This window comes from Pocillopora damicornis, chromosome 4 (assembly GCF_964200805.1).
Source record: "Pocillopora damicornis chromosome 4, jaPocDami1.2, whole genome shotgun sequence".
Lineage (NCBI taxonomy): Eukaryota > Metazoa > Cnidaria > Anthozoa > Scleractinia > Pocilloporidae > Pocillopora > Pocillopora damicornis.
The window spans coordinates 7,097,545-7,233,126 of record NC_142673.1 but is presented as its reverse complement, the minus strand read 5'-3'; the positions used below and the strand labels follow the sequence as shown (position 1 = coordinate 7,233,126).

Genomic DNA, 135,582 nt, shown 5'->3' with positions numbered 1-135,582 from the left:
GTTTTTTTTTTTAGCAAAAAGGCACTTTTCATTTCTCGGATTATCTTCCAAGGGGATTAATTAACACGACTCGTCGTCTCGAGAAACTTGTTAAGTCCATTGCGCGCACGAAACGTGCACGAATCCTGGTTAATCTCCGGTTGGTTTGTAAATCTCCGGCTAGGTGGAATACGTCCCGGGTGGGTGCTGTTTAATCTCACGGGTAACCTATAACATAGGGAAACGCCGGTGGGAAGTACTCCTGCAAAACGATATGTTTTACTCTTTGCCTTTCTTTGTAAAATCGCACGGACAGGTTATTGTTTTTGGGCGAGTGCGGGCAGGGGCTAGCCTCGCACGCAGTTCCCCCGGTCCGCATCTGGCCAATATCTCCCTATTTTTCGCTTTTTATCCTTGATGGGCCATTCGCTTTTTTTCCGTCCAGCGTTGAATGCGTTTCCTGATATTGGGTCGGTCGGTCGGATTGAAAAAGGAAACCTAAAAAAAAAATACACAGGAATTCTCTGGATAGGAAGCCTGGTACCCCAGCATTTTTGCTGTGGAGCCCCGAGATATAACCCAGAATCGATAAGGCGGGAACGTTGGTTGATGTTATTGTAAAATTAGGACAACGTGGGAGAAGGATCAACCACCGAAACTCCTATGCGACATACCAGCATCCCTCACTTTCCAGTAACTGCTTGAAAAGGAAGTCCTGGATATATCAAACATTGCCAAAAAATGCCAAAAATTTGGGTCGGTCAGACGACAATAAACGGTGAAAAAAAAAGAGGATCTCCATATTCACGTAACAAATTCTGCTCGATCTACAGCCACCTTGTAATATGCTTTTGCAGGTGACAAAGGAATTATACGTGAAGCATGACTAAGGCCAAAATCAATATATGAAGCGTGAATTTTACAGAAGGCAAGCGCGGTTCTCAAATTCATGAACCAGCGTGAGGCGTGACATACCTCCTGAAATATACGAGACCCGTGAAGTTTTTCTTTCAGTTCGTGAAAGCCTTAATATTTTCCCGAAACTTGTATTCAAGAACAGAGATTTGGATTTCCCCTCCCTTTTTGCTATCCCCACTTTTATGCCTTTTCAAGATATTTTCTTCAGTGAATTTTCCAACTAATCAAAATCAACAGATTCTTTACCCTTACATTACGAGGCTTTCAGTTTTTCCTCAAAGTATGGGCATGGTAGTCACTTTCATCAGCTAATCACGTGCAAGAGTTTTCGTGACGTATTACAAACTTTTCGCCATTTCACCGTGCGTTTGGTGCAATATTTTTTTAAAGGAATGATCTGAAATCTCTGATTTTCTTTGATGATGAAGTGTTTTAAGCTTAGCCGCTTCTTCGAAGGTTCATGTTATTAGCGGGATGCCGTGTTTGTTATTCTGAAGAAAGCTTGGAACGAATACGGCGGTGCTGGGTTGGTGTGGGGTGTAACAAGGTAATTTGGTTTTATCAACTGAGTTGATAATGAAAACTGGCCATCAAAGAGAGTTTGTAAAGCTGACATTTTGAGCGATAGCCTTTTGTCAGAGCAATTAGAAGAATCATGAGTTTTGTGGGGTTTATTTACAGAAAGATGGAGCTTCTCCATAGATGGGAACTGGAAATGATTAGGCCGGTAAGCTATTTTCAAATTCTAGCAAACTTATTCAAATTAAACCCACCTGAATGTTTGCAAAATTGAAGTCCAGCAATGGAATGAACAAATTCGACTGTTTAAAAATGTCAATGTTTTGCTGGCTTGAGAGAAGAAAAGTCTTCTGCTAACACAGTATGTTCAAAACCAGGCTTCTGTGAATATTATCCTCTCTGGCTTAAGCCTGACAACTCTTTCGGACCCGACACCAGTGGAAAGAGCATTGGAGCAGCCAGTTTTATTTACTTCAACTATAGACTACGAAAACTTTACGCTTAATTTGGCTGTGCTGTGGTATATTTTTTTTACTGATATATCTTTTAAACTAATTACACAACAAATGTGATGATAACTAGCCTACAAATTGAAAATGATAACAAATAGATTGCAGATTTTCTTTTTTTTGTCAAAGCGGACTCTCAAAAGAAGAAATAATAAGATGAAGGCGAAAGACGGGATGAAGAAATTGTGTTGTGAACGAAAAACCGTTGTTGGAAGTTATATTACTACTTTTAGCTGCGGCTAGTTATGCGTTTGTTATTTTTCACCTGTCCCGAATTTAACCCTAAAACGTAACCCAGCCTGCAGAGTTATTAGGCAGAACGCGACAAGATCTCGCTCACGCCCTTGCAATGCAACGATTCTACCATCAACGTTTTAAAAAGAATTCGTGCGTGCACCTGCCATACTTCGCAGACTGGTCCAGAACCAAAGCCCCCCCCCCCCCCCCCCCATTATGGCAATTTCAAATCAAGATCTTCGGCGAGCTATTTACAATTACCAGATTCGGTTACATTGATGGTTTGCAATTTAAAAAGCGTGCTTCTAGCAATCGGTCAGAACCCAATTTAAGACGAGAGATTCTTTGTGTTGGATTCTTTTTCATTCTTATCACATATTCTTGACACAGCATCTCGTGTTCCTAAAAGCGGTAACCGAAAGGAACCCATTCTTGAGTTCTTATCTTCTAACAGCGGTAGTACAGGAGGTCTGAATGACTTGATAGGTTCAATGAAACCGGGGACAGCCAGTCTGTTCGGCGGTTCTGGCGCAGATAATGCCGGTATATGAAGATGACCAGATTCCAGACAAGCAGCTGATTCTATCTTAGGAAGTTTTAAACTCGCTTTATCTTTGAACTCATCTTCCGCCTGAGATAAGACTAGGGCTGGGACATCAAACTCCTTCTTCCTCCCTGAAAATTCTCCGACAGAATACTGTCCAATCTCTGTCGAAGGACAGTTACTGTATTTACCTTCTACCAGAGGCGGTAAAGCTGATGTCCTTGTTGGTTTTGACTTCTTCTCCTCACTCTGCTGATTTTTAAACTTTGTCTGTGAAAGTAAATTGTTCCTCTCCTCAATTGTACCATTCATTGTTGCACTATATTCCGTTTCATAGTTCACGCACCCTGCGGTGGACGAAAATGAGCCCAAACTTTCGATTACGTAACTCTTTTCCCCATTCATGTCGTTGCTTATGACAGGAAAACTTAGTCGTCGTTTCGGGCGCAAAGGTAATGCAACTTCGCTGAAGAACTCAAGACAACGTTCTTCCCAGGCCGTCAGTTTATGGAACTGATACAATTTTTAATCGTGATTATCAGCCAAGTCCCCGAATGCCTCGAAGTTTCTGTCTTCGCTGTTTGTTGCGCCATCGTTTTCCCATTGTGTATCAAACACTAATGGTTCTGCGATGGAATTCTTGTTCACAACCAAGTGCTTACCAATATCTCTCTTCTCCATAAACACGCAAAACAGTATGTCTCATTCTTTGAAAAACTTAGTGGCGCTTGTGGCCGACAACGTAACGAAAGCAGTCACAAAACTAAACCACGGTAGTATCAAAAAGTATCGTCTTATTCTCTTGTAGGCGCAATATATCTGCAACGGTAACCAGCATTTAGTAGTGTCCGCGTATCCTGATAATCCTGTAGTGCGGTCAGTTTAAGGACACAAATTATCACTGACGCAACTTTGACGGTGTCTACAGATGTTACAACATTTCGCCATCCTACACTAAAAACCCCAGAAAACGTTTTAGAGATAAATGCTTTGCGAACTCCTCCAGAGTGTTGGTTCAAACAAACGCTTATCAGCTCATTGCATTGTGTTTATTACTTTGTCGGTCCGATATCTAGACATATCAAGCACGGTTTAGACCAAAATAAATGTGATGTTGATACCACAACGCTCAATATCCTGCTTGTCAACCTTCGTCCGCACATTGACAAATTCATATTCCAGCAAAGGAGCTTTTGATGTTAATTATCATAGCAAAAATATTTTATTTGTTCTCATTATATGACCGCTTAGGCACAATGGTGATTTGAGAACGATTTCAAGTTCAACCTGAATTATTTATCAGTTCTAGTCGTACATTTTTTGTTTTCTAACTAATTTCCCGTCTCGATTCGTCCCATGCGTCAAAAGGAGTTACGTTTCCCCTCATTAAATCTATTTTTTACATGTGTCCTTTTGTTATTTTCAGCCAGTGTTTTGTGCATGTACCAAATCATGTCGAAGTATTAAGGCTGCTTCAGAAGTTTACTTTTCCTTTATCAACTATTTCCTATCTTTTAATAATGAGTAATTCTTATCTGCGTTTTCTTTCCTCTTTTTAGCTCTCCTCTTTTAAGAGGTTGGTAATTTAATCTCAAAAGATACTTAGGATTCTCTCCTGGATTTCTCTCCCTGGTATGAATTCAGTTGAGGAGCTTTGGAAAACTTTCTCGCTCTTTTATCACAAAAACATTAGAGAAATTCAGACTTCATCGGAAAAGATGGTTAATAACCCCCTACCTTCTCCGCCCCCTCACAAAAAAAAAATACAACGACAAACATCACGAACAGTCTTCTATATCTGTGCCCGGAAATTCTGAGAAATTTGTCCGAAAAATTATCAAAAAAAAGTTCTTGTTATCTCTGAAATCCCTCTTAAGTATGTTTTATTCTTGTTTTGAAGATAAATCGATTCTTCATCACTTAAGCCAAATTTTTCTTTGTGGGAGAATAAGATAGAAAACGATTTTCTATACTTGTAAAAATACTGTAAAAATACTGTAAAAATAAGAAAATCAGAGACAAGTTTCAAAACAACATATTCCTAATTTGTCAATAGTTTATTCATATCTGGGAAAGTTCTAAATATTCCCAAAAGTATCCAGATATTTGTGAAAAAGTGTGAAAGAAAGTTCCAAATGATTTACCCCACATTAAAGGTGGAACCAAAAACGGTGTCAATAGGCAGGAAAGGTTAGGGGCTCTGCAGAGACCTAAGGGACCGGTCATTATTTATCGCCTGGGGGGGGGTCGGAGTATTTTTGTTGTCACATCGGAGCATTTACCTGATCCCCCCGTAGAGTATCTAGTTTTTTAGAGATCCCCCCTTATCGGTAGTGGAAAGTTTCATGATCCCCCCCCCCCTTTTCTCCCAGCCACCGCTAAATAACTTTTTGAATAAGCAAGTGATATTTTAATAGTGGTACTTACGTCTCATGGACCTTGAACCACAACGGTAAATATTTGCTCGTCAGATACGAACTGAATTGTCGAGGAAGTGCCAATCTCAGGCTGTTCATCCAAATCCACGAAAACATAGTCATCGTCGCTCTCTGCCTCTCCACTTTCGGATTCTTCATCCTCGGATTCCACGTCATCTTCATCACTCGACAGTTCTTCTGTTATCACAGTCTCTTTATTCTGTCGGTAATAGTGACATCGAATGGCCTTCACTTTGTCAAGTTTCCGACCCACAGTCGTCAAACCATGCTTGTTGAGATACAGGTCTAGTTCTCTTACCCGCAACTTTTCAACTTTGCCACCCTCGATGAGGTTATCCCATTGAAAGTCCTTGTACATTCGTTCGGCCTCTTGCCTTCTTCGCTCCTGAGCTGCTCTTGTTCTGATGTCCTTTCGGATCTCAATATCCTTCAAATGATTAACATATGCAATGACGTGCTTCTCTTCCACATTATATTTTGAGCAGAAGCTCTTCATGGTATCCTGATCGTTTCTGATACTGTCAGAATGTTCCTCGTACAGATCTTTAATACATTTTCTTGGAAGGTAATCATCTGGTGTCCTGCCCGTCGATTCCGTCTGATAGATATCCATGAAATGTCCAGGATTGTTTGAATCTGGTACAGGTTGCGGAATTCTTTCCGTTTCTGGACCGACCCATCTATTGTTAGAACACCAGGAACAGAGATTGGAACTTTCTTCTCTTGACTCTTTACAGGCATCACGACAGAATTCCATAAAAAGTTCTCCACGAATATAGTGGTCTTCCATAAACGATTCGATCTTTCGGAAGTATGCTGCACCGGGCGCTTGCTCTTTGTTTCGTTCTGATGCACCCCGATAGTTGTCGAGGTAAACAGAATTGAAAAAGAATAATTCATCAGGGGACTCGCTTACTTTGCTCTTGATGTAATCTTTAAGGACAGGGGCATCATCAATTCTCTCGGCTACCTGACTACAGACATACCAGGCATTTTTCTCCATCCGTTTCTTTTCGTACTCTTCGTATGACTGGAGAGACAGTTGTTTGATTTCCTCTTCTGAAAGATCCTCAAATCTCCTATATTTTTCCCACTCTAGAGTTGCGCCATCCACGAGAGCATCAGAAATTGCCGAGTTTGTCCTTTCGGCTTCACCTTGCCCGTTGTCGCCCCTCGAACGATGACATCGCACTCTATAATCGGAATTGTGAACCCTTGCTAACTCGGCGTCTCGAAATCTAACTTCGTAGTTGGAAACTCCCACGCCCGGACCAGCATCTGTAATGTCAGCCCATCGTGGCTTTACAGGTGGAAGGCAGAGATCTCCGAGAACTTCAAGACCATGTTTACATGAACTGGTTACCCTTAAAATCCTGTCCTTTCTCGCATCTTTTTCCATGGAATCGACTTGCTCTTTAAACAGATCATCAATGGCATCTAAAATGCGTTTCGTGACTGGTATTATCTGACTAGCAAACAGAGCCCTATTGTGCTCTGACATTTCTGTGTCTTCGCAAAACTGCAGCAAATTGTCAATCCTTAATTTCAAGTGTTCTGCTCTCTCTTTTTCGTAAGTGAAGAATTTACAGTTACTTTCTGTTTCTCCGGATAATTTGTCTAGGTCATCTGACTCTGTCATATCATAATAAAGAAAGAGGTCATCGTGTAGTCGCGCGCAGCATTTACGAAATCCCAGTGAGTACTCTGGACTGCCAGGTGTCGGTTCGTCAACCTCAAAAGCTGATGGATCCTCATGTCGCAAACGAACCGTTTCGCTGGCCCATACAGTGCCTGACGATCCCACTATTGCTTTGGGCCGGACAAATACATAGTGGCGATCGTCCTCAGTTATCAGCTTCTCTTCAGTTTCATTCATTACACTTGACTTCGTGAAAACACGGTGAGAACCCGGGGTCACATATACCATTTTCTCAGGCCAGTCGTACTTTGGCAACTTCCTTGCTTTAGTGTGATCTGATAATGTTAAGATCCTAAGATTTCTGGTTTTGTCAAAACCTTCAGATGTACCTGGTCTAAGGTAAGCCTTGTCATCGGTGCTTCTCATGAAACAAAACTTTCTCGCGCTGGAATTTCTGGCACCCCAGAATCGTCTTTTTTTGGTCTGATCCCCCCCATTATGCTTGTCAATTACGGCTGATCCCCCCTAAAGGTCTTCAAAAAACCATGTGATCCCCCCCTAAATACTCCGACCCCCCCCCAGGCGATAAATAATGACCGGTCCCTAAGTCCTATATCTAACCACAGTTCCCCCACGAGAACCCCTACGGGACCCTTTTTCACCGACTGTTTGATAGTTCAATACTACTACTGTTTTTTCCTGTGTTCCCTAAAAGTCGTGTTCAATGAAATACAATTTACATTTATTCTCAATATCTATAATGTATTGACTTTTCCGATGGCAAAATTACTGCTTCTTATAGCCTTGATGTCAGCTCTATATTACTGTAACTCAAACACTAGAGGGTGGGTAACCCCAGTTTTTTTATTGCTTAATAATAAGCAGATTAAGGTTCATCTTCTAGAAAATGTTTTTACTGAAGACCCTAAAGTTGTGCTGAACTGTAGGTACAGATCAAAATGAAAGAAAAACAACTTTATATTTGAGTATCTGAAAAAGTGCATCCGATTGTTATGAGATCATACGTTACCATATGGCATAATTTAAAACTTGCTAACTTATCAATAATGGTAATAGGACAGATTCGAGTCCAATTTGGTCTGTAATCAGACGAGTGATTTCAATCATTGTCGATCACGAGTATGATTGAACAGACGCGAAGTCCTGTAACTAATCAATCATAACCATTTCAATTTCGGAAAAAAAAACAGATACATTTATTTGAGAAAATATCTCCCGTAGAGGCATTGTCTAAAGTACAAAATCCCTCCATTTTGGAAATTCCCCGATTTTTTTGTCAATTCTGTGATTGGTGGATTTTACTGAGTGGACCTATTGCAATTGGCTGCCTTTACCGTCTGATTGTAGGTGTCCGATTACAGCCAACTGTGCGATTACACTGTCTCACAATAACTCTACAAAATAATTAGGGAAATACAAAGCAGCTAATGCATCAATCACATTTGAGGACATTGAAATGGTTATGATACGAGCAATTTTCAACTGTGTCGAAAGTAATCGGATATTGCGTTGGTTTTACTTTTCTCCGCTCTGTGGTTGGTCCAGAGAATTCATGCCACTTTTTTTCAACCAATCAGATCCATGTTTAAAACCAATCATAACTTAGTTGTTCGCGCTTTAGAAAGTTTGGCTACTCTCACTTTGAGATTTTATTGGCTGTTTAGAGTATTTCCTTTCTCCTGATTGGCCAATGGGATTATTTTGGTTTTGGTTTTACGTCACTCAATCGAAAAGCACACCTATTATTATAATTTTTTAACGAAGCAGTTCTGCTTTAATCTAATGTACTCTATAGTCTGCCAACATGGATATGACCCACTTTATATGGGTTTTACCGTGAATTTAGAGCTTCTTAGAGACATGACTTCAGTGTTCAGCCAGAGTCTTGTTTGCTGGGTTTTTTCTAGTCTTCTAAAACCGCCTCATCCACTCGCCATGCATTTCGACTTGATATCAGGATTGTTCTCACTGGTAAAGCTTTCAACGGCTGAGAGATCTTCAAAATAAACACCGGTCATACCAAGGTGAACTGTCTGTTCTCATTATTAGTGAGGTCGCTCTGTCAGGAAATGAATCAATTAACCACAATTACTTGTTCCGTTTTAACACTAGCGTAGAGATGTATCTTCCTCTCTGTTGTTTGTAGACTTTTGAAATGGGAAATTTGGTTTTATCAACTGGGTTGGTAATTTGGCCACCGTAAAGAGTTCTAAAGCAGATGCTTTGAGTATTAGCCCTACTCAGACAAACGGCTAACGTTTTGGAAACTCGTTCGCTAATTTACATTATCAAGTGAATTGTTAACTCAGCTGATAAAACCGAATTATCTTATCATACCCCCAGCGACGCAGCATCACAGTTTCTTAAAAACTTACCCCTTTTTAATATGTGAAGCTATGCAGAGTATGTCACTCGAAACATTTTCAAAGGAACGACTCAAGTTGGTGCGGAGCAAGTAAACTTTTATATGTTTTGTTTGTTCTAGGTTTGGTTTTTTTATTTTTTCTTTCCGTTTATTTTTTCTTACAGCCCTTTCACATTAAACTCCTGGGTGCTCTCAAAAAACCTCGTCATTCGAGGTTTTGTTGAAATGTTTTGACAGGTTCTCTTTTTCGAATCGGTTCAGATTAGCATGTTGCGATTTAATGCGGCAATCTCATCATTGCAAGTGTTCGTTGGCTGTACGATTGTAGTTTAAATATGTTATTCGTTTTCTTTTCTTTTTTATGTAAAGAAACGAAGTAAAAGAAACCTTCCAAAGTGTCATTTGTTTGAAAAAGTGCATATCAACAGTTCATAATACATTTTTGCTTGTAAAGATTTTATTATTAAATCCTTTAACATATGTCTATCGCGTACAATTCTTCTTCGTTCATTCATCCAAAGTTAATCTTTACATTATATTTGCTGCTTATGACGATAAAAGCAAAGCAGAAGTCTTCGGCAATTTATGAGACCACGACGAGTCAAACTATACTAGTTTCACCTTTCATCAATTTAGCATGTGTTTCAATAACGCCTAACAAAGGAATCGTAGGATGTTTGAAAACATATCGCTGTAATGCAATGAGACCCAATTTACATTACAATTCTTTTTCAATTAAAATGTTTTCACTGTTTTTTCTTTTCCTTACAAAAGCTGGTTGTATATAAAGCCTAAGTTATAAAATTGTACTGTTTCTGATGGAGAAATATGATTTCCGTACTGGTAAAATATTCTAGAACTAAAGCCCCCGCTGGTGTGTATTCAAACGGATGGAAATTTCCTTTTGTTTTTAAACCTAAGGATTACAATTAAATCGATTTTAAAGGCATCTTAATTTTGACTGACAAACGTTTTAAAGAGCTTTCGCCGATTATTTTTGTTTACAACTTTTCAGTTTAAATATGGCTGGGACGTAGACGGGTAGTTCAGTCCACAGGCGAAAAATTTGTATCCATTGTGAGGTGCCTGGCAGATTGAAACATTTCATTAAGCCAGTTAGGAAAGAACGGCCAAAATTCAAATTGAATCAATCGTTCTTTTCATTTCAATCAAGGACAGCTGCTTCAACTAATTAGCAATGCGTCGCCTGAAAACGGTGTTTTCTTGTTCAGTTCAATAGGAAAAAAACTTAAAAATCAGGTCATCAATAAATTAAGAAATTTATTTCCACGAAACATACTTCAGATACATGTGTGCTTGATACTTTCCATTCCATAAAATATTTCGCGCTCATACTTTGAGACACATTTCTCTAATGTTTAATCATCTTGGCTATCCAAATTTTTCAAGAGCTTTTAAGAGGTGCAACTTAAAATTTATTCCATGCTTTTCGACTCATACCGTGAAACGTTAAGAGGGCACATATTGAAAGCGTTATTGTATAGATCGACATGTTTTCACTACCGAAAGTGGAAAGTCACTTAATGGAGAATTGAAACCACCTCAAAATAACAATGTCCGTTTTCCATTTACGTCGAAATCGAAGAACAAAACGTAAACAGTTTAGAAAGTTGTTCGCTCGTTACCTCTTGAACTGCTTGGTATTTTGAAAACAGTGATCCTTTGACTGGGGTATTTAAAGCTAATTTCCACGGCAAGCGATCAACTCCTATTGTGTGCGGAGTATGTTGTTTGCAAACCTCCATTAAACAAGTACATTGTGCTTACAATTGGTCGCCAGGCATGCTCGCGGGCGCCGTGAGAAGCACGTGTCTCTTCCACCTGGTTAACAATGGCGATTGTGATCGCCACGCGTAACATGTATCGACGAAACAAAACCATCTAATAACGATTAATTACTTTCGCTTAATTATTCACACTTAGTTCCTTCATGTTCGGGAAGAAATTCGCGGCAAATAAGACACTTCATTTCGCCTGCCACCTGCCTCGCTTCACGCAAGGGCATGCTCTCATTGGTCCGCAGCGATCACGTGATTACACAATAAGTCAATTTTACTCAAAGTTTTGAATTCTGGGTTTTTGAATGTTCGCTCCCTGTCAAACCACATTTGTTCATTGACTATGTGGAGTCGGCAAGCCAGATTTCGTCGAGAACGATCTGCACTCGCCGGTTGGAATTCCCCCTTAATGGGGTTTCGGCATGTACTATGTGGAACATACTGAATATTGTGTGTTTTTTGACGATTTACGTCAATGGAAAAACAGGTAAAGCTGAACATCAGGGATATGTGGTCAAATTTTTGAGCCTGAGTTTACAACCCAAGTGTTGTTCATATCGTAAGCGATGACCGGTATTATTTGATGTTTTTCCAGCCGTCGGACGGTACTATAGACGTCTTAAATCACGGGAGGGCCAAGCCGATCGATGTCCAACTCCGCGACTAGTGCCAATTTTATTTAAAAAATACTGTAAGAGTTTAACGCCGTGTGAGAATGATAAAGGGTGCAGGAAGCCAAAGTGGATCTGTGAGTGCCATGAACACTGCGGCAGAGTTTGCATAGATCCAAGTAAGTAAAAACTTTCAGTTTTGTAAAACTTTGCGGTCGGTTGATCTACACATCGGTGATGTATTTCGAACCGGCGTATTTTTCTAGCATCGACGTTCTACGTGCAGTCGTCAAGAGATCGCATCTACGCAGCCGGGTAGAAGAAACTCGTATATGACACAATCCACCTTCGTCTTACCTGCTGAACGAGATGAAATTGCTTGATATTTTATCGACGTAAACGTCGAGTGAAACCCTCACATACCCAATCATTAAGAAGTCGGGTCATTTCAATCTGTTCTGCAATCGATTTAATCTAGCGAATAATTTCTTTTGCAAACCAAGAAACGCGAAATTAATGAACGTGATTATGAATTTATTTTCATAGATCGTCGTTTCACTTGTGCGATACGGAAGGCCTTGTTCGGTACATACACAATGGAGAGACATTTCATATAGCTCAGTTAATTCCATGTACGCCTTCATTTCATTTGCGTAATTTTGAAAAATAACCTGGCGGCTGTTGCCCTCTGTCATATGCTAGTTTTCTGGTAGTCTCTCGCACAGGTTCTGAGCTTATAAAAAATGTCTTTCTTTTTTTTTCTTTTCCGAGATAATTATAACCCACGAGATAGTTTTACCTGATCTGTTGCGATTCAATGAATGGATCAATCAATCAATGAAACTTGGTTTAAGTCTTACTTTAATTTTGCTTCTTTCGCTTTAAAATACACCTGTTTATCTTCCGCATTGATGGGTTTTCGATTCTATTTTGCACCAATAGCCTAAAGCCATATGCGCCGATTAATTCCCACTCGATATCTGCCAATTATATCATGGCCAACTATTGAAAGCTACTACCTACAAAACTCACCCACCAGATCTACTGGAAGTGAGGTCTGGTTTGTAAAGGCCATTAGGACCTTTTTTCTGCTCTATTAAAAAAAAAAATTCATCCATAGCGTACAGAATATTAAGGCTTATGTGACTCTTGATCTTATAGTCAGAAAATGGTCGAAAATGATCACTGATTCCGCTTGTCGATTACTACTCAATACGTGGTAGCCGGTTCCCGCGAATTCTCTTGTTATCAACAGCTGTTCCTGAATCAATGGTCCCCCTCCAAGACTATGGGATATTTAAATTTGTTTGTGTGGAGAAAGGCGCCCCTTCGCTGCGCCTCAAAGGCGTGCTCAGTCGTTTAAAACAAGCCTTTTGTAACGTTTTGACGTAAAACCAGCTTAAATCTGACGTTTGGCACGTGTCTGCACGCTTGTGTTTGAATAGTATGCATATATTTCGCTTACGATGGCTTCTACAATAAATTCAATTTTAGTCATTGACCAATGTTCGCATTATTTATCAGTGTGATTTTTTTTTAAGCGAGGCCGGCGACCGCAGGTTTTTATACAAACTATTTTTATAGTTATACCAATTTTCTAACCAGCTTCGTTATAATTTGTACTAGCCAGTGTGGCTGATTTAAAGGCCAATTTTGACGTTCGCGCTAAATACCATTTTATTAACTCTATTTGTCAAATAACCGTATATTCTTTGAAAGACAAAACCCCTCTGCCTATTCGAGCATGTGTTTCTTTGGAAATTTGAAAAAGAAAAACTTCTTTCTTTAGCAATATATCCTATGGAAACCATTGTGAACACTGTGAAAAGAATCAGGCACGTTCTATGCGATCTAATTTACCGGAACAAAAGGCATTTGTAGTTGATTTGCAAGCTTCGTTAGATTTGAAGTTTGTCAGGCCGCTTTAATAACAAGATTTTTTTAAAGTAAACACAGTACATGAGACTTTCCAGTAGTATCATAGATGAAATTCAATTTTTCGTCTCCGTAAAACTGAGCTGACACTTATAAATAAAAGCAGCTAATTTTGATTTTTGCTTTTCTTTAATACGTTACTTAAATGAATATTCCATCGTAATTACTTTCGATCGAAAATCTTGATGCGCTCGACGACCTCACGCAGCAGTGTGGCTTCTTAAAAACTGCAAGCTCCTGTGACATCTTTCAAAAATACATTTCTTTTGCATAAGTCAAGCGAGAAGATATGTACCATATGAAGACCAATTATTTACTTCATTTGATCTCAGAGTTGTAATTTGAAAGAAGTGGGGAAAAAGCATTGTACTAACATATTCATGGATCAAAAATGTTTACCGATGGGGTGCGATGTGTTTGCATAAAAATGAAAACAGCCAGAGTCTTTAATGAGAAACGCTTTTCAGAAAATTGAAAGCCGTTATTAAAAAGGACTAGGCATTGTTCCAATTATAGACGAATTGTCATGGAATTGAGCTGAGCTCTATATAAAAAAGAAAGAATTAAAATAACGCTGAGCTCGCGAGTAGAATTACGCAGACAGAATTTCCTTCGCGCTTTAAAAATCTTGGAATGAAATTTGTCCGTGCTGTGTTCTCCTGGTGGGGAAATAATATTAAGTGCGGAGAACACTGTGAGAGATCAGAATGAATTATTATCTGATGCAGAGAGAATGGGCCTTGTGGCATTCATTGTAACCAACTTGTTAAGGCGCGTTTTCGAGGTGTGCCTAATTTCCATAAAAATCACTGGAGCACAAAGGGAACATTTCTTGAGTAACGTTTCGTTTATTTGGATCTTACTTTCTCTTATTTTCCTTCAAGGGCTTGCCGCTATAAGCTTTCTTCTAGACGCTTTTATGGATTCTCTATTCCATAAAACTTGGAGTATCTCATATTTCGCTCTTAAATTGGTATAAGATGTTTAGCATCGCTGAAAATCTCTGAGTTTCTTTCCGCTTTATTCATTAGCGAGACCTGTAGGATCATTTACATAATGGGATGTATCTCGTGCGAGTTTTAGTCTGTTTAGATCAACAAATCGATGGAGTCTAGTTGCGAAAAGGTAAATAATTGGAACAGGGTGGATCAAGTAAGGAAAATATTTATTCACGGCGCAGGATTTCTTTTTTTAAGAATATGGCTATTTGTTTTCTTTGCCTCGACTGAAAAATTAGGGTTTGCACTCATAATCCTTTTCTTTTCGCTTCTAATTCAAACTCTTCCGAATTAATTAACTTTTGTGGAACATGCCGGCTTCTGTTTTAGATGAGACTGAAGTCTTTTTTATAATTATCAAATTAGCTTTGGAATTTAAGACTCGAAAATAGGTCGCCCAGACTGCGCAAGATTTGATTTTACTAAGATAAAACTGTATCTCTCAGTCAGGAAAATAAAAAACTTCACTAGAGCAAGAGGTCAAATTAAATTGCTCTCTATAGTGTGCTACAAAATCAAGTTGCAGATATTGCCATAAACTTGTTTACACTTCTTGTGAAATCGGCTCCTCAATTTATCTGTTACAGCTTATTTCACTTTCGAACCGTCTCAAATCACTAGGCATGTTTCAATTACATACTTCCTGTCTTTCTCGGGGTACACCCAAAGACAAAGGAGTTTTTTTTTCCAAGTTATTATCATGACCCACATGTTATATTCCACGTGGCAAGGTATTGCAGTATAATTTACACCATCTCGTTTTGGTTTTATCATTGTTTTCCTACTGAAACCCGCCAAATTACCCACTTTTTCTTAAAGTTGGCTTCAGAGCATGGCACACGAATGGGTACTCAAATGGATTAACAGAGACATTTTTCGGCCTAAATTTGAAAAGATCTCGTCATGTAGAGATAACCTTGAGAGTCAAAATATCTTATCAGCCCAAATTCAGGACACTAAAATATTCTCGTATTGTAAGCGTCTTTAATCTGCAGTTACTTGAATCGACAACGCGGCTATGTCTTTCATTGACTTAAGGACACTGTAACTCAAAAAATTTGGAGGAGCCTTATTTCTTACACATATTTTGAATGTTTGTGCAAATTGGTCTTTGCTTCAAGAGTTGAAATTCTTGATTTTTCGAAAGGAAGGCTTTACAGGAAAGGTTCGTGCGAAGACTAAAGAAAGTTGTAACGTAAATTACTATCGTAAGGCCTCACAAAATCATTCGGATTCTTTCACATGTACACAGAATATATCCTGTAACTTTTGGGGGTTGCTGTTCGAATCTACGCCTTTCTTCGCGGTTGCAAGTATTTTCTTTAGTTATTTATCTACTTTTTTTCATATTTACTGTCCGCATCTGATTTTTTCTTTTGGACGTTCAACAATAAATGAGAACAGAATCGCTTACTATACATTCACCTGGAGCTAGAGAGCGATAATTGTCTTAGTTCTCTTTATCAGTCTCTTATCAGTCTAGTCCAAGATTTAGTTGTACAATCTAATTACTTGTATTAATTGAATTCAATAAATAGCTTTGTTGGCGATAGAGTTACTTCTAGTTTACGCCAAGAAGCTAAGCTTTTACAGATAAATATCTCTGAATTCCTCGTCTGTGTTTTGAAAGAATATAGTCGGGAAAGACCGATTACGGGATTTCCGTTTTCCTTTTTTAATTTTGGCTTCAAAGTTGGAAAGTATCAGATAGCACCAGCGAAAGTGATGAAGCTTCCAAAAATCAACATATGTGCGCTTCTCAGGAAGTGTTTGAGGAGACAAAAGAAAAAATGAATTAAACGAAACGAAGTGATTTAGTCATGCTAAAACGTATAAGTTAGCGAGGTTCGAATGGTAAATTACTTTTAAAAAGTGCGCCACCCGTTTTCTCGTCCACTGAAAGTACTTAATTTTTGACAAACCTCAAATTGTTTTTAGCCTCATTAGGCAGCGACCTTTGGAATCAAAAATTAATCCCAGTGATGATATCTTTAAAACTGAAAGATGAACCGTGAAAGATTTCCATTGGACGGTTTTCCAGAAATAAACAATCTTCGCTGGTGGGAAAATAGAATTAAGCTGGAATTCGAGGAAGAAAGGAAATGCCTTTATGTGATTATACTAGATAGAAACAAGATTTCTTTGTCACTATGAGGACGTCGTAAATGCTGCCAGCTAAAAGTCGAAGAACCGTTCTATTTTTAAAACGTTGTTCCATTTTTGATTTCCACTGACCTCTGTTGCCTTACACGGTCAAGGCGTAAATATTAATGCCTCTTCGTGGATTAAATGACATCTACATGTACTATATATCCGTTTACGGTATTCCTTTGGAATCTGATGAACGTTGACAAAACTTTTAAGTCCATGCAGTAATAAGCACTCTAATGTGGTCATATGTCTGATCAGGAGTGAACCTTTACCAGTGAAACGAACAATAACCACATGAACAGTTTGTAAAGGGAATTAAAAAACCCACGTTTTCCGATGACTATCAAAGGTCTCTGTTAGGACTCTCCATTTCGTGACGGTTTTGGCTCTAAAAGGCTACGCTGTAATCGTTTTTCGCGAAGGAATAAAACACATCTTGGAATGAGAAAGATGGGAATGAAATAAAAATGATTTTTTTTGCGGCTAGTCACGAGTGTGGTCAAAGGAGAACATTCTGAGTCCTCATGAGGAATCGAACCTCAGATCTTAGGATTCCGCGCTTTGATGCGGAGTCCAAAGGTCTGAGGTCTTAATTCTATCGGCTCACACGAAGCTTTCGACAATGTTGATCGGAACAGTATGCGACAAGCCTGCCACATATGAACTTTATTAAGGGCTGGCTCATCACTGAGTCGCTGTGACTTAGTGTAAAGAGAAGTGGGAGCGCGGAATGCGACAGGTTGAGATTTGATGCCCCATAAACATACCTTTTTATACTACTAATCAAAACAAGAACCTATTGATTGCAGCCTTCTAATTACAGAATTAACTAGGCATTGAAAGATTTCCACGCTGATGGCTCTTTATTGTAAATCCCTAATAAAGATAACAACAGAGCTCACAATTGTTATCTATCCAGTCATTTGACCACACCCACCATAACACCGACCACCCCTTTATTGCCGCCGCTGTTTTCATAGTTTTCTTAATATAGTCGTATTGGCGACTGACTCTCAGAGCAACGGAAAATGGTGAAGTGAATTCTGTAGTGCCAAGGTTAATAGGGTTTGCAAAATAGGAAAATATCTTAAATAAAGGCAAGCAGTCTCCCTCCCTTGTGCAAACAGACGATAACAGCAGGCAAACAAATTAAGAGGCAGTCATTATTTATCATCTGAAAGATGGCGGGAAGGGGGGGGGGGAGTTGTCCGGGGGACTTTGAGTATGGATCAGATGGTTTCCAGGGGGAATGGTTGGAGGTCAGTCGTCGCTAAAAGTGTTTAAAGGGGGAGCTATAGAATTGACGGCCAATGGGGCGGGATCATTGGAAGCCTTGTTAGGGGATTAGGTAAATGTTGCTGTGACATAGCCAAAAATCCACTGAACTCGTACGTACACCCCCTGCAATAAACAACGACTGGTCCCTAGGGGTTTGGGGGCCAGTTTACCATAACCTAAAGGGGCTCATTTGACGTTATCGTTACTACAGCAACACCGTACACAAAACTGCTAGCACAACAGCCTCCATTTCGTGACCCAGATGATTTTTCATAAGATATTGCTCACTAACAGAAATAGAACACACATCATTCAGTGACCACATTAGGTGTCTCCCTCAAATATGTAGGGTTTTTTGCTCAAGTTCCGTCGGAAACCAAAATGGAAGACGACAGTGAAATTCTAAATCGGCTACGCAAGTTTCAATATTCCATCAATTTTACTGTAAAATATCGGAACTAGTCGAAAACTTTGTTGCGTGTGCTTCTGTAAGCACAATGTTCCGTTTTTGAAATTGATGATCACCACACCTAAGAGCCACTTTTCGAAGAATTTTTACAAATGGTCTCCCAAATAGGGTCTAGATTTGCAATTAAAAAAATTACCCAAAAGTTCCGGCTAGATTAATTCGCTTTTTTTTTAATGGAAATTAGTCAGCACTTATATTGTGAACAAGGCGCAAGACATGCACAGTAAGGGAATTCTAAAGGAAGGCCAAGGAGACATTAAGATTTCACCTCTATACTCACCATAAATATAAACACATATGACCTATGCCCCTCAAATTTTACCAGAATGTGACGTTAAAAACCCAACTGTTTTGATTGATTGGTCCTTACGCTAAAGAGGCTTCTGTGGTTTGAATTAGCTTTTTTTTTTTTACGTTCGTGGTCTTTGCGCTCTTCTCAGTATTGGTAATGCTAAGTTCGAGTTTGTTGTTCTCGTAACTAAGTAGGTCCATAAATACTGTATATTTGAAGATTTTACAAGTGCATGTTTAAGGTAAACTAATGTTAACAAGTTCACTGTCGAGGCTTAGAATAAGATCTAACAGAAAGTCTATTAATTGTGATGATAAACAAATGAGCAATAAAGGTAATAAGCGGCAGTAATTACTCTAATAAACTCTTAATGATGCGTAATTGTTTCTCATTTTTTTTCCGGTAACAGTCGATAGAGTTTCAGAGAATCACTCCAGTTCAGCGACTTAGCGAAAAGAGCCTTCTAGTCTTTGAGTTCCATCATAAACTTACTGCAGATTACCTCACAAGCCCACTAATGATGTGACAAAACCACATCTAGAGGGTGATTTTTTTTTCATTTAAAAGACTGCGGTTGTTCAATAGAAGTTACTTAAAACAAGGGCACTATCCATCATTGACAATCCATCAATATATCAGCTTATATTCGGCAGCGGCTAAAAAGGATACCCTATTCTATTCCTCTTCAATAGAATAATAGCCGACGATGCGATTATGAATAAATCCATTGAAAAGACACGCTAGCGGCAATAAAGAAAGTAAACAGAAGCTTAGCAAGATTGTAAAAAATGTTACATCAAACATCAGGCCATTTTGCAAGAATAATCTCTAAAATGAAAAGAAAAGCTTTTTTTCAGTTGGAAATTGGAATAACAGCTTGCGTCATGCACTTAAACGGTCTCTTTTGGACCTCTGGGTATTAATCATAAACAAACAATATTAACACCACAAAGGCATGCGAAAGGACGGCACGAAAGCGATCGGGGATAATTTCCCGCCGCGGCTATATAAACAGAATCTTTTTATTTAAGATCAAAGAGGTTACCGATCTTTGCTGTAGTTGAAATTATATAATGAACGAATCTTAAACAAACAAGAACCATTGCAACGTGGCTACAACAGCAAACCTATCAAAAATGTGAAGGGAAAAAGTCAGAAAAAAACCACCAGAAACACTCGTGACGCTTGAGCGCATTTTAAATAAAGGGGCTGTCGAGTCGATTGTTGGCCAGAATTGAGGTATTTTGTGTTTTGTTTCGCCACCTGCCGTCATCGAAGGGAAACGAATCGGTGAATAACTTGAATATAGAACAAGTACAGTTGATCACGCCCTTACTTTAATTGTCTGCAACGGAAAACAGGCGCTCGGCAGCGACTGAGTCAAGTCATGGTGGTAAATATAAAAGCTTAACGGACTACGCCAACATACCGCACGCGGAAAAATCTCTTTGAAAAACTTAGTTCGAACTAATGAAGCGTTGACTATCCGATTTAACAAATGGTTTTCCTTTTGGCACCTAGGTAAAAGATTAAAGAAAAAATATAAACTACAATCATTTAACCGGCTAAGAAAATAAACTTAGTCGCTGTAATTTCACTGTAGCTGGAGAAATTTCTCGCTAGCTGGTAATAAAAGCCACATAAACTCTACGACTAAGCGTGTGATCGCCTTGTTGGTTAACGATTAAACCTGAGATGTTTTGCCTTTGTTTGGCCTCACCTGTGCTAAGCTCAAAAGAACTTATCACTGCAATAGCCTTGGGATTTTTAACATTACTCTGAATTTCGGATGAAGAGAAAAGTTTTCCCCAACACTTAAAACATACCTTTCTTCAGCATGATTCCACGAAATGAACGAGTTCTCGATGGATTCGAGAAGAATGGCTTTAAATGACTGACATCCAGGCCATCCTTGCGAATTGAAATGGCCTCTTTATGATTATTCAAGCCAGAGGAAGTCCCTTGTTGTAAAAAAGAAGCAATTTGTGAGTTTTCATCTTTCGTGAAGGCTAACAAGTTCCTCAGAAAAAGAAAAAGAGAACTGAGCTTCTTTTCAATCGAACCGGGAACGGATTTGTCAGTTTTCAGAAGCACGAGTACTGTACGATGAGGTTTTATTGTTTCACCTTCCCTTTCACCTGATGGCCATTTGTACACTTTTACGCTTTTGCCATTTAGCTGGCTAAGGATACAAAGTGTTTATAATTCTGCATTGTCAAGTTAATTCCACCCGGATTCATTAGCCAGTAAAAAGGGACACTTGTACTCCCCGGAGATAGAGAAATTTTGTTTACCGAAAGAACTCTGTGATCTTCTATTGGCCAAGAACGAGTATTCTTTCAAATGGTCATGTGTTCCTTTGTTTGACGCACGATGTCGTTTGTCGAAACACCTTTTGTGCCTCTAGAAAGCAACTTTAAGTCTTTTCTCTTTATTTGAAACAACCGAAAAAGATTCTCTCGATTTAAAGAAGAATACAGATTTCAATAAATGACCATCCCCTCACCTATGTAATTCAATCATTTCCGTTCCCCGGGCTAAACTCTCTAAATTTTTTTTAATAAAGGAGCATGATCGGGAATGACAATGTAATAAGACAGGTCATACCTTGAGATGGTGAAAAGACCACCTAGTTTCCACTGTAGAAATAGAATCACATTACGTCAATACCTGAGACAACCGGGAACACATGAGTTGAGACCGGCGGAAATTAGTTCCTAGAACAAAGTATAACAAAAAGTTTATTGATCTTGTTAATTGATAACAGTCCATTTCAATTTTTTTGCCACACAGAGAATAGATTGCGGCTATTATTTCATGTACAATCGTTTTGCAGCATTCTAACGTGATTCCTGCATTCTAAGGGTGCAGACGTTCGGCCGATCACTTAAGTGTCTTTCACAGTTGTTTTTACGGGTGGATCAAGATTAACAGAGCGAAGCACGTGTATGCGTTTTTTTTTTTTTTTTCTATTTTTGAGTTCGGAATCCAAAACACGTAGTTCGTGACAAACATGTCACCAGTAATAATGTAGCAGTTAAACCACACGTGGCTTAAAGTCAGCTTACTTTAAGACGTAAGTCACATGAATATATTTAGGAGACTCCTTTTATTCTGCAAAATGGCATTTTAAAGTTGAGTAATCATGCAGATGAAATTCGCGGTCACGCCGTACCTCAAATATGACAAATTAGAAAAGAGTCAATTTCGGTTACCGTTGCAACGCGAAATGTTTTTTGTTTCTTTTTATGGGTGATATTGCAGGAATATTGGATTGTGTAATCGATTTTATCATTTCATTTCTATGATGATTCTCATCGAAAAAATATCAGAGATATATTAAAAGATAGGATATGGTGTGGTCTCCGTTGAAGCAAATAATAAATAACTTTTCCTAGAGCGGGTGTAAGACTACTCCACTTGTTTATTACATTTTGTGCAATCGCAATACATTTGTTCATTTTTTTGTCTATTTATATTTAAGATCTCGCTTTGAACAAGCCCAAGCATGTATTTACATTGTGTTACTACAATAGACTTCAAACCAGCGCAGTTTTATCTAAACTTTATTGTTCCACATCGTAGCATCATTCAATTTTATAAACTTGCCAAGATCTTAATGTCAATATTGTTTTGGACACTAGAATATCGTTTGACTCTTTGTTTGCTTTTGGAGTCATGTTAGTTTGCCTTATTCGGTTTTTACTCTCAGCGACACTGAGGTTAAGTTAGTTTTCTTCCTTTTTTTCTGCGTTCTGCATCCTGCGAAAAATGCTTCTGTCAGCCGACATTTATCACTTGTGCCAAAGTGTAATGAGTACATTGTCATTTTTATTTCACTTTTCACTACCAACTCATCAATCAAAGGAATATAAACCGGAAAAAAGGTCTATGTCTGCTTAGGACATATCCACCGCTACGCCAGATTTGTTTGGGGATGTTTTAGTTTTTTATTTAGCGACATTGTTGCGTCTACCTCAGCGAGCACTGTGCTAACAATGACAGGTCTGAGGTTCTGTCGAACAAAATTGAACGAAATATTCCAGTAACCAGAGGAAAAACTTGAATCCTTCTTTCATTTGCATAGTTTGTAATCGACAATTTTTAGTTTACTCGAAACTGCACTATTTTGAACTTGAGAGATATTCGCACTTTTAATGTTTATCTTTGAAACGAAAGTTCAATTTTTCATTCTTGGCCTTCCGGGGCGACGATGAAAGATAACTTTTCCTTTCCACTTTTCATCTTATCTGAAAGCCGTGGGAAAATTTCCGCTTTGGATATATTATAAGTTGCTATGGAAACACTGTCACAGACACTTAACAAAGAGAGATAACAAAAACGTAATTATTTTTTTAGATTCAAAAACAATCACAAAGTGAAGAAGGACTTGCATTTGAAATGGGTTCTTTTTTAGCACTGGGTTATGATGGACTTCTCTTGGACTCGAAGAGTATAGAGAATTATTGTCTAGTTCGTTCTTCATCAAAGGCCCTTAAAGTGTTGACGATATTGCCTCGATCAGAATATTTTGTTTATTACCCTAAATGTAATCTTCACTATTAGCTTTTATGCAAATTAAACCAACTGGTAGTGAAAATGCAGTTAAATTTATTGAGTCGACACATCGTTAGACTTGAATAAGACGTGATTTACGCTTCCACTTCCAAATCGGGTTTCTTTCCCACGTTTAGTAATCGTTATTGAAGTGAAAAGGGACTGGAGGGGCAGGTACAGTTCGTTGCACAGATAACGCAAGCTGATGTGATAATTGGGCAGTAAATCAATTAGATGACCCTGAGACGACACCCGAAATCACTGCTACTCCAGGCAAATGAAAGGAAGTGCCATGTCATTGGTCAAGCGGCGATGGCGCTCTACGATTGGCCAGCTGCGCCACAAAGGAAAGAGCGCGACGCGCTTGTCAACTGTAGTGGAAATCAGTGGCTCATTGAATATGCAAATTACTCAGTGGGTGCCCACTAGGGAGTTGAACGTACTGAAACCCTATAGTCAGTACTGCGATCGATTCGTGGGAGAATACTGTGCTTTTCACGGTTTGATGTTTGAGTCTACCGATGAAGCGCAAAAGTTGATCAAATTTGTCAGTAATTGAACGCCAAGTTCGCAATGAAGGGCTACGTAATAGCGATTGTCTCTGCCCTGTTCATTCCGATAGTGTTTGGTAAGTTGAAAAGTTATTTTCCCGAAGTGCGTGCTTTGGGGCCATATTATTAACCGTCGGATGCCACTGTTGGATAAATGGCGTTTAAGATCTATCATTGGAACTGTGGTTCACTTGGGCGGATTTCGCTACATTGGTTTGGGAAACTCACATTCGATTCGGGAAGAATCTTTCCTATGTGCTGTGTACGGAAGGAATCTAACGAGTAGAACTGATTTAAGAGACGGTTGGTTTCAATATTCGTGGGGCGCTTACTTCATTAAGATGTCCAAACTGCAAGCTATATTTACACCCCTCTTAGATAATTGCGTTCACCATATCTTAACCCTAAACATAGAAAGCTGCCATAGATTGAAAGCTTGACTAGAAATTTGCCAAATGATAGAGTTTGAGAGCCTAGTTCGTCTGACAGAACACCGGCAAGCGCTGTTTTGGCACTCAATGAAAATTAGGTTAATCTTTTATTGAGGATGACGGCCCCTGTGGAATTTGTCCGTAGAATTAAGTTTCGTAAATGTGTGACTATAAAGTGCTGGCTGAGATTGATGAAAGCTGTTCAGTTTGCTAGTAGGGATGTGCATAACGAGCGAGTTTACACGGCGGAACAGCTGTCCTTGTTTCACCTTGTAACATTCAATCGTATTGTTCTAAGTTCCACCTGGCTTTTCTCTGCTCAACTCCGGTCTTTGTTTGTCTCTTGCAGCCTCCACGTGTTATGACGGATATTGCCAGAACGGTGGAACATGTTCAGTTTTACATGGGAAAGCTAATTGCAGGTATGTTCTTTTCACTCATTCAACATGTCGCGTCAAAGTACGGCGGTTCGGTTTTTCAATCGTTATTGTGTTCCGCACGTGAATTCTTGCCTGCGTAGTTTCCGCGCTAGTTATCAGAATAATGTTTGTTTAGTAAGACATAAATTCATGTCTCGTAATCTCTCCGAAAGCTTATTGCACGCTTAGTCAACTTTTCACAACAGCCGTTTTTTAATTTCGTCGTAGTTTGTGTCTAGTCAAAACGAATCCCTCGCGCGTTCAACACCTAAAGAACAGCACGGCATTCAGATTGGTAAATAATGGCACATAAACCACAAGCCTCCGCGCCACAGACTTAATTGGCTTATTCTTCTTTCAGAACAAAATTCACTTTACTTCTGTGAAAAACCGCTAGACATATCAATAGAAACACTTAATGGAGTTTGTATGGCGTGAAGCTAGCTGATCATAAATTTCCTTGGCATAATCAATAATTCTGAGAGCTAGCAACGGTAGCGACACATGTTTTGTGGGTATTCTTAAACAGTCACTGGCAGCAAACACTATGAATTATTGAGAAAGCTTAAGCAGATGTTTTTATTCAACATAAAATTGTCCTGAATAAACGGTTTTTTAAGTGTAATAAATGAGTCAGTGTATATGAAATTGGTGATGAAAAGTTCATTCGGATACATGTGACAGTCTGTTCACTTGCGCCGAAGTGCGAATACTAAAATGTTTTTACTTCATAGCGTCGACACGTTTTCTAAAGCTTGACCTAATTAGTAGGGCTTTTATGTTGATGAACTCTCGAGACTCCTGCTTATCTGCTAAAAGCTAGTTAAAACATGGAGTAAAAACCGATTGCGATCGCACGCTAGCCGATTTTTCAAATGCTACTAGTGGATTTGTTGTTCTGCTTAAGTTGACAGCGTATTTGCGTGTTGAGTAAGGTTTTATTGTGTAAAATGAACCAATTCTACCTTTAACCCAGATTTATAATTTGAGCATAAAATAGTCTCCGTAGGGATTAAGTCTTGAGTAAAAGGGCTCCAAAGATTAGTGAGCTCAAAATAGTTGTTTTGCACGAATCTTGTAAGCGCGCACGCAGTGAAGTCGGATAATTATTCAAAAGATTTTGGCTATTTGGCTGCCTGAGTAGATAGTGAACACACGACCCCGACCCGCGTATCAATTTAGAACAAAGCGCAAACTTCTTGTAAAAGGATACTAGAAACTTGAAACTATATTTCCCGCGTCCTTTAACAGAGTTTCATCCGTCTTTCGTCACTCTATTACTTGTATCGCTTGGTAATTAGTTCGTATTTGGTAGACGACATACTGCCTGACTTTTCTTGGCGTTTTTGAATAATCTTTATTTACATAGCCTCTGTCATCCCCGGAATGCATGATGTAGTTTTAAAGTTAAAATCGACAGTCCTAAAGAGGTTCATGAATGTTTTCTTCCACAGTAAGAGCGGGCCAGAACATGCCTGTAGTTTTGCTAATAAAGGAGGTCAACCGAATTTTTTCCCCTCGTCGCGTTTGTCAAATATAACCTCATACTCAACAAGAAAAGACAACTTAACAACATTTTGACAAGTTTTACTGATAGTTTATAGAGAGCGCAAATGTCTGAAAATGTTCAATTTCATTTCATCGCCGTTCCTTAATTTAGCCGAAATAGATGGACAAAGCACATATTATTGGCCAACATTTTATCAAATTTTCTTGATCGTGACTAATTACAATTGATTACGATTGGAAATTTCTTCAGATTAGTGATTTAACGTTCGATTAGGCCTTGGAAATCAAACGTAATTGAGTTAGCGCAAAGGTTTTTACCAAATGAGACGTTTTCAAAGGCGAACGATAGATCGCGAACTATAGAGTAGAGTTATTCTCGATATTTGTTGCTAACAACATCAAAAAGTTATGCGATAAAGTTCAGTCATCAAGAATATTTGCCTGTGTGGCTGAACCTGGATTGTTTCCTCTGAGTTTTGAATCTGGCTTTCATTGTTAATTGTTTTATCAGCATTACAAATTACAGCTGAATGTTCGAAACATTTCCTCTTTGCCAATAATGGTAATATTTCAATAGACGTACTGCGTTACGATTAGGGCTATTTGCCCATTAAGTTTATAAAAGAATGTGCCTCTTTAATGCTACTTGTGTACCCTATTTTGTGGACAGACTTTTTGGATGGGTATATGTTAATTTGGTAGTAATTTTTGAATGGAAAATAGAGCATGTTTTATTCATTAATTTGTGAAGCCTCAACAGGAGATTGCGGTAGTATGAAAGAAAGAGTTTGACCCTTTTATGCATGTACAGGATTACAAAACCAATCTGGAATGTGCATTATAGCAATTAATGAAAACATCCCAGGGGGTCTGAAAAGTTTAAACACAGCATTGTGACCAAAACATCAGGTTTTTTCTTATATTAAAGAAGCCTTATATGTTTTTGTTTTTAGTAAACTAAAACATAATTGAAACAGGCCGCATCAAATTAAAACACAATATGGCCGAATGATAATGGACATCCTTCTTTAGAAATGGTGTGTCTGTCAATGGGTGAGGCCAAGGTCTGGTTTGCATATTCTCTATACTGTACTTTGCACATTTCTCAAGTTGTGGACAAGGAGAATTTGTTTCACAATCAACAGCTTTAATTAGTGACCATTTCCTTTTTTTTGCGTGACCTTTATGCTTGTTTCAGGGGTGATATTGGAAAGAAACATTAGATGCTAGATACTCTTGGTGGCCATAGTTTTAAATCTCATTGCCATTAATTTATCATATTCTTTTGCCAACTCTAGTTGATGAAAAGTTGTTTCCCATGAACCCAATTTTTTCTTGCTAATTTTTTCAAGAACTGAAAAAAAAAGGAGAGAAACTGATTTGCCATGTTGGTTTACGTGTAAAAGAATTGAAACTGAATAGTTTATCCTGGAAGAGGACATTTTTCTGTAAGATAATCTCTAAAGCAGCTTTTTGCCTAATTTCCTCATCACCATAAGGATATCCATTTTCAATTTATCCTTACCCAGTTACAACCATGATGGATTTATTTCATTTGAATTTGGTATCTTCAACTTGATTTTTTTTTTAAAGGAATTGAACATTTCAGGTAGCTGTTGTCTTAATTTAAAGAATATACAGTGAAAATATTTCACACATTTTAGTGATTAGCCTAAAGGTTTATGTTTATACAGTGAAGTTTCCTCAGTTCCATCAAAATAAAAGATCTCATGACCTTAGTACCTGTTACCTCTTTTCCATGGGAGGGAAACCTCCTCTCAGGGGTGCTTTCTCTTGTTACAAGAGTGTCTCGTTAAAGATAGGTCCAATAAATATGACTGACCGAAATATATTCTTCATCAACAGTTGTCCTTCTAATTTCTCTGGACTCCATTGTGAAAAGGACGTGGATGAATGCCAAGTGAATAATAAATGCAAAAATGGTGGAACTTGCGCAAATAATTTTGGTGGCTACATTTGTAGTTGTATATTTGGTTGGGATGGACCTGAGTGCACCATCAACAAGGATGACTGTGTGCCCTCTGGTAATACCCCCTTGTGTTTTAATGGTGGCACATGCATTGATAGAGTTGGAAAATATGATTGTCTCTGTCCTCCTGGAAAAATGGGTTAGTAAATAGTTTTAGTGTAGAGTTGGTACTGATTGAGTCTGTGATTCTGGCAATAGTTTGTAAGACTTAAGACTAGTTTACCAGACCCTAAAATAAAAATAAAGTCTGTATATCTTAAAGTATGTCTAGATATTTCTCTACTCTATAATTAGTGCTTGGTTACTAGTGGAAATGATGGTAAGGATGTCATGCACTGAAGAAAGTTTGAGTGAGATATAATGAGGGAGATTTCGAGAGTTGAAATGTGTTAAATTCAAAAGAGAGCTTTCTTCGTGTACCTGCTTAAGCCTGAACCTCTTCTGGTTATCTTATTGCACATGTGCTCCAATTAATATCAACTAGGTCCTGTGTGCCAACATGATGATCAATGTTATCATAAACCTTGTTATGGAACTGCCACTTGCTTTACTGATGCATTTGGAGCATATAGTTGCATTTGTCCGAGAGGGTGGACTGGTAAGAATTGCAGTATTGACATTGATGAATGCAGTTTGGATTTGGTGTCACCTTGTCACCATGGTGGTACATGTGTCAACACTAATGGATCATTTGAATGCAGTTGTGTTGCTGGTTACAAAGGTAAATATCATAGTACAGTCCGCAGAATTAACTAGATAGTAGCAAAGAAGTTTTCAAAAAGACTTAAGTTAAAAGGCTAATTTTCATGTCAATGTCCTTAAGTAGAAGTTATTGTAGGACTCTGATAATGACTTGATAATTGATTGTCAAGAAGTCTTTTTTAAAGGCCACTTACAGAATGCATTACACAAGTGACAGGGCTTATGTCAGCACATTTCTTGACAAGAAATGTGCTGACATAAGACTGACAAGTATGTGTAAATTAAATGTGCAACACCAGAAATTGTAATGTCTTCTTTGCAATAAGTCTAAGAGGGTACATCCTGTCTAATAAGATCTAAAGAAAGATTATAAGCTACATGAAGTAACCATTTTCTCACTTCTGTTGTCCTCTAGGTGAAAGATGTGACAAATCTATAGATGAGTGTGCTTCGAATCCATGCAAGAATGGTGCTGGTTGCTTAGACTACACCAATTTTTTTGTATGTGCATGCAAACCAGGATGGACAGGCAAATATTGTGAGACTTCGATAAATGAATGTGCCAGCAGTCCTTGTCAAAATGGTGGTCAGTGCACGGATTTACTGAACAAGTACAGTTGTAAATGCACCATTGGCTTTAATGGCACTAATTGTGAGATAAACATTGATGATTGTGCAAACCCTAATCCATGCAAAAATGGAGCCACATGCACTGATGGTGTTGGATCATATACATGCACATGTGCTAGTGGGTTTACAGGAGGTAACTGTGATAAAGACATTGATGACTGTGTCTCAGTACCTTGTAAACATTATGGAACATGTGTGGATGAAGTGAATGGCTACTCTTGTCAGTGCACCCCTGGTTATACAGGAAATAACTGTGAAAACCAAGTTGATGAATGTGCTAGCAATCCTTGCATGAATGGTGGAAGCTGCACGGATTTGCAAAATGGTTTCCGCTGCACCTGTCCACAAGGCACAAGTGGTAAGCAGTTTTAAAGTACATGTAGTTGTATTTTGAATCTTTAGTCTAGGAGAATGGTTGATGCATGGTTTGTCACTTGTATATGTTGAGGCCTGAGAAAAATTTTACTCTTTCCTACATCTCAGTAGTGTACATCATCTGAGGAGTCACATCTTAAAATTGATGGGAAAAATTTCCTCCAGATTATTTGCCAGCATAACAATAATATTTTCTTCTGTGTTTTCAAATATTTGCACCTTTGACTCTCATAAGTAACCAAGAGAGAATTTCTCCTTGCAATATCAGTACAACATCAAGCAGAAAAAAGATGAGGATGAAGAAAAATATAAATTAGGGGATTATTGGTTGATCCAATTCCAAATTCTTTAAACTAACATCATAAAAATTGTATGGCAGACAGTAAGGAAGAATTTTAGGGTCAAGATCCCAACTTAATGGTGATTACATTGTGCTGTTTATATTCTTTTTAACTGAGTTTTTGCACATCAAGTTTTAGATGGTAACAATGGCATTCTGTTTTAAAGGTGTAAGATGTGAGCACAATGTTGATGATTGCATTGGAGTGACTTGTGCCAATGGTGGCACATGCATTGATGAACTCAATAGCTACAAATGTGCCTGTCATCCTGGTTTTTATGGTGGAAAATGTGAAATGAACACTGATGAGTGTCGCTCACAACCTTGTCAAAATGGTGGCATTTGTACTGATGGTGTTGCCCAGTATCACTGTCAGTGTCCAGCTGACTTCACTGGTTTGTATTTGTTTTTAGTGTCTCTTAACTCTTCATTTTTAAGCTCTAACCTGTATTTGTGATATCATAGTATTAAGTAAAGAGATTATAAGATGAGATTAGTCAGTTACAGATTCTTTGACCCTTTGACTCCCAGGAGTGACAAGCCATGAAGTTTTCCTTTTATTATCAATATATTGTAAACCAGACGTGGTGGGAAGTATGCACCTCTAATAAAGATATCCATAAAACTTTATTGCTATAAGAATCACCAAATTCTGAGGGATAAGATCACGAGAAGTGTATGGCTGACAATGTGGAGAATTAATATGTTGATTGTGAAAGTGAAAGATTTAACTAATTCATAAGGCAATGCAAAGCAGCCTGAAGGAATAACTCAGTTTAAGATTAACTTCTTATGATACCAGTACAATTAACAGAAGAACTGATTAACCAATCAGGTGAAGAACTCCCCTAATGCAATAATAAATTCTCTTATTGTAGTTAATTTGCAAACAATATGGTAAGTGCTTCTCTACAGTGATACAGAGAATCCTGATGCACATGAACTTGGACGTAATGTGGTTGATTTTGTATTAATTTTTTGTAAACTTTTGGAATTTTAAGGTCGAAGTTGTGAAACCAGAGTTGACAACTGTCTTGGAAATCAGTGCCAAAATGGTGCAACATGCCTCTCTGAGCAGAATGGCTACTCATGTCAGTGTGCCCCTGGCTTTAAGGGACATTTCTGCATGGTTGACATTAATGAATGTGCTTCCAACCCCTGCAATCATGGTGAATGCAGGGATGGTCTCAACAAATATGTTTGTGTCTGTGACAGTGGCTACAGTGGCACTAAATGTGAAACCAATATTGACGACTGTCAACCTAAGTAAGTGGTTCTACTTTGAGTTTGAAGGAGAGGTCACTTAATGGCTACCTCATCTGTTAAATGGGTAACTGTATGCTATTGCATTTTGATATCTATCTATTTTTTGCAGTCCCTGTTTCCATGGATCAACTTGTTTTGATAAAGTAAATAATTTTTCCTGTACGTGTTCTCCTGGTTTCTCTGGGCAGAGGTGCGAGCACCATATAGATGAATGTAATTCACAACCCTGCCAAAATGGTGCAACCTGTGTTGATGAGATTGGCTCCTACAGCTGCTACTGCAAGCCAGGCTACACTGGAAGGAATTGTGAAAGTGTGATAAATTGGTGTCAGAGCTCTCCATGTAAAAATGGTGGAACATGTAAACAAGACCCAAATGCTCTTGATTTTCATTGTGATTGTCTTACAGGATTTAAAGGTATAATTTGTGATGTGGAAAATATAACCTGTAACAATGCTAAGACTAAACTTACAGATCGAAGTACTGTGTGTTTGAATGGTGGTACTTGCATTGATGATTACCAGAATGTGCAGTCCTGTTCTTGTCCTCCTGGCTTTATGGGAAGCTACTGCGAATTGAACATCAATGATTGTGCAAGTGGTCCTTGTAAGAATGGTGCTCAGTGCTCCGATGGTGTAGCAAACTATACCTGCAGTTGTGCAAGAGGATTTGATGGTGACGACTGTGAAGAAAATATTGATGATTGTGCTTTAAACCCATGTGACAATGGTGGCACTTGCATTGATCTTGTAGATGGCTTTATCTGCTCTTGTCCTGCTGGATATGTTGGCAACAGGTGTGAACAGAATCCTAATGATTGCTTGATATCTAGTACTGCCTGTTTCAATGGAGGACATTGTGTGGATGGCCTGAAGGCTTTTTCCTGCCAGTGTGCTGCAGGATATTCAGGAGTGCGTTGTGAGGTTGACATCGATGAATGTGCATCCAATCCTTGCTCTGCACTTGGGACTGAAAAGTGTTATTCTTTGCCTAATAATGATTACAGTTGTAAGTGCAAGATGGGATTTCTTGGGAAAAACTGTGACATCGATATCAACGAATGTTTGTCATATCCCTGCCAAAATGGAGCTGAATGCAAGGATGGGGCTGGGAAACATATCTGCCTCTGCCAGATGGGATATTCAGGGCTAAACTGTGAGCGTCGTGTTTACTCATGTTCAGATGATCCTTGCTTGAACAGCGGCACCTGCTTGACACATACAAATGGTAGTTTTTCATGTGCTTGCGTGGATGGGGTAAAAGGAAAAAGCTGTGAATGGAATCTGGATGACTGTCTTGCCACACCTTGCCAGAATGGGGGAACATGTGTGGATTTGTTCGGTAACTATGAGTGCAAGTGCCCTGTGGGGTATACTGGAAGAAACTGTGAGCAGGAGATTAATGAATGCCAAAGCAATCCCTGCAAGCACAATGGTACATGTGAAGATATGATGGGCCATTACAGATGCAAGTGTCCAGGTAAAAAGTGATTTCAGGGAATACATTTTTAAGGCATTATTGGTGCAGGGAGGGGGATATGAGGGTTGGGGAAAGAAAAGCGTGTTGACCTGAAGGATATGAGACATTCATCTTGGATTTGTTTTAACCCTTTAACTCCCACGAGTGACCAAGACAGAATTTCTCCTTACAATATCAATACAATTTTAACCAGATAAGTGATGAGAAAAAAGAAAAATATCAATTTGGGGATAATTAGTTGATCCAATACTAAATTCTCTGAACTAACATCATAAGGATAGTATGGTTGACAGTAAGGAGAATGACAAATTTGATCTGGGAGTTAAAGGGTTAATGAAATGGCAACTACTTTTAACTCTTTAACTCCAATGAATGATTGAGATTGAGACAGAATTTCTCCTTTCAATGTCAATGTGATATCAAGCAGGCAAGTAATGAGAACCAAGTGGACTGTCAATTTGGGGATTCTTTGTTGATTCAACAGTAATTTCTCCCAACATCATAAGAATTGTATCAAAGACAGTAAGGAGAATTACATGTACTAATGAGATCTTAGGAGTGGAGGGGTGAAAACGTTTCATTGCTCCATAGAGCTTTACCAAGTTTAGAAGCCAGTGTAACTCTTTAACTCACAAAAGATAATAAATTTTTTCCTTTGTTGTCTTTCCTGCTTCATATCTCCAGACATTATCCTTCAGTTGGTGTGTTTTCATTTTAGATTCTCATCTACTTGACAGAGATTTGGCGTTTTGATCACTCGTCGGAGACATAATGTCCACTTCAACAGACATGATTTAATTGTATTTATTATTTTTTTTTCCATTCAGTTGGCTTTAACGGGACCGACTGCGAGGAAGAAGCGAAATGCCCATATTCGTATTGTAAAAAAACATTTGTACCAGGAGGGACTTGTAACGTAAGCTTATCAAATGGATTCAAAACAAAATTGCAGAAGTTTGAATTTTTTTGTTCTTAACTTTTTCTTGTATAGCCATTCTTCGTAGTAATGTCTTACACTTTTTGTTTTAATTCAGGAAAGTTGCAACACTCACTCTTGCAACTGGGACGGGACTCTTTGTTCACTTGGAATACAACCATGGAAGAATTGCTCTGTAACAACAGCAAGTGGAGAATTTTGCTTCAAAGTGTTCCAAAATGGAAAATGCAACACGCATTGCAACAAAGCTGAATGCCTTTTTGATGGATTTGATTGCAATGCACCCAAGGAAGAATGCAGGTATTTACGAAATATTGCGATTGCAAAACTGATGCAAAATAGCTAATTCTTAAATTAAGTTCAGGAGTCAGAAAAAAAAAAACGATCACGTTGCAAAAGAAGCTTATTTTTTGCTTCCTTACGTACTATTTTGTATTTGTTTGCATTACAGCAATGATGATTATTGCAAGTCACGCTTTGAGAATGCAATATGCGACACGGTGTGCAACAATGAAGCTTGTTTGAAAGATGGCCTGGACTGCGAGACTGGAAAACCGGAACCGGTGGGCGAAATCACTAATAGCTGTTTCTGCAGAATAATCAGACAGTCGTTATTGTGATAAAATTAGTACCTTGGTTCTCCACGTGAATAATATCGAGTTTCAGTCAAAAGTAGGCTTTTGACGTTTACCTATTCGTGAAACGAATTGAAGTTATAAAAATTTGTTGAAAAAAACCTTTTCTCTCTCTTAAAGGGCGAAGGGACGCTTATACTAGTGTTGAGGGTGCCTCCAGAAGTTTTCCGCAATGGCTCAAGAATATTTATGAGAGAACTTTCTGCGGTTTTGAACACCATTGCGTTTATCAAGAGACAAGGCAACGAGGAAATGATCTTTTCCTTTGATCTTAAAACGCGTAAACGTCGCCAAGTTGTTCATCTGCGTGTTGTTCGAGCGGCAGACGGAACAGGGTAAGGAAAACTATTCTTTTTTTCTTTTATTGCGGATGATGCGTGCAGGAGGCGTTTTCACTCTGAGTGCTTCGATCTGGCGTGCCGTGGAACAAACACGTAGACTTATCTTTTGTTTCTGTTTATATTCCTGCCCGCCATATAAACCATTACAACATGCCCTTTTGTGTAATGTGTTTTGTAAAAGATAGTCGAAACTTCTGTGGACAGATGTTCTCGTTACAAGAGAGAATCAGTGTCTGCTACCGTAAGTATCTTTTTACATGACTTACCCCATGGCCGGACTATTGCTGTATATTTTCTTGATCGAAATTTCAACCGTTCAATGCTCCAGTTCTTTACCATACAACTGAACTGACTTCTTCCCGCCTTGAATTCTGTTGACGTCACTGACTTCCCTCTCTCTTGTCTCTAAAGGACGAAAGTGCACGTACAGCTTGACCAACGAGGTTGTTCAGGACCAGCGTGTATCTCCACAGCCAGCGAAGTAAGTCTTTTATTTTTTTTGTCTAAGGTTGTTCTTGGTTCCCTATCAGTGCTAACCTTGTCCTGTTTTATGCGATTTTAGGCGGCCCGCTACCTAGGTGCGTTAAAGTCGTCTAATAAGCTGGATCTACCCTATCCTGTGTACAGAGTGGAAGGTTGGAACTCTTGTGTTCTTTTGTTATAACTGTTATCATGATTATGATTATCGTTATCATTACCATTATCGTCAATATTATTATTATTATTATTATTATCATTTTTACTACTACTATTATTGTTTTTGTTGTTGTTATTAGTGTTTGTTTGAGGGCTCTGCCATCTTATTAGTGTCTCGGGTTATCAGCCGTGATCGAGTCAAGATTTGTTTAATACTAAGGGCCTGTTCCACATGTGCCAAGGATTCCCTAGTGGTAGTAGTTCCAATTATCTTCACATAGTTTTAGCCGTGCATTTAGCTTTTCGTTTTTACAGGACGTCTCATTTTGAGCGAAACAGAAAGCGAGAGATAATTGTAAACTGATGGCGCCTCTTAAAGGTTCATACGTCACGCTTTGAATGTTGCGTGGCGACTCACGGAAACTTACCGGTTTACACTTACGTACTGCATGCGTTTATCTGACGCAGTGTCATTGTTTTAAATGTTTCTTTTTCGTGTTTTATTTAGTGGAGGACACCTCTCCAACTCCATCACCGCCTGTTTCTGGAACTAAGCTGTCACCACTTTACATAGCCATTCTGTGTGTAGTTATCCCACTGCTCCTTGTGGGAGGGTTGTTGGGTGGCAAGAAAGTATACGCCAAGCTATGGGTACCAGAGGGCTTTCCTATATACCGGTCCCGGCGCCAGCCGTCTACCAGACGTGATCCTGTAGGGCAAGAAGTCTCCATGAGGTGAGTATATTAGGTGATCATAAGATGATCTCTAGGATCAAGAAAGTAAAGCTTGTTAGGGGAAATGATGAAGTGGAAATTCATTTTGATTTTGCTGTTTTCCTTTCACGGAAGATCGATGAGCAAGAGTTCGTCAGAAATTGATGAAGAGGGTGCATGCGCCGACGGCGAGAGCAGCCGTTCAGACTTGACTCCTCCCAGAGAATCTAAACGCGTTAAGCTGGACAACGGTGAAGACTCGCGAAAGTGGACCACACTTCATAAGCAAGCGGCGGACGTAACTGTGCGCAACTGCGCGTTGGCTTTGACTCCTCCTCAGGAGGGAAGCGGCGAAAGAGGGGTACCGGGCGTAGACGTGGATGCTAGAGGCCCAGGTGGAATGACAGCCCTTCACTTGGCATCCTGCCGTGGAACTTACGGTGATGGCAGCAGCCTTGATGATGACAAAGACAGTGATGACAGTGGAGGGGCCATGGTGTCGGATCTACTGTCCCTTGGGGCAAACTATGTTTCCAAGACGGACCTGGAAGAGACGCCGCTTCATCTTGCTGCCCGGCACTCAAGGGCGGATGTGGCTAAACGTCTGTTGGACTACGGAGCAGATGCGAACGCACGTGACCGTCTCAACCGCACGCCCCTCCATTTGGCCATCGGAGCTGATGCACAAGGTGTCTTCCAGGTAAATAACACTTAGTATTCGCCTTGATTTAGGAAAGCAAATGTTATCCAACAAAATTCCATTCATCATCATCTAGCATTCCCGCGATGTTTCCTATTCCAAATTGATTAAATTTTTTTCTTTTTCTCTGATATCTCTGACCGACTTCATTTCTCCGTGCATTCAGATCTTGTTAAGGAATCGTGCCACAGACCTCGAAGCCCGAATGGACGACGGTACCACTCCGCTTATCCTTGCCGCAAGACACGACCTTCCAGACCTGGTGCGGCACCTCATCAAAGCCGGAGTGAAGGTTAACAGTGCTGACAATCAAGGTGAATTCCTCACCCCCATTTTCTGTTTCTGAAATAGGATAGATTTAAACATTCGTATCAAATTCTGACAGCTTGAATGTTTCTCATAGGAAAAACGGCTTTGCATTGGGCTGCGTCAGTGAACAGCCTGGATGTCACCAAAGAGTTGTTAAGAAATGGCGCTAAGAAAGACGCGCAGGACGAAAAGGTTAGTTGAATTCACATCTATTTTTCATGTGAGCTTGGTTCGCAGGAAGCAGAGGAGTTTTATTTGACTGCATATCTAGTCAAATTCACCGGACATTTGCAAAGCAAATTGATCGTTGAAGTCGACGATACATGCGGTCATTTTATGTGGTTGTTGAAATCCTATGCGCAAGGTATTGTGGGTTTTTCACCATTGGCCCATCGTGGCTTGCAGGGAAAGCTATTCTCGCTGACCGTGCCTGTATGGAAAAGGTTCCCTTGTCTTTCGCAGCAGCCAGGGGATGGATTTCAGCGGGTGCGTAACGCGATCGTTGAAGTCGCACTGCAATTGTAGGGTGAATTTAAAAGGAATACAACAGTCAGAGATAACCCTTTTTCTGTTTTGATAATTTTTTTTTTTTGTGACGGTGATTGGTGTTCAAGTGTTTTTCAATCCATTTCTAGGGTCAAACTCCGTTGTTCCTGGGTTGTCGTGAAGGCAGCGTACAGACCGTGAGACATCTCTTGGTGAATTATGCCAACAGGAAAGTTGCCGATTCTATGGACATGACACCTGAAGATATCGCTAAACAAAGACATCATCACGACATTGTCGAATTGCTTACGGATTGGTCACTTGGCTGTAACTCGCCTAAGGCAGTTCCAGCCCCTACTTCACCCCCCGAGGGGCAAAAATCACCCATGGTTAGCATAGCATCTCCTCTGGCAACATCGCCACCAGCTGTCGAAATTCCCAATGGTAGCGCGGCAGCCATGGTACAACAATTCCACGCGGCGCGTCCAAAGGCCACAGGGAGTAGAACGCCTGGATCGAGACCCAGGCCGAGTGCAACCGGAAATAATAATAACAATAATGCAAAGAGGAAGCGCAAGAAGGCGCGGCCTGACGAGGAAGTGCACTCGTCAATGAGTGTCGTCCCAAAGCTTTCATCTCCTGGGTCCGGGCATGTTGTAACGTCCTGCACTGCTGGACAGCAACAGCAGCAGGCGTTTTCGCCAAATTGTGTGCCAATCACGAACGTACTCTCGCCGTTAGGGAGCATTTCTCCCGGCATATCTCCCGGCATATCTCCTGCGGATTCAACTACGCTATCACCTTTTCAAGCTCCAAATTCGTTGGATGCACAACCGCCTTCACCGCTAGAAATATTATCACCCGATGACCTAGCCGGGTTGGAAGAGGTTGACCTTGATTGGGATTTAGTTGGCGCTCTAGATGATCCTACGGATATGTCCATATGCGGGTTTACCATGAACACTTCTTTAGGGCAGGGGGCCGCTATGGACCATACTGTACCCACTACATCAGACTGTCTGTACATGCCCGTCAGGCCATTTGAGGGTCAAAGACTCTACTCGGTGCATAGCACACCGGACTTACCTTGTGTCGGTCTGCAACCTTCCGACTCTCGACCTTTAGTCTTTAACGGAAGAACTTGTCATTCGGCGCAGAAGGCGCCTCCACCGATCTCTCAACAGGCCGCATTTCAGGCCATTGCTAACTCCAACATGTATTCCCACGCCGGTGGCGTTGGCGGATTAGGAAACGGCCAGCCGTTTAGGAAAGACTACCAAAATGACGATTATTCGATGCGCTATCAACAATTGCAACATATGCCGCATCAGCTTGTCTTTCCGGCCGACGAAATGGCTCCTGTACATACACAAGTGCGGTTCATGAATAATTACGACTCGTCGCCGCAAAAGTATTTATCATCTTTCCCGACCCCCTCACCTGATTCGCCGGGAGACTGTTCATCATCGTCATCATCGTCCTCGTGCTAATCAATTGATTTCTGTACTATTCGTGTTTGTTATGATTGGGTTTTTTTAAGATCGCCATGAGAGTCGTCACAATACATACTACGCTCAGTTATTTTCTATTGTATTCTTGGTTTATTAATCGCTAAGCGTATTTATTTATTTGTACAAAAAATGACAGTGTAATTGCCAATAGTCACAAGTCAGTCTGGCTCTATAAGGAATGTCACGCAATGTTTCGTGGGAAGCGGTGCGTGACGCCCCACCACAATTTGTCACGACTCACCCAAAATAAGCTTGGAATTTTCGAGCGAGAATCTTTTTTTTGTTTGTTTGTTTGTTTTGTTTTTTTGTTTGTTTTTTGGTTTTTTTTTTGGCCTACTTGTGTGAGTCGTGGCTTCTTATCGAACTAGATTGACAATGAATACTGCCATTGACACTAAAATAAGTTTTGTCAACGCCACACCTCTGAAGAGAACTTATATTGTGCAACGATGAATAAGTAAGTTTGGTAAAACTGGTGTTTCAGGTTATGCATCATAATGTTACGAATCGTGTCAAGTTATTTATTTATCAGTTAACGTTGTAGTTATTCTATAGTCACTCAACTGTGTTTTGGGTGGCGAACTCGGAAGGTAAACAAATCGAAAATCAAGGCTTCTTAAACATACGATAAAAGGTTTCTAGATTGAACAGTTTTATAGTTCTTAAATTGCAAGAGGTTGTGTCCAGTTGGTTGAATGTTTATCAGATTTTGTAAGATATACGTCAAGGAATGATATTTCGTATGGTATGACCGTAACTGTAATTTTAAACGTGGGAAGGATTGCAGTACATAGATGCACTGCGTATTTGAAGGACAGTCCGCTCGAAGGACGGCGAAAAGTGGTCACTGCTTTAAAAAAGAAAAAAATGCAATTGATTTATAGTCGAATAATTGAATTTCATGTTGGAACAAAACACACAGAGCTATAGAAAAGTTTAATATATTTTTAAGATGTAATTAGGGAGAACGTACCAAACTGTAAATACATTTTTTTTTTGTATATTGAGAACATTTATGCCTCATGTACTCGCCACACTCAGTTGAATCGACACACCTTAAACATTTGAGTTCTTAGTACTGAAGTGAGGGGTTTTTAGGTATGGTTGAGTGACTGTTTTAGCCCGACTAGAAGCTTCGGTAATCCGGTATATTATTTTTATAACTTCTTTTCTGGAAATCATTTAAGTACATACACTATGTAATCAACGATAAAAAATACTATTTTGGGACGGAAAAATAATAATAAACCTTGAATTGCGATAGAAGGCATACAGGTGGTGTATTGTTACGAATTATTTTTAAGATAGGGATGAATCGGTCGGAGTTTACAAACAACCTCATTGCGCGGAGTTATGAAAAGAACTGCGAACTTTGTTTACGCTTTAGGCAGCAGTTGGAAGTTTGCCCGATTTTATTCACGTTAACAGACAATCGACTGGTTATTTTCCGTATGAACAGGTCGCTTAAATTCTCAATGTAATAGAAGGAATTTCCTTTGTTCATCTTGTTTCCCTTATTTCAAGGAAACTCGGTTAGAGACGACTTTGCGAGGTAGGCACCAATTGTTTTTATGGACGCGAAAAACGTTGAAACAGCAAAGTCTGAATTAGGGTACTTTTCAAGAGCATGATTAATCTTCGTGTCAAGCCCTACGTTTTGGCCTGTATGTAAAGGAAGAGACATATTCACAATAGAAGGTGAATGACTTGGTAAATATTGACGGATTGAGTGGCCTCGTGGCGTTAAAACCCGTGGGAAAAATGTATTTTGCACCTTCCCACACACTTCTTTTCTCGTGTTCCTTTGTGCGGGACATCTGGTCCGTAGCCAATCACAGAGCGAGGTGAAGTCGAAACCGTGCAGCACGTGCAGATTGACACTGCTTGTTGTTCGAAAATCGTCGCTTTTTTATTCAAAACACTTGCGGACAGCAGGGATTTACACTGTGTGGTAGACCGCCTGGAATTTAGGTCTTAGTACGCGCACAGTCGAGGGATTTCTTATTGTGCGGAAAGACCTCCTTATTAATGCGGTGAATTAATGACGTTTAACGCATGAGAGGAGGCAAATGGTGCGCAACAAACCGGAACAATTTCTTAGAAAGGGCGTCATAGAATGAGAGCGAGTGTGCTGTTTATCACAAATAGACTTACGGAAGAAGCAGAAAACACTTTAAAATAGGGCCTATGAAACTTACTGGAATCATTGATGGTGCGCGGATTATTATAAGCGCGATTAATGTCATAATGTAATCTTCGTCGTATTTTGTTTGTGAATGACAACTCGCGACTCTCTTAATTGTGACCTGGCAGATGTTTATTGACTATGCTGCCTATTTGTTGACAATTTGAAGCATTTTTCTACATTTTGGGCGATAGAACACGAATAACGAAACCTGCTATTTGAAATAGGAAAGTTTGAGGATCTTTTGTTCGAAGGAGAGAAGCAGAGTACATATACTGGTCACCAAAATACGTTCCGTGCACTCCCGCTTAAGTTATGTTTAATTGTTTGAATAGATGCAGAGTTAATAAACGCTCGAACGATGTCAAACAAAAGGTATCTTTGCAAAACGAATCAAGTATTGACTTGGAAGTACTTCAAGTTGACGCAAATTTCTTAAGTTCCGTTCGATACATTATGAATTGGTCACGAGACTTGAAAAGTTCCTTCCTTTCCATTATGTCGATTGCTGGGCAAGACCAATCTTGAAAACGAAGGCTCGTAATTAGTTAAAACCTCCAACAAAGCTTCTTTGGAAACCACAAACAATGTCGAAATTGTGAAGGGTCAATCAGAACCAGCGAGCGCGGAGATGCAGGATTCTAAGACAGTGTGTCCGGAAGACAATTACGTAATTCTGATTTGTTGAAAGCCCTACGTAAGATTTGATCATCTCATCAATAATCCCCTCCACCCCGTAACACCGTGCGCGCCCCCCTTAATCCTTGATTAAGGGGAGAGCGCACGGTGTTATGGGGGGTGTCTACAAAACGAAGACCGAAGACCGAAGACCGAAGACCGAAGACCGAAGACCGAAGACCGAAGACCGAAGACCGAAGACCGAAGACCGAAGACCGAAGACCGAAAAACGAAGACCGAAAAACGAAGACCGAAAAACGAAGACCCTAATTTTTTTGCCCGAATAAGGCACGGACAGTTAAAAAACTAACCCAAAGCGTTCCTCAGCACAAACCGATGTGAAATTAACAGGGGTCTTCGTTTTGTAGAAAAGCCCCCCTAAATCTACAAAACGAAGACCGAAAAACGAAGACCGAAAAACGAAGACCGAAAAACGAAGACCGAAAAACGAAGACCCTAATTTTTTTGCCCGAATAAGGCACGGACAGTTAAAAAACTAACCCAAAGCGTTCCTCAGCACAAACCGATGTGAAATTAATGTGACGCCAATTGACGCGAAATAACTGCGGCTTTTGTTTTCCGTTTAAAAAGAACCGTGTGGATCTAAAAAGTAAAGACCGTTGCTAAAACTGTTTGCGACTAAACAAATAATTTAAAGCACTAAGGAAGACCGGGAGCGTTATTTGTTCTTATTTGGGTCATAATTGAATGTCTTCATTTGAAAAACTCTTTTTAGTTGGAACTCTTGTTGCTCTCACTTGACTTGTAAATTTCTCACTTTTTAGTCCGGAACCCGAAAAAAGGTAATTTACATTTTACCGGAAGTACAAACTTTCAGAGCAATTAACTGACACAAGCCAAACATTTCTGGAGAATAAAAAAACACAAATGAAACAATTTTTAAAATTTCTAAACAGACAAATACCTTTTCTCTGCAAGCTATTGACGTTAACTTTAGTGCCAACACGTACAACGGAACTTTTTGCCGGCTGATTGCACTCTACAGACATAAAGCTCATGAAATCTAGCCGCTTTTCACCAACCATAAATGATTGACAGTTCTCGCCTTTTTGCGTTTTGCATTTTGGCAAAAGCCTGACTTACCGCCGGCCTGATTATTTCGCTCTTCTTTGGTTGAATTGCGGTCATATCAAAATCTACAAAACGAAGACCGAAAAACGAAGACCCTAATTTTTTTGCCCGAATAAGGCACGGACAGTTAAAAAACTAACCCAAAGCGTTCCTCAGCACAAACCGATGTGAAATTAACAGGGGTCTTCGTTTTGTAGAAAAGCCCCCCTAAATCTACAAAACGAAGACCGAAAAACGAAGACCGAAAAACGAAGACCGAAAAACGAAGACCCTAATTTTTTTGCCCGAATAAGGCACGGACAGTTAAAAAACTAACCCAAAGCGTTCCTCAGCACCAACCGATGTGAAATTAACAGGGGTCTTTGTTTTGTAGAAAAGCCCCCCTAAATCTACAAAACGAAGACCGAAAAACGAAGACCGAAAAACGAAGACCGAAAAACGAAGACCGAAAAACGAAGACCGAAAAACGAAGACCGAAAAACGAAGACCCTAATTTTTTTGCCCGAATAAGGCACGGACAGTTAAAAAACTAACCCAAAGCGTTCCTCAGCACCAACCGATGTGAAATTAACAGGGGTCTTCGTTTTGTAGAAAAGCCCCCCTAAATCTACAAAACGAAGACCGAAAAACGAAGACCGAAAAACGAAGACCCTAATTTTTTTGCCCGAATAAGGCACGGACAGTTAAAAAACGGATATCTGGTTCGAGTGGACGCCAAAGATGAGGGAAACGTACGTTCTGGGGGTTCAAAAGCTGTCCCTGCAAGATGTATACAACCAGAAAGATGTGCCGTGGCCGGAGTTGGAAACCATTGATATTGACGCAGAATTTAGGCCCTTAGGAGATGACATCGTAACCGAACTGGTCGACCGTCATGGCTATTCTAACGAAAGTGCAAAAACATTAGAAAAAGAAGTTCTTTATCTACTGAACCACCCCACTGCCATCCAGAGAAAAGCAAGTCTGCAAACCGAGGGAGTAGTTCAATTTGAAGTTGCAAGTACAGGGGCCAAGAATGGAACAGTGCAGGTCTCTGTTTACAGGGATCATGCAACTTGTGTTTGTGGAAGGTATAAGTATGATAAAATCTGCAAGCACTCCCTAGCTGTAGCCGCCTCCAAAGCAATTCTGACGGAACATCTAAATTTCGTCAGGAGTAAATCAGGTCAAGTTCGTAAAAGAACGGCTCTTGCGGAGCACGATGTCCAAAAAGCAACGGCGGGAAAGAAGGGTGGAAGGAACAAGTATGGCTATCGACCTGCGAGGGGCAAGGCACAGCCAAGCTCGAGTGCATCTGCGCAAACAGGGCCTTTCTACTCCGAGATACACCACAATGAAAATCCATTTGAGTTGGTGTTTCTCGTGGAAAGTGTGAAGAGGTGCAAATCGTGTCATCTCGATTTTTGTCATAGAAAGAAGGTCATTCCGTTCGATTTAATCTTCTCTCACAAAGAGCGATGGATGTATCCTGTCAATGGAGATTGGTCGAATTGCAGGCCATCTCAACGGGAGACAGTCCGATATTATCATGCCTCGATGAAGTGCCTGCTAACAAGATTTCCATACTTCACTGCCGATTACATTAGCATTCCTAGTGACGTCAAAGAAAGTCTTCGAGACTCCCACAAAAGTTATCTTGCAAACGAGTTTGGGCTAACCTTCGATTAAATTTTCCTTTTTATCTAGGGTAGGTCCCACTGTATATGCATCGGGGTTGAGCACATCCGAGCAAACAAAGATCGATTGATAGTTTGCATGTGCATGTTCACTATATTCATAGTAAACATTCCACGGGTAATCTTGTACTTTTTATACGATTGGAATTATACTTTTTATACGAATGTTTTTCTTATAAATAAAGCAAGAATTATCAGCCATACAAACATTTTTCATACAAGCAAACTACTATCCGGTGCACTTGGTGGGGGGGGGGGGGGGGGAGGGGGCAGGTTTGATAGACCCCCAAGGTTTTCTTTAAATTTAGTCGCATTAACATAAATTCACATGGAGTAGAAACCTTTATCTTGCTCTGCAGATGATATAACGACTTTTTGACGGCTTTAAGAGCTTTGTAATTCCTGACATTTCGATGCGAAATATCCAGACGCCTCGGACCCTACGACGTGAATCGTGTAATTATGTGTGTATGTGTGGGGGAGAGGGGGGTTGCACGCCACCCCCTCAGGGTTTTGTAAATGGCGGGAGAAAGGGCTGGATGCGACCCCTCTCAGGTTTTGCAAATTTTGGAAAGGAGATATACTCTATGCTGTTGATGCATTGCTTGCGGAAATTTTGATGCGTCAACTGTTCCCAAAATTCGACATTTTAAACATAATTGCTTTAGTTTCGAACAATAAATTACAAAATTAATCCTTTTTTAGACGCACATTGATTTTGCACTGATGTTTTTTGCCATTTCTCATTGTGAATGCTACTATCTCTAGTAACTTTCCTAGTATTAAGCAGAGTACTGAATATTTCCTACATGCTGTAAAATTACTAGATAATGGGAGGCTTAAGATCAGCTAGAAATTGTGAAATACCTCGTGTTACAAAAATACTTTAATGCTGTACAACTCCTGCACCCCCTAAGCTGGCCTCCTTTGCGATTTAAAACCGCATCAGTCTAGACAACTGATGCACCCCTTTTTGTCGCGCGCGGTTGAAATCGGCAACGTGTAATAGATTCTTCCTTCCCAGGGGTCTGGAAAAGCGGTTTAGCAAGGGTCTTCGTTTTGTAGATTTAGGGGGGCTTTTCTACAAAACGAAGACTCCTGTTAATTTCACATCGGTTAATCAGGCCGGCGGTAAGTCAGGCTTTTGCCAAAATGCAAAACGCAAAAAGGCGAGAACTGTCAATCATTTATGGTTGGTGAAAAGCGGCTAGATTTCATGAGCTTTATGTCTGTAGAGTGCAATCAGCCGGCAAAAAGTTCCGTTGTACGTGTTGGCACTAAAGTTAACGTCAATAGCTTGCAGAGAAAAGGTATTTGTCTGTTTAGAAATTTTACAAATTGTTTCATTTGTGTTTTTTTATTCTCCAGAAATGTTTGGCTTGTGTCAGTTAATTGCTCTGAAAGTTTGTACTTCCGGTAAAATGTAAATTACCTTTTTTCGGGTTCCGGACTAAAAAGTGAGAAATTTACAAGTCAAGTGAGAGCAACAAGAGTTCCAACTAAAAAGAGTTTTTCAAATGAAGACATTCAATTATGACCCAAAGAAGAACAAATAACGCTCCCGGTCTTCCTTAGTGCTTTAAATTATTTGTTTAGTCGCAAACAGTTTTAGCAACGGTCTTTACTTTTTAGATCCACACGGTTCTTTTTAAACGGAAAACAAAAGCCGCAGTTATTTCGCGTCAATTGGCGTCACATTAATTTCACATCGGTTTGTGCTGAGGAACGCTTTGGGTTAGTTTTTTAACTGTCCGTGCCTTATTCGGGCAAAAAAATTAGGGTCTTCGTTTTTCGGTCTTCGTTTTTCGGTCTTCGTTTTTCGGTCTTCGGTCTTCGGTCTTCGGTCTTCGGTCTTCGGTCTTCGGTCTTCGGTCTTCGTTTTGTAGACACCCGTGTTAGGGTGTCATGGGGTGGAGGTTCATTACTTTCTAAGACTTACAAACGGGAGGCAAGAGGGTGGCTTTTTAAAGGGCTGAGCAAAACTTTGCGGAAGGCTAAACTGGCAATTGTTATTTACGATCTAAATCTTCGCTCATACTAAACACGTACCGTATACAATACAGATTTCTTGGGTTCAAAACTTAAGATATTTGAAAAGGAATTAGTGTAGACTTTCCATCAACAATAGTCACACAATTCTATTTCGCCCAAACGAATGACAAAAGCTCTTCTTACCTTGGGGAGGAGGGGAAGGGGGTTCGTTAGGAGGGGGGCTTAATAGAGGGAAAGGGTTTTGGAATGGTTTGACATGCACACCAAGCAGCGATCTTCCTTAAAGAGCGCTTAGTGTCACAGAAATTTCTGCCTTCTTATTTTTCTCTAAAATTTTTTAGTGGAGCGGAATGAAAATATTATAAAAAATCAGGAGTAATGGGCTCCTGAAAAAGCCAATACGCTTTTCCCTTCAATTGTGAGATGGCAGGAACAGCACTCTGGGAACGAAGTTGGGTCGAACTGCTATGTCTCTTCAGAAGGGTTTTACCGTCATTGACCGGAATATTTGATGCTTCGGAGACAAGGTCAGAGAGTGTGAGTGGAAATTCGTGTACGGTTAACCCGGAATTCTAACATGTGCTCTAATGTAAACAATACGTAAACCCCACCTCATTCCTCAGTCAAGTTGGATAGTGGGAAAATAGTTCGTCCAACCGCTTTTGGAGAGATCTCCAAGGGAAGGGGTGGGACGGAGGATTTTAGGGGATCACATGGTTTTCAGCGGCAACGGAGGATGGAGGCGGAAGATTTTGTGGGAGTCACATGGTTTTTAGGGGTAATGAAGGGGGGCGGAGGATTTTGGGGGATCGCATTGTTTTCAGGGGTAACCGAGAGGGGAGCGGAGGATTTTGAGGAATCACACGGTTTTCAGCGGCAACGAAGGGTGGAGGCGGAGGATTTTGTGGGAGTCATGTGGTTTTCAGGGGTAATGGAGAGGGGGGCGGAGGATTTTAGGGGATCATATGGTTTTCAGGGGTAACGGATAGGGGAGGAGAGGGATTTTGGGGGAATCATATGGTTTTCAGGGGTGACGGAGGGGGGTGGAGGATTTTGGTGGAATCACATGGTTTTCAAGGGTAATGGAGGGGGCCGGTAGATTTTGGGGATCACATGGTTTTCAGGGAGGAACGGTCGTCGCTAACAGAGTTTAAAGTGGGGATGGGGATGTTATTGGAATACTACAGAGCATTATGAAGGATTAGGTAAATTTGGTTGCGACAAAACCAAAATCATTCGATCCTCTTCCCTTCATTGGCAATTTTTAGTCAGTTCCGAGAGATATCATTAAGGAAGATTTTCCGCCTTCATAAAACACGAGGAACTGAATAAATTAAAACAGGTCAGTGCAGCAACCGACCATCCATTTCAATTCACCCTGTCACGAGCTCTGAATTATTGTGAAATCATAAGACTATAATGGATTGGAAGTTGTAGCCGAGCTTCCTTAGACTTACTTTATAAATCATGGAATTAAAACAGTCGATAGCGGTCTGAATTTGGTTCAATCTGAGATGAGTATTTTTCTTTGCTGAATTAGAGGCCAGATACTAGTCTTCTCATGCACTGATCTATTAGAAAAATAATGTGATTGATACGCTTTTCAGTTTTAACTCTTTTCCGTAGTATTTTATTCCGTCATAACACAATTCCTAAAAGCCTAGCTCATTCCAGATGTTCAGTTAGTGAAACGAAGCGCGATAGAGCGAGGTTTGGGTCGGGTTGCGTTTTTTACCCGACCCGATTCAAACCTCCCTCGTTTTTTCATCCCTCCGCGACTATTGTGCCGTTTGTTATTTCGCTTCGTCTTACAAACTGAAAACCCAGGCCGAGCAGGTTACTAAAACTTGCAAGTTCATTTAGGTTAAATTTCAACAAATTTAATACTTTCTGCGTCATCTGTCAACTTGCTTTTCTATTCCTGATCTCCGCCTCTTTGCAGAAATGAGTCATTATTTTAATTTACGCAACGGCATCCTCAACCGAAAATGGGACCCCAGCATTCACTCTGAAAAGAAATGGGGGATGCTTAATTAAAAATTCATGAAAGGTAGTCATACATATACATTTCTTTTTTTTGATAGATACAAACTGCCTCCTATGCGGGGCTTTTTGGGTGGCCGAATGCATCGTCTGCGTTTACCCTTTTTCGTATCAAAGCGATAACGGGTGCAATTTTTTTTGTTTGGAAGTTTTAACCCTCGTTCAATTGCATTTCTCCTTCAAACAATCAACTTCCAAAATGTAATTGACTGGTGTTCAAAGTTTACACACATTAGTGACAAAGCTGGTTTATTCAACTTCCTTTAATTTTCCTTTCTCCGAGATCTAATTCTCCATGAAAGAAATTTTGCGTCGTTATTGAGATTATCTCGAGAACCGTTCAATTAACTGAACAAAAGGATACGTGTTTTGTCCTGAGAATAATATCAAAACCCGCGTGGACTACAGCTGTGAAAAACAATACAGTCGGGTGCTTGGAGCGACAGGTGTACTACTTAGCTGATTATCAACTTAGAGATTAAAGGTGAACCACCGTAGCGGATTTTGAAAAGCTGAAATATGGAGCTTAAGCCTTTCATCAGACAGAACTTGAACTCTAAGCTTTTACAAAATTCGTTAGGGCAGTTTATTTCCATCGATAAACTCCATCCTAGTGGTCTGCTGTGTACCTCACATGTCCACCAATGTATCGCGATAGTTTCTTTAGAAACTAAAATTTTACAGCAGGTGTACCAATGCCATGTACCTAATGATGTTAAAGAAGATGATCTAATCAATGTATTTCATCTAGGAAGCCATTTTCTTTTTGTTTGTTCCAAGTTCGTTCTTGCTTGGGAATAGCATGTTGTCTTTTTATATTTCGTGACTTAAAAAAAACAACTTTAGCTACGAGGGTTAATTGTCATTGAAGTTTTTTTTTTTGAGTTGTTAATTGGGCGAATTTATACTAAGCATTGAAAGAAGTTTGTAAGGCAAATTGATTAAGGTTCAAAAATGAGGCCAAAAATAATTGGTCCATGCTTTTAGCTGTGCGCACAAGTCGAGTCATGGATGCACTTGAAGAGCACTCAAGTAGCAAAATTTTGTCCCGGCTGCGCCTCGAGCAACTCTTGCACTTCCCTCGTGCTCTCCAAACTTTCCGGGTGTATCCAATTTTTTTAGTCACAGATCGTGTAACGTACAAGATTGAAAAAGGACAGGTAGTAGGGACCGGTCATTGTCTGGCACCTGGGAGGGGTGAGGGGAAGTTGGAGGATTTTGATTGTTCATGATAAAATTTACCCGATCCCCTCTGTAATATTCTAACACGGCCCCCCCACCCTACCCCCCTCCTCATTGGCAGTTAATTGGAATTCAATTTTCTAAAGTCCCCCTTCATACTCTGTTGGCGACAGCTGATTCCCCCTCAGTTCCTCCGGAAAACCATGTGAAATCCCCCTTAAATAAACTCCTCCGCTCCCCCCCCTTCCACCCCCTCCCCCGGCGATAAATAATTACCGTTCTATTAGCGGAAGTAATTATCGGACGACATTGATAAGAATTCTTTTTTATCTCTGAAAGAAGGGCAAGACTTCTGAAAAGCTTCTTTGACTGATACCTTTGACTGTTGATGAGTTAGTCTTATAAAATTTGTCTTTACTTTGGGATCAGGCATGCAATTTGTTTTGGGACTTTCCTTTTTCTGAATTTTTATTCTTTTTTCTTTTTCGAGAGTAACGGAAACATTCTTTCAGTTGACAAGCCTTTGTAGCATGGACTAAATTGACACTGACGATAATCTACTCCTCGTGCAGATAGTTTGCATTGTTTCGACTCGATTGCGAGCGGCGAAAAATTCGATTACCCGGAGCCGGCGACTGAAAGAAGACTCTAAGGACCTGTTTATATGGAGGTAGGGGACCCCAGGTAGGTGAGGTAACCCACCAAGGTGGGGTAACTCGCCTGTCCATATAATTTCTTATTTTATCTTGATAACGTTTACCCCACCTCCATGTAAACAGGCCCTAAAAGAGTTGTAATAGGAGATCGTAGGGACATGAAAAAATGCTCTCGTTTTCAGCCAATTAGAAGCACGGGAGTTCTTCATGTATATCATTACCTTAGTATCTTGCTCACTGTTAGGATTTTCTTCCTTACGATGGTTAGGTATGCATCTCGTGCTCTTTTAGGGTTCTCTTTCATTGGATTATTACGTTAGTATCTCACGCACTTCTACGATTCTTTTCTTTGGAGTGTTACGTTAGTATCTTGCGCACTTTCAGGATTCTCTTTCATTGGATTGTTATGTTAGTTTCGCGCGCACATTTAGTATACTCCTTCATTCGAAAGTTACGTTAATATCTCGTGCATTTTAGAATCGACTTATATTCGATTGTTACGTTAGTTTCTCGCGTACTTTTGGGATTCTCTTTTATTGGATTGTTACGTTAGTGTCTCGCGCACCTTTAGGATTCTCATTCATTGGTTTGTTACGTTAGTATCGTGCGCACTTTTAGGATTGTCCTACATGAGATTGTTAGTTAGTATCACGCGCAGTTTATGATAATCTTTCATTCGTAAGTTACATTAGTATATCGAGCATTTTAGGATTTTCTTCCGTTTGATTGTTACGTTAGTATCTAGCACACCTTTAGGATTCTCTTTCATAGGTTTGTTACGTTAATATCTCGCAGACGTTTGTGATTCTTTTTTATTGGATTGTTACGTTATTATCACGCATATCCTTTGGATACTCTTTCATTTGGCTGTTATTTTAGTATCTCAAACACTTTGGGATACCCCTTCGTTCGAAAATTATGTCAGTATCTCGCGCATTTTTTGGATTGTCTTACATTTTATTGTCACTCTAGCCGTGATCTCTTGCACTTTTAGGCTTCTATTTTATTTGATTGTTGCGTTAGTATCTCGCGCTCCGTTAGGATTCTCTTTTATTTAAATGTTTAAATTTATTTAAACGTAAGTATCTCGCGCATTGTTAGGATCCTCTCAATCGTTCGTTTGCAACGTTGGTCTTTTGCTTACTTTCAGCATTTTATACTTAGACCAAAGATATAAACGTCGTTGATCTTGAGGGAATTATTAATATGCTGGCGCAAATTCTCAAATTTACGAGAGCTTTACAGTAAAAACTATCCACAACCTTCAAGACACTGGACGGGATCTAGGGGTGATCTCAGTTGTGATATTGTCGAACGGTAGGAATATTGTGTCACACTGCCTGTTTTACTCGGCGAAAATTAGTGAAAACGATGATAAACTGATCACTTTGGAAATCCAGATTCCAGATCTAACACTGTCGTTCGCAAGGGGCTTAAAAAGAGAGATTTTTTTTAAACTGTTTGACAATTAATAATGAGTTGCTTTTTGAGGACTGACGGTTAAATTTTAAGGCCTTCGACGGCTGACGGTTAAACCCATTTCAGACTCTCCCTCTTGATATATTTGTCTCAACTTTTATTTAGTTTTCTGATTACCTATATTTCTCCGAAATGACTTTCGGAACCAATTGGAATATTCCCAGAGGGAAGAAAGTTAGAAAGAAGTTCGTACATAACCTCGTACCCAGATCCTATCGTCTAATTGTAACTGAACTGTAGGCCTTAGGAAGGTCTGGGTACATGCCTAGTCTCAACAAACCTACCGTGTCTCGCATAATTACTTTTTGTATTCACCATCCCGTCTATCACACGTCAGGAATTCCATACCTTAAGCTTTTTCACAGTTTCTCAGACTTCGTCGTTTGTGTGGTGACGACTCTGGTTTTTCCGTAGAATCTGGGGCAATGTGCCAGTTTTTCGATAAACGTGGCTATCCTATATCTGTCCTTCAAGCGAGCCACCGCCGCCTCCAACAAATTGATCAACCGTCAGCACTACAAAAGGCACACAAAGAAAATACCGGTCGTATTCCATTCACTCTCACATTTCACCCTCACAGCCACGCAGTTAAATCTATCATTCTTAAAAACTTTAAATTACCACAAAATGATTCAGAGACTGGTACTATCTTTTCGCATCCTCCACTTGTTTCACTTAAACGCGACAAAAACATCGGCAACTCTTTGGTTCATTTCAGTTCATTTCAAACCAAACACCAATCTGGAACTTTCAAATGCGCTCGCTCACGATGCAAAACTACTTGTCCTTTCATTCATAACGTAGAGAAAATGTCGGGACCCCAGAGATCCATCAAGATCACTGATCACTAAAAAGAAAAAAGTTGTACATTGGTGAAACAGGAAGACGTCTAAGTGACCGATTCCGAGAAAATCTTCGCAAATTAGAAAGAAATGACAACGAGCATCCAAACCAGTCGTTAGACACTTAAATCGCCCCAATCATTCTAAGAAGCATATAGCAGTTTGCGGCCTTTCCCTACATCTAAGCAGTTCGGAAAGCCGCAAAACTCTATAAAACAAGAACTTATCTTTCAAATCGGTACTCTTAATCCCCACGGTATCAACGAGCGCTTTTCATTCAACCAGTTTATTCTCGTTTTTCCCGTTACCATATTTACACCAATAGCGTACCTCTATTCTCTGCATATAAACACACACACACACACACACAATCCACAATTCCTCTATTCGCTCCGGCGAAAAGTCAGCTTAAAAACTATTTATGGTGGCCTATTTATGTTATCAACTCAGTTGATAATACTTAATTACCCTGTTAGTCTGTATATTACATGAATTTTGTCCCTGACGATTTTAATTTCGTCTCTGATCGGCGGAGGAATTAGAATTCAAAGAAGGAACTCCACACCCCTGAATCAAGATTGCTCCAAACAGCTTTTCCTAACTTTGCGGAAAGATTTATCTTGTTATATTAAATTTAATGTATAAATTGAAAAAAACAGGTCACTGCATTTTCTTTTTCAGGTTAGAAGCTTTTAAAGCTCTAGGTAAGAGTATTTTTGTGCGCCTATAGTGTTACTAAGGTAACCTTTAATGTGTAAAAATATCTCGACCAGTTGAAAAGAAAGATTGGACTTTTTAAATACTACTCTCAAGGAAACAATCGAAGGAGTGCTACAGTATTAATTCGTATAAAGACCGGTATTGAAAAATTACAAAACCGAACTACAGCTATCAAGCTAACAGACAGCTCTACAAGTCGGTCAAAAGAGGTGCAAATTCAAATGAAGCGCGTATGGTGACGTCATACTTGCCGCGGGCTCAGGTTCGAGTGGCATGACTCGTGTCGAACGGTAACTTGTGTTTTTAAACGAAAGCGATGGCTTTGACCGTGTGATACCAAATTAATTCATGATTAGTCCCTGTTTCGTGCCGAAAATGAATTAGCTCATATAAGAATCATGGTGTTTGAGTCGTATGTTGTCGATCTTTTGAACAAGTTCGCCGGCCAGTACTTGGAGAATCTCGATACTTCTCAGTTGAGGCTTGGGATCTGGGGAGGTGAGTCGCAAGGGCATCAGAGCTACTTGTAGCTGGATTTTGATTGCTTTGCAAGTTCTTTGCACTTTGATTTTTTTCCAAACCTTCGACAACCACATTTACTGAAAACAACGACTTGTTTACGTTTGCAGGAGATGCCCAACTGGAAAATTTGATTCTTAAGGAAAGCGCCTTAGTAAGTTAAAGTTGTACTTTATGTTTCGATTACGTCGTGTGCCTACAGCATATCCGGTTTTGCCTAAAATTGCACCAAAGCTCTGCCATTTTGGGTGAAATCGTACGTTACCTGTATAGTTATTTTATATGTTAACCACGACTGAGTAATTAGGAGTTTGTGGATATTTGTATTGTCTCCGAACTGCACAGTGGCACCATTTTTTATATTTCTAGCGAACGACGATTGTCCGGATTTTTTTCTAGAAAATTCATGTGAGTTGCAGTATTGATAAAATATTATCGAGACCTGTTTAGGTTTGTCTGCTTATTCAGACGTGTTAGTTTGCATAAAGATAACCTGTGTACTTGTTATCTTGGTTTTTTGCGATCGTCGAAAGCAACCGCGATTGCACTTATGGAAAATCACACAACATTAAATTTAAAGTGGAGCCGAAATGTAGCGGATTCATAAGTTCACATATTTGTTTCGTTGACGAAACATTTTGCATAATTATTATTCTATATTTTTATTTTCCTCTTTCGTTGAGGAAAATTAGTAAATAAGATTTATTTTATGGCACTATTAAAGCTTCCTTCCAGTGAAATTTCACATTTCGAGCCTATTAATTTTTCATAAAATTATCATAATTTTAGGACAAATTTATTTTACAATTCAAACTTGAATTTGTTCTCATATTTCAAAGTGGGAGTCATTGACTCAACTCTATGAATCATCTCAGTTATGATTTAAACTGGTTCTACTTTTTTAAGTTTTTTTGTCAGAAGTGCTTTGGTTCAACAATTTTGGTAATATAGGTTTATTAATTTCATGACAAATTCAAATTAATCTTAATACCTCTCCTGGTGACCATTCTTTCACCTGTTCTGCTCCGAAATTTTAGAGTGGAGTACCACTGGAACATGAAAACCTCAGAAACAAACTTAAGATCTAACCTTTTCTCCTGGAAATTTTTATAACTTTTAGATATAATTTTAATGTTTTCATCTTTATCAAAACTATTAGTGTTAATTTTATTTTTGGTGGAATTAACCTTAACTGTAATTTTTCCACATTTTTAAAATTTCATGCATATTTAAAGACTGTTAGATTATGAGTGATTCTTGGTATGGAGTAGGGAGAGGCCTATGTTTGATTAGCGTCATGCTTACAAAACTAGATTTCAATGTCCACATGGTTTCTGTTTGCATTTGTAAACAGTGCCACAGTTGTGGAAAAGAGTTGGATCATTTGCTGCAGAATCTCTAGGATTTTACAGATTTCTATAAAATATAGTTATGTTATAAGTGTGAAGAAAGAGCAACTCTTTTCTCAGTCCAAAGAATTGCTGCAAGAAACAACTAGCTTTTATTTAGCTTTGCAGCACCGTTTGCAAAGAAAACGAAAGTTAAAGGCAGACAATCCTCTTGGCCCTAGTACATTAAGATAGTGCACCTGTTCTTCTGTGAGAACTTTAATGGTGGCACAATAAACATTGTGACCACTTTCTTCTAGAGAGGAGAGGCGATCAATCACTAGACTGCTTGATTTAATAAAGATTTTCCATAGCCAGTTGGTAACAAAACAGAGATATTGTTACTTTTGAAAAATGTGATATCTATGGCTTTCTGTCGTTCTTCTTGAAATGTCGTGCAAACTTGCCTTAAAACCTCGGAACATGATTAATGTCAGGTTTGCATAGACGTTTCAGGGGAGGGTACGGCTACACGTAGGCTAGTGGGTTATTTGACAATGGATTTCTTTTGTTATTAGGATGACCTAGATTTGCCTGTCAAAGTTCTACGTGGACATTTAGGTAAGAAAATGAAAAGAAACAGTCATCCTTTAACAGTTAATTAACTGCTTTTACACCCTAACATCAGTATGCATATTCTCCTAACTGCTCTTTGTACATTTCCTCTGGCAGTGACAAAAAGAATTTAGTAAGAAACCAACAGCTTTTCAAAATGTGATTATTTCTGTTATTCTCATTGGTTAATGTTTGATTCAGTAGCAATACCTAAATGAGAAATTAGATGCTAGTCAGGGGTTAAAGAGTTAATACCATTTGGGTGAGTGGATTTCAGATTTGTTAGCATTTAATTTATGTGGGTGTGTGTTGTGTACTTGTTGTTTTTACTCAGGCAAACTGGTGCTGAAGATACCCTGGAAAAATCTGTACTCAGAACCTGTTGTTGCACAGGTAGATGGACTTTACTTACTTGTCAGACCAAATACTGGTGAGAACTGTTTTTATTGAAGAAATACCCTAAATTTGTTTTGTATTTTAGTGGTAGTCCCAGGGTGCTAATCATATTAATATCATAGTAATGTTCATGGTCATGTTCATGTTCATAATCATGATCATCACCATTGCCATTACCATTACCTTTGCCAGTGCCTTTGCTTTTGTCTTTGCCTTTGCCTTATCATTGCCATTGCCTTTGCCTTTGCTAATGCCTTTTCTTTTGTCTATGCCTTTGCCTTATCATTATCATTGCCATTGCCATTGCCTTTGCCAATGCCTTTGCTTTTTTCTACATGCCTTTGTCTTTTCCTTATACAGTTTGCGGTTACCCTTCCATTGTCCTTGTCTTTGTATTTGTCTATGTATTTATCTTTGTCATTATCATCATCATTACCTTCATCATCATTGTTATTAACTTAATCTTGATCATATGGACTACTGTTATCACTATCACTGTCATAATCATTATTAACGATAATTTTCCTCAAGTTATTTTGTCACTTTTTTGAGTGTCACTAAATCTGTAAGTAGATAGTATGGTACACCAGCCTTTTTGGTATGTGGCAGTCTTAAGGGATAAGTCAAATTTTAGCGATGAAATGCTGAATATTGTCATCAATTGGGCAACAAGTGCCATGGAAACAATCTATTAACTTTTGGCTGTTGTCTATGTCTAGGAAATATCTGTGTGTGATGGACTCTCTTGTAATGTGCCTGTATCTACCTCTCTGGATAAGAGTTATGCCCAGGGAATTGACATTATGATAGTAGTTGTTGCAGCTGCAACCATTAATGATAATGTGTTTGTTGCTCCTGCAGATATTAAGTACAATGCTGAGAAAGAGGAAAAAGCCAATCAGGAGAGAAAGCAAAGACAGCTGGAAGCAGTGGAGCTTGCTCGGCAGATTGAAGAGGAAAAGAAAAAGCAGAATGGTATACCCTAATAATCTATCTGTTTTTAGTGGTTAGGGTCTCTAAAGAAAATTGCGTACTTGTTCATTTACAGGAATGCTAGCTATGCCATTTACTCCAACCACAAGGCACATGGTCAGAGGTTTAGTTTTTTATGATTTTAGGTTGCCAGAAGGTGACTTTAAAAGAAACCTTGGCTAAGAGCCCTGCATAGTGTTGGATATTGACATTGTTACACAAATTACTGCAGACAGCTTTGATTGACTGTCTCTGTCAACAACTACTAGTCAGTAATGGAATTAGTCTGTAATTGATGTGAATAATGATTTTCTCATTGATTACCATGTAGGGCAGCAAAAAGATGAAAAGTCAGACAGTTTTGTGGAGAAGTTAGCCATGCAGATTGTCAAAAACCTTCAGGTGAGTTTGATAAGAAATCCACATGTATCAGTCAATTCCAGTAGCCTGCTTGACTCAACACTGGCAGAAAACCAAATTCTATTTAAGTGAAAAAGAAAAAGAAAAAGAAAAAAGGTATATTCAGAATGATTGTCATTTCAATGTCTTTTCAACTTAAAGATGGTTACTTTTTCTTACCTCTCCAGGTCTCAGTTCGCAATATTCACATACGATATGAAGACTCTGTAAGTACTTGTACATTCAGGTAGACATCAATTTGATTCTTATGCTTCAGTGGAAGTTTTGGCTGGTAGTTCCGAACAGGATAATAATTAACCCTCTACACCCTAACATCAGTATGCATATTCTCCATACTGTTCTCTATACATGTCCTGAAGCACTGACTTAGAGAATTTGTGAAAAAAATCAAAAGCTTTATAAGTTGGTGATTATTTCCTTGATTCTCATGACCTTAATGTTTGATTCAGTGGTGATATTGTAAGGAGAAATTAGAAGCTGGTCACCTGTAGTGGTTAAAGGGTTAATTCTTGATGTACACAGCAGTCACTCTTTGGTGTTGATTATAATGTCCATGTTCATTGTTCTTGTTTGTGTCAGGTTACTAACCCTGCTGCACCATTCTCAATTGGAGTGACATTGGAGAATTTGTCAGCTGAGGTGAGAGCAGTACTCTAAATCCTCTAATATGTCTCTTAATAATGGAGGAAGGCTATTGATTTAAGCAGTTTCCAGACCAGAGGCTTCTAAGAGGTGGGGGTTTATTGAAGAGGAGGCTTATTGAAAAAAAAACCAACCCTGTTGAATGGTGGCCACAATGCCAGCCATTAATTTTCTTTCAACTCCTGTCTGGATTTAAAAAATAAATTTTGTTCAGTATTGGGAAAGGTTGTGGGACCTATTAGAAGGTATGAGTAACTGAGACTTGATGTTCAATATGGAAGGAGGGGACATTAACCCTTTACACTTGGACATCAGGGTATATATTCTCCATACTGTTCTCTACACGCATCCTAAGGTGCTGAAAAAGAGAATTTGTGTAACAATCAAGAGCATCTCTTGTTGTTTGTCATTTCCTCTATTATCATGACCACAATGTGTGATACAGGGGTGATATTGTAAGGAGAAATTAGATGCTAGTCACTTTAAAGGTCAAAGGTTCCGGGGATGCATACAAGAGAGAGGGGGGTTATAGGAGTGTATGTAATGATAGTTGTATACAGTGGAACATGTATTTAGTGGCACTATGCGAGGTGGTCACTGAGTATTTAACAGTCAGTTGTCAGAGTTAGAAATTTTTCCCTGTGGATCACTGTAATTTTCAACTCTATTAAGTGGTCACCCCTATTAAGGGGTTGGGGTCACCCTTTGCTAAGTCCCAAGAGCTTGTTGAGGAACCTCTGTATTAAGTGGTAAACCTGTTTTAAGAGGTCACCCAGCCATTGCCAGTGGGTGACTGCTTGATGCAGGTGTGACTGTGGAAGGTTCAGGGAGATTGTAGTTGATCAAAGAGAATTTTTATCTTGCAAACAAGGGTTTGCAAAATGATGTTGCTTTGAAAAATTTTTGACCCTTCTCTCCCCTGATGTGATGGCACTGCTATTGGATCCTTTTTTTGAATTTTGTTATTTTCATTGGCTTCTGCTACTATCTTTTGTCCCAGCCAATGAATATATTGCTGATGAGTTTGAACCCATCTTTGATACATATGATAATGAATATTTTGAAAAAATTGATCTTCCATACAGCTCTTTTGTGCAGGTAGGTTCTGTCAAAAAGTGTTAAGGCTTATCTAGTGATGATCACTCTCTGTTTTAGTCCACAGATGAAAATTGGAAACCCTCAATTGTTGGTACAAGTGTGAAAATTGTACACAAGGTGAGATACAGATAGGTCTGAAAATATATCTAGAACAATGTTAATTTATGTAAGGGTTGGGTAGTGGTTGCATAGCAAAATAAGTAGTTGGGAGGTGGAACTTAAGGATACATTTTCTGTAAATGGTGCCAAAAATGATGAAATATAAGGAAATATTTACTGCAACAGATGCAAGTGTGGTACAATCAACCAGTGTAGAATTTCATACATCCCATGGACCTCTTGGGGTTCACCTGTGACAGCACACTTATTTTTACCTTTCCTCCTTATTTCCCATCCCTCACGAACATCCTTCTCTTTCCTATATTCACCATCTCATAATTACTGCAACTCACAACAACACTTTTTCTTATTTTTTTTGCCTTGTTTGTTAGCTTGTCAAACTTGACAGTCTTGCCATTTACTGGAATACAAAAGATCATATTGGAAATCTGCCAACGCAAGAGGACTGGGTGGTAATTACTTGATTTCTTGATCATAAAGTGTCACTGTTTGAAATTATAAAAAGTGTCATTGATGGTATGATTTTGATGCAGTTACTTCTTATGTGGATGTCAAGTTTTCAGCTTTACCCTACTAGTCTTCCCTAGGTGATGAGGGTGATGTGTTTTGAGTTACCTTTTGACCCATGATGTCCCACCATGGTTGGCTCACCTGTTTTGGTGTAATTTGGTATCATCTCAGTACTCTGAGCAATGATTCTTGATCACAAACATCCAGACTTCAATCTTTAATTTTTTCTACTTATATAACATGGTCTATGTTAATGTTGTTGTGTGATTTGCATGTAAAATCCTAAGACTTTGGTTTCATTCCAAAGTGGGTGGTGTGTGGTGTTTTGCATTAGCTCTGGTGGAGTGGTCTTCATTGCAAATAACCTTGTGATAATACTGATGACCAAGGTTTTTTTCATTAAGTTATTTTGATAATTATGAGAAATAATGGTCAAACCCTTTTAGTCTCCAAGATTTGATCATCAAATCTCCCTAAATAGCTGCATAAAGGAATTGTGGTTGTTTATTGTGTCAAAGCAAAGCATTATTACTAAACCTTGACACAAGGAGTCCCTACATCCTTCCACAATACTAGTATTCTTGCCTCTTATTCTCAATACAATCCTCAATTTATTTACTATAACAATAAATCCTTACTTTATCATGATGGGGATCTGACACAGTTTTACACATAGTTACTCTATATAAAGAACACCAGGGCTGGCGAGGTTCCTTTTTATTAATGAAAATTATATAAATTTGTATACATGTAGATGTGTAAACTCTATTGACATTTAAATCCCTATTGTCTCAACAATGTCTCTTTCCTGGTTAAGTTGCTTAAATTTCCCCCCTTTTTTAATTGAGCACTTTTTCTAGGCAACTTCATGTGACATTAACACAATTTAGTTTAGATCTCAACTTACAGCTTTGTATTTTATGATAGTTTTAAAGACAATTTGAAAATGCTGTTGGTATTATTATAGTAAATGAAATTGTGATGACAATTTTTCTGTTTTTTACAGAATCAAGCCAAGAGTGGGATAGCAATCAGAACGAAACAGCATTTCTCTCCTCCTGATTTTAAATACAGTGAGTATATTTTGTATACTATGTCTCAATTCCTAGGGATTTGTTTGCATCATCACAGCTTGTGCTGATATGTTCTCACTAACCTTTATTCACTCAGAAGTTTTTGATGTTGTACAGTGGCATAATTCTGGAACAACTCAATGTAAAAAACAAGTAGTAGTACTAAAGTAGTCGTACTAAAGTACTACTAACCAAAGTAGTAGTACTAAAGTAGTCGTACTAAAGTACTACTAACCAAAGTAGTAGTACTAAAGTAGTCGTACTAAAGTACTACTAACCAAAGTAGTAGTTTCTAAACTCAGAGTAGTACTCCTGTTTTTAGTAGTACTATCAGCTGAGTGATCTGATGCATGATCAACAATAACAACCAAGGAAAATACAACTATTCACTATTTTCTTGTTGTTAAGTCTTACAGCCAATCTCAGCCACCACCCAAGTGAAGATGAATATCAAGCCAGGTTCTGATTTGAGTATCCCAAAGGTATGTTGTTGGACTCATGCTGATTGCTTTGCAATAAAGAAAGCCATAAGGTTATTGTGTATGACATGACACTGTTGTGTGGCCAGTGGTTGAAAGGGAGCAGAAATGGGGAAAATTAGTCATGTTCATTTTAGCCTTAGAAGAGCCAAAATATTGCTCTTTGGGATTAGGAGATAGTTCTTGAAAATCAATCAAGCAACCAGTTGATTGATCGATCAGTGGGCTGGCAATTGAATGGGGTACTGGTTAGTTGAGAGATTATTTTTTAAATACAGCCATACATCAAAATCTTGTCTTGCAGGCCATGTGATTGTTTTTGAAAGTCAACCAATCAATATTATTGATTGATTGATTGATTGATTGATTGATTGATCAGTTGCATAGGGGGTGCATGATTAGTCAAAATACTTGGTCAATAGGTTTAGAGGGTTTTTTTCCATAAAACTACTGACAAATGATGACAGCAGTCTCCTCAGTTGCTAAAAAGGGGCCGCCATGGCAACTGAGACTCAGCCTGCTCCCACACACCTGTCAGTACAACAATTACCAATTATGATTATCTTTAAGCAAAATGTGAGAGGTTAGGACAAAAGTAAACAAAGTGGCAAAGTAAGTTGAGTGAATGTTTATATCAATGCACTCTACAAATCTCTCAGTATCCTGTTCATCACAACCTTAAAACTACTACAATGGCTTGGTTTTACCTTGCTTAAATTACATTCAGCCTCAAGTAGAATTTAATCTTTTCATTTATGCTTACACATTATTTTTGTACCGTGCAGATTTTCTTAAGCTTGGTCTTGGAAGAGATATCTCTAGTTTTGATGAGACAGCAGTACCATGATATGATTGAGTTGCTGGAATCCTTTGACAGAATGACCACAAATTCTGTGTTTAGAAAGTACAAACCAAATGTCCCTCTCCATGGACATGCTGCACAGTGGTAATTTCATCTCACATCTGTTATTTCTGTTATTACCTGAAATATTGGAAGCCTTGACTTGTCTACAAACTTGGGTGGAGGAATTTGATGCCATCCTTTATGCTGTGAAGGTCTTGAGTTAGCATTACATTTTTACTCCTTTTGGTCAAAATAAAAGAGCTGAGTAGTACCTCCATTTCATTGAATTTGAGTTTTAAGCTGGAAGCTTTTCCAAGCTTTACATCTCTTGTTACAGTATAATTTTTGTGCATAATTATATGTAATTGTAATGATGTTATGCATTCTACATTTACTTTGGGTACATTGTCTATGTTGCCTCTTGGAAACAGGTGGAATTATGCAATTACAAGCATTCTTGAGAAAGATGTTCGGAGGAGATTAAGAAACTGGTCCTGGACACACATGAAGGAACACAGGTATCATTGTCGAATGAGTTCTGACTAGAAATAGTCTATGATTCTCCTAATGGAAACTTGATTTCATGCCTTTCCTTCTTTCTTCAGGAGTCTCTGCAGGGAATACAAAATTTTGTACAAGAAAAAGTTACTGGAAGACAAAGCTTCTGAATCATTGTCAAAACACCTAGAGGTAGGTCAATATTTACCTGGCATAGATGGCAACTTTCCACCTTGGGATTTTATTATTGCATGTTTACTCTGTTATAAAATCATCAATCTTCAGGCACTTGAGAGCAAGTTGGATGTGTTGGATATCACCATTTGTCGACGCCAGGCTGCTTATGAGGTTCGTGTTGATAACAGCAATTGTTGTCTTGTTTTATCATTTCTGTAACATTTTAAGTTGCTGGCCTTTTTGCTAAGTCTGCAGCATGCGAGTAAAAGGCTCTCATCTGGGGAGCTTGTATGTTCAGTTGGTTTCCCTTTATGAAGCATGAAGCAACACGGCATATTTCTTTTCCCATCAAATGGGATGCTAATCCTTTGCAGGGTTCCCCCTCCCTCCCCCATGTCCCCCTCCCCCATGTCCCCCTCCCCCTTCTCCTTGATAGTTTGCCACTACACATGTATACTCTTTGTTGGCAGAGACATGGTAAGAGTAAGCCGGGATGGGGCAGTGGTTAGAGTGCTTGCCTCAAACCGCTGTCTTAGGGTTTAGTTTGTATTGGTTTTTTTTGTTATTACTCCAAGGGTTTTTCTCCAGGTCCTCCAGTTTTCCTCTCTAGACAAAAAACAATGTTCCAAATTCCAACTTGACCTGGAAACAGTGGTCAATAAGAGCTACTTGGCCTTTTCATTAGGCAGCAGCATCTTTGCAAAAATATAGGAGTTCACTTTAAGTTTTGCATCAAGGGAGCTGTAGCATTAAGGAAAAAGAAGAAGAAAGTGGAAGAGAAGAAAAGTGGCAGTTGGTTTTCTGGGTTCTGGGGCTCCAGTAAAAAAAGCAAGAAGGAGGAGGATAAATCAGGTAAAGCTTTTATCTTAAGATCATTGTTTAAGTATCATAGAGTGCTGAATCTCATGCCTACAAGGATTAACAATTTAAATGAAAATATCTTCACCGTTATCTAAACAGAAATTTTAACTGAAGATCAGAAAAAAGAGGAACTGGAGAAGTTGTACAGTGCCATTGGTTACAGTGAAGGAGAAACCATTACAGCATTCCCCAAGGAGGTACTTGCTTAGTAAAAGAACCCTTTAAAAAACACTATGACCTAAATTTCTTACAATCTCATGAAAAAGGCAGCAATTTGACTGATATGTCTTGACTTATATTTGCCTTTGAAGAAAAAAAAAACCAACTGTGTTGTCTCTACTGTTTGTTTGGCCCAAAAATCTACAGTAGCACCAACCAGCCACAAAGTTCATATATTTGCATTGTGGTGAAGAAATGAATTTAAGAGATCCTTGCAGATAGTAGTTGAAAATAGGACCTGAAAAAAATTCTAGCCTGTAGGGGATTTGAACCCATGACCTCTGCGATACCTGTGCAGCATTCTACCAACTGAGCTAACAAGCCAACTGGGAGCTGGTCAATATGTTGGGTCCAAATAAACCATCTAAGTGATGAAAAATGATTGAGCAGAGGTCATGGGTTCAAATCCTGTAAGGGCCTGAATTTTTTTCAGGTCCTATCTTCAACTACTAGAAGTTCAGTAGTGTTCTTAGCTGGAAGGATCTCTTAAATTCGTAGCCACAAAGTTATTGACACATGACATTTTCAATCCCCCACTATTTCATTATTATTTCTTTTGTCTTGTCTTTGTTAACCTAGTTGCCCCCTTCCCCCAAAACAATGTCTTATTTGGCTTACGGTATCTTTTAGCTATGTGTAGCCCTGTACAACAGGCAACATTGAATAGGGGAGGGGATTCTTGTCAAGAATTTGGAGCTAGTGCAAACAGTAGTGTTTTTCTGCTCATAAAAAAAATTGTTCGAAGTGACAATGTTTCAGCTAATTTTAATGATTATTGTCTCAGTCTTTAAATTTATTTTACTTTATCGCCTCTATAACTTTAAGTACTTGGAGCATCCTTATTGTATTATTATCTAACAGTATTTTTGGTTTTTACCTGGATTATTTTGCAGTATGTGGAAAATAAAGTTGTGGTGAAATTGAAACAGATTAGTGTGGCTCTAAGAGATGATGCAGCTGTCAAGTGAGTATTGAATAAAAGTGTTTCTTCAGGCAAACTTGCCAGAAAATTGATTTCATTTTCTCTGAGCTGATCTTGCCATGAAAGTATGTGTTGCTTCTGCCATCATTTTGATAATAAAGGTATTAAAATAGAATGTTGTACTAGTTTTAACCCATACAAGTGATTGATCTGAAACTTCTTCCTATTATATTCATACATTATCCAGCAAAAAGGCCATGAGAGTACCCAAACTTATTAGGTAGAAGTTGTTAACTTGATCTAACACCAAATTCTCATAAATAATTTACAAGAAAATGTTTAAAAGCTGGGGGGGGGGGGAGAATCAACAATCCCATCTTGGGAGTTAAAGGGTTAACCGAAGGTGAAATGGCCTAATGTGCAAGAAACCTGTAGAAACTAGTAATGAATTTGGTCTTAGCTTTGTATCTACATGTAACTGGTTGACAGAATGGAATGAGTTTTCTTGGCCAATCACACAGCACAGTAAAACAATAGTTAAGCAGTCTTTGATTACTATTAACACTCAACTGAAATTTCTCAGTGCAAGTTCCATTTCAGAGGAGTGACAATAGCTCCCTTGAGTTTTGTTATTTTCTATTTCTTATAGTCAAAGAACATCTTAAACATCGTCCAGACTGTCACTCCTCTATAATTTGTAGGTTGCTCTGGAAAATGTTTAGATCTTTTTAGGGAGTTTTTCCAAGCTAAATGAAGCTAGAATGTGATGAGTGACTGTCTCCCCTGTAGGTTAGTTGATGTTGCCAAACTGAGTTTCCAGGATCTTTATGTAGAGCTCTCCCAAAGACCATCAGCACAAGCAATCAAGTAAGTTGAATATATACAATTTATAGGGATGATTTTTTTCTAGTAGCAGAAATAGTGAGAAACCAAAAAAGGTCAAATAGGAATTCTTTCAGGAAATAATTTTTGTTCTAAGGATTTGAAAGTTTTTTCCAAACCTCTATGATTCAGGAAAATTCTACACTTTCACGTCTTTTTTATTTTTGAGTTTTTTTTCTTATCTTGAGAATTTTAACATCAGATCTGTTGAGCCAGAGTGTATAAATTTAAATTTTTTTATTTCTAAAGCTTGCTTTAATGGGAGATTATGTAAGGTGACTAGATTCTAACTATCAGAAAAGGTGAGAAATTAAGTCACCAAGTTTGCAGCCACAGACAGCTGTCCTAACCTTGTAAGGCCTCCCAAGCATGGCATAGCTTATAAGGTTGCCCAAGGGTCCCCACAGAGAAAAGTTAAATGAGATACAATTACAGAAACGTAGGATTAGGATATGATGCTAAAATGGTTAAGGGAAGTTTAAAGGATATTAATGATAGTGACTCTTTGAGGTAGGTGTCTCCTTATTTTGACTTTCTTGTTTAGGCTGTCAGCAAAAGTTGACCAGATGAAGATGTTTGGTTCAGCTAATGCTGTAGATGGAAAAATGCCGCTCATGATAACCTCTCAAGATGATAAACTAGGTACATCACTCTACATGTTCCAATAAACATTTTTTAATTTTAACAAGCTGACCTTTCCAATATAATCTCTAAATTCAGTACTACTCTAGGATAATCTGAGATAGAATTTTTTTAGAATTCGTTTTTCCTCTAGTCATTATATCAGGTTTGTAAATAATGTTTGGGAAAGTATTTTGATCACCAAACAAGAAATGGTCCATCTGCTCTTCACTGTTTATCGTACTGTGTTCACTTTTACTATTGATGGAAAACCTAATATAACGTAACAGAAAAAAAAATGTGTTCCTAATCTTTGAAAAATTTAATTTCTGACGTTTGAGTGACATGGGAACGAATTAGTCAGAAATTATCATCATGTTGGCACGTTGAAGAGGTTCGCGTGGTATCATGGAAGGGTCGGATTATTTAAGCATTTTCGCAGGAAAATTAAGTCATTCTAGGTCGGTCAGTCTTATGTTTGACCACTTTCTTTGTTATATTTTACTCCTTGTTAAATATCATCACAATCATTGATTTTCCTTTGTGATTAGTAGTTCAACCAGGTTAGTTTACTCTTTCCTCGGGGTATTGTACTGCTGCATTTGATGAGGAATAAGTTTCCACACATTTTTTGGCCACATCTAAAGAGTGTTTTTTCAGTGGTTTTTCGTATCTGGGTAGCACAGGTTCTTTTTGTAGAACCCCTAGTTTCAGGGTGCATATGTTAAGATTGTATCAGGATGCGTATATTAGAAGACTGACTGACTCATCCTAAATAAACTTTTGTGAGTGTAGTCAGAATTATCTGCCTGAATAAGCAGTATGGCAACATCTTTATCTGTTGTAAGCAAACAAGTTGTTGCAACTAACATGGATGTTTTCTTTTACATCTTGGATAGCAAGCCAATATCCTCTTTTTACTGTATCGTTTGAGACCAACCCATTGGACGGAAAGTGTGACCAGAGAGCTAAAGTGACATCTCAACCTGTCAAAGTTGTGTATGATGCCGTAAGTTGTAAAATATTTTGTAATATACGCACCCCTTAAAATTTGAAAACTTAGTTTGTAGATGGAGTTCTATTACCTTAAGCCAGCAAACACCCGAGATGTATAATTCTGTCTAGTGAAAGAAGGACTGCGCTGTGCAGTGAGGTAGAGCATTGCAAAAGAAAGCTTCAAATGAAAATTACACCTGGTGGTTAAAACGCAGATTTTCTTGAATCTATGCTGGCTTAAGCCTTTTACCCCAACGAGTGACTAGTTATCTAATTTCTCCTTTCAATATCACCTCTAAATCAAACATTGTGGCCGCGATAATAAAGAAAGTCATCACTGATTAAAGAGGCTCTTGAATGCTAAACAAACTCTCTCCTTGTCAGCACATTAGCAAATGTATGAAGAACGTTACTGAAAGAATATCTTAATCATAAGTAGACATACTGTGGCTTGTTCCTTTTCCCAAAGGTGGATGTTAAATATTTTTTTGCGCTTTCAATTTTATTTGCAGAACACAGTGGATCATATCGTCACTTTCTTTAAACCTCCAAAAGATGTCCATCTCCAGGAGTAAGTGCTACACTGTAGTTTAATATATAAAATTTTTGTAGTATTTTTTTAACATTTGCTCTTCAACAATGACTTCAAATTACATGATTGTTCAATAGAAATCTATGCCTTCAGCAAGAAAAATATTCATAGGTAGCGGACCCATTCGAGATTTCTTGATGTCACACTCAAAACACGAATCCTCTATTTGTAGTGTTGAACTAGTTTAGAAAAGTAGGGAGATTTGATGTCTCATTTCAGGCTGTCAGCCGAGGCATACTCAAGACTAGAAGATCTTAAGTCAGTGTCCAAAGCAAGTCTGTATTATGCAATTGAACACCACAAGGTAATATTTTTCTGTTTTTGTTTATGACAAAAATTCCTTCCTACCTAACAGATTCTAGTAGATTGTTACTGCAGATGTCAGTCATAGTTGTCAAAGATATAAATCCTCACAGGATTTGTTGTCCTCCATGGTGTTATAATCATGGTGAACTCTTAGAGTATTCTATCCACCCAGGATAATCGATCCAGGCCTTGGGTAACAAAAAGTTTTCAGAGGCACAGGGGCACACTCTGAGTCTCCTCAGAGACAAGTATAACTTGTGACTTAGCTATATGTGGTCTTGAAAAGTGCTCTTTTGATGTGACCATGTTGAACTTTGTTCAAAGTGTTAAAGATTGTGTATACCACAGGTCAATATGGGGGGTAAGTTTCCAAAGAAACTGTGGTACTGCATCGGTGAGAGAGTATCGCAAGGTAATTTGGTATTATCAACTGAGTTGATAACGTAAATTGGCCATCGTTAAGAGTTTCAAAGCTGACGTTTCGAGCGCTAGTCCCTCGTCAGAGTGAAGATAATACCAAATTACCTTCTTTTGTCAATATGGTTTGGTTTCCGTATGTTCACTTGATTCTTGTTGTACAAGTTAAACTAAAAAATTTATGATCAACTATACTTTTTGCAGATAACAGATGTGGATGTGGATGTGAAGTCTCCATTTGTCATCATACCAGAGGGAGGCACCTTTAAGAAGTAAGTTGTTGAATTGTGGGGTCCATCCACTCGGAAGAGGGTGCGAAGTACTTTGCAACTTGTGGTTTTATGGTCATGTGATCCCCAACCTTTTTAGGATAAGGTGAATATATTGATACAACAATTATGTTATCCTTCAAATATTAGTACGACATGAGTATAGGATTACTCATTCCCTCCACTGGAATAATATGCCAACATGTATGGACCACCAGCCATTCCAAGCTAAGTTTTGTGGTCAATCAGGCTTAAGAACTGTTTATGATGAAGTTATATTTTGAACTCTCGATTTGTAATTACAAACATTTCCTAGGTGTTTTCTCTACTGCTGATGATACTAAATTGGTCCTATATTGGCTGATGATGCTACATTGGTTCCATATTAGTCCAACATTGGTCGTATATTGGCCCTATAGTGGTCCTATGGTGGTCCTTTAGTGGTCCTTTATTGTTCCTATAGTAATCCTACATTGTTCCCATATTGCTCTTAACGTAACGTGGATTTAGAAAACATTTTTTAATATTACTCTTTATTAACAGGTCAAGCAATGTGCTTGTCATTGATCTTGGGCATGTGAAGATCACCAGTGATCCAGACCAAGAGAGGATTGTATCCACAAAGGTGATACTGATCAGATAATTTTTGGACCACTTCTATGTTTAAGATGTTGTTCAAGAGTACTAAAATTTGTGACTCGCTTTCATTATTCCACTGAAAAACTTGTGCTTTGGTATCGGATTCGACGAATAATTATTGTGTTTTAATGAGAGGCTATCATGTGAAATACAGATTTTTAAAATGCACCATTAAGAGAGGGTGAATCAATTTGCAAATTTGGGGAATTTACTTTAAACGTGCATTTTATTTACACTCGGGACGTTCTAGAGAAACATGGAAACAGAGGAAAAATAACGCAGATTGGTAGATTTTCATACCTTTACTACTTCCCTTCCATTACCTGTACCATTGATGGCAAAAAGTCATTGAAATTAAGACTTTTAGAAATGTCCAGGTGCTACTTTTGATGTCACACATTTAAATGGCTTGGTTATTTTTACCAGGATCTAAGCGTGGAGGAGTTGGAGTCGAAGTGTTACGATAAGTTTGATTTTAAACTGGAAGACCTTCAAATCCTCATCGCAAAAGCAGGTAATGGTGACTGGGTCTGCACAAAATTCTGTGTAATTGACAGTGTATCCCGCCCTGTGAAAACAGCTATTGCTAGAATGTTAATAGCCTACATGCCAGATAGACAAGGAGAATTTGTTCAGCAACCAACAACTTCAGATATGCTTGGTCACACAAGTACAGACGAGACTATCTAACATTGAATGTTCTTCAAACTTGCCCCATGTAAGAACCTTTTACACCCTAACATCATTGGGCGTATTCTCCATACTGTTCTCTATGTATATCGTAAGGTGCTGACAAGGAGAATTTGTTTAACAACCAGCTACTTCTTTAGTTGGTGATCATTTCCTCTATTCTCGTGACCTTACTGTTTGATTGTTTGATTCTGGTGTGATGCTGTAAGAAGAACTTAGATGCTAGTCACTCTTTGGGGATAGAACGTTAATGAGTATGGACGTTTGATGAAAAGCCATTTTATTTTATTTTTTGTGACAGATGAAGACTGGCAGGCCGCAAAGAAGCAGGTCAACTCTAAGATGCATATTCTAGATCCGATGGGAATTGACATGAAGCTTCAGAAAGCATTAGATCCTGACGACATTAGGCTTGCACAGTAAGAATTGTGTTATTTTGGTTCTTCTTCTAGTATTTTCTTTCATGAGATCGGCTTTGGTGACCGCTAACCGGTGACCGTTGAATCGCTGTGTTGGAGATAGATGCAGATATGTTTGATGTGCGCCGAGCAAACTACTCAAAGACATGTTCCTCGTGAATGTATGTTTGACTGCTATTTCTGAAACAGGATCACACTCTCTGGAACCCTTCCAACTGTGAAAGTCCATGCCTCTGATGAGAAGCTTCTTCAGGTTATTAAGGTGTAGTGGAATAGCTTAATATGGAGTAGACCTTAGTATCTAAACAGATTACGAATGAAAGTAGTTTTTTTTTAGCTTGGTTGTTAGATAAAGAAAGGTGTTGTTCATTCGTTATGAACATGGAATAAAGACAAATTTTGATTCCCACAAGGAATCGATCCGAAGACCTTCAGAACTCGCGGTCTCAGGCTCTACCACTATTTTACCCTTTGAACTCTAAGATTGGTATTCGTATTCTTCATACTGTTCGCTATACATTGCCTATGATACTTTAATGGAGAATTTGTTCAACAATCACTGTTTGATTCAACAATGATGCTGTAATAGAAATATATAAATACTTTTAAAACATATGCCCCCTTCCCCTTGTCAAGATTGGCAACGAGTAAACTGGAGAACTCGAAAAAACGTAATGTTGAGAGGTTAGCGGGAAAGACCGAGGTTCAAATCCCGTGGGGGACTCTTCTTTGTCCATTATCATGACAAATAACATTTTCTTCAGGCCTTTGAATTTTGTAAAAATGTGTTGCCTTTCCAGGGACATTATGTCTAGACTCTCCCCATGATTGCATGACTGCAATCAGCATTGTGGTCTCGCTTACGGCTTTGTGACATTGAAAAACCAACAACAACAGCACAGAACAACCCTGATATTCTCATGTGAGATTGGTGTAATCTCAAAAACATTTCCTTGAACTCTTTTGTTGTCTTTTGGGTTTCAGCTTGCTACCAGCATCCCAATACCAGGAGGTGAACAAGCTTTGAAACAAATGGATAAAAAACCAATGGTATGTTAGAAACTACTAGATATGTAGTGGTCGTTTTTTAACTACTACGTGTGCTTTGATAAAAGAGAGATTCATGACGATCTGGCGGAAACTTATATCGCATAAACTGGGGTTTCAACAGGGATTTCCGGCTTTGAGAAAAGCCGCAGCAACACACGTGAAAAATTTTTTCACGTGTGTTTATATAGCCAATCAGCTGCTGACACGTCACTCGCCTTTGGCGCCACTCGGTCAGGTTGATGAATGATTGGCAAAGCCTTCACGATTCTCAATATAAGTTGTCTGTTGGAGCTTTCTCGAACTGCAGCGGCTAAAACACTAACAATCCGTATCGCTGACAGACTGTGGGGTGCAAACTTTCTCAGAAGGGGAAGGAAACTAATATACTAAAAGAAAAACCGAAAGTTACATATTCAGTGGCCTTGGTGTTAGCATTTCTCTCGGATGAGAATGAAAATCTACAACTGGAAGATTTGCCACTGGCCGATTTTGGTTGTTTACTTGAAATAATTCTTCTGTCGGTAAGGACAATGTCAATAAATAAGAATTTTGCAAATTGAAAATAACGACCACTGTTGTCTTTGTAATCATAATTCAACGCAATTTTCCATCTTAAGAGTCAGCGCCAACGCACTCTACAATTGTTATTCGGGAATTGTCGATTCATTTATTTTCATTCATTTAATGAAGTCGGCTTTTCTTGTCAGTGAAGGGCTATTGCGTTCATATGATAAACAAAATAATACATGGTTACTCGTAGATATGGAATTTTTCTACTTGTGTTCAACTCGACTTTTCACTCGTGAGCTATTAAGTTAAATACGTGAAGCAACATTGACTTTTTCTAAATTTCTTGTTGTAGGACATTCCTGGTGAAAATCGCCGGTATGCAACTGCAAGGGCTGATGGTGACGTAACACAGTTGGGTGTTTTGGAAGGTGCTACAGGAGAACAAGATGACGCAGCTGAGGAAATGGATGAAATATTCCAGACGCCACCTGAAACTCTAACCGGGTATTGTTTAGTTTTATACAGTTTTTTTTTTCGGTTGGTTAAGAGGTAAAAAGGGGAGAGTTTCTGAAATATTTGTTCCCTAAGAGACCAAATTTGATGGTTAAAAATACGGCGTAGAACCATAGAAACACCGTTTTTTATTGAAGACTTTGGGGCGTAAAACCCACAAACTCTCTAATATTTCATTTCCCAATGTGTTTTGCCAAAGTTCGGCTACCCCTTAATTTGTATCATCGAAATTTGGCCAATCAGGAATTGTTATTACAGTATTTTCAGGTATAATATTTTCCTTCTTTTTCTCCCGTAGAGAATCCAGCCTTGAACGAGCTAAGAGTGAAGAAAAAAAGGCTATGGCCCAACAAGTTAAAGTTTCGCTCAAGTTTAAGATAGAAGAGGTGTGTTTGAGTATTTTTCATCAGAGTAATCTTCTTATTCTACTTAAGGTTCTGAATTTTTTAAAGTTTACAGAGGAAGGAAATTTATGAGAGTAGTTTTTGACTGTGTCGACTGTTTTTGACTCTGGTCCAGAAAGGTCAACCAATCAGTTGCAAAACTAAAATCAACCATGGTAATTTAGTGTTATCAACTGAGTTGAAAACGTCAATTGGCCTCCGTAAAGAGTAAAAGAGCTGACGTTTCGAGCGTTAACCCTTCGTCAGCGCGGTTGGCGAAGGGCTAACACTTGAAACATCAGCCTTTGAACTCTTTACAGTGGCCAGTTTACATTTTCAACCCATTTGATAACACCTAATCACCGTGTTGTACTCTCCCACCGATGCAGCACCACAGTTTCTTTAGAAACTTACCCCCTGAAATCAACCACGTCTTGGTTATGCATGTTTTCCTGCGCTTCAGACTGTTTGCTTGTTCACTTCCCCAACCGAAAAGCGCTTTTGATGGATATTGATGTATCCACAAGTAACAGAGTCATGAAGAAGTTATTTCTCTTTTGAAGTTATTTTCTTTTGATGAGGACTGTTAAATTTTGTCCTCCTTTAGAATAGCAGTCTCCAGTTAAACCAACTGATCTTGAACTTTTTACGTTGTATTACAGATATTCGTTGATTTTAGCACAATGGATAGTGGAGGGAAATTGACGCCTTGTCTTGCGCTGCATGTTAAAGGCCTGGGTACCGATGTTGTCATGCATCCTTGGGATCTTTCAGCAAGTGCTTCTTTATCTTCTCTGGCCATAGTGGAGAAGATCCATGGAACTGGCGGAGGTCCTCTTTATCTTGTGCAGACGCCTGTTGGGGCAGAGCTACTCTCTGTTAAATTTGTTATGGTAAAATACCTTATCTTGTGAGGTCTACTGCATGTTTTTAAGACCCAGCTTTGACCAGTGTGGCGTTGGCCCTCGGTGGCCGTTAACTCGATGTTGATTATGCTACAAGCTTCGTAAAAAACAATCCAGGCTTCGCTCTCGTGAAAACCATCACGAAGAAACAGAGGTGCGCAATGCATACTGGGTCTGTAATGATGTGGGCCTATGACAAGCCCTAGTAAGCCGGGAATTCATGGCAATTTACAGATTCATTTGAGGTCGTAGAAGGGAGTACGGCTAATCTTGGAATTAATGAAATGACTAATCTCTATACTTGGGAAATATTGTTCTGCATGCCTAAGAATAAAGTGAAAAACAAAATGTTATCCTGAGTTAGAAGCAGTCAGTGTTTTGGTAATTTGAGAATGTTTTTGTTTTCAAATTTATACAAATGGTACTCTCTATTCTCATCATCAGTATGCAGATGGTAGAAATTAGTTCTTTTTGTCTTTTGAGAAGTAGTTAAATAGTTGACAGGAGATTCATTGTTTGTGGTTGTCACTTCCGTGCTTACACGGTGTAAAGGTCTATATCTGCAGCACTATATCTGTTTATGATTGAAGTATTAAAACCCTGGACCCTAAAGAAAGACTTGCGTCAAATTTCTCCCTTCAGGGCCACCTCAGAATCGTATTGTAAGGTCAAGAACATAGAGGGATTGATTATCAATTCGAGAAGCTCTTGACTGTTAAACAAATTCTCCTTGTCAGCATCTTAGGAAATACATAGAGAACAGTATGGAGAATATGCATACTGATGCTAATGAGTAAAGGGTTACTTGCTGCTTTTGATGTCAATTTTAGGTGGAATCAGACCACCCAGAGTACAGCTCAACATTTAAGTCCACTAAGCAGTCTGTTGCTGTGGAATTTTCTTCACTGCAAGTAAAACTGCATCAAGAAGCTCTGCTCAACATCATCGATGTTTCAGCCAAAATGCTGCCGCCTAGGTGCTGTAATTTTAATGTAGCTTAAGAACGGTTCATGTCTACTCTGTTTTGGCCTTAAGCCTTTTACATCCTCTTATGTAGAGACACTTGGCTTTTGGAAACAGGCAATTCCAATAACCCGTAATTTGGTAACTGATAGCGGAGCTCGCAGCGCGCGCATAGTTATCAAAAAATGGAAGTTACTGTAACCCATCAAGCTTAAAAAAATTTAATGAATCATGTAAGGAAAGTTATCCGTCATTTTTTCTCGAACACCGTTATACTGGTTGGAGTTTATATCCAATCCTGACACGTAAATTGTAATGTGCATTTTCCAACAGACCCACTGATACAATGTAGTTTTCATATATATATATATATATATAACTAGCTTTGGTTTTTATAACTTTGTACTGATGAAGCATAATTCTTTTTTTTCTCATATGCATTATATTTATAGATTACATAGATTACATGTACACAGATTTTATAAGTTTTTTGTAAATCACGTTCTTAATGTTTATCTATCTATCATGCCCCTTTTGTATACACGCAGTTAAGCTTTTCAGCTGCAAAGCATTATTGTAATAAACATATCTATGTCTTTGTGACAACTCTCTCTCCACCAGTTGTCAATTGAAGAAACGTTTTTTTTTCCTCTTTTACCAGTGAAGAGACTCCAGCTCTGTTACTTGTGTCTGCTGACGATACAAAAACGGAAGGCAGAGATGAAAATAAAACGTCTGAGCTATCTACGCCTAAAGGCAAAAAGAAGAAAGATATTAAAGATGAAATACAGATTGAAGTGACGGCAAAGCTGGGAGGGATCGATGTTACAGTGACATCTGTTGAGGGTGATTTGACGCATGTAATTATTGGAGGTGAGGGGTTTTTTACTCAACAACCATAATTTGGTAATGCATAAATGAGATTTTACAAATTACCCATCATCATTTCACAATTTTTGTAGGGGAGAGCTGGGGCAATGAAAATTACACCTTTCCTGCCCCCTTCCCCTTCCGTCCTTTCTAACTCTAAATCAAACATGGCTAGTCGGCTAATGAGACGCTGCACTACAAGGCATGATACGATATGTTGGGCTTTTGTTCAATATTATTTTGAAGGAAGCAAGTGAGCAATTGTGTTAGTTTCAAGCCGCCAAAGAATTGGTATTAAAAATAATATTTTCAGTCTCTCTTGAATTTACTTTATGTACTCTATGTTTGACAAGTTCAAATATTTTTCTTCACACAAAGATTTGTCCGCTGGCTGTGTTGTTAGAGACAGCAGAACAGACGTTATGGCCAGGTATGTATGACCTAATTGTCTTAGTCAATATCCCTTTTTCTCTGATCGCGATCAAAATCACTCAAACTTTCCAGGTCCAAAAAATTATCATTTGATAGAAAAATTTTCAATTGCGTGTTGAAAGTAATCCAGGAATGTTCTGGTTTTGCTTTATTTCGTTACATGATTGGTCCAGCAACTCGCGCCACTTCTTTAAACAATCAGATTCAAACTAAAACCAATCGCGACTTGGTCACTTGCGTTTTCCCGTGCTTTAAGCGGCTTGCTAGTTTTCTCTTCGAGTTCTCATGGGCTCCTTGTGATATTTTCCTAGCAATGATTGGCTGTTGTGGTTGCTTTGGTTTTGGTTTTACGACACTCGTTCGAAAAGCTTTCTAAGAGTCTCTGTTTCATTTCAGTATGAAAACTTTGTCAGTGATGGATTCTACTCCTGGGGCGGTATATCCGAAGATAGTATCCCTCGTGAACGAGGAGGTGTTTAGCCTTCAGGTGTGTAAAACGAGAACTGTCTATTTCAGACATGGAACTGAGTGACAACAAGGTCATATTAATACCAATTTAGTTTGAGATTTGTTCTGCACCTTCTGTACTACCACCAGAGAAAATTTCCTCCAAGTGTCCTTAAAGAAACCTCACACCAATTCTTTAACCAATCTCATGTAAAGTGATTAACCACTCTCAACCTGATTACTCACGTTTTTTTGCGCCTCCAGCAGTTTGCTTGTTTTTGCTCTGAGTTCTCATCAACTCCTAGTAATATTTTGCTCTGTTCTGATTGGCCATTAATTGAGATAACTATGATTTTGGTTATACGACAATCAATGTATAAGGGTTCTTTCATGATCGTTATTGCTGTTTTAACCAGTGCTGTTATTAACTTGAATTAAGAGTAAAACTTTCTAATTTTATTCCATACCTTATGTTCTTAGGTTATTGCACACAATGATGCAACTGTCGGCATCAAGTTTAGAGACATGGAAGCTGTAGATCTGAAATTCGAGATGGCAATTGGTTGTATCCGTGTCATCTTCCTAAACAAATTTGTCATGAGGCTGCTGGTCAGTAAACTTTATTAGCGTCAATATATTTAGCATTTGTGATTCCTTAAAGTTGCAGAAATTGAAGTTGGTAAAGCTATAGTATTTTGTGTTGTATATTATTTTGGAAATTTTCGGCCTTCCGTTTGAATAGATTGCTATTCATTGTACTGATAGTTTGTGCGCCTCCGCCAACAGGAATGAAATGGCATTTATTTTTTGTTACCAACTGTGAGTTACATGTAACCACTACGGTTAATTTTGCCTGAGTAAATATGATTACTTTATCTTTTGGAGGATGAAATCATTCCTATCTCAGATATGAATCTCCGTGTTATTTCAGGACTTTTTGAACAAGTTTCAGCGGGCAAAGGATGCCATGGAGTATGCCAGAAAAACTGCAGCTGAGTCAGCCAGTGCAACAGTGAGTCACTAGCCGTTATCAAAACCTTTACATCTTGACCCATTTCACTCCCAGATCTCATTAGTAATTGTCCTTACTGTTTGCTATGCAATTCTTATGATGTTGTTTGAGAAAGTTTGGTGTTAGATTCTCCTAACTGATATTTTTCTTTTTTCTCATTCCTTGTCTGCTTGATGTTTTACTGATTTGAGAGGAGAAACTCTGTCTTGGTCACTCAAGGGAGTTAAAGGGTTAACAGCAGTATTCACTTTGTCCGCACTGCACTACATACTTTTCCTATTGTTTTGACAAGGGGAATTTGTTTAAAATCAAGAGATTCTTAATTTGGCCTTGATGTTTGATAAAGAGGTAATACTGTAAAGAGAAATCAGATGCTATCGACTGTTAGGAACTAAAGGGTGACTTTATTAGGTGTAAAAATGTGTTTTTCTGACTTTTAGATTCAGAGTTTGCAAACTCAAAGCTCAAGAATAAGCTTGAAAGTTTCTATCCAAGCACCTGAGGTTATCATCCCTGTGAGTGCGACGTCTCGCGATGCACTTGTTGCAAATCTCGGTCACCTTAGTGTGTCAAACACCTTCAACCTTGCACATGATGGGGAGGATCCTGAAGGAAGTGATACTGTTGTTATTGACAACATGGTGGTGGATCTTAGTTCTGTAAAACTGTTGAGGTATAGATTTCATCGTTTATTCTAGCGATTTTGAAACACAGTGACCTAGTGGCTTGTGCGGCTGTGTATACCTTCAGCCTGAAGCCACTCCTCTTAGTCATTTGGGCAGGTGTTGAGCCACTTTGTTAAGATATCGTTTAAGGCATTCCAAACATAAGGAGACAGGCTTAAATTCAATAAAGTTCATGTTCTCACGGAATGCATGTGAGCATCCCATGTACGAGGTGTTCACGATAAGTCTTCGGTTCCCATTTAAACTTGCTATTGTTTCCTGGTACGAATTGCCTCAAATACGATTAATAATAATAATAATAACATTAGAACTGTAAAACTCAACCACACGTTACCAGGATTCCGTGTTGACTCTGGTAAATCCATGCAATCAAGAAATAGATTATGAAAGATGATGTTATTCAGTGAATGACACAGGCATAATTCGAAAAAAAATTCCAAGTGCCCCCAAAGGAGTCGAACACACGACCTTCCGATTAGTACTTGGGATACTCTGCCACTCAGGTTGAGCTCTAGCCTCGTGGAACTAAATTCACGGTAACAAATTTCCTGCAATCGATTTGAGATACTTTTGCACGATGATATAACTGAGGATGGTAAATTTTAAGCCTGGTGAAAGATGATGTTGTGCAGTGAATGACACAGGCGTACTCGGAAAAAGTATCTCCAAAAAGAAATGCATAGTTTGCTGCTAGGTGAAGGCAAAGAGATTGAAAATGTGAGCCACACTCGTGTCTGATGAAACAATCCTTTTTCTTTGTACAATAAGAGCTGTGATGACTGATGGAGAAACCATAGGACCTACTCAACTGGTCCTTGAACCAGCGAATCTGACAGTTCATGTGGCTCGAAACTTGTCTCCTTGGTATCACGATGTGCCTGATATTGATGTGAAGGGAAAGCTTCATGCAGTTAAGGTTAGTTTATTGATGAAAAGCATTTGAAAGGGGAATAAACAATTGAACAAATTGCAAACAGAATGGTTTGCTTTTCGTAGTAAGAAAAGCAAACGATTCTGTTTGCAAATGATTTGTTCCCACCACTGAATAATTTCAGTCTCGGTATACATTCCCAAACTCGGTAGACATCCCTTCAGTCATATGGTGGCCTTTTGAATAAAGCAACTTGGACTTCTAGATAACTTTCCATGTTCCAAGAGAAAATATTTTTCCATTAAGGTACTCAGATTGCAATTTTAAGTGAGACTAATCGTGGGAAGAAAATCAAAGAACAGTGTGGCTGCCCATATTTCTTATGACTAAAAATTCAAGTTAAAATGTTTTTTTGGAGGGTACATGCCGTTAGTTAGCGTAAGTCAACGCAACTTTAAACATAACATCGACTAACTGCTGTGTTGGGTGAAAACGTACCCAAAAAAAGGGTGTGAATCTTCCTCGTTCTAACTTTGTCAAAATTACATTTAACCTTATCAGAAATTAGAGATTTTATATGGTATAACAGATGTTTACCAGATATTTACATGTCGCGTGTTCTGTCTTTGTACAGTTATGTGCTGGTGAAGATAAAATAAGAACTATACTAGGGATCTTGTTCAAGAATCTCAACGAAGGAGTCACATCTCGCACAGGTAAAGGTGTCGCAATGCGTAGCTACTGAAAATTTAGATTTTTGATTTTATGGTTATTTTGACACTGATCACAGATATTTTTACAGTTGCAGAGGAGATAAACACCATAGCACAAGATACAGTTGGTAAGGTTCTTCATTTTTTTACATAGAATTCTCGGGAGTGTTATTATGACGACCCCAATTACCCTATAATGCCTCACCCACTGTTATTACCACTCGTGTTAGTTTCCAGTTAAAGGTTTCGTTTGAGGTTTGGGGTTGAAAATCAGGAGATACAAGAACGATTGAGTTCTTTTTGCCTTTATTATGTGGCAGTATGAAACTAAAATGAGGAGAAACTAACATTCAGGCAAATATAACACTTAATCACTGGGTAAATGTTTTAGTCTAGGGCCTGAAATATAGACTTCTAATTTACTTAATAAGGCTTAAATAGCCATGCCTTACCTTTCAGATTCCGCGGGCGTTGCCAGTCAAAGCCTGAGTGTTGCAGAACCAGCTTCGAGTGATGTTGTGTGGGACTTTGTGAAATTTTCATTTGAGATTGAAGAAGTTTCAGCTGCAGTGTTCTGGGAGGAAAAGGTTAGTTAAATGTAATTTGGTATTATCAACTGAGTTCATAACGTAAATTGGCCACAGTAAAGAATTTTAAAGCTGACGTTTCGCTCTGAGGAAGGGCTAACGCTCAAAACGTCAGCTTTGAAGCTCTTTACAAAGGCCAATTTACGTTATCATCTTAGTTGGTAATACCAAATTACCCTGTTATACTCTCCCACCGACGCAGCACTGCAGTTTCTTTAGGGACGTACCCCCACTATAACTGCTAAATGATCGTGCTAGGGGTAGCGAAGGTGGCTAGTGTAACATCCTAAGATGCTTTTGTCCATTTTGAAACGATTCTCCTTTGCCTCAGCCTACCGGCACCACGTCATCTAGAGATGCAGAATGCTGTTTAGGGCAGTTCTCGCTGGTCCAGGTTAAAGCCTCAGGGAGTATCAAATCCAACTCGGCAATAAAGGCCAGTGTGACGTTAGAGAGTTGTATTCTCGATGATAAAAGGCCGCAGAGTGAGGAAGGAGTCACAAGGTAAGAAATGATGCAATAATGTGTAGTTCACCAGTGTTACGTTTCTCATTTTGATTTTTTACTAATTTGTCGCCCTCTGTAATACAAGGAGTACTAGAGGCGCCCCAAGGCGTCGCCCCTTGGCGTCGCCCCTTGAGTAGTTGCTTTAAGTTCCGTCACCCCCTAGTGAAGTTCTTTTGCTCCGAAATATGGTTGCATTGCCCCAATTGAAAGTTGCATCGTCCCCAACTTTTGATCTAAATTCGATTAAGGTTTTAAACGCGCATCATCATCCGGTGTCGTTCTAAAGCAATGATAACAGCCCTTCAAAACAAAGGGTAATCCAGTGAAGCCAATGAGAAGTCAAATTAGAAAGCAAGTCGCCCCGTTTTTTGGTAATCTATCTTATCATGGAACGAACTAAGGAAATGTGATTGCGGATTAGTCTTGGCACTTAGTTGGTAAATGCTTCAAGTCTTTTATCATGTTAATCTATGCACTGGCTATCCATAGAAAAAAAATACAATGTTGGTTTTCAGGATGATTGAAAAGTTTAGTGGTGGTTCAAGTGATGTTGAAAACATGATCGATATTCAGTTCCAGCAAACTGCTGCTCAGGACAAAAACAGTAAGTTTGATTATGATTTTCATTCTTATGGTCACGTTATCATTTGGTGACAACTCAGCTTAGGGTGAAATTTTCCTTTCAAATGCACTTGTGGCTACCGAGAGATGCAAAGCTCTCCGTAACTTAGTAAGAATTTCTATGTTTGCTCTTGTGTTTGATAAGTTTGTTATAGAAGCAGCAAGATAAACGTCGAAAATTCCACCATTTTCTTTGCCATTCCATCATTGAATCTGAACCTAAAATGTAATCCGAAATTAAAATGATTTTTAATTCTAATTTAAAGACCAAGTTTCATGTAGGCAGAACACTTTGTTCTTTGTTTTCATCCATGCTACTGCAGTACAAAATTGACTGTGATAACGAGGTAATTAATTTCAGAATATTAACCAGCAGATCAGTTTTCAATTGACTGACGTAAAACCAAAGTTATTACAATAGCCAAACATAACAAAGGTTTGTGACATCATTGATCAATGAGGACTCATTTGAAATAGGAAAATACAAAAAGCGCGGGATAACGGGGGCAACCAAATCGCAATTGGTTATCTTCTGACGTCTGATTGGCTTGGAGCATTACGATTTTTAGACCAATCACAGACCGAAGTAAAGCAAAACCAAAGCAATCCCAGATTACTTTCGACATTCAATTGATAATTGCTTTATTTGTGGGTGGTTAAATGTGATTGAAACTAGAGTGTGTAGAATATATTAAGACATTAGGGTACCGCTTTTTTGAGGCCGAAAATTAAACTTGGCCTCGCCTTTTTCTGCTTACATATTCAGTTGAGATGGCAATACAGAGCTTCAACGCTGTTGTAAACTTGGAGTTTCTACTGGTTCTGTCTAAAGTGTTTACGTCAGCGTTAGCCACGGATGAATCAGACAGCACGTCATTGCTTGCCTCTCAACACGTATCTCAGGAAGTGGCCGTTACACATCCATCTGTATCTGTTGCGACCACCGATCACGAACCACCACAAATCGACGTTAAGATCGCCATTAAAGACCCAGAAATTATCTTGCTAGCAGACGGAAGAGACAAAAATACCAATGCTCTCTTCTTGAAGGTTAGTACATATCCAGCAGTGCATAGTTGGCAAAATAGAGATGGAAGTTCAAATACACTTAATCCTCTACACCAGCAGTGTAAACATCAGTATGCGTTTTCTCCATACTGTTCTCTATACGTTTCCTTAGGTGCTGACAGGGAGAATTTGTTTAACAATCAAGAGTTTCTTTAGTTGGTGATCATTGTCTTTATTCTAAGGAGAAATTAGATGCTAGTAACTCGTAGGGGTCAAAGGGTTGCACACTACTTTGCAACCAAACAAAAGAGGGTCCAAACGAGCAGTCAAGGATGGAAGCCAACATACCATAAGGCAAAGGGACAGACAGGCAAAAAAACGGGCAGACAGACATACACGTATAGCCGGGAAAGAAACTACGCAAAAGAAAGAAAAATGGCTTTCGAAGCCACAGTTTAACCGAGCTTGTTAACGGAGAAACATTGTTTTTAAAGGTATTCGTGAAGGGTGCATCGAGTTTGAATAACGGCTTGTGACCCTTTTACTTAAGGATTGGATTCCCATGAAAAGTGGAACTATGATGGCTTATATCTCACGGATATGTTCTCAGTTCAGCCACTTCCCTCGTAAAAGTTGTAGTAAATTATATATTCATGTGTGTTTTATATTCTCAAACATAAGCGAAGAGTTTATTCGACGTTTTATATATTTTTTTTTCTTGCAGAATACAATCGATTTCCGCTTTGTTCAGGGTCTTGGACAGCAAAAGATGTCGGGTTCTGTTTCAGATGTCGTAATTACCTCAGCATCGTTTGACAAGGAGAGAAGAGCTTCAACGAAATCCAGGGTGAAACTTTATTCCTTTTACTTGAGGCTGTAGTATATTGATCAGCGGCGCGACAACGGGGCTAGAGGAGTCAACTTACCTTCCGGAGCTCTTGGGCTGAGTCTTAGGTCACGATTGTAAATGGCGAACTGCCCGCTGGGATTTTCAACCTTTAGGGAGAAACTTTCAATTGAGCGTCCAAATTAATCCAAGGTCTCTTTGGTTTAGTTTACTTTGTTGTGTGATTGGTCCAGAAAGTCGTGCTCCTTTCTTAACTAATCAGGTTCAAAACTTCAACTAATTGCGACTTGGTCACAGGCTTTTTCTTGCGTTTTAGTCGCACTTAATCGAAATGCGCTCTATGCTTTAACCGAATGCGTGGTTTTTCCCAAAGAGTAGCCCAGATCCTCCGTGCTTTCTGCCTCAAAAACTTCTGAGAGTAAGCTTTTCATATGTTAAATGTTTCTCCCTGACAAATTATTTGAACACTTTACTCAAAGTAATTCACTTCCTTTTCATTTGCAGGTTCTTCAGCTTTCGCATATATCTTTTGTAAGCTCGGCACCAGAAGGCGGTAGCATGCATATTGACGTATCGACAGCAATGGCGTACATACACGTGTCGCCTCCTACAATCAGGACATTAACAGCGTGTCTGATGTCATTAGCCCCAGCTAAGGTTTGTGTAGCTTACAGAACCATTAGTAAGAACGCATTTGGAAGGTTTGTGTGTCTCATGAACATATTGATAAGAATAGTTTTTGAAAGGTTTCTATGAGTTATGAAATCCTTTTTAACCCTTTCACTCCCAAGATTTCATTACTGAATCTCGTTACAGATTGATAGACAATTTTCATGATGTTATTTCGGAGAATTTGTCATTGTGTCGACTGATAATCCCTTTGCTGATGTTTTTCTTTATTCTCATCACTTGTTGCTTCATATCGTATCGTTAATGTGGTGAGAAGTTGTGTCTTGGTCACTCGTGGGAGTTAAGGGGTCAAGAAACCATCTTTAATAAATCCTTATTTAACGTTTTTATGACTTATTAACCGATACGAAAGAGTCAATTTGAATGTGTTCTCGTGTTTCATCCTTCGCATTCCCTTCCCTTTCGATTTTTCTCTCCAGACGGAAGAAAATGGAAAGAAGGCAACTGAAAGTGCTGTAGACTTATGGAATGAAAAGCCAATTACGACTAAGGATCGATGGTATTTATCCCCAGGTGAGGCAAACATTACCGTTTATTAAACACATAAACTGCGGTGTTAGACAAGGATTTCCGGCCCTGAGAAAAGCCGAAACAACTCACGTTAAAAATATTGTATTTTTGCGCGTGTGTTAGCATTTCTGACGGCTGAGAATGAAAATAATAATAATAATAATAATAATAATAATAATAATAATAATAAAGGGCTGTTATGTTTATATGATAAACAAAATAATACATAGATATGGAATTTCTCTTCTCGTTTTCAACTCAACATTAAACACTCGAAGAGAAATTCCATATCTACGCGCGCCCATGTATTATTCTCTATTTAACTTACTGTATGACTAGTCGAAGGAACCATCTTTTGACGGTGTAAAAGTTATCCTTCCTGTTTCTGAGGTTGCGTGCAAATTATTTGCTCAGATGAAGTGAAAACGGAATGATCTGCTTGGTATTTTACTTGTATATTGCCAAAAATTACATAAAAGTAATTTTTAGATATCATTGATGTTGAACTTTCAGAATATCACGGCTATGATCAAGACATTATGATAAAGGGTTACCTTTCAGTATTCTATAGAGCCCAAAAGCAGAGCGTGAAATTGCGCCTGATACAGGCGCCAATGTGACTAAATTTTTCACTTTGGCGACCAAATCCTGAATCATAACCATACCTAGAGATATAGTGAATTAAAAAGATTTGCAAAGAGAAATCCGCGGTAAACTTCCTCGTTAAGTTTGTTTAATTTCCAAAACCCAGCACATGCATCTCAATCGATAATTAGATGCGATCTTGGATTTAAGTGAGCTTGAAAATTGTATGTCACCCATCCTAGTGTCCACTTTGTAGAACTTTATTTTGGAGGGTCCAGCTAGAACGCTGACAGCGTTTAAAAAAAAAGGTTTTTTTTGTCTTTAAAAATGGCGACCAACTTTTTTGCATTGGCTACCACTATGAAAAATTTTAGGAGCCAAGTGGCTTTCAGGAAAAAAAAAATTCACGCCCTAAAAAGAATTTTTTTGGTGTGGGGGAGGTGGGGGGAGAGAGTTAGTTTATCGGTGAGAACACTCACTCCCCTCCTGTGAGGGCTGGGATTGAGACAGTTTGTCTTCTGCGAAAACTAAGACCAAATTCTTATTATTCAGGCGCTTGGTGGCAGGTTTGAATTTAAAATTTGGGTTTGTTCGTTTTCAGCCAAAAATCGCCGTCAGTGTTTAAACCGCATGTGAGTGTGCAAGTTTTCAAATGTAGGCTTCGGGATCTAGTTGAAAGCATTTAAAAAAACAATTCTTGAAGGGAATGACAGTTTTCATGAGTTTTTTTTTTAATATTTCTTGCATGCCCGCACTCGATGTCCGTACTCTTAATAAGAACTCTTGAGAGCTTTCCCGTGTTTTAAAGGTTGGGGTAAACTTTTCACGTTTGTGATTTGCGTTTTAGTTCCAGAAGACCAGCTTGTTCCTGGGAGACGGGTGCTTGCCAGAGCTTTGACTAACATGAAGTTTTATGATCCGGGATATATTTACAAGGCTTTGGAAAACATGATTGGTGTCCACTTTGACGGCGGCCTCCCCTGCGCCTATGATCCAAATGACATCACCGCTATGATGGTGGATAAAGACCCTGATCCTCACGCTCTGGTTGTTGGTACACCTGTGGTGGCCAAGCGTTCAAACGATTCATCTCATGTCGAAGGAAAAGTGAAAGAAAGGAAAGAGGAGAATGGAAAGGAAACATATTTAATTGACTTTTGGGATGGCATCGAACAATGGGATACTCTAGATCAGATTCGTATTCTCACCACCAGTAAGCCAGGAGGTATGAAGTTTGAGGAGTTTTAGCTGACAATTCCAGCTATGTTACATGTCTGTTGTCAGCATAGGTTCACATTAGTCCAGTTATGTTGGTTGGGAAAGTTACGAAATTAGCTCGAATAGCCGGAGATTGGCGATTGCTTTCACCCTTCTTTGAACTAAACTCCATCGGTTTCAGTGCGAACAAAGAACGCTATTTAATATTTGTAAAATTTGAATGAACTTCATGCTTTGCAACTGCATCTAAAATCAAAGATGCGCATGTAACAGTCTGCCTCATTTTTTTTTTCTTGTAGTTCCTAGGGGGCAGATTGAAGTGTCATCCATCGTATTTGTTAGATTAAAAGACGACATGTACAGGAGAGGTTTTGTCTCCAGCAAAACATACAGGAAACATGTGATACGGTTAATCGGTGAAGTGGCCACTATCAGTGTGGACGCAAACGACAGTGCGGCGGTAGTACCAGATGTCATCCCAGATGCAGCTTCTCTTACTATTGGAAGAACAGTTATTGCTACAGTTGACACTGCTTTTTGGGAAGCGGGATTTATTGTTCAGATTCGGACACGAGATGATTCAGGACAGGATATTTACCGAGTCAGGTTCTTAAATGGTAGCGATACGTGGATTTTTAACATCAACAACATCCGTATCTTGATGGCAAGGAAACCCAATGGTATGTGTGGCTACCAATTTTCAATTGAGTTTCGAAAGTAATCCGGAATTGCTTTGGTTTTGCTATTCTGCACCATAGAATTGGACTAGAAAACACGTGCTACTTTCTCAACCAATCAGGTTGAGCTCTAAAAAAATTACAACTTGGTCGCTCGCATTTTCCCTCGCTTCAGGCAGTTTGCATGTCTTTAGTTTTGTTCTCATTAGTTCCGTGTAGTTATATCCTTTTTTCTCCTTGACTGTTTTGAGATTCGCAGTATTATCACTTGTAGGAAATAATGTAAATTATATATAATGGTTAGAGAGACGCCAGAAAAAACAAATCGAAAGACTCTGGTAACTTCGCAAGCAATATATGTTCTTTTTCCTATTATGAAAATCACTAGGCAAGGTGCAAGGTCTATTTTTACTTACAAGTACGAAGGAATTGTTCACAAATGATTGGTTCTAATTGCCGTGGAGAGGACATAAAATCATATCCATTAAATAGTTCTAGTGTACCTAGTGTAGTCTGCGCAAAAGACTACGTAAATTCTAGTGCAATCGTTTTTTTGATGGTATTACCCTGGGTAATACCATCATGAAAGTAATAAGGGTGGGGTGGGTAATAAGGGGTGGGGTGGGTAATAAGGGGTGGGGCGGGTAATAAGGGGTGGGGTGGGTAATAAGGGGTGGGGTGGGTAATAAGGGGTGGGGTGGGTAATAAGGGGTGGGGTGGGTAATAAGGGGTGGGGTGGGTAATAAGGGGTGGGGTGGGTAATAAGGGGTGGGGTGGGTGGAGGGGTGGAAGGGGTGCGGACCTCCTCCTGAGATGACTCGCCACTTTCTAATATGTCTAATATTCTGCACAACATTAAAAGTGTGGTGTTGAAGCAAAACGAATAACGTAATAACGACAGTCGTAATCCTCATTCTTCGTTGTTCGCTTTTAAGATCAGTTTACGTCACCTGTCCGTTACGTCATTCCTAAGTGGTGCACTTCCTCCCAAGAAAAATCCTGGATCCGCCTTTGTTACCACTATGTTAATAACTGCTATATTTTATTAGCTACTTGTTCTTATACAAGGGGCTGCATAAAGAACGATGGAAATCTAGAGTAAATGAGAATTTTTTTGCCTTGCTATTTTCTCTCTTTAGTCCCAGAAGGCATTTTAGACGTAGGCACTGTGGTGTGGGCACACACGTCCAAAATACGTTACTACAAAGGATTTGTTGCCTACAAAGGAACAAAACTGCATGTTGATCTCTATGACGGAGATAAATTTGTGTACGAAATGAAAGATGCGTCACGCAGAGTGATTCCTGATGTGCCGCCAAAGGCGGCAGATATCAAACCTGGAACCAGAGTCATAGCCAAGTTTAAGAACAAGCCTCGGTACTACAGTTCTACAGTGATGGAGGTGGACGCCTCTGAGCCAAGCGAACCGATGTATCATGTGAAGCTTGACGATGGAGATGAGACGTGGGATTCTTTGTATCATCTCAGACTTTTACCCAAAGAGGTTCAAGTTGGAGGTACGTTTTGGAGTGTTTGTGTAAGCTCCTTCATGATTTGACTGATATGAAAAAAAAACTGATTTGATAGCAGGCTTGCTTTGATGAGCAAACAATCAGTTAGTAAATATCTCGAGATGGTTTGTTGTTATCCTTTGCGATTAACCTAAACGAAAAATACTGTATATTTTATCTCTAGGTGAGGAGAAGCCTCCCAACCATGTTAATGCCAACGAGGCTGGGAACAATAAAACAGAATTGGTAAGTTTACAAGGGCGTGGCTTATGGGGTTTCTTGGGGTGCCTGTGAATTCTTCCCCCCTCTTTGAGACACAGTTTTGTGACAGGTCAAGCACGTACAAATCAGATTTGAGAAAACAGGCGAATCCGAACAATCTAGCCGGGATAAATCTTTTCAATGCTGGGTACACTATTGGTCCATCGCTCTTGCCGTTAATAATGCGAGCCCGCTGATACACAAGGAAGAGAAGCGGTAAAAGACAGTTACCTACGGCGCGCGGAAATCAATAACTTCCCATCCCCGCTCCTAAAACAAGTCTTAGCTGCGCCCCCGCCACTAGAAACATTTTAGATCCAGATCAGTCATCCTGATATTTTTAGGGGCCACCAGAGATAAATTTTTCTTTCACAACGATAATTCAATTTTCTTTCTCAGTTGCTTTTTGAAATGGAAGGATTTGACATCAAGCTAGAAGGTTTGTTTGGCAGCCAAGTGATTCCATTGCTGTCCGTTGATGGATCCATCCAAGGAGAAGTTCGGAACTGGTCTTCGGCAGTAAGTAAAAAAATGTTATAAAGTATGCTGTAGCAATTATTCTTTTGAAAGACAACGGTTCATTTTCATGTGAATCTTTTATCAGTAAAAGCGGCTTTTGAATCTTAATACCCCTTCCAACTTTTTCAGTTATAGTAAATTCTTTTCCTCGTTATCGAGTTTGATGAGATTTTTGTGGAGAATTGGGGTAGTTTAACATACCTATGTTGTATTTTGGCATTTTTTTGTTGGTGTTATTATTTTTGTTTACTTTTGGTTGTTCCCTTTTATTTTGTTAGAGACCCGTCTCCTTAATGGCCGGTGCACTAGATTCTGTGTTAAAAAAATCCTAGTGTGGGCCTTGGAGCCCGTTTCACGAAAATTCCGGGTCGGAAGCCAAATTTTAAAATCAAAATCTAAAGCATAGAGAAGCAGGTTCTGTCACCCTAGCAAGTACAATTCATTTCTTTAGCTGATAGTTAAATTGTATAATTTTCAAAACTTTTGAAATCCCTATCTTAAATGAAAACAAAACAGTTCTACGGGCCCGTTAAGTTACCAAGGCTGTTTTGTTTTCATTCAAGATGTGGTTTCCAATAGTTTTGAAAGTTATACAAGGTGCGTAAAAGGATACCAGCGAATTCTCAGCGAAACCCTACGGGGTGTGTATAAGGGTAACCTGCGGTAGACTAGAATCCCATACAGGGAGTGTAGCAATGGCGGTACTCCTACTCGTCTTATGCTACAGAAACCGCGACAACTTCGGTCGGGGAGTCCTTTGGCTGTTTTATGTTACTTGGCATTTCTTATTTATTTCAGTTGTCAGTCCATGCTGGAGTCGACGTCATTGGAAACTACTTCAACGAAAGTGTGTCTGAATGGGAACCTCTTATTGAGCCGGTGGAGGATGAAAACAGCACTTATCGACATTGGGAAGTTAATTTTGATGTGAGTAAATTCTCGTAGTGAAGGACAGGCAAATCCTTTTTAAATCCTCACTTTTTCCAAAAGTTACAAATTTTCCCCTTTTTTCACTGTAGCTATCTTTAGCAAATGGTGGAGATGAAAGCAGCAGTTTGGAGGACAATTCAGAGGCAGCCATGACTATGGCAGTTCGATCAAAGGATGAATTACAGCTGACTGTAACAAAAACATGTCTGGACATCTTCACTAAACTCGGAGCGGTCAGTACAAAACTAGCAGGATGATGATAGTGATAAAAACAACTTCCACAGAAATGATTATGATACTGATAATGACCAGAAAGGAAACTATCATGACTTTAAAAATAACAAAAATGACCTAAGTCTCCTTCGAAGCTGTCTCTGGGATGTTATGCAACCCCTCCCGAGAGACTGGCTTTTAGTTTGGGCGCCCCCCCTCCCAAGAGACTTGCTTTTAGTTTGGGGAAATCGTTGCGTGACATCCCAATGTATGGCAGAGTTGGAAACTACAACAACATTTATAACTGTAGTAAGTAGCGGTGAGAATGAGGCCTGAAAGAAAATCCACTATTTTTTCTGTGACAAATATTGAAATACCTGTTCATGTCTGTAGGCTTTCAAAGAGGCTGTTACTCTGAAGGGTACAGGAGTGGTAGCCATTGAAGACGTTCCACCCTATCAGATATGGAATGAGGTTTGTTATCAACAGCTTCTTTTTTATGTAATTTGCAGGATATTGTTAAGGTTTTTATTGGCTATATCCTCCTAAAAATTACAAGATTCCAAAGCCTTAGTTCGTCAAAGAAAACTATCCGCACTCGTGGACAACAACTTCTCTCGAAGGCTTAGACTCAATTCTGGTATATAAAAGCAATGCGTGTGTCAGTAAACACGTTCTTTGATAAGATAAACAGTATTCGGTTTCAAGCTAGGCTCTAATTTAAAAATAACATAAATATTCGCAGTGTTGACTTCTCAAGGTTTGCAAAGTTCAGTTCTAAAGGTTCGTGTTCCGTTTCTTCTCAGTGATATCATTAACAGTCATGTTTTGATTCTCGTTAGCTTGGAATGGAAGTGAAGCTTCGTCCGGGAAAACAGCTGGTATAGTATATGTTCATCCTACTTTTCTTCGCTCCAAAATTCCTGAATATTCTTTTTCCTCTTTCTTTGTGGCGGAATTTGATAGATGCTGCAAGTCAGGTTGAAAAATTGTGAATGTTAAACAAGTTAAGTTTGAAAAAGAAACCTTGTCTTAGTGGATACTAGCGGGGTCCCATTTGTGTTCGATAGTTGTACTTGTACCTGCCTATTAAGAGGAAATCAAAGAAATCCCGTCGTAGTTTTACTTAAAGTGTAAAATGTCATAGCCATTGAAACCGTGTAATGTGAAAAGAGCCTTATCAAGGTTTGCATTAGAGCAATTTTCAATTCACTGTTTAAAGAAATCCAAGATTGCGTTACTTTGTTCTGTCCAGAAAACTGGCATCACTCTGTAAAAATATCAGATACAAAACTAAAACCAACCATGAATTAGTCGCCCGCGTTTTCCCGCGCTTTAGGCAGCTTGGTTGTTTTTACTTGGAGTTCTCATTGGCTCTTGGAGATATTTTCCTTACTTCTGATTGGACATCGTGATTACTTCGGTTTCGCTTCAGCTGTACTCAGGATACATTGTATCTGTGTTACGATAGATTGCAAGTGGAGCTGATCAAGATGGCATGGTTACAGTGCTTCCAGGTCAAAGCCTTTCCTTACGCTTTGCCAAAGGAATTCACAAGAGAACCAGCCGATACGAAAGAGCAAATAGTACTTCCGGAGGAGGGGGGCCTAGTATTGGTGTTGAGGTGAGAACAGCCATTAGGCTCAAAATTCCAGATGCAGTGAATGTTTAATGTCAGTAAAAGGAACTGGTATAAAGAATGGTTTGAAACCAGAAGTAACAGTTAATCGTGTAGTCTGATTGTCCGGGTGTAGTAGTCCATAGAAAAACTGTTGTCGCTAGCAGTGACTTATGTTTCAATAAACTCGGCGGAAGTCATCATTACAGTCGTGTCATTTTTCGTGTGAACTGTTTTGCTCAATTTTACCGTGATGGTATTTGGTGTAAGAATCAGTTAGTATTAGTCATACGTGATTTAGATCCGTCGTTTGTTGTGTAAATGTTGTGATTAAATCTTTTTTATGGTACTGGTTGGTGTAGACATCTTTTTGCGGGGAGACTCTTCCTAGTAAAGAACCAGCTTTTCAGCAGTGGTTACAAAGATTGCCGAGGATAAGATTTATTTCGTCTGCTTACAGTGCCAAAAAAATCTCAAAACTTGGAATCCTGAAATACCCTAACTTGAATCTTGTTTTGAAATCATTAGGTGCAAGGCTATCATGCGATGAAGCCTGTCTCAATCAAACAAGCAAGAGTTATCTTGCAAAATGTCATCCCAAAAAAGGTAAGAACAAATAAACGATGGCAGGAAAAAATAAATCATAATTAAGTATAATAAGTAAAGGTATAAACAATAAAATGTAATTTTGTATGCTGATACCTTTTCTGTTGATTAAACAAAGAACAATTTCCGTTGTCTTACGTGTGGAGCAGGTAACTAAAAACAGCTCTAAAGCACATTTGATACAAATGTACGTTTAATTTAAATGTTGGATCAAGTAAATTGACATCCTGCTTAACCAAGTCACCCAAATATTGTTTTTCTCCAGCTTAACTGAATTTAACTGAATTTAACTGAATAGCCGATATACCACTTAACTTAATTTAAATTTTTGAAACACAGCTCCTATTTTTTTCCTTTTCAAATCTTACTGTCCATAATTGTCAGTTAAAGTAGGCTAGAAACACCTCAGAGATGTATATAAAATATTAAAAGTGAGATAAATACTTTTTTTTTTCCTGTCAAGTATGACTGAGGTAACTTTCCACCAGAATCTTTTCAGCCAACTTTACGGTGTTCAGTGTCTAGTTTTAACGCAGGCAATAGAAACAATTACTGGATGTACAGAAAATGTATTCTTACGTCGTTGTTTAACAAACAAAACCGTATCATGATGCAGTAATATTAACCTCGTTTCTTGCTTTAATTATGTCTAGAAGTGACGTTCTAAGCAATGAAATAAAAGAAATTTATTTTAAGATTAATGAAGAATGTAATAATTGAGTTAAATTTAAATGTAGGGCACATTTCAACTGATTGTCATCAAAAACCAATTATGAAGAACTCAAAGAAAAGGAAAAAAAAATTGAACCGTGGGAAAATACAAAGTGACAAAGTTGCGGTTGGGTTTTAGTTTTGCGTCTCGTAAGTTGAAAATGCAAGTTTTCGAAACCGAACAGAGACCAAAGTGAAGCAAAACCAAAGCAATTTCAGATGCCTCTCGACACTCAGTTGAAAATTTTTCTTAAATTCTCTGCATGCTTAGTTAGTATTCTTACATTTCAGTTTATAGAAAGGATCGTTTTATTACCAGAAATGAGCACCATAAATGAAATGGTCCTGATAACGGATCTTGACCCAGATCAGGTGAAGGGCAAGTACCCTAAATTAACGGCTCTCTAACGGGAAATGTGATTTTATAAACGACTTTAGCTTTCTCGACTCTTCTGTGGGCTCAATTCTGGCTTTCAACGCTAACCACTCGTCTCTGTTTCATAAATACTGATAAACTAATAACCCTATAAATTATATTTCTTATTGGTCAATGTTAGTATCTGTACAGCTGTGCATATAGCCCTCCCCTGATCCAACATTAACCCTAACAGCCTTACTTGATATCTGTTGACTGTTGTTGGGTTATTGGAGGGGTAGGTGGGCAGTTGTTCAAATACTGACCTAGATCCTTTCTTATTTGAGTATAAGTTCAGTGTCTTTATGCTGTCTAAGTTTTAGTCCACATTTGCTAATTTGCTAATGGAGACTTCCTGTTACTTGTACTTAACTGAGGACTTCTTTTTGCTTACAAACTTTTTTTTTCTTTTTGGAGCTTTTTTTGCTCTCTAAACCGTTAATCACCAACTTCTGAATGACTACTGAGTTGAAATGAACGACAGAACAATCAAAAATTAAAGTAACATGTGCTTTTCTTTACAGCTCCTCTCTGGACTGATTGTATCAGTTGTGATTCAAGTGGAAACTGGAGACGGCCAGAAGATAGTTACTATCAGATCACCATTACAGGTCAGTACACATAACTTATCAGATATATGTCATTATCTTAGCAACTGCGCACGTGCCCCCCACCTAACCCGACAAAAACCTTACGTTGTCATTCGTTGACTGTCGTTGGGTTAGGGGAGGGGTAGGTGCGCAGTAGGTGCTCAGATACTGACATTGATCCGGTTCAGAGTGAATTTAAAAAAATAAATGCTTTTAACTTACCAGATACGAGTAACGTGGAAACGATTTATGTCGATGAATCGATTAAGAAAAAGGAACAAAGCAAAACAAAAACTAGCAACAAAGTTTGGTTTAATGTTGCCTTCATAACACAACGCTTTTTAACACAGGTGAACAACCACTTCCCGATTCCAATGGACTTATTTTGCAAGAAGGAAGATCAGTTGTCCCGTGTTACAACAATTGAACCAGACAGTGTGTTCAGTGTTCCCCTGATACTGGCTCACAAGGCTGCACTTTACCTTAGACCTGCCGGATTCGGGTTTGTTTATTTTACTGTGATCTGTGCTTTGACAATGACAGTCTGCAATCAGTTCATTGGTAGATCAATAGAATTATTTTATTTCTGATTATGTCCCATTGACGTTCTGGAATATAAAGACATTTATTTTGTGGCGAGACTGCTACAAAACTGCAATGAGGAGCAATTTTGCCAGGTCTTATCTGCCGTCGATTCTCTAGTTGCCCTTTCAACTCCCAAGTTCTGATCGTTAAATTTCCCCCTTAGCTGGTACATATTTGTTACAAGAATTTGGTATTACATCAATATAAAAACCTCTACCCGTTAGATTTTATTACTGTTTGCTGGATAACTTATGGATGTTATAGACAGATGTTAAGTGTTAATCTCTTCTGGGAGTTGAAGGTTTAAAAGCGTGTCCAAAAAAAAGAAACCTGTCTTAGTTTTGATCAAGATCTGGTCTATAGGAACGAATCTATAATATCTTTCCATAGCTAAAAAGAGGCTTGGAAACGTTTTTGGAAATATATTGGATATTGGATATTGGCGCCTGTAAAATGTAATGGAAACACGTTCTGACTTGAGGACAAGAAGGACAAGGTTTAAGTCCAAACTTCTCTGTTTCTGATAAATTTTCTTTTGCTTTTTTTTTATGTGATGTTTTGTTTTGTTTGTTGTTATTTATCTTAAGGTATGGAGCGAGTACGACACCGCTGTTGTGGAACAAGTTGGCATCTGAGGGGTCTTCTTCAGTCCAGTGTCCACCCCCAGGCGGCGAGGGACCACCTTTTCATATCGCGGTAAGCTACGTCAGAACAACTTCTGTGTTGAAAGTAATCTGTGAAAAAAAATTATTGTATTTTCGAAATTCCAAATGTAAATTTCTAGGCTTACGCAACTTATGTGTAAATAAAACTATTTAAGATTACATAATAAATACCTCTTACTAACTCAGGTCGAGGTCTTTACCGCAAGTTACGGTTTTTTTCGCTCGAATTTATGGCCTAAGCGAAGCACGTAGTATGTGGGGCTTGCCGTAATTGGGAACTATGGTAAAAGAAGTTTATCATAGTTAAACTATTTAACAGTTCAGTTAAATATCGAATGGTTTTTATTTCCATTCGTTATGAAGGAGAAGGATTTGTTTGTAGACAAGCAAGGGTTTTGACTTGCTACTGATTTAACATCAAATTGTACTCTGTTGCAAGAAGGTTGTATGAAGTTGAATGTGGACAATTCTTTTACAGGTTGATTGTGAACAAGTGTCGTACAGTGCAGTGCATGGATCCTTGGAGCATGCGCCAAACTACGTCCTACACATCTACCCATCGGCTGTTCTACATAACTACTTGCCATATAATATTCTCTACAGTACACCGGTAAGCAGAATGTGACTGATAAAGTAACTGGGATACTAAGCACGCTCTGATTGGTCAGAAACCCACGGTGTATTGCTCTGATGAACCCACAGCTATTTCAGTTGTTTTTAGGGGGATAAGTCTCTAGAGAAACTGTTATGCTGCGTCGGTTGGTGGGTATAACAAGATAATCTGGTTTTTATGACCTGAGTTGCGAAGGTAAAATGGCCACCGTGGATTCAGAAACTCCCAACGTTGGCCAATTTACATCATCAACTCACTTGATAAAACCAAATCATCTCAAGTTATGTCACGTGAGTTGAGTGTGTCACACATTTTAACGTCTATCACTGAACAGGCGCACAACAACATGCAATCTATTTGTTTTTAATGTATGAAAGGTTAAGAATAATGTGCCGAAAACTCGGGTGAAAAATTTCGATTAAAGGTTCGGAAACAAGCTCTGTTTCAGAGAAAAATAACGCATCACGTGTACCTTAAACAGAATTTCACGCATTTCAATTAAACCTTGAAACTTCAAATCTCTCTTCTTGTGTGCGAACTTTTTGGGAAATCTTGAATTGATCAATTTGTGGTATCGAAGACGTTGGTTTTTAAGTGATCGTTTAACTGTCAGTTTCTTGATGTTTATACGCTTGCTTTGCATTGTTAGGATACGCCTCTTGTTGAACTGAAAGGTGGCGACAAATGGCCTTTGTTTTCTGTCAGTCTTCATCGAAAAGTCAATCTTTACATTCAGGTAACTGAAGTATGTTATTGACATTATTTGACTCCGAAATGGCCAACTAGTGAATCCATATGTTGAAAGAAGTGAAAAGGAGACGTAATTCCTTTCTTGTTTCTTTAACAGTCAAACTCAATTTACACCGAACAGTAGATGGTTATCAAGCCTTAAACCTAATTATCAAATAGAAATTTTTACCCGCTTCTTATTTCAAAGCATCATCGTTTGTTTCACGATGTAATCACTTCTTTTTCTTTTTGCTCATGTTATTTCCTCCTTTTCAACAATCACAACCTTGCACAATAATTACAACAAGATAAAGAAAATGAAGAAGGGCGTAATATAGCAAGCTAATTAGATGCCCTTTATGGTAAATTACATTTTTTCCATGCAGTAAAAGCTATACGTGTAATCGCTTCCGATGTGGATTGCGACGTTTTTGACAGCATACTGTCTTCATCTGTTGATCAGGTCGACTAATTACACATCCGACCGCACGAAATATTACGCTTCGCTGTGATTGGGTAATTTTGAACTGCCTGTTATTTGCGCATTTTCTTCTTTAGCGTTCTGCTGTCTTATGTTGTCGTGTTTCTCAATGCTCAGCGTCCATGCTTCTGATATTCCCTTTCCACTGTCGCTGTTGATGTTCTTAGGGTGAAGTCTGAGATAAATATAATTTTTAACCTTTAGATTGACAATTATCAAGGGAGCATGTGGAAAGGCCAGGTTGAACTTCTCAAGGGAATGGACGAACTCACAACGTTTACCTTGGAATCAACTCAGGTGGCGGCTTATGTAAAGCACTTGGTAAGAGTTGATGGAATAGAGCCATCCTCAAAATGGCTGCCGGAAAACTTCATTTTAGGGCCAAAACCTACGTGATCCGAACAGTGCATAGGGAAATCTTAAAATAAGTTGTCTTTTATGTACGAATTTCATCAGTATCTATAAAATCAATAGAACATTACATGGCCACTTGGGGATACGAATTTTAGTATCTAGATACTTTCAACACTCGAAGATAAAATTTGTATTTGTGTTGCTTACTTATTACAGAGACTGGGAGTGTTAGCCACATTTGATGGGACAATGAAAATTACCTTGTACTGCCCTTACTGGATGGTCAACAAAACTGGACTTTATCTGGAATACAAGGTAGGAGAACATCCTCAATACGCTGGTATCCTTTGATACTTTGGGTCAAGGGAGGCACTCTGATAGCTCCAAAGTAAACGATTTTTATCTCCACTATTCTCAGAGACAGTTTTTCTCTCTACATAGCTATCCGGCTGGCTTCAATTCAGTCTCGACCCCCAGAGCTCTTCTGCAATACGAGAGGTCGAGATTGGCCTTAGTTAGTAGGCCATTTCCGACTTCCTTAAATCCTCACTTTGGAAACTTGGTCATGTGCAAAACCCTTGTTATAAAAATGAGTTACCAAATGAAAATATTTTCATATCAAAGGCGTTGCTCTAAGCAGAGGCACTGGGCAACTCGGAAATAGGCTTTTGAACTACGAAATGGACAGATTTAGTTTAGGAATCGTCTAGGAAGCATGCGTGGTTTATTGTTTCTCCCTTAGACTTGGTAAATAACGAGTTGATATATTCCCTGTTTTTAGGCGCCTGATGACGAGACTGTTATACCTCATCCCGTTTCCTTGACCGAGCCAGTCATGTTTTCTCACCGAGGAAAAGGAGTGGTGAGAATTCAGTTTTCGTTCTATTTTACTTCTACCTACAGTCGCGTCATCCCTTGCTGTGACTTGTACTTTTTCTTTTGTGATCCATGTTTAAATGGTGAGAATCGTCATAATTTCTCTAACTTAATGGTATTTGGCAGGCCTTTGTTCGTCTTACCCAATCAGATTGGTCCAATAAATTTTCTCTGGACGCGGCAGGCAGTGGGGGAGCTCTAAAAATCACGAAGGATGGGAAATTGTACGAGGTATTTAAAAAAGCTTTAGTACTTGAACAAAGGAAGTTGTCATGTTCTTTGATTCTTGGTATTTTCATATTATTGCCGAAAGGTTGGAAGTGAAACAGCAAACCTCCAATTCTTGCTTTCTAACTCTACCGCACAGTAAGGTTCTAAATCTCCCAAATGTCACAATCATTTGCAGATTGGTATGCAGACAACCCTATCCTACTTCAGTTTAACCAAGATTGTGGAATTCACGCCTTTTAATCTGATAAATAATCACACAGAGGTAATAATTAGAATGTTTATTCATAGTTTCTGGTGTAATCAAGCTTCTTTTTTTCCGAATTCAACTCACAAATGTCACGGAGGCTGCATTTTTGACCTCTCTGTAAATGTTCCTTTTTCCCGCTGTAGTACACAGTATCGCTGTCAGACTCGAAGGGGCCAGACTCGAAGTGGACTAAAGTTCAACCAGGAGAGGTGTGTGTTCCTGTCATCTTCTTCAATTTGTCTTATATTTCGTTTAGAGGCAGTGTGGCAGAATGATTAGGGCGCTGAACATGTAATCTAGTGGTTTTGGGTTCAAGTCCTCCACACTGCTTCTCACTGGATTTTCTCTCGGTTTTCCCAAGTTAAACTCTTTTCCTTCGCTTTCTATGTGGCCAGCTAAACTGTCTCCTGCCGGTTGTAGTTTTTAAACACTACGTTAATTCACAATGTTTTAATTTGTTCGTACTGGTCCTTGTAAGTCCCATTTGGGGGATTGTCAATTACGTTACCTACATAAACACAATTGTTGGTCTCGGTGTTGAAGGTTAGGGTTGATCTGTTGGCTTCAAGTCACATTTGACTTGTATCCATAGGTATCCTATATTTTATTGTGTAGTCTGATCAACCAGGTGGGAGTAGTTCTGCACGATCAGCAGATACACTTGGGTTCAAACCATTTGTTGTGTGTTTGTTTGTTTTCAGTGTGTACCATTCTGGCCAAATTCGTTCCCATCCAAGAACCTGGCTATCAGAGTTGGGGACAATGAAGAAGTATCACCAAGCTTTGACTTCGAACTCGACATCACCTTGCTGCTGAGAATGAACGGAAAGGTGTGTGGAGACTCGTGTTCCCAATGCAATTGAAGGCAAACCAGCCTTGGTATTTTGATACCAAAACTGTCGCACCTTGAAACCTCTCTGAGATAAATCTTTTCTCTTCTTTAGAGAATTCTGCCGACTTGTTTACAGCAACGATTTATAGAAAGTTCGTTATGGCCTATACCAACTGTAATTCAGGGGAAATAATTAAGAAAAAGAGATACATTAAATTTTTTCAAGCCTGAATCTGCAGGTTGCGGCTAAGGAAGGTTCTTATTGAAATGATGCTCTAGTCGTAAGAGCCTTGTGATCCTGTTATCACTCATTACTCTTAGAGTAATCTTAATCGATTGCCAAAGGTAATTTGCAATCTCTTTGTGTTCGCTCTACTTTACTACGTATTTTGTCCAAAACACTTGCGCCAATATTTCAATCAATGTGATTTAAAACTAAAACTAACTTTGACTTGGTAACTCGTGTTTTTCTGCGCTCTAGGCAAGGTGCTTATTTTTACTTTCTCATTGGTTCTTTGAGAAATTTTCCTTCTTTTGATTGGCTGTTGTGATTACTATTCTGGTTTTACGGCACTCAATAAAGCTTATTCCGGTTCCTGTAAAATAAACACGATGACGCGTCCTGGTCTCGGATTTGGACCTTACAGGAAAAACATTGGCTGTGTGTTGACATATAACTTTCCTATTCTCAGGTGGGGGCTGTGTGTGCCGACATGCGTACAAAAGATAATGCAGCTATCATAACTATCACACCATACTTTACCGGAGCAGCTGCCGTTAGACTGGAGAACTGCACTCAGCTAGACATCTGCTATAAACAGAAAGAGTAAGTTCAATAGAGACTTAGCGTTTTTTGACGAAGGTTGAGATAAACATGAATGAATATTGGCTAAATGCTTTTTTGTGTTTTTGTAAACCGAAAGGAAGTAATACGGGGCTAACTCAACCCTACAGGATTGTTAACTACTGGTTAATTATCAGAAGACACTAGATAACTGGAAGCTATAATTTTTACACTTGTTTTGGTTGCTGTGCACTTGCACTGTTGCTGTGTTTTGGGACTCTTTTTACTATGAAATTGCATAAAACCTCTTCTCGTTCAAGAAAGAAGTTACAAAGAAAGCGCAAGTTTTGTAAGCTCACTAAAGGCTGGTTTTTTTGTGCAACGGAGTTGGAATTGTAAATGCGACTCCAAACTTTAGAAAATTGAAATTAGCGGTCGTCAGCGGTGTCATAAATTTGACAGAACTGGAGTTGGGAGAATCCGATCGATACAATTTTTTCGATACAATTTTGCTTGAGACCCTGACGCTTATCTTGTGAAATCTGATCCGTCCTCAATCTATCCTATGGTTAACGAATATAACAAACTAGTGTTCATATATCGTAAGTGTCGGAATCATAAGTGGCATCCGTACTCTGCTCCCGATTCCTTCAGTTCGATTTTCATCGGAACATATCGCACTGCGCCTCTGATAATGACTCGGACTCCGACTTCACTCTCAAGGTTTCATTAGTAATTCTCCTTAGCATCTCCCAATTCTTTTGATATTAGTTGGACAAATTTGGTACAGGATCAACAAATAATCTCCCAATCGATGATTTTCGTTATTCTCGTCTGCTTGATATTTTATTAATATTATAAGGAGAAATTCTGTCTTGGTCCCTTTTTGCAGTTGAAGGGTTAAAAAGTGATGGGAGAAACGCGGAGCTGGCTTTAAGTCAAATTCAGATCATTGAACTGAATTTAAAAGATTTATAAGCCAGTTTTTTAGCACGAGAGAAGGAACACGGACGTGGGTAAAAGCCACATAACTATTAGCAGTATCAACTCTCTTCTCGCTCCCTGATGGTCATCTCGAGTGCCTCTGTAACTTGTTTTTCAGGTGTAAGGAACATTGTTTACATCCTAACCAGAGCGTTTTGTTCACATGGGATGAACCCTTAGCTTCGAGAGAGTTTGTCTGGTTTGTCAAAGGATCTGAAGAGAAAATCACCACTGATTTGTCACAAGTAAGCACTGTTGTTGTTGTTGTTATTGAAGTATTTACAACGCCTTTTTTTTCCGTATTGCAACATATCTCCAGGTTACCAAGGACCTTCGACCCGGTTCGTTTGACGGATTTTGTCTCCCAATCATGTGAGAAGTTCAAGCGTGTTTGGTGCGCTGAAATTTCAGTAAGACGTCAGTTCAAATTGAAAATTCCGGTTTAATTACCAATATGAACAAGAAACAAATTATGAGGTTTCATCTTACGTTTCACCTGGAAAAGAAACCCTGTTGTTATCTAGCGAACCTGGGCCGCCCGCTTTCAACTCAGATCTCTCGGTTGGAGTCCAGGATTGGAATTCTCATCATTATGGCTCCTTTACCTTGTAAGAAATCGATGATGCACCACTCAGCACCTTTTGCTAGAGTTATGCGATGATGTTTTTATTCTGCTTTATCTGTAGACGCGTTTTGACAAGTTTGAGAACCATGGTAAGAAGTTTTACTATTCCACCTTCCTGGACGGTCTGCAGCGCGTGCTCCTCATCATTGATGACTTTACACTGGCGTTCAGAGCTCAAGTGGTAATTTTTCTTTTGATGCAGAAGATACTGAGTAACTGCAGCCCAGTACTGCGGTGCTCGCTTCATTTATTAATTCAAACGTTTTGCAGCTCTGCATCTAATGAACTCTCCTCATGAACTTTCCACTTGCAATGAAATTCTTTCTTCTCAAGTCAATACTTGCACTTTACGTCCACCCCTTCCGTGAGGCTGGCCATAAAGTTAGTTGATGCTAATATTTCTTACACATTGAATGTTTTGTATTATTTACTTCTCTTACCAAGGAACTAAAGGAGCGCCCCTTACAGTGCATCACTTTGGCACTTCAGGGAGTTGGCTTGTCTCTTGTGAACAATGAAAAAAGTATCGAGGTGGCATACATCGGAATTAAACCGTAAGATCCTCACTTTTATCGTTTCTTTTTCTCGTTTCCTTTTTTTCTTTTAGTTTTTTTTTCTTAACTCGGACAGTACACTGGTGAAAAGAATAACGTTAAAAGTTTACTCCGGACAGTGGGTTAAAAGTGAAGTTGTTTGATGTTTTTCTACGTGAAGGAGTACAGTTAATTTCTGGGAATCTATGAAAAATCTGAAATTTATTATTGTAGGAGTGATATTATCTGGGAAGAGCAGAAGAAGAAAGGAAGATGGAAGGCACTCAAGTTACGCCTCTGCAATGAATTAGAAGCTGGTTGGAATAATTTGCAGCGAGATATTGCCGTAGGAGCCACAGCCAATTACATCTATAAGAGTGGCGACTTGGAGGCGAGTATCTGTACTTTTTGTTCTTGTTGGTCAAATTTATTGGTGCTGTAAATCAGCTTTTACCGGCCTTCAGCTCAGTTGGGAGGAGCAGTGGGAGGAGGTGGAAGATGCAGTGGGAGGCGCGGTAGCCTAAGACTAGCGCTACACGTCGGAGAGTGAGAGCTGGACTCGAGGCGTGGCGAGGGTCATTGTGCTTTTGTTCGCCCGGGAGTTTAAATGTACACCAGCGAGCTGTTGGGAACACTCAGGAAAGGCAAGCAAGAAATTAACTCTCGCGAACTCGCAAAATGCGAGTGATTTTGATAAACTGCGAGTGAGGAAAATATACACTAGCAAACGTTTGTTAGTGAGAATCATCAATGTCTCCCAAACATGCAGTAGATTGTTGGTGGCTGTCAGGACAACGGCAAAGGAAACCAAATATTTAATACCGTTTTCATTAAAAATTTCAGCTCGTCAATTGGCTGTGCGAAATATCAATTCTAATTTTTAAATCAGATACGGCCAGTGACATTTCAAAGGGAGAGAATTTGGTTGTGGTCTCACCGTTTGTGTGTCGAAAAAATCCTTATCGGCAAAACTTTGCAAGTGTACTAAAAAGTTAATTTCGAGCCCTGGCAAACAGTTGCCGGCATTTAGCGCGCACAGTATCACGGGAACCATGGTGGGCTAATGGTAGGTGCGTTGAACTCTGGATGATAAGGTGGTCACAATGCTTCAGTCCGCCCAAGAGAACAAACGTGCTTCAGCGGTTGCTTACCTTTTCACTAAGGAGGAGTGACAATACCCCTAGTTATTTTATGTTATGGAAACGGGGATAAGCCCCGAGAGCAACCGATTGGCCCTTGAAAGAGTGAAATCTGTAGGGGATCATTACCCTTCTGTTCATGTTTTCTCTAATAGCGACGAATTTTTTACCATAGAACTTAAAGTGTAAGTTCATATTTTTTTGCTCTTTTTGTTTCACGCTTTTAGTAAATGTTGTCCACCATTTCCAGGTTGATTTTAAACAAATGGAGATTGTCCGGCCTACACGCCAGCACATCAGAAGAACATTTACTCCAGGAATTTCATTAGAGTACACATCTTCGCCAAATGAACTCACACTTTCTACAAAGATCAATTCGGTTCAGGTGAGCGAGAGAAAAACTGAGGGAGAATTGTGGCAAACAAGACTTAAATCATTTTAGCTCAGTGAAGTAGATCACTAAGTTCTGCCTCTCTTGGAAACCCTGCTGACACTGTAAGCTTGGTTACTAATCCAGTGTTTCAAAACTAAAATTAACTAAGATTTGTTTGCCCGTTGATTTTGTGCAGTATGATCGTTAAGACTCCATCAGTCTAAATGAGGATGTTTGTATCTCTACAGATAGACAGCCAAGTCCCAGGTGCCACCTTCCAGACCGTACTCTTCCCAGTGCCCCCTCCAAAGTCAATCGCCGCTGATAGTGGTAAGTGACGAAGGTGAATGTGAGCCAGCATCCTCCTTGCAAAGTGAATTTCAAAACTGTAAGCGTTGATAGGACAATTTACCCGTCAGTAATCAGTACGTTCAGTAATCAGTAATTCGCTCCGAGGAAGGGCTAACGCTCGAAACGTCAGCTTTGAAACTCTGTACAGTACCGAAGTTACATTACCAACTCAGTTGACAAAACCAAATATCTTGCAGTAATCTCTACGATTGTGTTTTAGAACCAAAGCCGTACATTGAAGTGAGTTTAGTCGCAAAGCAAGAGGAGCACACGCACGTGAATGAGATCAAGTGAGTGGTTTGGAAAATGGTATTTAATAAAAAGTTTACTCCAAAACTATGATCTTCTGACTAGTCTACAATCCACGACAAAATGAGATGACACATAGCAATCACTAATCTCATTGAACAGGAATTACTAGGAAATAACATTGAAAATGAACTACACTTCTCCGTAATTTACCGTTGCCCCATTCACGGTCAATTCGGTGTAACAATGTACAGGGAGGGGGGGGAGAGGAGGGTGTTAGCGAGGGGACTAGGAACAACATTGATGTGCTATTCCAGAATATTGCGATCTATCTAAGTGGTCATGTGTCATTTATTTTGTCGCGGAATTTAGCTTACCCGAACTGATGTAGAATATTGAAATTTCAGAGCAATGATTCATCTGGTTTATTTAAACAGTTTGCTGGTCTCTACTTCTCGTGTTCTTCTTACTCAGGTACTTCAAGGTTCTCATTCAAGAGATGGACGTAAAGGTCGATATGGGCTTTATCATGGCCTGTATTGGATTATTTTCGTTTGACACTATTGACACAGGCCAAGAGGTAAGGATGCTCTAATCGGTATTCATTTAGCTCACGCATGCGTTTACTGCATCGGGCTGCATATCCACTATGGTACGATAAAACCAAAACAAAGGTCGGCGTAGAGAAAATCTGGATCGAACCGGATCGGACCGGATAGGATCACGGATTGAAAAAAACACGAGAGTTTTGAAGAAAAAAGAAAATCAAATCGTTTATGCAAAAAAAATAAGAGTTAAAAAACTAAAATATGTTAATTGAAGTTAGAAATGTTGCGTAACAGGCCAAAATAAAGTCTGCGTGACGTAATGGGGTGCAGGCTTCTATGGAAGCTTTTATGGCCCCAAAACCCCAGTCCAATCACAGGAAGAAGTCACCTCGGGGAAGCAAAACTATTATTAACGTGGATTATTTTCGAAAATATCTTTACTTCATCTTTGGAAGCTTGTTAAATAGGCATCTCAGGGTAGAAACGCAGTATACTTAGAATTTGTCGAACGTTTGTTTTCACAGTCCAGCCAGTATGCTTTGGACAAAAAAATGGTTCATGACAAGCTTGGAGAGGCGTTTGCCGTTCAGGTCGGTAATTCACTGGTCTTGAAATTATGCCTGTTTATATTGTAGTCATTTAAAAATTCACGCTTATTTATCTTTTTTTTTCTCTCCAGGCTGCCCTAAGTACTGACAGAAACTTTTTCGACTTCTTTCATCTATCACCATTGAAGGTATCGTTTCCGGTTGTCCTCCTCTAACCTGACTCTGTGATCATATCGAATTAACCCTTTAACTCTCAAGATCTGATTGTTAATTCTCCCCTCTAGCTGCTTCACATATCCCTGTAAATTAGTTTTGAGAATTTGGTGTAAGATCAATATTCTCATTACCTATTTGCTATATAATGTAAGGATATTATAGGGAGAAGTCTCATGTTGATCACTTCTGGGAGTTAAAGAGTTAATGACGCAATAGCAGACAGGAAATTTATATAATTAGCGTAAAAATTTCTAGATTACTAACCCAATCTAATTTCACTTCATGAAGGGCGTATTTCGATTGAAGATTATAAAACCAAACGAAAGAAAGCACCTCCAATGAGAAAAAAAGGGAAATTACCGCGAGGTGCCCACTGAAACTCAAATTAATAAGTAGGCAAATTACTATGATGGCGTGAAAATAGAAGTGACATCGCGATTGGTCTTGGTGTTGCATCTGATCAGTTGAGGGGATGGCCCAAGTTTTCTCGACCAATTACAGAACGAAGAAAAGTCCGGCCATTGCCATGGTGGAGTACTTTTTAAATTCTATGGAAAATTTCTTTAAGCACGAATTGATCTCCTTTCCCATGAAAGAAGTGGAGGACGATTAATTGATATCCTCAAGTAGTGTTGCGCGATCTTTGGTTATGATCAGTCAAGGTTGAAAACAATGCTATCCTGGATGGCTAAATATGTAGTTATTCTCTCAAGTTAGTTCATTTAACCGAATGGTGATGTGATCACATGACTAATGAGAAGACATTGATTTTGATTTTTTTCCTGCAGATTCATGTCAGTTTTTCTCAGCTGGGTGGCGGTGCTGAGGCCAAAAAGGCTCAGTCAGCTATCGGTGGCGGTTTTGTAAGCTTGTTGCTCAAGAGTGTCGGGGTAGCAGTCACTGAAGTACAAGATGTAGAATTCAAGTGGGTAACATTTTCTTCAGCCATAAACTTGTGCGATAATTTTGTCATAATGCCTCTTCACACTTGTGGTTTCCTATCGTGACGCTATGTTCCCAGTCAAAAGTGTTCCCTTCCTTTTGGTGCCAACAATAATACCTGGCTCAAAATGAGGTCTTTGCTTTGATTGCCATGGTGTCTTAAAGGAGATAAGAGAGGGTAAAAAACTTGAGCCGGTGCTTGGCTCCATGAGTTATAACAAAGATTGTAGGTCGAAGCACTAGCCCCGCCCCGTGTGGAAACCTTCCACCTTTTGCTATGCAGCCAAATACACAGCTACTTCTTATAGCAGAAGACAAGCCCAAATCACGTGAACTGGAGGGGAAAAAAATTATGTGTCGACAATTACCGTTTAATTGTTTTTGTCGTGGAGTTATGTTTGAATCACAAGCGAAAGAACAGACTTTACCAATGCTTTGTGCTTTGCATTTAGTTCTTAGGAAAAAAAGAAAATAGAACTGACGTGAACTGTTTGTTTAACCTTTTAACTCCTAGGTCAGATTTGTAATTCTCTTTACTGTCAACCATACAATTCTTATAATGTTAGTTCAGAAATTTAGAATTGGATCAACTAATTATTCCCTAATTGATATATTTCTTTATTCTCATCACTTATCTGGTTGATACTGTATTGATATTGTAAGGATAATTCTGTCTTGGTCATTCATGGGAGTTAAAGGGTTAGGGGTTGGTGACCTACCCTCTCTTATGATTTGTCACATATTTATTACCTGTTATAGAGGAGCTTGGCAGACAGTTTCGTTTATGTTGTATCTACAGGCTAGCTTATTTCGAAATAAAGGACAAAGTTTATACGCAGCAGCAGTTAATGGAAGTCGCCATCAAGCATTACAGTAGTCAGGTGAATTTATTCAGTACTCTATGATGGGAGACTTACGGGACCCTGGGTCAGGGAGTTTGGTTCATGCACTGGCCAGGTCACTTTGATGTGTTCTAAGGCGAGACACTTTACTCCTACAGTGCTTTAATCCATCTGTATAGATGGGTACAGGTGAACCTTCTTTGAAAAGTAACGAAATCCAAGGGTGGGGGGGCTGGTATTGATTAAAGTGTCATCCATGCATTGGTAGACATACTCTTATTTGCTTCATATTACAGAATCCAGAACAACCATCCGCTCACCGAACTTTAATTGATTGTGACAGGTAAATAAGTGGATCGTAAGTATTACAATAATGATTAATTCTTTCGGCCTTTTTTTTTTAATTCAGGCACTGAAGCAGTTATACGTGTTAGTACTGGGGCTAGATGTATTAGGAAATCCGTTTGCTTTGCTTACCGGCCTGAAGGAAGGAGCGAGAGACTTCTTTTACGAACCTTACCAGGTAAGTTTGATGGATGACTTTAAAAGACAAATGATACTCGAATTTAACTCAGAGAGTCAGCGAGAGACCAAAATATTGGACTATTCTTTGGCGTTTGTAATTATAATTGTTGTCATAATCTCCCCTTCATAATTCTCATTATGTATCGATAATTACTTGTTTTATTGTTTTGTGTTGTTTCTTTTTTTTTCAATTTTTTTCTGATTTTAACTGAAAAAAACTGCAATTCACACAAGTAAAACATTTCTGTACGTGTCAATTACCATTTTGAAGGACTGTGTCCAGGTCCCTCTCAGTCATTGGCCTGAAAATGAGTCAGCGATCCTTTATAAAGTATGTTCGTGGAATAGAAACAAAGATAGAAGTGGACGGAATTGCAAAAACTGAGTTAAGTCCAAATACTGTTGTTTCTGTTTGTGCTAGGGTCTTATCCAGGGTCCTGGCGAGTTCGCAGAGGGTTTGATGATTGGCGCCAAGAGCTTGTTTGGTCACACTGTTGGTATGTTGATGTTAATCTATGCCCAGGTTTCACTCCTTTTTTTGGACTTGTTCACGCGCTGGACTGAAACCTGACCGGATCATTAAGTTAAATTCTTGGGGAAGACACTTTACTCCTCATGTCTCTCTCTATTCTGTGATACTATCAGGAAAACCAAACGAGTTGCTGGAAGGTTAATAGTGATGGTCTAATTTCCGTCTTGGAGGAGAGGCCATAGTGTTAGTCTTTGCATGATATAGAAACTTGGTGATCCAGCATCGCAGGCTACTTAGCTCGTTGAACGCAACCTTTTGACTGCTTTACCTGACTTCTTCTGGTGATTAACCCCTGGGCATATGGAGTATTTTGATATTCCAAATGTTCTTGTTTGTTTGTTTTTCAGGTGGTGCGGCTGGTGCAGTCTCTCGTATAACTGGAACGCTGGGGAAAGGTATCGCTGCACTAACAATGGATGATAAATACCAACAGGAGAGGAGGCAGGCGATGGGAAAGAAACCTGTTAATGTCAAAGAAGGACTCACAAGGGGTGGGAAGGGACTACTTGAAGTAAGTGCTAACGCTAGAGTGCTTTGATAACCTCAAGGGAAGACTTTAAAATTGGACGTCAATTAAAGTCATGAGAACTTGGAGTTATAGACGGAATAAAGGAATGTTGTGTTACTTACCAGGCGGTTTCTCGACGTAACATGTTTTTTTTTCAGGTTTTTTTTTTTTTTATGGCATGTAGATGTGAACTTTATACATCGGGCGTTTATGCGTGCATGCGAATGATTGTCATAACATTTAATCCAAAGAAATCACTCCGGCCAATCAGGACGAAGGAAACTTTCGTACGAAATTAATAGGACCTCTTCGACAAAACAAAACAAAGCAAATCAAGACCGAAAAAGCAAGAAAAAGGCAATTAAATTGGTTCGAGCGCGGAGAAAACGCACGTGACCATGTCGTGATCGCTTGTAGTGAGTGATAAGAAACCATTGCACTTTGTTATTTCTGTAATTTTTTGCTTGCTTTGTGTATTTTTAGGGCGTTGTGGGAGGTGTGACAGGGATAGTGACCAAACCAGTGCAGGGTGAGTTCAGTTAAAAAATGCACTTTTTACAAAAGTGATTTTATTAAATTGCCAATTGGGTCTTTTACGTTTTTTTGTTTCATAGAGAATTTCTATTTTTACCAGTTCGGCTTTGATCAGACTCTAAACACCGTCAGGGGTAAAAAGACTCGCATGAATTTTTATTCCGTAACCTTCCAACTAAATGTGGAAGTTCTCTTCTCGTACCTAAGAACTCCGTCTCCAACCCGTCACAAATCAGGACATCTTTACGGAGTTATCTGTTTTCCTTCACTTGTCATTCATTTTTATAGGCGCAAAGGCTGGTGGTGCCGCGGGGTTTTTCAAGGGACTGGGAAAGGGTGTAGTTGGTGTAGTGGCACGTCCTGCCGGAGGTTTGGTTGACTTTGCGAGCAGCACATTCGAAGGAATTAAAGGGTTAGTTACATTTCAAAACTTAACATCTTTTTAAAGTACGTTATTGTTTTCGTCTTGTCACGAGTGTGGGAGAAAGAAAACAATCCGAATCCCCACGAAGAATCGAATCTCAGACCTTTGGATTCCGCGCTCCGATGTTCAACCACTGAACTTCCAAGAGAGTGCTATGGCGAGTTAGGCCATTACTAGATTCATATGTGATTTTAATTTTGTTAAACCGTATGTCGTTCGGTAAACAACTGCTTTGGCAAAGAATTTTCCTATCAGCATCACAAAGGATAGGCTCGATTTCTGCCGTCTTCTTGGGTCCAGTATTCAAACCTTTGTGACCAAGTGACCAACTTATGTTTGGTTTTCCTTTTGCACCTGATTGACCTGAAATTTTGTCGTTTCCTAAGCACAGAACGTAGTGAAGCATAACCATTGAAATCCGGGAAACGTTTGATACTCGATTGACAATTTTTCCAGGAGAGAGTTTGAAGAAGCGCGTGTGGGGATAGTTGGCATTACTTTCTCTCTTTCATTTCTTACCTTGATATAAACTTAAAACGCAAATGGTGGAACGTAATCATTCTATAATCATTCTTCTGTCGAGTTGAATCCGAAATACATTTTGAATACAACACTGGCACCAATATTGAGAATGTTTTGGACGACAACTTGTCAGTTTACAAGGCCACGGAAGGCAAAATTTTTCTGCCATAATGTCACGTATGAACAAAAGGCAAAATTTTTCTGCCATTATGTCGCGTGTGAACACAACTCAAAATTTCCGAGATTTGTGTTAGAATTCTTCATGCTTACCCGTCATTTGAAACTGAGCTTCCTACTTTGCAGTTCTGCCAGCAGTGGAAGTGAAGTTAAACGATTACGACCACCCAGATGTTTCTACGCTGACAAGGTGACTTACACACTTAATTTGCCTTAACCTAATCACTCCTTAGATCTCATTAGGAATTCCTCTTATTGTCTGCCATACAACTGGTAAGATGCTAGTTCGGAGACGTTGGTATTGAATCAACAATTAATCCCCTATAAAGAGATGTTTTTCTTCATTCTCATGATTTTTCCGCTTGATATTGTACTGATATTGTAAAGAGGATTTCTGTTTTGGTCACTAATGGGAATTAAAGCGTTAATCATACCAGATGAGGAATGTCGTAAAACCATACCCAAAAAAATCATAACAGAAAATCAGAAAAATGTTATCTTTTCAGGGAGCCAATAAAAACTGAAGTGAAATAGATGTAAACGACTCTAAGCGCGGGAAAACGCGATTGGTCTACAGAATTGTGCAAGTTTTTGAAATCAATAAGAGACTTGAGCGAAGCCAGTTCTTTCCAAGATTCATTTCGGCATTCGATTGAAATTGATCGACACATTACGTCAAAGAGAGAGACTTTGATCTGTTCGGCGCGAAAAAGTACTTTTTTGTGGTATGAGCTTCTTATTTACCGAGCGTGGAAACCGTCCGTATGGCAAAATCCCGACCAAGTAAGAACAAATCAGTACGCTCGGATTTACCTCAATACTGCCTTGCCATATAATAAATTGATTTATTTGTTCACAGGTAATCAAGCCATATAATCTGCACGAAGCCCTAGGAAACGCCGTACTGCAGGTAACGTCATGATAATATTCTGTTTGACAAACTATCTTTATGAGCAGTCTTAGAGAATGTTGAGTTATGGTGTATTTTTTTTCCCTAAACCAGGAAACTAAGAAAACGAGAGCTGTCTTGGTGGACGACACTTATTTCTGTCACAGTCGTCTTAACATTAAGAAAACACTTCTTATCACAAACAAGTAAGTTCTGATACTAAGGAGAAAGCGTTGATTGTGTTCACCAGATCTCTTCATTGTCCAACACATTTTCAGTTTCTACTATTTATTAGTCGAGACTTAATTTCGTGACCTTCGAATAACTACCCTTACATAATGTTCTGCTCATGCGCGATACTGTCTAAATGGGTTTTCCATGTAAAGTCTTCCTACCTATGCGTAGATGTATCAAATTAATTTTTCGCAAAATATGATGATTTCTTAGTGTCTCGCAGTTAAGTTGTTTGCCAGAGGCTTCACGATGTTTATCTAGTCTTTAATTCTATAAAAAATGTCGGTAACAAGTTTATTTTCTTGTGTGTCGACTGAACAAGCTTTATTGCACTTTGAACAAGGTTAATTTTTCCTTAATTGGTCTCACAATTTTTTTTATCACCTTCGGTAGACACATCATAGTTGCTGGTAAAACAGAAGTGTTTGAAGCGTGGCAAATTGATTGGATGTGTAGATTTGACGAACTCAATGGTGAACCGACAACTGAAGGAGAAAGACTTGTTCTAAAAGTGCCGGTAAGATTCTAACGTCGACAATAGTACTAGGCACATTTCTAGCGAGTGTCTTTACCCTTTAATTCCCAAGATCTGATTGTTAATTCTCCCTTCTAACTGGTACACAATTCCTTGTAAATAATAAATTTGGTGTTACATTAAGATAACAACTTCTTCCTGATAAGTTTGAGTATTCTCATTACCTGGTGGCTGGATAATGTATGGATATTATAGAGAGAATTTACAAGGTAATCTCTTCTGGAAGTTAAAGGGTTAAAACCAAAACCAAAACCAAACCAATAACAACCGTCAATTAGAACAAAGGCAGATATGAAAGGACTCAATGAGACTTCAAAAAAATGAAAATCCGTAAATTGCCCTAAGCTTAGGAAAACAGGAGTTACCAAGTCAAAATTAGTTTCCGTTGTAGACTACGAGGAGTCCCTCCTTCTCGGCAAAGTCCGTCGCGCAAATGGAAAAAGAAAAAAATTAGTGAAAAAAACCGATGTTAGCGTGTCGCGCAGTACTCTGTGAGTGGGGCGCTACAGTTCCGTGCGACACACAAACATTAATTTTTTTCACTGATCTTTTTAATTCTCGCGGCCGTCTTCGCCGAAAAGGAGAGACAGCTCGTAGTTTAATAATCTGCATCTGATTGGCTGATTTTTTCCCCTAAGTTTTCTAGACCAAACGCAGATCGAAGCCACCACAGCCGCCAGTTTGCACACGCCGAAAATGTAGGCTTTGTTGCCTAGCAACATATTTGTGCTTCAACATTGCGTGCGCATGCAGGCATTAACCATTTTATATGTTTTGCAGGAACTGTCAAATGACAACTCTTCATTTGTCAGTATTTAAACTGAACTTGACATTTTTTTCTTTCCTTGTCGTTTTCTTCTAGGACAAATCTAAAGCAAAAGGTATATTTAAACGGCAGTCAAACGATACGAAAATTTTGACGCCCAGCCCAGAAGTGGCTCAGGTAAAATTTGATGTTATTTTCTCTCGATAGTAGGGATCGGCCATTATTTATCATCAGAGGGGGGAGGGGGGGGGAAGTCGGAGGATTTTGGATGTGTCGTAGTATAATTTTCCAGATTTCCCCCCCCCCACCCCCCACGAGCCTCTGTAGCATTCTGATGATCCCCTCATTGGCAGTCAATTTTTTATATACTCTGTTAGCAATGACTGATCCCTTCTCCGTTTTCCCTGAAAACTATTTGATTCCCCACCCCGAAAAAAATGAAAATATCCTATAACCCTGCCCCTGCCCCTGCCCCTGCCCCTGCCCCTGCCCCTGCCCCTGCCCCTGCCCCTGCCCCTGCCCCTGCCCCCGCCCCCGCCCCCATCCCCATCCCCATCCCCACTGGCGATAGCTAAGGAGTGGCTCCTGTGCTCCTTTACGTTTACATGTGAGTGGAAGTAACTCGACAAACTGAAAAGTACGACCTTAAAGACGTAGATGACGCAAAACTTTTTCGGTCGCTTATAACACCTCAGTTGTACTTATTAGTAAAGAAATGGAATTTTTAAATGACTCTTTCCCTTTCCATTATTTTATAGTGGCTGGTTGGAAAAATCAAAGAGGCCCGGTCTTAAATTGCAGTGCCTTCAATGAGCAGTTGAGAATGCACGCTTTCCAGTTCATTGAAGAATTCATAATTTCGCGGTGAAGACAGCAAAGAACTATTCTTTCAATAATAGGATTAAAAGGTCATACAGAAACTAGCCTTAGCTTAGTTCTGTTAGCAGCCGGAGGATGAGAATTTTTTGAAATGTAGAGAGCACTTTACAATTATTTTTTGAGTAATAAGGTACATAATGCGAAACGCAAGTGAAATACAACAGACCCTACGTCGATGGTCTCTTTTATCTAAAGTTGCTAGGTATTCTGATTTTCCGAAATTACCAATTTTTAGTAGCACTTTTACATTTCCAAGCAGTTAGAGCAGTTCAGAAAGGTTTTTCATTTAACTAATCTAAAAGAAGGATGTTTTTCGTCTTGTGACGCGTCTGGGACAAATAGGAAGAAATTCTGAATTACCATAAAGAATCGAGTCTTACACCATCAGTCTGGAAGCTTTTTCTTTGTCTCACGCCCGTGAAAGATAAAAAGTATTTTTCGTTTCACTACCGAGTTCAAAACTCGCCATTTTTACTATTCAATTTACTGAAACAAATCTTGTTATGAAGATGTTTCACGGCTTTTCACTGTAGTGATATACAACACAGATAAAAGTTTACAGCGAGTGTTTTCAATTCAGTTTTCAGTATCGTTCGCATAGCGAGCCAATGATTAAATAATAAAATAATTAAATAGGGTAAAACCAGAAATAATGAAATGATATTAAAAAACTTTGATATGAAACTCACTGTTAAAAGATGGATAACATTGAAATATGCGAGGAAAATCTTGCTGATCGCGATCGTGCGGTATTCAATATTTAGATAACTGACAACAAATTGACAGGACTTCCTGCAGTTCCCTTTTCCTAGTACAATCGATAAGCATCGTGCAAGTGAAGGGAGCTCAGAGATGTTCAGATAACAACTGAAAGCTTGGGTTAATTTTGTAATTCGTTAGATTAATTAATAAAATCAGATAATGAAGTGGTTAAGGAAGTTAACTGTTGGAGGCGTGTTTTTGCTTGGCTGATTAGTTTGTGTCAACCCTTTGACCCCTGTAAGTGATTAGCATCTAATTTCTCCTTACAATGTCACCCCTGAATCATATTAAGTGTTTCCTCACTCGGAACTAGTTAGCTCAAATGACCATCACAAGCCGCATAATATCAAGCCTTATCCACACGGTAACTCGTATCAGATTTCGCCAACTGGAGAAATTCTTCATATCAATTGCATTTCCGACATCTGCAGGCGAGACTGCAGTGACGGCGTTAACGTGGCGACGCTCCATTTCTCCTTGTTGTAGTATAGGCCGTGGTTCCCCTTGCATTTTTAGAAATTCTGGGACGTTCATCCATCTACCCGTCAGCTGCTTTACATGCAATCCTCGCGAGACATCATCCACTACGTTTTCTTCACCGGGAATGTGCCTCCATTGGCTTGGGTCCGAGTTATTCTGGATCTCTCCAACCCGTGCTGAGACAAACGGCTTGAAACTGCAGGAATGACTTTGAATCCAGACAAGTGTGATTCTGCTGTCAGTAAAGAATTCGACATCGGCAAATTGAATCGTACACTCTTTCACTATCGTTTTTATGAGCGGGTGGCGAGAACGGCCGCTTGTAATTCCAGGCGTGGAATTGTAAGTTACTTTAGGGGTGTCAAGCAAGACTTAGCTGCCACAAAGTTTACTTCATATGTGCCTTGTTTCGTTTTCTGACGGATGTACGCGCAGTACTGGTAATTCTAGAGTTTCAGGTGGAACCAGGAACCTCTTGTAACTTGTAACTTGTTGGTCAAGCTTCTTCATTTTCTACAAGAGCTGGATCCACTTCTAGTACTGCCCTAGGCGCAGGTGGCAGTGACATCCAGTTGATATCGAGCTGGCCATCTGCAATGAGCCATCCGTGGCCTTTAGGTGGTGGAACTTCAAGGTTTGCAACGAGTGCATGCCGCCAGATGGCTACCTGGTAGTTTGCTCGCATTCTGTGTTGTAGTAGTGCATCTTGGCCAGGCGGGAGACTTTGTGACAGGCCTTGCTTGGCACAAAAGGTAACGTAAGGACATTCATTCACATCAGCCAGTCTCGGCCTGTCATACATCTGGCACAAAATTTTCACATTCTTTGAAAGGGACTGTCTCCAAGTGGAATGACTCGAAAGAAAGATGTAGCGATTCCCGATCCGATCTGCATAGCTGTTCCTTCACCTCTGCTAAAGGAGAAACCTTGTTAATGCTCTCTTATTTTCTCCGCTGCTTAAAAACTTCTTCCATTTTTTTGGGCATTTTTGGCCAGCTCCGGTCATCTTAACTTTAACGACTCCTGCAGTAGCATGCTTTGCCCTCTCGGGATTCTTGATGGAAATATCTGGATACCGGTCTGTCACAAAATCAACCCCGCTTGGATTGGATTGAACCAGTCAAGAGTGGACCGTACTTTCTTGACATCATGTTCATCAACTGACATCCTTTATTTTTCCTTTCTCCTTTCTAACACACTCTTCATTTGTCGCTGACAATCCAGCCATTTGACGACAAGCTTGGGTGATTACTACACGTTCATGGGAGGTAATTAACCATCGCTGCACGGATCCTTTGTTCAGGCTAGAGCCTGCAATTCTACTCTTTCGATTTTGTATCTCTGTTGATAGTCTGCTCGATAGTCTGGTCAACGGCCACTTGACTGAATGCATTGCCTGAACGTTGAACTACAAAGTTGCCAGCTTGGAAAGATTTGTGCGTAGAAGGGTGTACATCTATGAGTGAGATCATGTCACACCAGTAGACTGGTAGGTATCGTGAGTTATTGGTGTGATCATAGGCGAACATCCAAGGGAAACATGTCACGAATACAAGCGAGGTGCAAGTTCCAATCACCTTCTCTGGCTGATCGTATGAAACACAGAAAGAGACACACCATTACGATGTACGATTGCTAATGGGAACTCGTCTTATTGCTTGAAGTTTTGCTGAATTCTTCATACTTCACCCGCAGCCCTTGGAGTTCAGGGGTTCCATACAGTTCCTGGATGTAATAGATGCGAGCTCTTTTCACACTTTGGTTGTGGCTATCATCACTGTCTGCCTAAGCAACAGTACTTCTGGATCATCCCGTGTTTCATCTTCAAACATCTGCCAGCTGAGTCGAAACAAGGCCTTCAGCACCATCTATAACAACCATGAGTTCCTGTTATGAGGGTTTTTGTTTGGGCATAGGGATATACTTCCAATAGCTACGGAAAATAGCCTTGATTATTCTACATGTAAGATCAAATACCCTGAGAGTAACAGGACTAAACCTAAGAGGTGATATCATCCCAACCGACAAGGCCTCGAAGCTAATCGTGAACTACAGTAAATGTAGGAAAGGATATGATAATTAAATACGTAGTATCGCAAGCAAAAGTAACAAGAAGTAAAAATGACAATATTACTAACAAAAAATAGTAGTAACCTTGTGAGTGCGCAAGGCCCTGTTGTAGTGCTTTCCTTAAAGGATGCCAGGAAGTGAACCACAGTCCACCAATGCGGACTCGAGCAGAAGGTCTCTCAGCCCATTGTCCTTGAGGCGCTTTCCAATAACCGAGAGAAACACGCACGTAACGTGAAAGCTTCCCGTTCGTAGAACAATGGTCTTAAACTCTTCCTTGTGTTTCCACACTACCTCTAGGGCCTTTGCATATATTGCCTGATCAAGAGCAACAACAGTGTCGTCGAGGCCTAGCTGAGTTTCCATTTCAAGAGACTTCTTCAGTAACGTATAGACTGTGAACAGCTCTGTCGGTGAAGCACTTATGAGCTGGCAATATCAATCGCATTCTTAGTGGTATTTTCTGGTTGCTTGCAACGGCATTGAATCCACTCCAACCTGGAACAGTTTGCCGAGAGTCTATCATCACTGCAGATAGATTAGGTAGTCGTGATAAGAACCAGCTTGTGGACTGGTAACAAATTAGCGGGTGATGACCTAGAAAACTGTGAAAACTCTCAGTTGACATTGCAAATCCCTCACATCTCTTGTAATTTTGTATCAGTCAGCGTTTACATACTCTTGAAATAATGTCCGATAGCGATGTATACCTACCTTCAGCAAGCTCTACCGAGAGTTATTATACATACCCTCAAGTAGTAGAGAAGAAATGGAGGATGCGTATATGAAGGAGAACCGCGTGTATCAAACGAAGATTTCGACGAAGACTAACAACGACGGTTTCTCGCCTACGGTGTTCAGGTCAAGATTAGAACAAAAAACTCTCGTTACTGAATGTTTAGCTTGTTGCATTTGCCTTTTGTTTTCCATGGCGAAAACCATCTTGAGAATGGGTAGCTGTGTTCGTTTCTGTTGCCATAACATTTTATTCCCTTCACACTATGTGCGGCGAAGGTTCCCCTCAGTCGGTGCTCTAGAGTTTCGTTGCTGTAGAGAAATTCCCTCAGTAAACCAAAAGCTAACTTTTTGGGAAAGGATCAGCTGTATCACAAGACAGGATGATTTTTCACCGAGAAGTCACCGGGTAGTTCCACTGCAAGTTGCTCCTTTCCTCAGAGATTGCAAAGGCAGAGGCTATCGTCGCGATTGTCGAGCTAGTCAAACCGAGCGGAAAACGAGTGAGTTTATAGTCATCTGATTCAAGTTAATCTCAAATGGGAATTTTGATGGAGCAAAAAATAAGACGCATAATATAATTAAATAATATAATATATAATTAAAATACGACGCAAACTAAAATTGGTAGGATTTTCATACGATAAGAAAAGCACAAATGTAGTCATGTGGAGAGACAAGGAGTATGAGTAAATCTAAAGCGCGTAAAATAAACAACAATAAGGAGCTCACCATTCTTCGCTTGCGAAATGTCAGCCGAAAAGAATGTTGAACGATCGTGTACGGTGTGGTGACAGGCCCCTTAATCAGCATTCTTTTTAGGCTGACTTCAGTGGTTATCTTCCCCAGATTTGACCAGTGATATGCGTTTGTAACAGGCGTCGTCGAAGCCGGTACGGAGCATAAGGCCGACATCATTGAAGAGTAAAATCTCCTCGATGTTGACGATCGAAACGCGTCCATTTTGGCCACTCAGCTGCATCCTTTTGAAAGTAGTGTATAGGAATACCCGGTATATGTGTATTGTTTTTGTAGCTAACATCATTTGGCGCTCAGGCCACGTAATACGTTCGTCCTTTCTTCTAGATTTCTCGTTTCTCCACCATAGTTGCCGACGTGACGTCACAGCTATGTAACATGATCATTTTGGCCGCGCGCTTAACGGGGACACTTTTTGGCGGCCGAATAGATCCTTCCACGGTTTTAGCGGCCATATTGGTTGGGGGTCAAACAAAACCTCTAGGCAACGAGCCATAGAATCTCTTATGATAAAAAGACGTGCATCTCTACCCTCGTTGAATTTTCGCTTTGTCCAGGAACAAGAATCAATATCCATCGCAAAAAAAGATAAGACATTGATAAAGGTGAGTGACCTTTTCTCTCGGCGAAAAACCTTTTCTTCTCTGCGTTTTATGGGAACACTGGGGTCGTTTTCTTTGAACCTGACCTCGCGGCTGCTGCGAGGTCGACCCAATGTTCGAACTTTCGAGGTTTGTTTTCACAGTTTGTGAAATATGAAGCCCAAAAGGTGAATATGAATTCAAATAAGGCGCGTATGGTGACGTCATACTTTCCGCGGGCTCAGGTTCGAGTCGCTTCACTCGTGTCCTACGGGTCTTAATCGAAAGCAATGGCCTGACCGTGTGATACCAAATTAAGTCATGGTTAGTCCCTATTTCGTGCCGAAAATGAATTAGTTCATATAAGAATCATGGTGTTCGAGTCGTATGTTGTCGATCTTTTGAACAAGTTCGCCGGCCAGTACTTGGAGAATCTCGATACTTCCCAGTTGAGGCTTGGGATCTGGGGAGGTACTTGTAGCTGGATTTTCATTGCTTTGCAAGTTCTTTGCACTTTGATTTCTATTCAAACCTTCGACAACCACATTTTCTGAAAACAATGGCTTGTTTACGTCTGCAGGAGATGTCCAACTGGAAAATTTGATTCTCAAGGAAAGCGCCTTAGTAAGTTATAGTTTTGCCTTATGTTTTGTTTAAGTCTTGTGCCTACAGCATTTCTGGTTTTGCCTAAAATTGCACCAAAGCTCTGGCATTTTGAGTGAAATCGTAAGTTACTACGACTGGGTAGTTAGGAGTTTGTGGATTTTTGTTTTGTCTCCGAACTGTACTGTGGCGCCATTTTTGATATTGCTAGCGAACGACGATTATCTTGATATTTTTCTAGAAACTTCATATGAGTTGCGGTGTTAATAAAATATTATCGAGACCTGTTTAGGTTTGTCTGTTTATTCAGACTTGTTAGTTTGAGTAAAGATAACCTGTGTATCTGTTATCTTGGTTTTTTGCGATCGTCGAAAGCAACCGCAATTGCACTTAAGGAAAATCTCTCAAGTGTAGCCGATAGGTAACGGATTCATAACAGAGTGTTAAATTGTCGCGTGTCCAAAAACCGCATCTTTTTTATTTTGACCTGATAACAAGTAATTAGCTGATAACAAATTTCAAATTGTAATTGCTTAAATTTTGTAAATGTTCATTTTTCTCACTACGAAAGAACATTGTATGCAAGAAGAAATGAACAAAAAATTCTAACACGTCGATCTCAAGATTTAATTATTAATCAACAGAATTGCAAATTGGCTAACCATTATCTATGAAAGCTGCTATTGTGATGTCAGTAAATGAACTGTCAGCTCTGATTCTATCCGGTGGTTTTAAACTGGTCCAATGGGGTATCTTGTTTAATTATGCATTGTTGCTTCCGACAAAAATAAAGCATTGTTTCTGGAACGAAATTCTGTTCTGAGTAAAATCATAGTTAGTAGAGGAGACTCCTCTACTAACTATGGTAAAATGTATTGGGTGCATCTTTGTGAGAAATTCAAATTAATCTTAGTACCAACCCTGGTGACTGTTATTTCATCTGTTCAGCTCTGAAAGTTTAGAGTGCAGTACCACTGGAGTGTGAAAACCTCAGAGACAAAAATAATTAAGGTCTCACCTTTTCTCCTGGACATTGTTATAACTATTAGACATAATCATAATGTTTTCATCTTTATCAAAACTATGAGTGTTAATTTTCTCTTTGGTAGAATTAACCTTAACTGTAATTTTTTCGCATTTTTTAAATGTCATGATTATTTTACACTGTTATAAATTTGTGGAACACAAAACAGTAATTATAATAACAATGATGATGATATATAATTTTTAATTGTTATTGCCATTAGTTATTGTTGCTTGTCCAAAGCAACTTGCTTGTCCAGCCTATTATGAGTAACAGTTTCTCTGACTTAAAAATGTCACCTGATGCAACAATTTGGAATATTTATTGGTACAAGTTATTTACTTGTATTTGCTCTTAGCGGGAACAAAATCCAATTACAGGCAAACCAGAGGCAGATCAACCATAACTAGGAAAATGTTGCTATCCCTGTGCTGTTTATATTGAGTCTCACCCATAAACAAACTCATCTACTCAGTCGATCAACCAAGCTACTTTCAAACAAGCCAAGGAAAAATCTTGTCACGAAATAGTAAAGGCTAGACTACAGTGCAGGTGTCTTATGGTGCAAGTTAACCTTATAAGCTTGCAATTGTTTATTCAACTGGCATTGATTGATTTAGAGTTAGTGTGGACATTAGGAGAAGGTGACAGGGAATGGCAAAAAGATGCCTACCCCAGAAGGCCATTATAATTATTAAAATAATAATTATTAATGACTGAATCATCTGCAGGGTCTCATTAAGTTAGGGAGTAGATGTTCAGCTGCAATGAGTATAGTTAGCTGACAATTCAAGAGCTTCTTCCTTCTTCCACAACATGTTATTTTTGAAATTTAGAAGGTCTGAAATGCTATATTATGCATTCTTTTGGAAGTATATGCAAAAGCAATTTGGTGGTTGGTTGGCTTGGTATAAACATTAATAAGGTAGAGATTGGAAGAGTGTTTAACTCACAAGAAAATTTAAAAAGAGAGTTGTCTGTGCGGTGACTTGTTTTCATGTTTTTAATAGTGGACATGAAAAAATTACGCTCTTAATTCTGAGTGGCTGAAAACAAGTGCGCACACTTTCAAAATTTTGTCTGTCTTGATTTGATTTCTGTGATATTTTTCCATGTACATTATTAACAAGTAATTACATGATTTCTTTTGCAATTTTGTGTAATAAGCACTTGAAAGACTACATATTTCACTTACCCTACAGGCTTGTGCAATTTTTTAGTTGAAAAATTTACTTGTGCTTGTGTACAACAAATGTCCCTTTAAATCCTTTTATTACCTTTACTTATTGTTTACTGTTCACAACTTACACATGTTATTTTATGAAAAGGAGGCTGTTCAGAAATTGAGGTAGCTGATTATTAACTAGCAGCTAGGACTTAATAAGAACCCTGCATTTGTTCAGTGTGAAGATGTAAATGAAAAATATGATGTGGGTTATTTAACAGTGGATTTCTTTTGTTACCAGGATGACCTTGCTTTGCCAGTTAAAGTTCTACGTGGTCATTTAGGTAGGAAAATGAAGAATGTAGAATGAAATAGTCGTCCTTTAACAGTTGATTAATTGTTTTTATACACCCTAACATTAGCATGCATACTCTCCTTACTGTTCTATATACATTTCCCATGGTAATGATAAAGAGAATTTTGTAAAAAATCAACAGCTTTTCAAAATGTGATCATTTCTGTAATTCTCATTAGCCTGATGTTTAATTCAGCAGCAATAATTTAATGAGAAATTAAGTGCTAGTCAGCCCATGGGTTAAAGAGTTTAAATGCCATTTGGAAGAGTGGATTTCAGATTTTTTTTTTATTTTGTGTGTATGTGTATGTGTGTTACAGTATGTACTTGTTCTTTTCACACAGGTAAACTGGTGCTGAAGATACCCTGGAAGAATTTGTACTCAGAACCTGTTGTTGCTCAAGTAGATGGACTTTACTTACTTGTCAGACCAAGTGCTGGTGAGAACTGTTTTCACTGAAGAAATGCTCTTGACACATTTGTCTGGTATTTTAGTGGTAGTCACAGGGTGCTATATTAACCATTATGTTCATGATGATGTTCATAATCAGGATCATTGCCATCACCTTTGCCATTATCAGTGCCTTTGCCAATGCCTTTACTTTTGTCTGTGCCTTTGACTTGTCATTATCATTGCCATTGCCATTGCCACTGGCTATGCCTATGCCTTTGCTTTTTTCTACGCCTTTGTCTTTTCCTTATCATTATCATTGCTACTGCCATTGCTGTTGCCATTGTCCTTGTCTTTGTCTTTGTCTTTGTATTTATCTATGTCATTATCATTATCACTACCTTCATCATCATTGTTATCAACCTAATCTTCATGATATCGACTACTGTTATCACTATCACTTATCATGATAATTTTCCTCAAGTTATTAATTTTTTCACATTTGGCCCAACACTTACAGTGTTTTTGAGTGTCACTAAATCTGTAAGTAGATAGTGTGGTACACCAGCCTTTTTGGTTTGTGGCAATCTTAAAGGGATAAGTCAAATTTTAGCATACATTTTTCAAATGAAATGCTACAGTCATCAATTGAGTAATAGGTACCATGGAAACAAACCATTAACTTTTGGCTGTCTATGTCAAGAAAAGATCTGTGTGTCATGGACTCTCCAGTAATGCCTGTACCTACCTCTCTGGACATTAGAGTTATGCCCAGAGAATTGACACTGTAAATGAGTAATGTGTTTGTTGCTCCTGCAGATGTTAAGTACAATGCTAAGAAAGAGGAAAAAGCCAAACAGGAGAGAAAGCAAAGACAGCTGGAAGCAGTGGAGCTCACTTGGCAGATTGAAGTGGAAAAGAAAAAGGAGAATGGTATACCCTAATAATCTATCTGTTTTTAGTGGTTAGGGTCTCTAAAAGAAATTGCCTACTTGTTTGTTGTCAGGTCTCTAATTCAGGTTGATAATCTTTCACTTTTGTTTGTCTCATCATCTGACCATCAATCTACCTATACGTCTGCCTCTGTGCTTCAAACTGCTACTGTTTTGGTAGCTGTGACATCCAGAAAAAGTTTTTGTTTGAGTCTCCAAAAATGAATGCCAGCTATGCCACTTACTTCAACCATGAGGCACATTGTCAGAGGTTTAGTTTTTTATAATTTTAGGTTGACAGAAGATGACTTCAAAAGAAAACTTGGCCAAGAGCCCTGCATAGTGTTGGATATTAACATTGTCACACAAATTACTGCAGATGGCTTTGATTGACTGTCTCTGTCAATGACTACTAGTCATTAATGGGAATTAGTCTGTAACTGAGGTGAAAAATGATTCTTTCATCAATTATTATGCAGGGCTGCAAAAAGATGAAAAGTCAGACAGTTTTGTAGAGAAGTTAGCCATGCAGATTGTCAAAAACCTTCAGGTGAGTTTGATGAGAAATCCACATGTAGCAATCAGTTCCAGTTGCCTGCTTGACTCACCACTGGAAAAACATCAAATTCCATTTAAGTGAAAAAAAAACATAAAATAAAAAAAGGTTTATTCAGAATGATTGTCATTTTGATGTCTTTTTGACTTAAAGATGGTTAATTTTTCTTTCCTCTCCAGGTCTTTGTTCGCAATATTCACATACGATATGAAGACTCTGTAAGTATTTCTACATTCAGGTAAACATCAATTTGATTCTTATGCTTCAGTGGAAGTTTTGGCTGATAGTTCAGGACAGTTTTTGAACTAAAGTTGCATTGTCACTTTTAACTGACATCAAACAGAAGCAGACAAAATGAATTTAATTGGATTGAATTCCCCCAATCACGACTTGAGGCATGACATTTTGACAACCTGAAACATTGCACATTTTTCCTAAGGGGTCTTGCATATGGTTGAAATTGCAACTTTAGTACTTGATGATAGAGCGGGCATGACACAGAAAGATGCATGGTTGAATGTATCTCTTGCTTTTCTTATGATAATCATTAATTCTTGATGTATTCACCCTTTGGTGTTAATTATAATTATAATGTCCGTGCTCATTGCTCCTGTTTGTGTCAGGTTACTAACCCTTCTGCACCATTCTCAATTGGTGTGACATTGGAGAATTTGTCAGCTGAGGTGAGAGCAGTACCCTAAATCCTCTGATGAGTCTCCTAGTAATGGGGGAAGGTTATTGATTTCAGCAGTTTCCAGACCACAGGCCTCCAAGAGGTGGGGGTTTATTGGAGAGCAACAACAACAACCCTGTTGAATGGTGGTCACAATGCCAGCCATTATTTTCATTTCAACTTCTGTCTCAGTTTAATGAACACTCTGTAAAAATTTTTTTTTTATTCAGTATTGGGGAAGGTTGTGGGGCCTTGTGGAGTAACTGAGACTTGAAGTTTAATATGGAAGGAGAGGGCATTTTTTTTATTAACCCTTTACACTCTAACATCAGGGTATATATTATCCATACTGTTCTCTAAAGGTATCCTAAGGTGCCGACGTAGAGAATTTGTGTAACAATCAAGGGTATCTCTTGTTTTTTATCATTTCCTTTATTCTCATGACTTTGGGTGATATTGTAAGGAGAAATTAGATGCTAGTAACTCTAAGGGTCAAAGGTTCAAGGGATGCATATAAGAGAGAGGGGCTATAGGAGTGTATGTAATGATAGTTATATTAACAGTGGAACCTGTATTAAGTGGCACAGGTATACTGTAGGTGGTCACTTTGTGAACCACTGTAATTTTTACCTCTTTTAAGTGTACACCTCTATTAAGCAGTCAGGGTCACCTTTCACTAAGTCCTAACAGCTTGTTGGGGAACCTGTGTATTAAGGAGTAAACCTGTATTAGCTAAAGAGGTCATCCAGAAAGTTTCAGGAAAAGTGTAATTGATCAAAGAGTATTTTTCATCTAGCAAACAAGGGGTTGAAAAATGATGTTGCCTTGAAACATTTTAGACCCTTCTCTCCTCTGGTGTGATGGCACTGCTATTGTTAGGGTTACAAAGGATATATTTTTTTCAAATTATGCTATCTTGGCTTCTGCTACTATCTTTTGTCCAAGTCAATGAATATGTTGCTGATGAATTTATACCCATCCTTTGATACATTTGATAATGAATATTTTGAAAAATTGATCCTCTGTATAGCTGTTTCGTGCCAGTTTCTGTCAAATAGTGTTAAGGCTCATCTAGTGATGATCACTCTCTGTTTTAGTCCATAGATGAACATTGGAAACCTTCAATTGTTGGTAAAAAAGTAAAAATTGTACACAAGGTGAGATACAGATAGGTCTGAAAATATATTTGGAAAAATGTTATTTGTATAAGGGTTGAGTAGTGGTTGCATGGCAAAACAAGTATTGGTAGTTGGGAGGTGGAACTTGAGAATACATTGTCTGTAAATGGTGCCAAAAATGATAAAATATAAGGAAATATTTACTGCAAGAGATGCAAGTGTGGCACAATCAACCAGTGTTGAATTTCATACATCCCATGGACCTCTTGGGGTTCACCTGGGATAGCACACTTGTTTTTACCTTTCCTCCTTATTTCCCATCTCTCACAATCATCCTTCTCTGCCATCTCTTCATTGCATGCATCATGATTTATTTTTCAGACTGCAACTCACAACAACACTCTTTCTTATTTTTTCTGGCTTGTTTGTTAGCTTGTCAAACTTGACAGTCTTGCCATTTACTGGAATACAAAAGATCATATTGGAAATCTGCCAACGCAAGAGGACTGGGTGGTAATTACTCGTCAAATGATTTCTTGATCATAAAGTATCACTGTTTGAAATAAAAAAAAGTGTCATTGTTTGTCTGATTTTGATGCAGTTACTTCTAATGTGGATTTCAAGTTTTAAGCTTCACCCTACTAGTCTTAATTCCCTAGGGTGATGAGGGTGACATTTTTTGAGTGACCTAATTTGACCCATGATGTCCCACCATGTCTGGCTCACCTGTTTTGGTGAATTTTTATTTTAATTGGGTACCGTCTTAGTACTCTGAGCAATGATTCTTGATCATAGATGTCCATACTGCAATCCTTAATTTTTTCTGCAGTAATGTTGTTGTGTGATTTGTGTGTGTAATCCTAGGACTTTGGTTTCATTCCAAAGTGGGTGGTGTGTGGTGTTGTGCATTAGCTCTTCATCACGAGAAACCCTGTGATAATTCTGATGACCAAGGTTTTTTCATTAAGTTATTTTGATGATTATGAGAAATAATGGTCAAACCCCTTTATTTTCCAAGATTTGATCATAAAATCTCCCTAAATAGCTGCATAAAGGAATTGTAGTTGTTTACTAGGTCAAAGCACAGTATTTTTACTTACAAAGCACTGTATTATTTTTACTTGAAACAATGAGTCCCTGCATCCTTTCACAAAACTAGTATTCTTGCCTCTTATTCTCAATACACTCCAACTTATTTACAACAACAATAAAGCCTTACTTTATCATGATGGAGATGACTGACACAGTTTAACGTGTAGTTACTCTATATAAGGAACACCATGGATGGTGAGGTTCTTCCCTTTTTATTAACCCTTTAACTCCCAAGATCTGATTGTTAATTCACCCTACTAGCTACTGCACATTTCCTTGTAATAAGTTACAAGAATTTGGTGTTAGATAAAGGTAACAACTTCTACCTGATACATTGAGTATCCTCATTACCTGTTTGCTGGATAGTGAGTGGATATTGAAGGGAGAAGTTTCTTGTTAATTGCTGCTAGGAGTTAAGAGGTTAATGACAATCTTATAAACTCTATTGACATTTAAATTCCTGTTGTCTCAACAACTTCTCTTTCTTTGTTAAGTGGCTTAAATGTCCCTAATTTTAATATTGAGCACTTTTTCGAGGCAACTTCAGGTGAGATGAACACAATTAAGTTCAGATCTCAACTTACAGAACTCTATGTATTTTATGATAAATTCAAAGACAATTTGCAAACGCTGTAACAGTTGGTATAATAGTAAATGAAATGGCAATGACAATTTTTCTGTTCTTTACAGAATCAAGCCAAGGGTGGGATTGCAATCAGAACGAAACAACATTTCTCTCCTCCTGATTTTAAATACAGTGAGTATATTTTGTGTACTATGTCTCAATTCCTAGGGATTTGTTGGCATCATTGCGTATCAGTGCTGATATGTTTTTACTTACCTTTCACTCAGAAGTTTTTGATGTTGAACAGCTGCATGATTCTGGAACAACTCCATTTAAAAACCAAAGTATTTAAACTCAGAACTACTGTTTTAAGTATTAATCTCACCTGAGTAATCTGACACATGATCTACAACAACAACCAAGGAAAATACAATTATTCACTATTTTCTTGTTGTTAAGTCTTACAGCCAATCTCAGCCACCACTAAAGTGAAGATGAACATCAAGCCAGGTTCTGATTTGAGTATCCCAAAGGTATGTGTTTGGACTCATGCTGATTGCTTCCCCTAACAGGAGTGATGTTTGGCAAAGAAATTTTAACATAAATCCTCCTTATAAAAGCCAAAATCTTGCTATTTTGGATTAGGAAATAGTTCTTGAAAATTAATCATGCAGTCAGTTGATTGATCGATCATTAGGCTGATAATTGAATGGTCCACTGGTCAGTTGAGGGATTTCTTTTTTTAACTACTGAAAGCCATATATCAAAATCTTGTCCAGGGGGCCATGTGATTGCTCTTGAAAGTCAACCAATCAACTGATTAATTGATTGATCAGTTGCATAGGGGGTAATTGGTTAAAATACTCAAAATAAATACTTAAATTACTATAGTTTTAGAGGGTTTTGTTCATGAAACTACATGTACTGACAGATTATGACAGCAGGTTCCTTGGTTGCTAAAAAGGGTCACCATGGCAACTGAGGCACAGTCTGCTCCCACACACCTGTCAGTACAACACTTACCCACTGGTGAGTGGAATGATTATCTGTAAGCAAAATGTGAGAGGTAAGGAAAAAGGTAACATAGTGGGAAAGCAAGGTAAGAGAGTGTATGTATCAATGCATCCAGCAAATCTCTCAGAGTCCTGTTCATCACAACATTGAAACTACTACAATGGCTTGGTTTTACCTCAGTTAAATTACATTCAGCCTCACGAAGAATTTAATCTTTTCATTTCCTCATCGTTTATGCAGATTTTCCTAAGCTTGGTCTTGGAAGAGATATCTCTAGTTTTGATGAGACAGCAGTACCATGATATGATTGAGTTGCTGGAATCCTTTGACAGAATGACCACAAATTCTGTGTTTAGAAAGTACAAACCAAATGTCCCTCTCCATGGACATGCTGCACAGTGGTAATTTCATCTCACATCTGTTATTTTTGTTACTACCTGAAATATGGTCAGCCTTGACTTGTCTACAAACTTAGGTGTAGGAATTTGATGTCATCTTTTATGCTGTGAAGGTCTTGAGTTAGCATTACATTTCTACTCCTTTTGGTTGAAACAAAAGAGCTGGTATTTTCGTGTCATTGAATTTGAGTTTAAGTTGGAAGCTTTTCCAAGTTTTACTTCTCTTGTTACAGTATACCTTTGGTCCATAATTACATGTAATTGTGATGGTGTTAATTGCAGTCTACATTTACTTTGGGAACATTATATACATTTCCTCCTGGAAACAGGTGGAGTTATGCCATTACAAGCATTCTTGAGGAAGATGTTAGGAGGAGATTAAGAAACTGGTCTTGGACACACATGAAGGAACATAGGTATCACTGTCAAATAACTGACCAGAAATAGTCTATCCTTCTGGTGAATGAAAAGTTGATTTCATGCCTTTCCTTCTTTCTTCAGGGATCTCTGCAGGGAATACAAAAATTTGTACAAGAAAAAGTTACTGGGAGACAAAGCTTCTGAATCATTGTCAAAAGATCTAGAGGTAGGTCAATGATTTACATGACATAGATAGCAACTTTCCACCTCGGCATGTTATTATTGCATGCTTAATCTGTCATAAAATCATTAATCTTCAGGCACTTGAGAGCGAGTTGGATGTGTTGAATATCACCATTTGTCGACGCCAGGCTGCTTATGAGGTTTGTGTTGATTTCAGCAATTTTTACCTTGTTTTATCATTTCTGTAACAGTTTGAGTTGCTGGTCTTTTTGTCTTAACAGCAGGCAAGCTAAAGGGCTCTCATCTGGAGAGCTTGTGCATTCAGTTGGTTTCCTTATATGAAGCATGAAGCAACATGGCATTATTCCTTCTCCCATCAAATGGGATGCTTGTCCTTTGCAGTGCCCCCCCCCCCCCCCCTCCCTGTCTCTTTAATAGTTTGCCAATACACAGTCATACTCTTGGATCACCTGTGGGCTTAGCGTTTTATTGTTTTTTAGTCATTACTCCAAGGGTTTTTATCCAGGACTTCCAGTTTTCCTCTCCATACAGAAGCCAATGTTCCAAATTTCAACTTTACTTGGAAACAGGAGACAAAAAGAGCCACATGACCTTTTCTCAAAAATATAGAAGTTCACTTTAAGTTTTGCATCATAGGAAGCTGCAGCATTAAGGAAAAAGAAGAAGAAAGTGGAAGAGAAGAAGAGTGGTAGTTTGTTTTCTAGGTTCTGGGGCAAAAAAAAAAGCAAGAAGGAGGAGGATGAATCAGGTAAGGCTTTTATCTCAGGATCATCATATAAGTATACCACAGGGTGCTGAATCTCATGCCTGCATGGATTAGCAATTTAAATGAAAATAGCTTGATCACCCTTATCTAAACAGAAATTTTAACTGAAGATCAGAAAAAAGAAGAACTGGAGAAGTTGTACAGTGCCATTGGTTACAGTGAAGGAGAAACCATAACAGTATTCCCCAAGGAGGTACTTGCTTAGCAAAAAATATTGTTACCTAAATTCCTTAAAATCTCACAAAAACGGTAGCAATTTAACTTATATATTTTGACTTATATTTGCCTTTGAAGAAAAAAAAAAGCCAATTCTGTTGTCTCTACTGTTTGTTTGGCCCAAAAATATACAGTAGCTCCAACTGCCCACAAAGTTATTGACACAGTGACACTTTCAATCTCCCATTTCTTCATTGTTATTTCCTTTGTCTTGTCTTTGTTAACCTATTTGCTCCTTTCCCCCAAAACAATGTCTTATCTTGCTTCCAGTATCTTTTAGCTACGTGGGGCCCTGTACAACAGGCAACATTGAATTGGGGAGGGGATTTTTGTCAAGAATTTAGAGTTAGACCAAACAGTAGTGTTTTTCTACACATTAAAATAATTTTTCAAAGTGACACAATGTTTCAACTAACTTTGATGCTTATTGTCTCTTTGACTTTATTTTACTCATCGAAAAATGCTGTCACCCCTATAACTTTGAGTACTCAAAGCATCCTGATTGTATTATTATCTAGCAGTATTTTTGGTTTTTACCTGGATTATTCTGCAGTATGTGGAAAATAAAGTTGAGGTGATTTTGAAGCAGATTAGTGTGGCTTTAAGAGATGATGCAGCTGCCAAGTGAGTGTTGAATAAAACTGTTTCTTAAGGCAAACTTAATAGAAAATTGATTTGATTTTCTCAGAACTGATGTAGCCATGAAAATATGAGTTGCTTTTGCCATCATGGTTATTTTTTATCATAAAGCTAATAAGATAAAATGTTGTATATATTTTAACCCAAGGTGAAATGACTTAACATGTGAGAAACCTGGGGAAAGTAGTGATAAGTTTGGTCTTAGCTTTGTATCTAATTGGTTGACAGGATGGAATGAGTTTTTTTTTACCAATCACACAGCATAGTAAAGCATTGTTTAAGCAGTCTTAGATTACTGTTAGCACTCAATTGAAATCTCTTAATGCAATCCCATTTCAAAGGACTGATGATAGCTTCTGTGAGTTTTGTTATTTTGTATTTCCTATGGTAGAAGAATATCTCAAACATTATGCAAACTATCACTCCTCCATAATTTGTAGGTTGCTTTGGAAAATGTTTAGATCTTTATGGGGAGTTTTCCCAAGCTAACATGAAGCTAGAATATGATGAGGGACCTGTCTCCCATTTAGGTCAGTTGCTGTTGCCAAACTAAGTTTCCAGGATCTTTCTGCAGAGCTCTCCCAAAGACCATCGGCACAAGCAATCAAGTAAGTTGAACATATTCAACATCTAGGGATGATTTTGTCTTAACAGCAGTGAGAAACCAAAAAATGTCAAATAGGAATTCATAAGGCAATTAATTTGCATTCTAAGGATTTGAAAGGTTTTTTCCAAACCTCTATGATTCATGGTACAGTTACAGGAAAAATTTTCACTTTCACATCTTTTTTATTTTCATTTTTTTTTTTATGAGAATTTTTGACATCAGACCTATTGGGCCAGAGTGCATAAATTTGAATTTTTTATTTCTAAAGCTTGCTTTAATGGGAGATTACCCAAGGTGACTTGATCTTAACTATCAGAAAAGGTGAAAAAGTAAGTCATCAAGTTTGCAGCCTTAGACAGCTGTCCTAACCTTGTAAGGCCTCCCTAGTGCAGCATAGCTTATAAGGTCGCTCAAGGGTCCCCACAGAGAAAAGTTAAAAGGAGGTACAATTACAGAAACGTAGGATTAGGATATGATGCTAAATTGATTAATGGGAGTTCTAAGGATATTAATGATGGTGACACTGTGTGGCAGGTCTCTCCTAATGATGAATTTCTTGTTTAGGCTGTCAGCGAAGGTCGAGCAGATGAAGATGTTCGGTTCAGCTAATGCTGTAGATGGAAAAATGCCACTCATGATAACCTCTCAAGATGATAAACTAGGTACATCACTTTACATGTTGCAATAAACATTTTTAATGTTAACAAGGTGACCTTTCCAATATAATCTCTTAATTCAGTCGTACTCTAGGATAATCTGAGAAATAATTTTTTTTATTCATTTTTTCTTTTGGTCTTTATATAAGGATTGTAAATTATGTTTGGAAAAGTATTTTGATCACCAAAGAAGAAAGGTTATATCTACTCTTTACTGTTTATAGTATTGTGTTCACTTTTACTTTTAACGGAAAACCAAATATTACTGAACAAACAAGTTGTGTTTCTAAAATCAGATAAACGTAATTTCTGACGTTTGAGTGACATGGGAACGAATTAATTAGAAATTAACATTCTGTCGGCACGTTGAAGAGGTTCGTGTGGCATCATGGAAGTTTCGGATTATTAAAGTATTTCGCGGGAAAATTAAGTCATTCTAGGTCGGTCAGTCTTATGTTTGACCACTTTCCTTTTTGTATTTGTTGTAATTTTGGTTTTCCAACTAAAATATCATTACAATTATTGATTTTTCTTTGTGATTAGTTGTGCAACCAGGTTAGCTTACCCATTTCCTCAGGGTATTGTACTGCTTAACTAGATGAGGAATACGTTTTCACACATTTTTTGGCCACATCTAAAGAGAGGTTCTTTAGTGCTTTTTTCGATCTGCCATAGCACAGGTTCTTTTTGTAGAACCCCAAGTTCCAGGGTGCACATGTTAAGATTGTATCAGGATGGGTATACTAGAAGACTGACTGACTCATCCTGAATAAACTTTTCAAACTGAATGTCACGTGTGAGTGTAGTCAGAATTATCTGCCTTAATAAGCAGTATGGCATTATCTTTATCTATTGTAAGCAACCAGGTTGTTGCAACAAACATGGATGTTATCTTTTATATCTTGGATAGCAAGCCAACTTGCTCTTTTTACTGCATCGTTTGAGACCAACCCATTGGACGGGAAGTGTGACCAGAGAGTTACAGTGAAATCTCAACCTGTTAAAGTTGTGTATGATGCCGTAAGTAGCAAAATATTTTAGAGTATACGTACCCCCAAAACTTGAAAACCTAGTTTGCAGATGGAGTTCTGTGACCTTAAGCCAGCAAACACCATCGCAATGGTGTATGATTCTGTCTTGTGGAAAAAGGACTGTGCTGTGCAGTGAGGTAGAGCATTGCATAAGTAAGCTTCAGTTAATAATTACACCTGATGCCTATGAAAAGAAGCCTAGTGGTTAAAAATCCGATTTTTTCTGCCAGAACGGTTTTGAAAGAATATCTTCATCATAAGTAGACATATTATGGCTCTTTCCTTTTGTAG

General features: G+C 38.9%; 5 protein-coding genes across 21 annotated transcripts in view; 3 read left to right on the top strand and 2 right to left on the bottom strand.

Moving 5' to 3' along the window:
- Nucleotides 1-717: 717 nt before the first annotated feature.
- On the bottom strand, nucleotides 718-4,223 carry LOC113679076 (uncharacterized). The gene has a single exon (XM_027196023.2). It carries the CDS (start codon nucleotides 3,109-3,111, stop codon nucleotides 2,491-2,493), a length of 621 nt encoding a protein of 206 aa, XP_027051824.2. The 5' UTR covers nucleotides 3,112-4,223; the 3' UTR covers nucleotides 718-2,490.
- Nucleotides 4,224-5,079: 856 nt separating this feature from the next.
- LOC149046652 (uncharacterized) lies at nucleotides 5,080-7,334 on the bottom strand. The gene has a single exon (XM_089204466.1). The coding sequence runs from the start codon at nucleotides 7,207-7,209 to the stop codon at nucleotides 5,137-5,139; it is 2,073 nt and encodes a 690-aa protein (XP_089060592.1). The 5' UTR covers nucleotides 7,210-7,334; the 3' UTR covers nucleotides 5,080-5,136.
- Nucleotides 7,335-11,261: 3,927 nt separating this feature from the next.
- Nucleotides 11,262-40,489, top strand: LOC113679088 (uncharacterized). Of its 4 annotated transcripts, none has more exons than XM_089204453.1 (20): nucleotides 11,262-11,455; nucleotides 11,564-11,758; nucleotides 24,591-24,663; nucleotides 28,036-28,298; nucleotides 28,644-28,880; nucleotides 29,277-29,849; nucleotides 30,374-30,601; nucleotides 31,208-31,472; nucleotides 31,582-32,951; nucleotides 33,779-33,867; nucleotides 33,986-34,188; nucleotides 34,340-34,451; nucleotides 34,644-34,858; nucleotides 35,276-35,345; nucleotides 35,427-35,499; nucleotides 36,009-36,234; nucleotides 36,346-36,913; nucleotides 37,080-37,227; nucleotides 37,317-37,414; nucleotides 37,858-40,489. In XM_089204453.1, exons 1-20 carry the CDS (start codon nucleotides 11,398-11,400, stop codon nucleotides 39,196-39,198), a joined length of 6,405 nt encoding a protein of 2,134 aa, XP_089060579.1. In that variant the 5' UTR covers nucleotides 11,262-11,397; the 3' UTR covers nucleotides 39,199-40,489. The 4 variants fall into 4 exon arrangements, with proteins under 4 accessions (XP_089060579.1, XP_089060575.1, XP_089060578.1 ...); XM_089204449.1 differs by having other exon boundaries at nucleotides 11,263-11,455; nucleotides 36,349-36,913; XM_089204452.1 differs by lacking the exons at nucleotides 11,262-11,455; nucleotides 11,564-11,758 and adding an exon at nucleotides 23,633-23,887 and having other exon boundaries at nucleotides 36,349-36,913.
- Nucleotides 40,490-54,024: 13,535 nt separating this feature from the next.
- Nucleotides 54,025-116,482, top strand: LOC113679104 (intermembrane lipid transfer protein VPS13A). 3 transcript variants are annotated; one of them, XM_089204446.1, is made up of 97 exons: nucleotides 54,025-54,262; nucleotides 54,394-54,437; nucleotides 56,190-56,232; nucleotides 56,561-56,656; nucleotides 57,484-57,597; nucleotides 57,926-57,996; nucleotides 58,182-58,220; nucleotides 58,594-58,653; nucleotides 59,812-59,871; nucleotides 60,246-60,326; nucleotides 61,391-61,457; nucleotides 61,866-61,939; nucleotides 62,722-62,882; nucleotides 63,212-63,298; nucleotides 63,386-63,470; nucleotides 63,564-63,626; nucleotides 64,193-64,307; nucleotides 64,416-64,513; nucleotides 65,429-65,499; nucleotides 66,247-66,324; nucleotides 66,884-66,981; nucleotides 67,860-67,969; nucleotides 68,469-68,527; nucleotides 68,768-68,852; nucleotides 69,476-69,543; nucleotides 70,084-70,165; nucleotides 70,606-70,693; nucleotides 71,171-71,288; nucleotides 71,478-71,550; nucleotides 72,273-72,338; nucleotides 73,201-73,352; nucleotides 73,660-73,747; nucleotides 74,407-74,637; nucleotides 75,480-75,625; nucleotides 76,274-76,485; nucleotides 76,861-76,912; nucleotides 77,311-77,401; nucleotides 77,842-77,970; nucleotides 78,293-78,373; nucleotides 78,814-79,046; nucleotides 79,828-79,975; nucleotides 80,565-80,646; nucleotides 80,739-80,771; nucleotides 81,103-81,230; nucleotides 81,562-81,734; nucleotides 82,253-82,341; nucleotides 83,125-83,408; nucleotides 84,091-84,213; nucleotides 84,718-84,870; nucleotides 85,323-85,416; nucleotides 86,846-87,223; nucleotides 87,516-87,896; nucleotides 89,033-89,410; nucleotides 89,589-89,650; nucleotides 90,065-90,184; nucleotides 90,983-91,111; nucleotides 91,204-91,347; nucleotides 91,721-91,801; nucleotides 92,170-92,208; nucleotides 92,799-92,951; nucleotides 93,474-93,551; nucleotides 95,202-95,288; nucleotides 95,618-95,769; nucleotides 96,440-96,548; nucleotides 96,996-97,127; nucleotides 97,780-97,866; nucleotides 98,545-98,661; nucleotides 98,911-99,009; nucleotides 99,476-99,556; nucleotides 99,697-99,801; nucleotides 99,977-100,063; nucleotides 100,192-100,257; nucleotides 100,750-100,878; nucleotides 101,573-101,706; nucleotides 102,767-102,893; nucleotides 103,335-103,454; nucleotides 103,718-103,827; nucleotides 104,041-104,197; nucleotides 105,196-105,330; nucleotides 105,567-105,648; nucleotides 105,890-105,959; nucleotides 106,393-106,498; nucleotides 106,991-107,056; nucleotides 107,146-107,202; nucleotides 108,019-108,155; nucleotides 108,972-109,053; nucleotides 109,424-109,537; nucleotides 109,961-110,036; nucleotides 110,419-110,582; nucleotides 111,063-111,108; nucleotides 111,402-111,525; nucleotides 112,363-112,426; nucleotides 113,096-113,146; nucleotides 113,240-113,331; nucleotides 113,753-113,876; nucleotides 114,757-114,837; nucleotides 115,419-116,482. In XM_089204446.1, the coding sequence occupies exons 1-97, from the start codon at nucleotides 54,163-54,165 to the stop codon at nucleotides 115,452-115,454; spliced, it is 10,725 nt and encodes a 3,574-aa protein (XP_089060572.1). In that variant the 5' UTR covers nucleotides 54,025-54,162; the 3' UTR covers nucleotides 115,455-116,482. The 3 variants fall into 3 exon arrangements, with proteins under 3 accessions (XP_089060572.1, XP_089060571.1, XP_089060573.1); XM_089204445.1 differs by having other exon boundaries at nucleotides 80,733-80,771; XM_089204447.1 differs by lacking the exon at nucleotides 80,739-80,771.
- A 4,587-nt stretch (nucleotides 116,483-121,069) lies between these two features.
- LOC113679103 (intermembrane lipid transfer protein VPS13C) overlaps nucleotides 121,070-135,582 on the top strand; it is a 115,811-nt gene continuing 101,298 nt past the window's right edge. For all 12 annotated transcript variants that reach the window (XR_016186002.1, XM_089204439.1, XM_089204438.1 and 9 more), the window contains exons 1-22: nucleotides 121,070-121,397; nucleotides 121,507-121,550; nucleotides 124,020-124,062; nucleotides 124,418-124,513; nucleotides 125,284-125,397; nucleotides 125,876-125,946; nucleotides 126,132-126,170; nucleotides 126,576-126,635; nucleotides 127,723-127,782; nucleotides 128,176-128,256; nucleotides 129,526-129,592; nucleotides 129,860-129,933; nucleotides 130,655-130,815; nucleotides 131,142-131,228; nucleotides 131,314-131,398; nucleotides 131,493-131,555; nucleotides 132,013-132,124; nucleotides 132,238-132,335; nucleotides 132,912-132,982; nucleotides 133,528-133,605; nucleotides 134,169-134,266; nucleotides 135,171-135,280. Coding sequence is in view for 11 of the 12 variants with exons in the window: in XM_089204439.1 (XP_089060565.1) it covers nucleotides 121,298-121,397; nucleotides 121,507-121,550; nucleotides 124,020-124,062; nucleotides 124,418-124,513; nucleotides 125,284-125,397; nucleotides 125,876-125,946; nucleotides 126,132-126,170; nucleotides 126,576-126,635; nucleotides 127,723-127,782; nucleotides 128,176-128,256; nucleotides 129,526-129,592; nucleotides 129,860-129,933; nucleotides 130,655-130,815; nucleotides 131,142-131,228; nucleotides 131,314-131,398; nucleotides 131,493-131,555; nucleotides 132,013-132,124; nucleotides 132,238-132,335; nucleotides 132,912-132,982; nucleotides 133,528-133,605; nucleotides 134,169-134,266; nucleotides 135,171-135,280 (1,812 nt within the window). In the remaining variant the exon portion in view is untranslated. The remainder of the gene's footprint in view (nucleotides 121,398-121,506; nucleotides 121,551-124,019; nucleotides 124,063-124,417; nucleotides 124,514-125,283; nucleotides 125,398-125,875; nucleotides 125,947-126,131; nucleotides 126,171-126,575; nucleotides 126,636-127,722; nucleotides 127,783-128,175; nucleotides 128,257-129,525; nucleotides 129,593-129,859; nucleotides 129,934-130,654; nucleotides 130,816-131,141; nucleotides 131,229-131,313; nucleotides 131,399-131,492; nucleotides 131,556-132,012; nucleotides 132,125-132,237; nucleotides 132,336-132,911; nucleotides 132,983-133,527; nucleotides 133,606-134,168; nucleotides 134,267-135,170; nucleotides 135,281-135,582) is intronic.

Excerpts from the sequence above, each read along its gene's own strand:
- LOC149046652 (XM_089204466.1), bottom strand. The coding sequence starts at position 7,209 with ATGAGAAGCACCGATGACAAGGCTTACCTTAGACCAGGTACATCTGAA.
- LOC113679104 (XM_089204445.1), top strand. The coding sequence starts at position 54,163 with ATGGTGTTTGAGTCGTATGTTGTCGATCTTTTGAACAAGTTCGCCGGC. Across the intron at positions 57,598-57,925 it reads GGAAAAGAAAAAGCAGAATG|GGCAGCAAAAAGATGAAAAG; the intron begins GTATACCCTAAT and ends ATTACCATGTAG. Across the intron at positions 99,010-99,475 it reads GACTTTATCTGGAATACAAG|GCGCCTGATGACGAGACTGT; the intron begins GTAGGAGAACAT and ends CCCTGTTTTTAG.
- LOC113679076 (XM_027196023.2), bottom strand. The coding sequence starts at position 3,111 with ATGAATGGGGAAAAGAGTTACGTAATCGAAAGTTTGGGCTCATTTTCG.
- LOC113679088 (XM_089204453.1), top strand. The coding sequence starts at position 11,398 with ATGTGGAACATACTGAATATTGTGTGTTTTTTGACGATTTACGTCAAT. Across the intron at positions 28,881-29,276 it reads TTGTGTTGCTGGTTACAAAG|GTGAAAGATGTGACAAATCT; the intron begins GTAAATATCATA and ends GTTGTCCTCTAG. Across the intron at positions 33,868-33,985 it reads TACCAGGAGGGACTTGTAAC|GAAAGTTGCAACACTCACTC; the intron begins GTAAGCTTATCA and ends GTTTTAATTCAG.